Raw genomic sequence first — 110,319 nt, forward strand, 5'->3', positions numbered from 1 at the left:
GGAACAATGAGAATCTCAACAGTGGCTCATTCTCTGACCTCCCCTAGGGTCTGGCTGGGTCTAAACAAGCATCCCATGAACAGAATTGTAAAATGAACATGCTGAATCAATTATAGACAATTTTTAAAGAAGTTGCTTTATGCAACAAATACTTTAGCTAAAACAAAATGGAAAAAAAAAACAAGAAAAAAAAAACCCATGAAGGCCACGTTTTTCTTAAATTCTTCTGTCCTACCCCCTTCTATCCCTAAGTCAAGGAGCAGCCTTTCCTTCCCATTTTTCCTGAGGAGGTCCCAGCTCCCTGCAGTGTCTGGCACCACTCAGGGCAGACCTGGGGCTGTGGCATCACCCACACCATGAACAGAGTTTGGCTCCTCAGGCCCAGCTCTGCCTCCATTAAACTGCACTCAAAGGCTTGCAAAGATTCAACTCCTGCCTGGCTGCAAGGTGAACAAAAAGCATGTTAAGAACAGCCCTGCTGAGAAAAGTGGAGTTTGGCCTTTTTTGCCCTCATTCCTGTCTCTGCTGCATTGGTGATTTCATGAGCCACTGTACACACAAAGGGCATCTGGAATGACCTCAGCACACAGGTGGGGCTTGTTTGCACAAAGAGCTCCTTCCTAAAGAGCTGCTTCACCAGCCTGGGCCCTGCTCAGCCAGGCCTCCTCCCCAGCCTCAGGTGACCCCTCTGGAGGGGCTCTATGTGAACAAAGGGGTCCCTCCTCAGCTTCACCCCCTCAGTTCCTCACCAGCTGAGGGGAGACAGACACAGGCTCATGGCAGGGTCAGTCTGAGGAAGGCTTTGGGAAAGAGGAGCCTTCCAGCCTTTTTGTCCAAAAATGTGCTGAACACAGGAGATCAGACACAAGGAGAAAATAAAATTGTGCAGGACCACGAAGGTGTGGGTTTGGGAGTGAAAGGAGAAGGAAATAGCTTCTTTCCAAATTTCTTAGTTGACTGCAACTGAATTTGTAAGAATTCAATAAAGAGCAAAACTAGGAAGTTGTGACAGACCACCAGCACAAAAACCACAGGAGACCCTGTGGCTTTACTCAGACTCAAAACCAGGTTTCTCTGGTTGTAACACTGCCTGCTGGAAACATAATGTCTCATTATCTTTACATTAATTAAAAGGAGAAGTGCCAAAAGCAAAACCTGCAAAGGAGCAGAGCTCAGTGCACTGGGGCCAAGCTGGGAGTGCTGGTTTGGTGTAAGCAAAGGGAAGGGAGAGGGCTCAGGTCAGGACAACTCTGTGACTGTGGCTGCAGCCTCTGACCACGGCTTCAGCCAGAGGGGAGGTGCAGCTCTGTGCCAGTCTCTCCCAGCACCACCCCGTGCTCAGGGCCACATGAGAGGAGGAGGAGGAGGAGGAAGCCTGCCTGCCCTGGGAGTGGTGGGGGTGCTGCACACACCTTGAGTCCCAGACAAGAGAGGATTTGGACCCCGCAGGACTCCCAGCCTCCCGTCCCCCACAGAGGTACCTGTGCCATCCCTGCCCTGCCCCCTCTGCACAGATCACACTGCTCGTGTCTCTGCTTCAATCTTCTGCTCCCCGTGGAGGTTTTCCAGTTCCTGCACCTGGGCCACGTTCTGTCTGATGGCAATCTCGGGGCCCCCTCCGTACAGGGTGCTTAAATAAACCCAGGTCTCCTCGGAGATCTGCCCGTAGTCAGCACCTGGAAGGGAAACAGCACTCACCGGATACAGCAGAAGGGAAAGGTCAGGGCACCACAAGGCCAGGATTTCCCCTCCAAACAGCTCCCCCCAAAGGCCCTTCCCAGGAGGAGGAGACACCGGAGGTCCCTCCGCAAAGCCCCTGCAGTGCCACCTCCTGCTGGAAGTCCAGTGTGTTCTCCATTAATCCATGTCCACAAGCACCACATCTACACATCTTTTACATCCCTCCAGGGGTGGCGACTCCACCACTGCCCTGGGCAGCCTCTTCCAAACCCTGACAGCTCTTCCCATAAAGAAATTTTTCCCACTATCCAATCTAAACCTTGCCAGGCACAACCTGAGGCTGTTTTAACTTTGGGAGCTGGACCACAACAGCTGCTGGGAGAAGACCACATCAAAAGCAACACAAGATCAAAGCTCCAGCACAAAGGGGAATGGTGGAAGGGGCCTGGGGAGCAGCAAGGCTGGAGCTGGGGGTCTGCAGAACCAGCCACAGCAGCAATCTGGTCATGCAGGAGCTGCCACTGGAGAAATGGCTCACTCAGGGCAAGGGCTGGGCAGAGAATTGTCATCCTCTGCAACACCATCTTGCTCTGTGACTTCATTATGCAAAGCCAGATCCAGTGGAACAGTCTCTTTTACCTTTTAGGAGCACCTCAGGCAGTAAGCACCAGCCTTACCCTGCTTGACTTGCACGTGGCCACCTGGTTTAGTGAGGGCAATCTTGGTGTTGTCAATTGGTCCAGGGGGCTCTGTAGGAGAAAAAATATGTCAAAATCCTTGCTGCCTCCAGATTCCTAACTTCTCTTGATCACTTTTGTCCTGCCCTGGGGATCTGCAGGCAGCCCCAGTGGCTGGTGCCTGAACCCTGCCCAGCTTTGTCACCCCATCCAGGGGCAGTGCTCAGCCAAGACCCAGCCCATGGACTCATTTCCATCCCCCCTGACAGACCCCCAGTGTCTGATCCTTACCATTATCCTTGCCCTTGACAAAGGCCTCCCACTCCCGGAACCACTGCATGCTGATACAGTAGATGACACTCGGAGACTCCTCTGCCTGGAAAGCCTTGTTCAGCTGGGACAGCAGCAACAGAGAAACAGGAAGGACTTAGTCACTCCTGAGATCTTGGGGGGGCCCTCCACTAACTGTAAGGCAGCCATTCACCAGAAGAACCCCATGGAATTCCTTCCTCACAGCCTGTTCTGCTCACAGAGCAGACACAAGACAAAGATGGTTTCACACCTTCAGTCTGCACAGCATTGCCATGCCCCAGCTGCCCCTCTCCACTGGGGAAGCCCCAGGCCAATCTCCTGGCTGTGCTGCAGATCACATTCTGGAAAACAGGCAGTTCTCCAGGTCTGCATTCCCAGCCCTGCCCTTTGCCTTGCTCCAGGTGCTTCCCATGCCAACCTTGATGAAGGTGTCGATTTCGATCCTCCTGCGCTTGGCCAGGGCTTCGATCTCCACTTGGCAAATGGAGCACACGTACAGATGGTTGACAGCAGGGCCACCCCCAAACCTGGGCACAGGGAGAGGCAGGGCAATGGAGAACTGCAGCAGAGTGGAAACTCTTCCCAGCCCTGCATCCTGCAGACAGGGATTTTTATACTACTCCAGACACTGGTGAGGGAGGTGCATCTGCAGCTGAGGGCACAGAGCTGCCTTTACTCAGCCACAATTTTGCTCTTCTGGTTTATCTCTTGCTGTCTTTTTGGGACAGGCACTGATACAGCTCATCCTGGCTTAGATCAGGACACTTTACAAATACTGGGAGAAAGAAATGGAATGGCCATATTCACCTGTTGTAGAGATATTCCCACACGTTTTGGGGCAGAATCACAACCAGGTCATCAATATAATGGTATTTATTAGGAGGGATCCCTGTGGAGGAAAGGCAAGAGGAAGAGTTAATCAGGGATCTCATTATTGCTGTGTACAACAGACACAGATAAGAAGGCAGATTTTCTACTCTGAGAACTCTGATTCCAGAATCTGCATTCTCTGCTAATGGAAGGCAGTCATAAGTTCATTAACTGTGGAGGTTTCTCAATCCATGGCCCTAATTTCTAATCAAGTGCTTCATTTCCAATTTAGGAGAGAGATTTACAAACACTGAGTGATCCCCAGCAAGGCTGATGAAACAGCAGCAGAGTCAGATGTGCTATCAGCTCCTTTCCCTAAACAAACCCCGAGGGCCAGCCCTGCTGACAGGGTAACACAGATAAACCCTGCCCTATCTGCTTTCTACAGGTTTGTTTTTAAACACTGAGAACTGAAAACTGTTGTTTCCCAGCACTAAACATCCCCCCAGGCCTCCAACCAGCAGCACAATGGGTAATTGTCTCATCTCTCCCTGAGCAGGCTGGAGTTTCTGCCAAAGAGGATCCCACTGCAGCTTTCCCGGATCAGGATGGCAGCTGGAGCTTTCTCCTGTATTTGGAAGCATCAGAGGTGCTGCTCCCAGGTCCAGCAGCCTTACCTCCATGGGAGCACAGAAAGGTGTGGTTGGTGATGGGCCCAGGCTCAGCAAAGGTGTTGAATTTATTGAGCCACTCTCGAGAGATGTAGAACTGGAGCAAACTGTGCTCCTTCATGCTGGCCAGGGACACGACCTTCTGACGCTCTCTCACAGCCTCCTCACTGCTTTTCCTGGAGCAGAGGAAGGAGAACTCTGTGTGGGAAATGCCTTTCCAGGCGTTCTGTACCCAGGAAGGGGCTGAGGGCACAGCTCACCTGTAGAACAGCACATAGGCTTCTGCATTCTGCACCACGGTCTCGTGCACCTCGGTGACGTACTGGTCATCGAACTCGTACCACTGGCCATTGATCACATTCTGGCAGTAGGCAATGTAGTGGCCACCTGAACAGAAAGCACAGCACTGCTGGGATCTGCAGTGCAGACAGAAGGCAGGCCTGGGATAATGTCAGCAGCACAAACAGGATTAGCTGCTGGCACAGAACAGAGAGAGAGACAAAAAAAAAAAAAGGATAATTCCTGTTCAGGCAAGCTTTGCTGGAGCAGCAGAGCCTGGCACTGTCACCCTGATTTGCCTTCCTTGGAAGAGCCTCTCAGCAAGACTGAACAGTGGGAAAAGGTTTGAGCCAAGCCTGTGGGGGGGCTGAAAGATCTGCAGAGATCTGTCAGAAGCTGCTCAGTTCTCTTTCCAAAGGGCAGAGGCTGCTCAGGCTGAGAATGGAGGGGTCTCAGGAGGTGCTGGCTACTCCTGACCACCCTCCTGCCTCACTCACACTCCTCCCCTCCAGATAGGGACTTACTGCCAGCCGTGCCATGGTGACAGATGACAGACAGGAGGTCGTAGGTGGTGATCTGGGACACACACTCCTTGGCCAGGAAGGGTCTCAGGTCCAGCCCCTCCAAGGGGAAGGAGACGTGGCTGTTGATCTTGAAGGAATACATCACCTCATGCCGGAACCGTTTCAGGTGGATGCAAAGGATCTAAAAGACCAAGGACAGAGGACACCAAAGGGCAGTTTTGCCATGGGAGCTCTGGGAGCACAGCACATCTCTGTGTGTCTGATCTTTGCAGGAGTTCTTTGCCTGTTTCTCATGAATCCTGCTGGCTCATCAGCTTAGACTGAGAAAGTCTCTTCTGATCTAAATACAGATTAGATATTTTTGCCACCAAAAGACCTGCTGGTTTTATTCTATCTCTGGCCTCCTGATCTCCTCCGTGGCTGCTAGAAGAGAATTAGGAAACAAGGTGCTTTTACCCACCTCTGGGAGCCGGAGGACTTTGCAGTACTTGACTCCATTCCGCAGCCTGAGGGAGGAAAAGAAACCAGCCATGAGGACTCTCTACAGCAAAGGCATAGCTGGGTCTTGCTCACTTTGGAATCCAGGACAAATCCTGAATTCCAGCAGAATTGTCCAGGCAGAGGACACAGCAAAATATCTGACAGCAGTATAGAGAAGTGAAATTCCAGAAATAAAACTCCAGACATGCAACACAAAACAGATAATGCCAACTCACTTCTTGCACCGTTCACAGCTGTACATGTTGTCCCCTGCAGAGAGAGAAGAGAGTCATTATGCAGCTGCTCAGAGCATACAAGGCTGACACAGCTACCTTTCCAGACAGTGCAGAGAAAGCAGAGAAAGCAGATTAAGAGCCTTTTGGGCAGGCCAGGGATGAGAAAAGATCAAAACAACTCCTCTCAGTAAGTGTAGGCAAGAAAGGGATGCAGCCAATTAGCAGGAAGGATGAGAAAGTGAAGAAACTGAGGAGCCAGAGCAGTCAACGAACCCACAGCTCTGTCTGCTCCTCACTGAGGACACTCACCCAGATTTCCCACCCCTGAGCAGGTAGAAAAGTTCCCTCCTGCTCAGAGATGCTGAGCTGCCAACTTTTGGCACTGCCAGTCTCTAATGACACACCAGGGCAGGATTTTTAGGAGATTTAATCTGCCTTTGAAATGCTTATGGAATGCTCCTCCATGCTGTCAGACCCCACCAAAAAAACTCACCTTTCAACTCATCTGCTGCAAAAAAAGCAGCAAGGCAATCCTCCAGTGTCACCACAGGACCCCAAAACCAGCTAGGGATACAGGACACCACAAATCTGCAGAGGAGAAGAGATTAAGAGTTATAAATAAAATAGCTGAATGCTTTGGCACACAAAACCCCAAGTGGATGATAAATTTCCTTCTAGCTGTAGGACCTAAGTTCATCCCACATCCCAAAGGAGCAGGGAAAGCACAGCTGCTCTCAGCTGATGTTCCTACTCAAAGTGGAAATGATTTGGAAAACTACACCAGGAATTAATTTGCTCTAGAGGGCAAGTCTGAGGCAGCAGTGAGGGGTGATCAGCTGCACAAGAGCTCTCAAGGTGTGTGACAGATCTAGAGGAGCAGTAACAACTGGACCCCATGAAAAGGCTTAAAGCCCTGTGAGGTACCCCACACTGTCCTCCAAGGAAAGGTTCCAGCTGACATGCCAATGTTAACACTGGTTAGGGACAGCTGCCTTCCAGCCCTGCAGGGCAAATCCCAGAGAACAGAGGTCCTGCAAAGGGAACACACCTCCGGATGTACTCCATGATGAAAGCAATCCAGCCCTGTGAGGCATAGTTGTCCCCACATGCTCCTGTCTTGGCTGGCACATTTTGGTAGATGGCAGAGTGCAGCTTGGCCAAGTCCTCTTTCCCTGGGATTGGGAGTGACAGGTCCTGGAACGTCTCCACTGTTGTAGAAACCTGGAAATATCCAAGAGGAACAGGTCAGGGTTTCCCTTGTGTGTAATGGAGCTGGCACCTGACCTTCATCACCTTTTATCACTACTTGGATTTAGCCTAGGCTAGAAACCTGAGCTGGCAGCAGGAGCAACTCCCTGTGGCTAATTATTCTTCCCTGCTGTCAGCACTGACTTCTGTCATGGGCTTTGTAGCACTGGACTCAGTTTCCTGATGTGAATGTGATACTGCTAGGTCCACTCAGTAACACAGATCAGCAAACACAGAAACACATCTCTTTGGCATGGCCCATTCTCACACCTCCTCTGCCATCACCTATGGCCACATTAGCTGCATCCCACAGGGTTTGGAAAGAGCAGCATCACTCCCTAGGATGAGATCTACAAGCACAAAGCCCGTGCTGGTGACTGGGAGGCCCAGGACACTCACTCTGTCACAGGTGAGGCACTGCACCAGGCTGAGGATGGAGCCGTCGAAGATGTCAGAAATCACACTGCGGTACCGGAGCTCTTTCTTCTTTTTCCCAGAAGCCTGCATCTGGGCTGGAGAACAAGGAATGGCCCTCTCAGGCTGCAGTCTCCACAGAGGCACACAACCACACAAGAACACGGGACAAGCATTGTCCTGATGTTCAGACCCTATCCCAGGGACATGGTGAGGCAAGTTGTGAAGAGACACGGAGGATTCTGCTGCTCTGTGGGAGAGGAAACCAACTGAACCAACACCAGCTGGCCCTCAAGAGGCAGAAATTGTTGTACTGGAACTCCTGTTTCCAGCCTTTTATATGTTTAGAAGCCCATTCCTGCCACAGACAGCCCTTGGTTTTCCAAGGTCTTGTGACACTTTGCTCCAAGCTTTGCATTTCACTCCCTCTCCCCCTCTGCCTCTGTACTTTGTCCCTTTTTTTCCCCTCTGACATTTACCACGTGTTCCCCAAGTGTCTTGCACTGGAGAGGACTCTCCACAGCAGGGACTGGCCAAATGCAAGGTTTTGTTTAACAACAAACCCCGTCCCCACACACACGTGCAGGCAGACAGAGTGGTTTTCATGCAGCCAGAACATCTGCAGCTGTGCTGACCTCAGCCAAGGGGCTGAAGAAAGAATGTCCTCATGCAGCAGCTGGAGGGACAGTGGAACAAGCACAAGCCATTGTGTTTGCAGACTGTGCAGCACTGAGGGATTTTGATTTGCAATTTGCTCTGGGATGAAGGGACCAATTTGATAACAACACAAGCCAGGCTCCATTGTGCAGCCTGACAGTGCTCCCAGCACTGCAGGGACATCTGCAGCCCTAATTCCATTCCTGCGAGCCCAAGATGTCCAAGAGGCAGGAAGCTCTGTCAGTAACAGCATCTACAGCTCTCTGGCCCACATGCCATGAATTTCAAGTCTGGCAGACAAATGCTTATGTATTTCCACACTCCCCTAAAGGGACAGGGCCTGTGCCTGGGACTTGCAAGCAATTTTATTAATGACAAACACAGCACACAGATACATACATGGATCATTTCAGGCTGCAGTATAAGAACACACTAGAACATCACTGTGCCCAGAGCTTGACTTTATATGCAGGTTTACTGTAGTCTTTGCCAAATACTGTTTTAGAACACACTGATGTCCAGGGGAACCAGCACTTCTTACATCTGGTTATCAATAATTCACGATGGATTCCTTCTCTCCCCCCCTTTATGTGCCCCCACCTTTGCCTCCCAGCAATCCCTCTTTGCACTACCTTTCTTGAGTATGTAGGAAGGTCCAAGCCTGGCAGGACTGGAGCGGGGAGGACTGCTGGACAGCTTGGAGTGCATTTCATGATGGACTGGACTGCAGGGGCGTGAGGAGCAGCGCACATAGGCATCATTGTCAGGTTCTGTTTGGGAGAATGGGGAGGGAAAAGGACACTGCTGAAAACCCCAGTTATGAAAGGCAACTCCACTGCAATCTGTGTCAGCCTAGCTCTGTGTTCCATCACAGAATCTTTCTCAAAGGCACAGTTCAGTGTCCATTAACTGTCCTGCTTGCACAGGCTGGCAGACACAGCTCCCTCAGTCACGGGAGAGAATGCATACAGAGCTGTACCTAACAGCTAATAATTACACACTAAAAAACCCCAGAAAACAACCTGCCATTTTTTCACACTTATGACTAATTAGATTTTGCAGTTTGCTCCTGTAGCCCTAAACCACACAGACAGCATTGCTGTCTTCAGTGCCAGCTGGCAGAGTAAGACTCTTACATAAAGAAGCGTTGAAAGATCGGATATGTTCAGCTTGAGGTGACTCCACACTGCTGCTCTTTTCTTTTCCCTGAGACACAGAAATGCTCAAACTGCCTCTTTCTTTTCTCTCCCTAAAGTCCATAGTCCAACATTAGCAAATATAGCCAACATAGCAAATTCTGCCATGCCTTTTCCACAGTTAGTATTTCCCCAGGCCAGCGTATCAAATAAAGAGACATACACATACCAAACCTTTTTTCTTAAAAAGCATCAATACAGTGCAGGCTTGGCAGAAGCAGCTCTCGCTGCTGTGCCTTTACTCAGCTCACAGCCTAGCTAAGCACCTCTCTGGCTCACCAAGTACACTTCCTTACAGAAGCAATTGTGCAGAAAGGCAGGGACTGAGGAAAACCTTGGATGTAAAATCTTTTGAAACACAGAGAAGGAGGAATCACACTATGTGTTTGCCACTGCACTACACCACAGTGCCTGTGGAGGATGGTAACACATCTTCCTGGAAATATCCCTACAGAAAGAAGGGTATACCTGGTGTCCTACATGGGCTGGCAGGACAGGGAGCTGGCAGCATCTCAGGTGAGGCTCTGCCATCCACTGGCATCATCGTAGTATCAACATCTGCATCCTCATCCACCTGCTCTGAGTTGCTGCGCCGATGGCCGCACGAGAACTTCCTGTCCTTCATCCTCTCTTTCTCTGAGATCCCTCTCCCTGCTTCATCCTGGATCAGCAGCTCTGTCTCTGCCAGGGAGCTGCTGCCCATGCTCCCTGAGGTCCGACTCTGGCCCTCTCCTTCACCCCTGTCACTGCTGGAGTCACAGGAGAGGAACTCGTCCTCTGAAGGGCTCCGGTCGCCCTCCCGCTTGTCCTCCTGGTCACTGGTGTCCAAGTCCCTCATCTCTGCAACCACGGGTTCCTTCAGTTCCTCATGGAGCTGATCCATCAGGCAGCGCAGGAACTCCTGCGTGTCCTGAAAACCAAGATTCCATGTCAGTATCCAGCCAGAAACAGGGCAAATGAGAAGGGCAAGAGAGAAGATGCTCCATTCACAGCTGATTCCAAGAGTGCCCACAAAGGTGAGCCTGCTCTGCAGCACACAGACCCAGCTGCAGCAGGGCCATGCACCAAAGGGTCTGTCTGTTACAGAAATGCTTTAACTCCTGCATAATTAAAGGCCCAATTTTTTATCTGAATATCTTCAGCTGAAAAACTGAAAAGACAGAGAGCAGCTGCAGAAGGCAAACCAGGAGAGCATTTATCAGGGTTTGCCACAGATAATAGGGAAAAAGCAAGGAGAAAACTGATGAAAACAGCAGGCCCTGGAGAACAGCCTCTTTCCCACAAACACATCTTAGGAACACTGACTTCTGCTCATGACAAGCCACCTCTTAGAGAAGGCAGATTAAAATCTTTAATAAACAGGGAGAGGAACCAGAAACTCAAAGCTATACAGTCTAGCTGCAAGCTCCTACATTCATAATACATGGTAAAAGAGCTGATACATTGGCTTCAAAGGAGCTGCTGGAAAGCAAGCTGGTATTTTGACAACTGCAGAAAGTTAATTACGACCTTTCAGTTGTTTTATGAAGTTTGGCTTTTAGCCTGCCCTGCCTACCTTTCAAATTTATCTCTTCAGATGAGAGTTTTCCAATCCAACGTATTTCACATCAAAGACAAACATAGAAGTTCTTTCATTAATCATTATTTTTATTCTTTGTTTTGATTTCTTGTCACTATCATAGTTTTGATGCACTGTCACTTCTCTAGTAAATTTTCTAATCATAGTTCGTTGTTTACATTTTGTCATATAGAACAAACAAAAGAGCTCCACTGATAAAGACTTCAAAAGAAAAAAAAAGGATACTACCTTTAAATGAGACTTAGTTTTGCTGTTATTCCCCAGAAAAAGAATATAGAACATTCATATATTTGAATTTTTAGTGTGGATTTATCCAGGTTCCTCAGCTCTGACATGAATAAATAATACCAAACTCCCATAGAGCAGATATCAGTAGATCTCAAAGCTATTTATACAGGATTTGACCACCATCATTTCAGAGGTGAGCAAGCTGACACAAGGAAATGAATTGATTTGGTTCCAACAAGCCAGAGACAAGCCTGGAAAAGAATCCAGCTCTCCCAAATCCCACCCAAGTGCTCTATCAGATCACTGATATTGACACAGATAGGCCATGACCCCCGAGCTCAAGCTCTTCCTTCTAAACACAAGCACCACCACTGCAAGAATGAAATTCCCTCTGTCTTTGGAATTATGGCATGGGTTTTTTCAGGCCCCACCTGCTGTGCATAGCCTCGGAACATGGGGTTGACAAGCTTGATGCCATGGGAGAGACTGCTTGGAACAACATAACTCGGGCTGTTTAGACATGGAAAAAGAAAAAAGAAAAAAGAAAAAGTCAGTTTGCTTATTGGGCTTGGAGCCAGTTTGTCTAACAGGCCATAACAGAGGGTGTGGTGTGTAATTAAAGAGGCCAGAAGATAATTATGCACCTGCAAAGCCTGAGCAGAGATTTCTGCATGAGCTGGGTGACAAGCATACCAAGATACAGAAAACACCTTGCAGTCATTTCAGTCTGTCTTTCCAGAGAGACCCTTCCCCAAAACACATTTCACTTACAGCTCTGTCACACTTTGAGCATGGGAAGTGATTCTTTGAGCAGAGTTGAGCAATTAGTTACTTTGTTTGATTTTCCAGCACCATGTTTGTCTCAAAATCTGGGCAGGCTGATCACCCAGTAAATGAGATAAATTCAATGAATGCTAAAATGACATGATATTGCTTCAAAGCCTGCAGCCTCCTCCTCTACAAAGACACAGTTCACCTAGCTCCATATCTTACTTTTTCCTTGTTAATAATGAACTTGAGGCAAACATGCAATGCCATTTAAATTCCTGTTTTGATGGGGTTTAATTTATTTCACAGAGCAGACATCTTCAGATTTAAACAGAGGTACATGATTTTGCACTGTCCTTTGAACTGGTCCAGAATTTGAATCAATAGCAAACCAAAATGTCACCTGCATTTTCCACTCTATTCAATAAAAATCTCTGAATCACTTTTTTCATCCAAATCATCAATTCCTCTGCTAATCAAGAGCAGTGCAATTAAGTGCTGGCCACGGAAGTCCATGTAAAATACTTGGAGATAGCCCCAGGTACTCCCTTACTCCATCATTTTTCTTCATTGCCAACAGTGGAACTATATTTTAAAAAACTCTTCCTTTTAAAAATTGTAATATTGAGAATGAATTCTTTTCACTGACATCAATGTGCCCATTTCATCACCAGCAGCAGGAGATGGGATCTCCTGGATCCCAGGGAATCCTCACATCCCCAACCACACAGGGGGTTAAATCACTGCCTCAGACAATGCACTTGTCCCTGAGGATCAGATTTCCTCTCTGCTGATGCCAGAGCTCAGAAGTAGCACACCTCTGAAACCTGGCCAGGTTAGATCAGGGGTCACCACGCACCGTTTCTTGTGCCAAACCTCAGACACCAACTTCTGGTAACTTTTGCACAGGGCAGGTTTCTTATCCGTACGGACCAGTCCACCACATTCCAGGAAAAACTGTGTCAGAGGTGGGCTACAAGAGAAGGAAAAACAGAAGAATTCAGCCCACAGAAATTTTTCCTCTTCTATTCATTTATCAAAACTTCATGCAAGCCCTATCAAAAGCATGCCTAAGGTAGTGATTTTAAACCAAGGGAAGAAGTGATTCCAGATGCAGACTTGGATCAAATGAAAAAGGCTGATCTGAACCTGCTCTCAGCACAAAAAAAGATCCTGGAATTGAGTTTCAGCAGGATGGCTAGAGAATATGTTAGGATATAGGTTATTAGAATGATGTCAGTGGGGAGAATAAAGAGACATGACATGGCTTTCTCTGGGATAAATAATTGCTGTTGCAACAGAAATGATGAAGTTTTACTTCAAGCATTTGTCTAAACATGAGTCTTGTACATAGCCACAAGCTGGCTGGTCCCTCAACTCCTACTGTAACACTTCTGTTGCCCTAAAAAATGACTATTTTTTTCTGTCCCCAGCCTGGCTAATCTCTCTTTGCAAGACTCATTAAGGTTTCAGATCAGAGGTGACACTTTTGGTATTTAGTGAAGTCAGTTAAGACAACACTGAAAGCCCTAAGGCCTACCAGTTTGAGAGAGCCTGAAGTGCTGCATTCATGTAGCAGGAGTTCCCAAGATTTTTCATTCCAGTAAGGCCTAAAGCACAAACAAGAGAGGGATGAATCACTTTCAAGATGTGCTGCTTTCTATATTCCTCCCCAAGGAGAGGGAATCCAGCCCTTTCTAGGCAGTCTCCCCATTCTGCTGCCAGGAACCCTCTCAGTGCAGGTCCTACAGACTGCAGAGCTGCCCTGCCAGCCCTTTCATCAACTCAATGCAAAGTTACCTCTTGGTTTCAAATCATCATCCTCTGATTCAGATTCGCCTTCATCAGCCACTGCAATGGGAACAGCTTTCAGGGGGTGAGCAGGCAAAGGAGAATCCTAGATTAAAGACAGAGAAATAAGTATCAGTCATAGGCCTGCTTTGAAAGATGAGATGTGAGAGATATTATCTTACATATAAATCAAGTCACCCTTCAAGAAAAGTAGAAGGAGAAGGAAGAACAGGTTGCACTGTCTGCCCTTCTCTCTGAGGTAGCAGGGAGTGGACATAGTGCCATTAGTGCTTCCAGTACACGTGATAAGAAACATCAGGAATGAGCAGCAGTGTCACAAGTACATTGTGTTTCTGGTCTGACAGATGAAATTTCCATGGGCCATGCATTGGAAATGAAAACGTGATAGAAAGGTTCTTCTCTCATGCAGATACCCCATTGGAAAGGTTAAAAATAAAGTCAGAATGGATATTCAAGTCATAGAATCATAGCATCATAAATTATTTGGGTTGGAAGGGACTGCAAAGCTCATCTAATTTCCACCCCTAAGTCATCTGTCTTTCTGCTGGGACACCCTGTAAGTCAGGGCTAGTGGTCCCCTGGCTACAGGCAACCACTGTCAGTGAATGTACCCCCATCACAGCACACACTGCACCATGGCAGGAATCACATGGCTAATTTTACACCAGGTAAACAAAACCTGGCCAGGCTCCCAGCCCTGCCCTGTGTGCCACAGACCCACCGGCTCAGGGAACTTGCTGGGGAGTGAGGGGGGCTGAGCTGCCAGGCGCTGCTCCAGGAACACCTCCTTCTCACAGGCATAGCACCACACACGGAACGTGGTCAGGTTCACTGTCAGGTTGTGCTTCTTGGCCTGGAAATCCAAAATGAAACCACAGATCTCCTCTGGCAGCTGGCCTGAGCTGGAGCACAGGACTACCAGGACATGGAACAGAGAAAATCCAATTCTGTTTAAATGTGGGGAACAGAGAAAAGCTCACCTGTGCATGAAGTGTGCTGTGGTCAGCAAAGGACTCCCCACAACCAACATAAGGACAACCAATCTAGAGAGGGGAAAGAGCCAAAGCACAATGGGCACATCAAGTTAGACTCTTCAGAAAACAGTCTGTAACTCCAGTCTCAGCAACAGCAACTTTAGAATTATCTTCCTGTTTTTCTAACCTGTTTTTTATTCTGGGCCCAAAACAAGACGGAAATTTAGAATAGACAGAAATTTAGAAGTGATTGAAGAAAGAAAACCTGGAACCAGGTTTGCACCCAGGAAAAGTCTCTGTTCCAAGGCCATTGCTCCAACAGGGATCTCATCTGAGCAGGCCCAAGCCCAGGAATTCCAGTGTAAAAATAAACAGTCCCAGCCTGCCCCAGTGTCCCATGGATTCCCTCCCTCCTCACATCCAAGGTTTCACCCCGCAGCCCCTCCATAGATACCAGCAGAGGCAACAAGCAGCCAACAACCAGCACGGGGGAATTTATTATCTCCTACTGGGAATAGCAAGGACAATCCCCTACAAGGAGTGAACTGTTACATCTTGTCAGATTGGGACAGTGTTACCCTTTCAGTGTTACTGGAGAGTTTCCTCCTTAGAATCCATCAAAAAACAGTGTATCCTTCTACTGTGAACCCCTTCTTTGCTCCCCACTCTTTTTTCAGTATAAATGCTCTTTGAGTGAAGCCCCACTACATCATGCACACACACAAGCCATTTTTACCTGAAGACAAGCCCAGAGGTTTGGCCCCACAGCTCCACAAGACTGGCAAGTTCCCTGCATATAGAGGATAAAAGGAGGCTTGTTGTTTGGTTTCTAAGTAACCAAGTCCTTAAAGAGTGAGAAAGCTCTATAAAACAGCCCAGCCTTCAGCTTATAGTATTTCACCCCTTTCACCACACTTCCAATCAGATACACAATCGCACTACTTTAGCTAAGTGACACATTCAAGCAGGATAAAATGACCATGAGAAATCTGTGGGGTCTCAAAGGGTGATTTTATGGGACATGTGGGTACATCAGTGGGGGAAAGAGAGTTTCTCTCTGGAGATAGGCAGTGTTTTCTTCAAAAAGCAAACATTCAAATCCATGCACAACAGCTAAAAGGGAAAGAATTGAGAGCCACAACCCTGTACCTTGGATTTGAGCAGCAGATCATCCCTGGTCACCTCTCCTATGGAATCCAGATGGGGACAGATGTCCCTTGTATCCCCCATTTTCACCAACACTCATGTGAGGAGGGTTTCCTAGGACAAAAAAGGATGGCTCCTTTCACTGCAAGTCAGATTGTAAGGAGATACCTGGGCATGTTCTGCATATTAGAGCTCCACATCTATCTTTAAGGTTCAGAGATTGAAACAAATCTGGTACAGTCTGGCCCCACTGCTGAGTGGCTGTGTTGTGGTATTGTAGGGAAGGAGCAAAGCCATGGGGAGGAGAAAGAAACAAATAAAGCTAATAATCCATATCATGGAATGTGCCTTCAGAAATGCTGGGAGGTGCTCAGCACACAGACACAGCTTCAGCAGCAAAGATACAAATCTAATTAGCTCATTTGCATGAAACCCTGATGAAAAGTGAAAGGTGCTGCAGCCCATGACCAGTACTTAGCCTGTGGTGTCTGTGAGCTTCATGCACCCAACTGTGCTGATCTGAATCTAACATTTCCTTGTTACACTTCTTCAGCAAACATTAAAAATATGATTAGTTCCAAATGAAGCTGGGCAAGAGGGAAATAGACTTAAATGAACTGTAACACCGATAAGCAGGCTCCAGTCTCTGAGGAATTTACCATTTCATGGGCAGATTTTTAACAGTATGAGCCACATAACTCAAAGTCTGTACAAAATATAACAAAACACTGTTCCACCCAGCTCAAACTTCCAAGCACCACAGGAACAGATGATTTCATAGCTTATGAGCACAATAAACACTTTTATGGTGGTCCATGGATATATAAAAGACTTCAAATATGTCTCAGTAACATGCAGCTATAAAAAACATGAAGAGTTTGTGTTTCTTAAGCATAGCTTAAATAACCTTGCTCATGGCTGCTAAAAAAGTAGAAAAGAAGATAAGTGATATTAATAGCACAGACAAGGGTCCAAAATATTACAGTTGGCTGGAAATGAAGCAGATGTGAAGAGCCCACATCATCGCAATAAAGAAGTGGAAAAATCTGATGAACTCAATGTTAATGACTCCAGCAGCTGCATGGCTGCTACATTCTGGGTTTTTTTAACATTTTGAGGATATTTGAAACAATTCCCAGTGTTATCTGGTCTGAATCACTGACAGGAGGGAGAAAAGAAAAGAAAGATTATAAATGAGTAGGCCGTATCAGTAACACTTATCTTGGGAGTGGAAAAGCTTGCCTAGCACCTTGTCTAGGCAGAAGATAAACCTCAAGGCTAATTTTACACTGTCTTACCAGCACTCTTTAGAACTCAGTAAACTGATGGGAGGAGCAAAGGGAGAAGAAACCATATGTGTATGGTAGAAAACACCACAAGGGGTGCTGACTTGGATCTCAATAACTTGTGAAGAAAAGCTTAACAAACAACAGAGCAATTTCATGCAGTTTCACAGAGAAGGAACATAGCACCATGTAACACATATTGATTTAAAATACAAATGACAAGAGCACAGCAGCTTTGAATAATACATAAAACTGGGACATTTCAGGCTCTGAGTTCCTTCACCAAAATAGACCTCTTTCCCCAAATGCATCAGCTGGTCCAGTTTAAAAAAAAAAAAAAAAGTATCAATGCTACATTTGCTATTTCAGCATCCTTGTTTTCTTATCTCTCTCCCAGATGTTCCCCAGAAAACCTAATGAACAAAATACTGTTTTAAAATGAATTCCAGACCTCATATCTTCACCAGCTTAAGCTAACTGGGAACTGGTTTTGAAGCACACTTTGTTAAGGAGAGTCTTCTGGATGGGGATGGTTTCAGTGTATCTGTGAGACCACCCCTCTCCTCAAAATCAACACCATGTCTTTAGACTCTCCAGCACTGGAGTGCTGATCTTCCCACACAGCACTTCCCTTTCTAAACAATGCAGGGAAAGCTTCATTTTTGCCTCTCAGCCCTGACCACACACACCAGAATAAGGTTTGTGACTGTTCAGAAGGAAATATTCAACTTCTGTCTTCCCACGACTCTGCCCTAAGATCTATAGCTGCCACACACAGCTCTAACTCTGCTCAGGAACCCAGGAATTTCATAAAAGCTGCCAGAGAGCTGAACTGTGCTTGTCAAAATGTACTGTGTATGATGGGAAAAAAAGTTATCCTAAAACAAGTCCTTCAGCCTTTCTCAAGCACCACTGAGGGAGGACAGTACACGAACATGTCAGAACAGCTCCTCCGTAACTGCAACCTACTTTCAGTCGCTTCAGCTGCTGCCAAATCCAGCCTCTCTGCCTTCCACTGGAACACATTTCTAGGTTTTTGTTGTTAGTTTTTTGGGTTTTTTTTCTTAAAACAACTGTGTGGTTTTGTACCAAAGCTAGAGCCAGCTGTCAAGAGTTTCAGATCCATGCAGGCTGACATTCTTCGGAGCAACTGCACAAATAAAAGAAATCTTTGCACTGTTCAGCTACAAAACAACTACCAGGTCTGGTCTTGCATAACCTACCAAGAGAAAGAAGTATCTGCAGTTGTGCTCCCAGACATTTTATACTTAAGATACTGAAGAAAGAAATATTTACCGAACTGCCCTAGTGACAAGGCAGAAGCAGAAAGCAGGTGCTGCTGGCTCGCAGCTGCATCAGGTATGGGAAAACCAGGAGGTTTCTGTGCAACACGCAAAGGAGAGCAGGTCTGAACACTGATTTATTGTGGGAGGTCACAACACAACGACTCACCTAGAGATTTAGCTCTCAGGCAAAAATCACCTGCGGGAAATCCCCCCTTCCCCGCTATGTCACTCCTCAAACACAGCAGACTCCCAAGACACAAGTCCCCTCCTGACAGACGCTACAGCTGCCGGACACGAGCGAGGCTGAACAGAAACAGCCTAAAGCCGCAAGTCCCGCTCCCGGGGTCGGCAGCAGCCCCTGGGGGTGCAGGGCCGCCCCAAGGCCGGGGCACGGCAGGATCCGGGCCGGAGCCCCCGCGGCCGCAGCTGCTGCATCATCCCCGGCGCGGCCCGGCCGCCCTCCCTCCGCACAGCCCCGCGGCCGCGGCCCCGCCGCCCCGGCCCGCGGCCCTCGCTCACCTGCGGGATGCCCGGGGCGTCGCCGCCCCCGCCCCAGGCCGGGCCGCCGGGAAGGGCCGCGGGCCCCGAGCAGAGCGGGGAAGCGGCGGAGGAGCGGCGGGTGCCGCGCAGGCCGGGGGAGGAGCGGGGCCGGGCCCGGCGGGGCGGGGCGGGGCGGGACGGAGCGGAGGAGGCCGTGGCGGCGCTGACCCCGCGGGGTCCCGGGGTCGGGCCCGAGGGCTCCCCGAGTAGTCGGGGCTCAGCCCCCAGGCCGGTGCTAGAGGGGCGAACCCCGGCTCGTTCGGCCGGGGACCCAACAGAGCGGCTCGGTGCCTCGGTCAGCGGGGAGCAGCCGGCTGAAGGAGCCGCGTCCCGCTCCAAGGGCTGGGCTGTAAACCCGAGTGTGGGACCCACGCTCCCCACGGCGCCTTCTCTCCACGGCGTCACTGACAGGCACCGGCCACCGGCGGAGGCTGCGCTGCCGGGATTGCGAGATATGGAACGAGCCTCGTGACTTACTCGAGGTCTTCCCAGAAAAGACAGTGCGTGGCCCGGGGTGAGGGGCCACGAGGGCTCCCGGCTCTGTCCGCGAGGGCACGGAGTACTCCCGGCCCCGCTCCCCGGCACCGCGGCGCTTGCCCGGCCGAGGTGCGGGCACAGGGGCGGTGTCGCCCGGCCTCGTCGCGGGGTTGTGGCGTCATCGCGGCGCGCCGCAGCTGCGGGAGGGACGCGGCGGTGTGGCGGCCGCGGCGCGGCAGCCGGAGCGATGCCGGGCCAGAAATCCTTCCGCCGGCGCAGGGAGGAGGAGGACGAGGAGGAGGAGGACGAGCAGCTCGCCGAGGAGGTCAGGTGGGTCGGGCGCCGGCGGGGAACCGGGCCGGGCCGGGCCCAGCGGGAACCCCAACCGCGCCCGGCCCTGCGGCGGTCGAGGGGCAGGACGGGACCCGTGCCTGCTTTGGCCCAGCAGTGCGGTGTCATCATGTCACGACATCGTGTCGTGTCATATCGTCACGTACGGCTGTGCTGTGGGCGGTGACGTCACGTCAAATTGCCGTATTGAACCGCTGTGTAGTGGCGTGACGTCACAGCGTGCGTCACAGCCTTACGTGATCCCAGCAGTTACGGATTCCTCTCAGTTTAGGGAGAAAGTCTTGAGATTTCAATTCGCCATCAACTTTCTTCAGAATCACTCATGCCTGGATGTATTTTGGCTCGTCCTTCCCAAATTGGCTTTTTCTTCAGGCCTTTCAGTGTTTGGTGCTACCTTCCTCAGTTGAGGAAAGGCATCAGAAAGGACCAAATCCACCAAGTGTCTTGTTTTTAGGTTTTTTTCTGATTGCTCAAATGTGTGGGATTGCTTAAATAAATAGAAAATATCTATTTAACTTGAAACCCATAAAGTGGATGCTGATATGCAGAGGTCTAGGATAAAATTGAATAGAAAATTCTGTATTAACTGCAGAAAATAAAATGAACTAATTAAAACCGAAGCATCAAGTACTAAGTCAAATGGGTTTTTTTCTTTAGGTTAAAACTTGAGGAAGCCAAAGAAGTTCAGAGCCTCAGGAAGCGGCCCAATGGGGTGAGGTAAGGGATGTGGCACTGGGGAGGGGAAATTGAGTTTTGTGCAGGGGTGTAATGTGACAGCCAATTTCTTTCTTGCTATCTGCCTCCTTCCAGGCAGACACTGCCAAAATTATGTTTCTGACAGAGGAGTTTCTATGTTAAAGCCTAAGGATGGAAAAGATAGGGAGACTTAGAGAGGGATAAAGCAATGCAGTATTGTGTTTCCTGCTGCTGAATTTTATCTCCTTTTTTTATCTGCCTGACCAGTGCTGTAGCTCTGCTGGTGGGAGAGAAGCTGCAAGAAGAAGCCACACTTGTGGTAAGTGCTGGACAGCTCCATGACCTCGGGGCTCAGATGTGATGGTGTGAGCACACTGACTGCGTCAGTCCAGCCTGGGGCAGGACTGGTGTCACAGCTCAATTCCTGAATGTTTCCTGTGGTTTTATCCAGATTTTGAAGACTAGCATTAAACTAGAGGGAAGTTTCAGGGGTTTTTGTTATTTCTTGTTTTACAGGATGACCCATTTAAGATAAAATCTGGGGGAATGGTAGACATGAAGAAGCTGAAAGAAAGAGGCAAGGACAGGTGAGCTCTGAAAATCTCTCTCTGGACTTGTATTTAATGACAACTGGTAATTAATTAACCAGAGGTTGTGTCACTTTGAAGAGTTTCATATTATGCAGTCTGAATAGCTGCTTTTGCTCTAACTTGTTAAATTACTTTTAAAAAACCCACTGCACACACCTCTCCCAAAAAAACCAAACAGCCAACAAAAAACCCACCAAAACCTGTAAACATTGTGGTTTCCACTTAGGATTAATGAAGAGGAAGATCTGAACTTGGGAACTTCCTTCTCAGCAGAAACCAACAGGCGGGATGAAGATGCTGACATGTGAGTCGTGCTGTGCTGTGTCTCTGGTGTTGAGTCAGGCTGGGTGGCCCCTCACCATTTATTTTCTTATGTTGTGGGTTCTGAGTAGTTCCAGGACATCTTCCCAGCTCTCACTGAAAGTTTCCTTTCCCTTTCACTTCTGGCCTCCTGGAGTTGAGAAGGCTTTTCCGTGGGCAAAGCTAGGAGGTGCCAACCAGCCAGCTTGGCACTAAATCCCAGTGGGAGCCTTCTCTGCTGGCTGTTAAAGGCTTTGGAGGATCTGATTATTTCTTGGACAATTAATTATTGCTGCTAATATTAGCTGAGTGCTTTTGGAGAGATAATTCTTTCCTCTCTCCCAACTGTCATAACAGGGATGCAGTGCTGGAACAGAGCACAGGAACAGAATTAAATGCTCTGTTCCTTGTGTGCTGCTCTTTAGGATGAAGTACATTGAGACTGAGCTGAAGAAGAGAAAGGGAATTGTGGAGAACGAGGAGCAGAAGGTGAAGCTTAAGAATGCTGAGGACTCCCTGTATGAGCTGCCAGAGAACATCCGTGTCTCCTCTGCCAAGAAGACTGAGGAGATGTTGTCCAACCAGATGCTGAGTGGCATTCCTGAAGTGGACCTGGGGATTGAGTATGTGTGTCACAGATCTGTGGCTGCTGGCCAGGGCTGCCAGGATGAGCAGCTGTTGCCTGGCAGAGCAGCACTATGCCTGGATTGCACATCGCTGGGGTGGGGTGGGGTGGGATTGAGCCTTGTTCTGGATTGGTCCTGCACAGCCCCAGGGCTCAGTGCAGCTCCATCCTGTGACTTCTGGGAAAAGGCTCTTCTGTGACCTGACCCCAGCAGCTTTCTGCAAGACCCCTTTGTGTCCTGCACTGAACTCATACACCAAGCTAGGAGCTTCCATTTTGCCTTTGAAACAGTGTCTGTTTCTATGGCACTGCCTCCTCTCTCAAAAACTGCACGAGATGCCACAGCAGTGCTATTACTGTCTTCCAATTCCATGCATGTAGCACTTCTGGGCTTGCTACCCTTTCTGACTATGAGTTGTTTTTTTTTTCTTCTAGTGCAAAAATAAAAAACATCATCTCAACTGAAGAGGCCAAGGCCAAGCTGCTGGCAGAGCAGCAGAACAAAAAGAAAGACAGTGAAACTTCCTTTGTTCCCACCAACATGGCTGTTAATTATGTCCAGCACAACAGATGTAAGTCTTGAGTGTCCCTCCTGACCCAGTTGGGACAGAGAAATTGTGTATCCGTGTATCAGTGTGTCAGGATTGCTTTTCCTGAGATGCTCAGATAGACCCTATCTGGCCAAGTTTTTTTCCTTCTGCCCATCAGCAAGGAGAGGGATGAATTTCTCATGGCTGGGCTTTCTGAACTCCCAGCTGACACTGCCTCATAACTTTCAAGATGTTTTCTTTAAGCTGTGCCTGTGTGCTGGAAATGATGGTGTGTGATGGAGACACTCCAGTTTGTAGGCTGCCAGGGCAGACAGGTGTCCAAGCAAACACAGACCTTATTGGACAGGAGATGGGAATTAATTTCTTTGTGATGCTCTGATGCTGCAGACATCTAGAGGGAAGGCAGCCTTTTGCTGTGTCCTTCCATGCTTACAGGGGTGATGGGAATCTGGTTGGTGTGTTCTGATGGAAGTGAAGAGTGTCTGGGCCACTTGAAATAGTGCTGTTGAAATTTGGTCTGCCCCATCTTGCCTAGTTAACCATAGAAACCAATTCCAAAAAGGGTAGGTCTGAGTTTCTGTTCTTTCTGGTAAAAATGACTTGTAACAATGGCCATAGAAATGTATCCATGAGGATAAGAGCGCTCCAGATAATATTCCTTACCTGATGTTTCCTTTCTTGCAGTTTATCATGAGGAGCTGAATGCACCAGTGCGAAGGAACAAGGAGGAGCCAAAGCCGCGCCCGCTGAGAGTGGGGGACACGGAGAGGCCAGAGCCTGAGCGTGAGTTCCACACCTGAATGGTTGTAGGGAGGCACTGAAACTCTTCAGGGGTCTTGTACAGAGAACAATCTGGCTCTGCTTTCCTCTTCTCTGAGTGCCCTGAGGCAGTGGGAGTCGAGCAATCCCGGTCCAAGAGCTGTTGCATCTCTAGAGCACACCTGAAACTCTTGATGATGTCTGTAGAGACAGACATCCATCCTCCATCCTCCAGTTCAGGGGTGGAGTGGTGAAGGTCACAACTGAAGTGTTGCCAAAGCTACCTGACAAAGGTTTGGTGGAATAGCAAAGGGTGTAAGGCAATAATCTCACATAGTGAGGGACTGTCTCAGGGAGGTGGCAGAGTTCAGGAAATGTCTCCTGTGAAAGGACAGGGATATTAAATTGTCTTCTCTTTCTTTTGAAGGATCTCCTCCAAATCGCAAACGTCCCCTCAATGAAAAAGCCACGGATGATTATCACTATGAGAAGTTCAAGAAGATGAACAGGAGATACTGATGAATGTGGACTGAAGCCTCTGGAGTTGTTCCTATTTTCCACCAATAAAGGATTTTGTGTCAGTGACCTGCGATGGATGTTGGGAAGAGTCACTACCTTCAGATGCTGATGTTACCTATGAAGCTCTTCCTGTGTGATCTTGTAGTGAATCAGTTTGCAGGTGATTGTGAACTCTTTGGTTCGTGTAACTTTGTATATAAATATGTTCTTATAAATGAAGTTTTTTAATGGAAAATGAGCTTTCATGGTTGGCAATTTTTAGTGAGAAAACAAAGCGGCTTTTATAGATTTTTCTTTTCACCATCTTAATACTAAAACAAAGAGAACCTTTAAAAGCAGCAAGCAATGTTGTTTGCTTTGTAAATGTAAAGCTCTTGGGAGCTTGTCTTCTTGTCCACATGTCTTCCCCAGAAGTGCAGTGTGGGTACTTGTAGTGAAGATTTGTAACTTGAAAATAGTAAAACTGGTTTTTAAGTTATTGTAGCATTTTTTCTTCTGGAATTCATGCTGATGGGTTTTTCCTGGTTTGTGGGTTTTGGTGGTGCTGACGGCCAGATTGTCCCATTGCTCAAAAGTGACAACTCCAGGGCGCGAAGGCACAGCCTCAGATTTCACTTTTTCCCAGAAAAGGGGAAGAATTTCCATGCCAGGCCAGGGGCGAATTTGCCCCTGAGCTTGTGCAGGTCAGCAGAAGATCCCTTGAACAGGTAGCCTTAAGCTGAGAGAGGGGAGATTTGATTTGGATTCGATATTAGAAACAAAATTTTTCACTGTTTGGGTGGTCAGGCTTTGGAATAGGCTACGCAGGGAGGTGGTGGAGCTCCATTCCTGGGGGCGTCAGGATGTGGCACTGGGTGGTGTGGGTTTTAGTGGTTTAGGGTTAACAGTGGCAGTGCTGGATGGACGGTTGGACATGATGCTGGTAAAGGTCTCTTCTAACCATGACGATTCTTTGGTCCCTCTATTCTAACACCCGGCCACAGAATGTAATATTTAATAACTGCACAGCGCTACGCCGCCTTCCGCTTCCGACGGCGGCGGATGCCCGCCCCAACATGGCGGCGGCACCTCAGCCCCTCAGCGCTGGCCGCGCCCGTGCCCGCCCCAACATGGCGGCCGCCCCTCAGCGCCGGCCCCGCCTCTCCCCGCACCCGCCATGGCGGCGGCGGAAGCGGTGCCGGGGGGCGGAAGCGGCTGCCGGGCGGCTGGGCCGGGCGGGCAATGAAGCTGCGGCGGGGCGCGCTGCGGGCGGCTCTGGCGTTGGTGCTGCTGCCGCTCCTCACGCCGGCCGGTGCTGTGGAGCCCATCAGCGTGGGACTCGCCATCGCGGGCGCCGCTGCCTCGGCCCTCACCGGCTTCATCTCCTACCCGCGGCTCTACTGCTACTTCAGGGAGTGCTGCCTGCAGCGGCACGACCCGCGCGCCGCCGCCGGTGCGGGACCGGGATGGGCTGAGGGGAGGTGGCGGGAGGGCGCCGGGGCAGCGGCGGCGCCGGGAGCCGGGCAGAGCCCGCGGGGCCTTCCCGTGGGCCGCCGCTCCAGCCCGGCCCTTTGGCCCCTGCCCGGGGCTGGCGGCCGCCACCGCGGGCGGGGTGAGCCCGCGCCCGGCCCGCTCCCCGCCGCTGACAGTGTGGTCTCTCCATGCAGCTCTGCAGCAGAATTTGGACAAGAAGCTGTTCGGGCAGCACTTGGTGAGCAAGGTGGTTGTAAAAGCCGTGAGAGGTTTCTTGAACAATACCAACGCCAAAAAGCCTCTCGCGCTTTCCTTGCACGGGTGGACTGGAACAGGCAAAAACTTTGTCAGTAAGATCGTCGCCGAAAGCATTTATAAAAGAGGTCTGCAGAGTAAATATGTCCATCAGTTCGTGGCAACTTTACACTTTCCTCACGCTCACAGCATCAATCTCTACAAGGTAAGAATGAGCTGTGCTGCAATGAGTTATAAATGTCACGGCATGATCAGCACATCAGACCTAGATGTTATTTTATATAGTAACATGTATACTGTGCCAGTTCTGTGATCTTCTGTACAGAACTGTACTAACATCCATCAGGATTGGTTTTCCCATGAAAAGTTTTTTGCGTGTGTTTTGAGCATCTCTTTAGGGGAGAGTGATATGGTTTCATTTTCATTCTTCATTTTGCTTAGAGATTGGACTGACTTAAGGAAAAACACGATTCCTAGTTAGGTGATGTGTTGGTGGGCACTGCAAAAAACCCAAATAGTTAATGACTCTGGGAAACAGCCCAGTGACCCCCAGGTTTGTCAGGCACCATGGCAAGCTTGCACTGGCTCTCTGAGGCATCATTGTCTATTCTGCTGCACACTGAGGAGGTTATTTAATTTTCTATCAATCCATTTCCAAGCTGTAAAGCAAAATCACTAAATACTCTGCAGTCAGGAAGGTACAGGTAAATGTATTTGGAGTTGTCAGTTCTGTAGGCAGGGATATAGCATGGAGCAGTAGCTTGGATGTGTTTTATGGTTTTTTTGTTCTGACTTTGTTCACTGCACAGTTTGGATGAGTACCACTGTCTTGTAGTAGTGCATGTTGATAGTCAGTTTGTATGTGTTAAAAATAGGAGCAGGATGGTCTACAAACCTGATTTCCAAATGGAGGAAATAGACATTTTCTCTTTTACAACTTATTTCCCCCCTTCTTTTAACCGAGCCATTTTGAAATATAATGATGTTTTTCTGCATTTGTTGTGAGATGAATACACTGGGGAAATTTGCTGCCTGAGGCAGCAGGAGGAAGTATTGCTGCTTATCCCCAATACACCTGCAGTTCAGGGACTGAGTAGAATAAATTAAAAAGTGATGAATCACTGAAAATAGTCAGAACAGTTATTTCTCATTCATCTACCAGCACATCAACCCTTTTCCCCCTAGTTAATGCATTATTGATCTTGAATGTTATACTTAAGGTGAAAATGCAATGCTTAAGTGAGAGACTCTTTCAATGCAATAAAGCATTAGCCTTTCTGGACAACAGTGTTGTAAGAAGGACTTGTAATTGTCTTCATTTAACTTCTGATTTATTAAAACAGAGTTAAATTTTGTTTCTCCTTCTACCAGTGATGGCAGGTGCAATTTCTCACTGCTGCTGCTGGGTAGCAAATTTAATATTGCTTATATTAAGGTTGTTTAGACCAAAGTGCTGCCAAAAGTCATCTGACTTGTCAGAGCTTGGCTTTGTGTGGCTGTTCCATGGTGGACCCATTTTTTGTCCTACTGTGCACTTTCATTTTTGCTTTTCATATGAATAGCTAGGAGAATTTCTGCCTCTCCCATCCTGACTCTTGGTGTCTTAAAATTTTTCAGAACCAGCATGAGATTTTGTTGAGGTTTCATTTACAGCTTGTAACCATGTTTAAGTCAAGAAGCCAAAGCTATTAAAATGACACAATTAAAATGTCAACTCCTTCAGGACAAGGTTCCGTAAACAGAAAGTGCTATTTTTTTTCTGTCTTTTCAACACAACTCTTTCAGCATCTTTCACTTTTATGGCACTCAGGACCAGCTGCAGTCGTGGATTCGGGGAAATGTGAGCGTCTGTCCCCGCTCACTCTTCATATTTGATGAAATGGATAAAATGCACGCAGGGCTCATTGACTCCATCAAGCCCTTCCTGGACTACTATGAGCTGCTGGATGGGGTGTCCTACAGACAAGCCATCTTCATCTTCCTCAGGTAAACACTGCCTTCTCAGGGTTGCTGTTCTGTCCGCTCCATGCTTTTACTTGATAACTTCATCTTTTAAAACCCCAGCTGCAGTCTCTGTTTTCTCTTTACTTAGCAATGCAGGAGCTGAAAAAATAACAGAGGTGGCACTAGATTTCTGGAGGAATGGGAGGACAAGGGAAGACATCCAGCTCACAGATATCCAGAATGCACTCTCTGTGTCTGTCTTCAACAACAAAAATAGTGAGTAAAGTTGGGATTGCTTTTGAGGTGGTGAAAGTTACACAAAAGGGATGGGCTGCATTTAGCTGCATTTTTACAAGCTATGGTTTCTTCTTGATGTGGCCTCCAGTTTTTGGCTTGTGAGAAGCAAAAATGCAGGTTTGGGGTCTGCAGTTGGCTCCCAGGATGGGTGAAGATTCAGGAGCTCAGTGTGCACCTTGGCCACCAGCCTGTTTGCTGCACATTTTGGGGGAAGCACTTCACAGGTTTCCTCACACAGAACTTCTGGTGAAAAGAGATATTAACATAATTATGCTCTGAATTTAGCACTGGAAGCAAACTCACTGTACTTCTTAAAAAGTTGAGATACAAGCTCCAAAAAAAAGAGTAAGAAATCTGGTCTGGGAAAGCTGATAAGAGAGAGAAAATCTGTCTCTCTCTAGGTGAGAGAGGGAAAGGTATGAGACCAGCACCTGGAGAGCAAGGCTCAAGCACAGCCAAAATTCATTCATTCAGCCTAAAGGACCACATTTATGTGTCTGTCCAAAACTATATGCACAAAGTAATGTGAGAGGGAGTTTATATTGACTTGTGCATTATAGTGCCCTAAAATCCTAGGAGGATTCTTAGCTGTGATCTGCCCCTTGCTCCCGTTCAACCCGTGGTAGTGTTTAACTAGAGAAATGCTAACAATCCTCTTTCCCTTTGCAGGTGGATTTTGGCACAGCACCTTGATTGACAGAAACCTCATTGACTACTTCATTCCTTTCCTGCCTCTGGAATACAAACATGTGAAAATGTGTGTCAGGGTTGAGATTGAGTCTCGTGGCTATGCTGTGGATGAAGACATTGTGAGCAGGATAGCTGAGGAGATGACCTACTTCCCCAGAGAGGAGAGAATCTATTCAGATAAAGGATGTAAAACTGTGGATGCAAAGCTGGATTATTATTATGACTTCTAATGCTTTATTGCTACAACCTGCAAAGAAGCAAATTTAACTTAATCACAAAGTGGGAGACCTGAGACATTTCATTTTTAAGTACTTTTTAAAGAAAGGAACACTTTTTTAACTGGTGTGTAAATAAGCAGCAGTGCCTCTGCATTTTTGTCACCATCACAGCTCCTGAGTGCTTCAGCCTTGTGCTGTGAAGGTAAGAAGGAACTACTTTGGGAATTCCTGAATCTGGCAGGGCTCAAGACTCTTGAATCATGTGGTGATCATCGGAACCCTTTGGCAGATTCTTGACAGGTACAGAAGGACTGAGACTATAATTTTAATTTGATTTTGCTCTGATGTGGATGATCTCTAGACAATATTGAGAATTTTAATCAAAGTTCCTGTGTCTCTGAAAGCCTTCATTGGTCCTGTGTGGGAGTGTGCATTAAAAATAGAACATGTGTCTTTTTGCCTTCAACACCTTGGGCCCAGTAAAGATAAGGGGGGAATTCTGGAATTTAAAAATCTGTGTATACAGTGCCATTGTCTTTTTCAAAACTGATGCCTAATTTAGTCTCCTATATGTCAAACCACGAATATAAAACTCTTTGTTGTGAATAGAGTTTAGAGAGCAGAGTTAATATCACAAGGAAGTGAGTTAAAATCCATAAATGCCACAGTGGTGTACTTAGTTCCTATTTTAGGTTAGTCTTTATGTTGCCTACAGCAGCCTCTCCCAGGAGTGATCTCAGGAGGGAGAACTGTGCTCTGGGAGTGCTGAGTCAGCTTCATGGAAAAGCTGCAACGTCATGGGAAATGTGTACAGATTAAATTTTACACCGTGGAAATTGAAAAGGTGTTTCTCTTCTTCACTTACACGTTGAATTCAGGGGTCAGCTGGCAGGGATTTCTCTTTTTCATCTTCTCACCATACTGTGTGCCTTTGAGGCAGGGATGGAGGCAGATCTAAAGGCATTTGAAAAAATAATAACCCATAAAATGTGTCCACTGAAGTTACTGTGAAGGGTGTCAGACTTGTTTCTGAATGTGAGCACTGCAGAGGCTTTTGACATTCCAGTTGCTGTTCAAAATAAACTTTTCTCATCAGAAATGTATTTCTTAGCTACCTTCTGGAGTTCTTTGCATTCAGTGAGCTGATATTAATTTTGCACAAATTTATTCCATGTTGAGGAAGAGCACACTGCATTCCTGGCTGTTCCAGCTGTTCTTGAGTACAGGTTCTGCTTCTGCAGTTCAAAGGGCAGAGATAGGAGATGTGACTGTGCTATCTGGTGAAACAAATCAAGCCTGGAGTGGAAACTGCACTTCTGGACTGTTTATACTAATTCTAGCCATGTGGTTTTTGTAGAGGCAGCCGTCCTAGCTGCATGTGTGCTCAATAAGGATGAACTTGTCTTGTAAAGACCAGTTAAAACCCTGCTGCTCCTCCTCTTACTGTGGTACCACAGCCTGAACATTGCAGGCTGTTTGAAGGCACCCACATTTTCAGTGACAGCATCTTGGAGTTTTCTCTGCAAGGGGGAAAAAAAGGGGCCAGTGAGGCTCCAACTGTCCTTGCTTCTGAAGGTGTGTGATATACAAATTATTAATCCTACTATTTGTCAGCAAATGAGTGCTTTGAACTCAGTTTCTTTGACTTCCTGATTATAGTAAATAACTGGCTAATGGGAAAAAGCAGATGTAATGATGATGAACTTGTACTGTGGTTTGGTACCAAGAGAATCAGTACAATCAAGCTGTGTTGTGGCTCTTCCAGAACTATCTTAGTTCTGCCTTGTGTGCCAGTGCAGCATCCATACAAGTATTTAATATGCATTGCTAGCCAGTATTTCTCACAGCCCTGAATGGCCCAGGGTAGATGGAAGCCATTCCTCCTCTGGAGAGGAGGAATGATGTGGAAAGGTTGGAGATTGCCTCTGTTTAATCTCTCTCCTGTTCTGCAGACCTGGCCAGGAGCAGCTGCATCTGGGTAAAAGACAGCGCTGTGCCTGAAATCACTCCCAGATTTGATCCTTCTGATCCTGTTGTTATTCCTTCCCTGTATGGTTTCAGAGCTAAGGTCCTCACTCTTTCTTGCTATAACTGGGTAACTTAAGCCATTATATAACAGGCCATTTAGGGCTGGATCACACACTTAAAGTGGCACGGGGGAGAGGTCTGCTGCCCAGAGGAACATCCACTGGCCAGGTGAGAGGAGCTGAGCAGTGCCAAGAGTGAATTCTGTTCTTGCCAGTGTCCAGGACAAGCAGCTGCTGCTTTAGTTCAGCTTGCTGCAGGGACTATTCTGAGATCTCACGCTGCTGGTAAAATCAGAGGCTGTGGTTTAAATCCACTGAAATAGGAAGTGCTGCTGTCCTGCCAGCCAGAGGCAGCCTGGCCCCAGAGCCTGGTGTGCCCAGGGAGGACAAGCAGCTGAGCTGTCCCAGGAGTGGTGAAGTCCAAGTGAACAGCAGAGCCTGTGCTTCCCAGGCAGCTCCCTGACAGTGCCTGGTGCATCCTCTGAGCACAACACGTGGGTCACAACTGCCTCTTCAGTGAGGTGTGAGCTGCTGCCAACACCTGATCTCACTTAGAAAGGAAGTGTAAGAGAAACGTGCAGTGCAGCTTTCTAGTACCTTCCTATATCTGAAAATGATTAACCAAGAGAAAAGAAGTAACTTAGGATTTATTCCAACTGCAGTACAGTAGTATTTAGTGTTTTGAAATAGCACAAATATTTTCTTTTTGGAGTAAGTGAAACTGGATGCAGCATATACAAGTACGAATAAATCAGTCAGTAGGGAAAACATCACACTGAAAAGTGACAGTCCAATGTCCCAAGGTTAATGGCTTGCTAGTGTTTGGCTCTGGAGATTGCATCACTGTGAACAGTTTGCCAACGTTTGACAAACTCCAGTGGGGCTGTAAAAGGCAATCAACACTTTTAATTTAGAACTTAACATGAGCACTAAACTCTCTATTGTAATTTGAATTAACATAATTGTAATGAGACCTATAATTAGCACTACCTCTTAAAGGAAGTTTAAGTACAAGTGAGGGAATAGATGATGCAGCATAAAAACAGCCCCCTCCCTTGTAGCAATTTAAAACCACAGTACAACCAACAAAGTGAAAGGCACTTCTGTCTTGCATTACAACATTCGATACACAAGTGATGGGAGACTAAGAGTTAAAGCTTGCAACAGCGTTTAAACCCAGCCTCCCCACTGGGTAAAGGTTAAATTGATCTTTCCCAGCTTCTTAACTCATCACTCACCCTTTCACACAGGCATTCTTTTATAAAACATACCTAACTAGTGAGGTATAGGCTTGTTGCTGTTGCTTACATTTCAGCATAAAAATACACTATTAAAAATAATTTCTTCCATTCAAGTTTCTTCCAAGCAAGGTGAGAGCAGCATTATTCACACCTTGACCAGCAGGAGCAGCGGGGAGGGACTACTACAGACCTCACAGGCTTCAGGCCCAGGAGCCCACACAGATTAATCTGACAAACTGCAACAGTTGAATTCTCATGATTGATTTTTCTGCTTAAGTATAAAAGACTGGCCTAGTGTGTTGTAACAGATCTATCAGATGGGTCCCTCAGTTTAGGAAGACCTGGAGTCACAAATTTACTTAGTCCCTTTAAAGAATACTTTAACAATTTATTTTTCCCCAAAGAAAGATGGGGCAAGCTCTAACTTCCTCTTCCCCTGCCCTCTCTCCATTATTTACTAACAGAGTTCTAGGAGCTCATAATGACTTCCCATATTACTGTACTAGGAGATGTAGGATGTGCTCCAGCTGAGGCACAGGAAGATTTCTACCATATCATCTTCTTACTGCAATGCACCAAGGAGTTCACCCTTGCAGACATGATCACAGTTCAGAACACAGCACACATCCCTCCATTTCACTGGGAATGTGAACAGGACTGTGTACATGGAACGGAGTACAAACTATCTGGAAAAATTCCTCTGTTTTCCTTTGTTCCAATCTAGTTTATGTGGAAAGAGGAATTAAATACTTCATAATCCCAGCACTGGAAGCATAAAGCAGGAGAGGCTGTATCCAGTGCTGTGTGTCACACTAGAAATTCTCTATAGACTAAAAGAAAACTAAAGGGGGCAACACTGGGATACCAGCCAGTTCAGAGATGAACAGGCTGGATGGGACAATGAGTGAACTGATTCATGGAAGGTGTCCCTGCCCATGGCAGAGGATGTCACTAGATGATCTCTAAGTCCCAATTCTATGTTAAGTTAAAAAAAAAAAAAAAAAACCCAAAAAACAACCAAACACACAAGCTACAAAGCCCATACAGCTCACTCTGGTATTTTCACCATACTCCCTGCAACAGTAAAAAAGTGTAAGTGCAAATACACATATTTCCAAAAGCTCTGAAAGTGCTGTGGAGACTCAAAGTGGAAATCAACCCCTGGTGTTCGTATCTCTCATCACAAAGTCTTCATGAATATCCAGCTTGGCCTGTACAGTCTTGCAGCCTTTGTCAGAGTAGATCCTCTGCTCCTTGGGGAAGTAGGTCATCTCATTTGCCACCTCCTGAACAATCTTCTCATCCACAGCATAGCCACGGGCTGCCATTTCAGCCCTGACACACATCTTCACGTGCCTTTGCTCCAAGGGCAGGAAAGGGACAAAGTAATCAATCAGGTTCCTGTCAATGATGCTGCTGTGCCACAGCCCACCTAGATAAATTGGGGGGAAAAAAATCATAAGTAGGAGTTTTTCTAAACTTGATCCTGCATATGACAGGACCCACAAGCCAGGCTGGATTCACAGAGCAGTTTGTCTCAGCCACTGAGGAATGAATTTCCCATTTTTTGGGGCAAAGTGACTTACTATTCTTGTTGTTGAAGACTCCTACAGAGAGCAAGGGCTCCAGGTCTTTCAGCTGAATATCTTCTCTGCGCTTTCCACTTGCCCAGAAGTCAAGAGCTGCTTTGTTAATTAAATCACCACCTGCATTGCTGATCATAAAAGAAAAATGTACAGTGGTGAAAAACAGACATGAGTGAACCAGAATTTCTCTTGTAGCCTGTTAAATATATTGCTAATCTCTTTGATATCAAACAAATCATCAAAAAGAATCCTGTAAGCCAAAATTTAGATAAAAGTCTCCAGTTCTTCAGCCATCATTGTGTGTGGGTTGCCCCCAACCAGCAGCCAAGCACCTACATAGCCATTTGCTTAGTCCCTCCTACCTCAGTGGAATGGAAGGAGAAAATAGGAAGAACAAAAGTCTGAAGACTTGTGGGTCAAGATAAAGGTAGTTTAATAGGAGGAGAAAAAGAGGAGGAAAAAAAACCCCAAGGAGGAAATAACTCACCAGCCCCACAGTCAGACAAACACCCAGGCAAATGCTGAAGAACCATCCCCTTAAAGATGAAACCCCATTTTTTTCTCCACCTGTTTTTATTGCTGAGTATGGCATGCCACAGTATTCAATATCCTCCTGGGCACTTCAGGTCAGCTGTCCCAGCTGTGCCCTCCCATCCTCCTGCCCACCCCAGCCTTGAAGCTTTGCAAACATCATTCAGAACCAGGCAAAAGATTGGTGAGCTATCAACATCTCAGAGCCACAAATCCCAAACAGCACCAGACCAGCTGCTCTGAAGATATTTAACTTCATGCCAGCAAGGTCCAGTACTTGGTACACCCATCCCAAAATGTGAACTCTCTTATGTCCTGTGCTCTGGGCCAGCTTCATGAGCTCAGCACACTGCAGTGGCCATGCACAGCATCAGACCTGCTCCACTTCAGCCACAGGCACAAGTTCAGACTGCTCCCCACTGTCTTTGCACAGAGAATCTTCCCTCCAGAGCATTTTTTTGTTCTCCTTTGAATGAGGTGCCCAAGAAGCATCATTATAATAATAAATAAACATTCAGTATCTCAAAATGACAGAAACTGGTGCCACAGACCTGAGGAAGATGAAGATGGCTTTCCTGTAAGACACTCCATCAACCTCCTCATAATAGTCTAAGAAGGGTTTGATGGCATCAATGACACCTGGATGCATTTTGTCCATCTCATCAAAAATGAAGACAGAGGAGGGACAGGCACTGACATTGCCTCGAATCCAGTTCTGCAACTGTTCCTGGAAGAAGAGGTTGAAAGCCACTGAAAAACAAGGTCTTTACTGGATGTACTGCAAGATTCTTGTATATGACAGATTCTGACTATCAAATTTCAGCAACCCACACTCACTGGCTGGTGAATGAAAGAGGAAAAGAACCAAAAATATGGTATCACCCAACACATGCAGACCAACATCCAGCCAGAGCTAGAGCAACAACCACCTTGAAAACCAATGCTCCCCCATTTTTCCCTTCTTCAACCCCCATTTCTATGGCTGAGAATGACAGCATGTGTTATGGAATATCCTTTTGCCCAATGGGGGTCAGCTGTCCAGACTGTGCCCCCTCCCCATCTCTTGACCACCCCAGCCAGCTTGATATGAGTGGGAAAAACTAGCAAGCTTTGAAGCTGTGCAAGCACTACTGTAACAGCCAAAACATCACTGTGTTCTCAACATTATCAACACTGTTTCAGTCAGAAATGCAAAACACGGCCCCGCGGGGGATGTGGAGAAGGTGCCTTCCATCCTGGACAGCCAGGATAACGCAGCTGGAACGACAAACTCTCATGCAGCGAGCACGGGAATCAGTAGATGGCATCAGTGAGAGGATAGCGCTAGGAAATGGAAACTATCTCGGGTTTGATTTCTCGGCTTTTTGGTGCCTTTTACTTTATACATGAACTTCCCCTTCTATGCCTCCTAAGCATCAACTCTGGAATTCTCAGCTGCACACCTCATGCTGTCAGGAACATGAACCAGAATATTCTGAGTTAGCAGGGACCCACAAGTATCACCGAGTCCAACTTTTAAGTGAATGGCCCGTACAGGGATCGAACTCACAACCTCGGCATGATCAGCATCATGCTCCGACCAGCTGAGCTCATCCCAGAGGGAACCTGCGAGAGTTGTGCAGGACACCCGCCGCAGAGTGCACCCACTGCGGATAACCGGGCCACCTCCTGCCCCTCCTCACCTTGTACAGCTTGACCTGGTCGTGGTGGGGGAAGTGCAGGGTGGCCAGGAAGAGATGCACGAACTTGCTGCGCAGGCCGGCGGGGTGGACCTGCTCCGCCAGGATCTGGCTGAGGAAGTTCTTGCCGGTGCCGGCCCAGCCGTGCAGCGACAGCATCAGCGGCTTCTTGGGGCTGGGGTTGTTGCTGAAGCCCAGCACCGCCTTCAGCACCACGTCCTTGGCCAGGTGCTGCCCGAAGAGCCTGTTGTCCAGCTGCGCCTTCAGCGCTGCGGGGAGAGGGACAGCTCAGCACCGCCGGTCACCGCGCACGCCCCGGGCCGCGCTGCCCAGTGACCGGCCGAGCTCGGGGGCAGCCCGGCCGCCCCCCGCCCCCGCCGTACCGGTGGCGTTGAGGCGCTGCCCGGCGCGAGGGCAGCACTCCACGTAGTTGCAGTAGAACCTGGGGTGCGACAGGTAGCCGGTGAGCGCCGAGGCCACGCCGATGGCCAGGCCCACGCTGAGCGGCTCCAGCGCCGCCAGCCCCGGCAGCAGCACCCACAGCAGCGGCACCGAGCGCGCCATGGCGGCCCCGAGCGCGCGCGCCGCGCCCACCGCGCCTGCGCGCCCGCGCGTCCCCGCCCCGTGAGGGGCCGCCGCCATCTTTGTGCCGGGCAGAGAGCCCGGATCCCAGATCCCGGGAAGGGGCGGGTAGCGGGGACGCAGCGCCTCACCTGCTGCCATCCCCGCCGGGAAATTAAACTTCCGATACCGGGTCTTTACTAGCGAGGAAGCGTTATTTTATTCTGGGCAGGCCGGCCAAATTGCAGCCTTCACACGGACACAAAAGTTTTTTACTCATTTATGCCTTTTTAACAAGCAACAGAATTATTACTCATCAGTTCTAAATTACATCATTTTCTTCCATTAGCTGCTATTCTGCCCTCTATTGCTTATTGATTTCTTGCTTCTTATGTTAATTAGTCCACAATTTTAGTCTTTTTACTATCTTTTTCCTCTGGTAGGGACTTTACAATGAGTCTTTGCCTGTATCCAATAAAATGTCCTTGTGGTCCATAATTTCTGCATTCCAGGTGTTCACCCTCAACAATACATGTTTGTCTCTCAGGCTTTGTTCATTGAGGCATATCGGAGTTAGTTTACCAAAATGTAAAGTTTCAGTATTTTCCCAAGCTGTGTTCCCTGCCTGTCCATTTGTGTCACTGGCACCACCGGGAAGAGCCTGATCCACCTCCGTGGATATTTAGATATTTACACCCATTGATGAGGTCTGTCAATGGCATCTGCTACCCTGATAGTGCCATAAACCAGCAGAGCCCATTTCTGCTAATACAAACCAAGAAATCAGCAAGGACAATGCTCCAGTACTGCTCAGAGAGAAGCACGACAGCTTCTTGTGGGATAAGGAATATTCAGTTAGTCTGCCCTGTAGACTACAGAGATATATTAGGGTCTCTGCCTTGTAGAGCTCCTGTGGGTGGTGACCCTTACCTTCCACAAGACCACCAAAGGAAGCTCTCACCATCCTGCGAAGGAACACCAGCTTGGCCCCCGTGCCCTCCCCACTGCCTCACCTTTGAAGTTCACAGTGCTATTCCTTTTGCAGCACTCCTGGAAGCGGCACTTGAGCCAGGAGTCGGAGGACAAGAGATGCCAAGCCATGAGAGCGCTTCCCGCAACGACCGAAGCGCTGAGAGGGTCAAAAGCCGGCGTCAGGGTGGGCACAAGAACAAAGATCACAGCAGCCTTCAGGAGCTTCATGGTGGGAGCTGCCAGCCAGCCTGGCTCAGCAGGAAAAGAAACCAAAACAGAAACTGCAGAAAAACTTCCTGGAGCGTGGAGCCTGGGGCTGCTGAAGGGGCTGGAAGCCAAGTCTCCTGTAAGCTGGAGGTGTTAATGAGTTAACAGACTTATCACGCTGCTCCAGGAGAACTGAAAGTGTTGTGAGCAGAGCACTGCATAGGCGCAGTGAGGGTTTCACTAGAACAATCCCGGCTCTGATGGAAGGAGGACTGGAACCTCTCAGCATCTTAACCCAGGTGCTAATTGGGCTGGTGATTAACGGAGAAAACAGAGATGCTTGTTTTGGGCTTAATTGCGAGTGGTTTTGCTCACAACATTACACAGCCCGAGGATTTCCGTAGCAGTGCTTAGGGCTCTGCAATTCACAGCATTGAACGTGTCAGAAAACTGCTGTGTAAAACCAAGTCCTCAGAGCAGGTTTTGGGGTGTTTTTTTGTTTTTGTTTTTTGTTTGTTTGGTTGGTGGTTTTTTTGTTGTTGTTGTTGTTTTTTGTCCTGACAACTTTACTATCTCCCCACCACCACAAAAAACAAACAAACAAACAAACAAAAAACACACAAAAAACCCCCACAAACCGACCAAACAAAAACAAACAAACAGGCGGAAAAGGGTTTCTTTTCTCAGCACTTTTTTTCCATTTAAAAAAAAAAGTGAAACGCACTTTTCAGCAATTCCCAAATTATTTTTAAAATCTCATTGGAAAAGCACTGAGCAGCATTATTTAGTATTCAAAATACCTGTTCAGGATTCGATGACTGTCTTGACCAGAGCACCCAGTGCTGCCGACTGCCGAGCAGCCGGGGAGTGCCGATGTTCCCTGCTGGAGAATCCAGGCTGTCGGCTGCCATCGAGCCTGGAGGGGGGCACAGCTCACACCCTCGGTTCCCCATTCCAAGGCTGAAACGGGGTTTCATTCCTGGGTTTGCCCAGCTGCCCTCCAAGCCGCGGGGTGTGCTGCCAAGCAAAGAAGGAGCTGGGTTTCCAGGGCTTTCCAGCTGCTATCTCCATTTGGACACTCTGTGTGTCCAGCTCCTGCCTCTGGACACCCACAGAGGCCAGAGGCAGGAGCTGGCAGTGGGATATACAGGATTCCATGGCGCCTGGGCTCTGTTCGAGACAAATAAGTTTTATAAAGGTGGTTTAATACTGCTGAAAATGCTGGGAATTCTCCAGTCACCTCTTTCCTCTGCATCTGTCCGTGCTGAACGCTAGATGGGGCGTCAGACACAGGCTTTGGTCCATGCGAGAGCAGTTTCTGCAGAGAACGGAGTCATGTTTGAGAAAAACAGAGAAGTGTGGACGCCCATCTGCAGAGCTGACAGCTTGTGTTGTAAAACGTGATTTCTTGGGATACACAGTAACCCAGCCTGCGGCTGCTGAGGGATCACAGAGAGCCAGAGCTATGAGAGCCATTCCAACAAAACAGCCAAAGTCATCCACCAAAGGAAGGTGGAGGGTTTGGATAAAGAAATCAGGCTGTTCAGCTGGGATCTGCAGGTTCTCGTCTGCCCATCTGATTACAGTGGACTGGTTGCCTTTTATTTATTTTGTTACAGTGTGAGCTGGTTGCCTTGCTCACCGCTCAGGCTTCAGCAGGTATTTCACCATGCCCCTGTAGAATCCGTGTGGTCCAACAAACACAGACATGGACTGTCACCCCTGAATCCCTCTGGGATAAAGGGTAGTGCCATGTTGTCTTGCAAAGGGTGAATCAGTTTCATAGCAGAGTCTTTTCTGACTGATGTATGAAGGGGGTGAGATGTCCTGAGCAAATTTTTCTTAGTGCTTTCATGTGTTTTCACAAGGGCTCAACAGCTTGGAAGGGACTGCACCTCCCAAGACACAGATGGGAAATGCAAAGTGATATGCTAGAAGCAGCACAGAGAAGGAGAATTACCTCATCTGCAAAAAGAAGGGGTAGCATGAGATACATCTATAGATCTCCTTTCCATGTGGGAGGGAGGTGGCATATATTTCCTATACAACCATAGGACGTATGCTGCATAACAGGTACCAGATGGGTGTTTAAATAATCTTCAGCTGCTGCATGTCATGCTGTTATCTCATTATCCGTTACAAGTTAAATGGGTTCAAGCTGGGCCTGGACATGGATGAGATGTCTAATAGGGGTGGTGAGGCTGACATTGATGGCAATTTCCTTGAACAGCAGTCTGGAAGCTCCAAGTGGAGCACAGACCCTGCACCACACAGTCCACAGTGCAATGTTGTGTGCCTGTTGTGTTGAACACATTGTTCCTCAACACCCTCCTGTGCCCTAGGCACAGAACTGGCATCCTGTTGTGCCTTGATGTTGCCCTCCTGACCAGCACAGGGGTGGGGTGGTTGGCCACCAGTGGCTCATCTTAAACCAGCTGCCACAAGCTGAAGGTACTGAAAATCTGCAGCAGAGAAGAACTTTAGATAGGTGTTCAATGTGCAATAGGCTTGGGGTGTCTGTGATTTAGGGCATCTGTGATTTGGGATGTTGATCAGCAGTGAAAGTGGTGAGGTGAAAAGGAGAGGGTGTGGAAAAGGGAAGGATATTGCAGAGAGTACAGGAAGAAGAATGGTAGGAATTTGGGGATCAGTGGTATGAGCTGGAAGATATAGGGTGTTTGCAGTGGGTAATTTGGGGTGCTAAAGCTGTTGTGGTAGAGGAGGCAATGGAGATATGGGGCATCTGTGTTGCAAAACAAGAGATAAGGGATGCAGAGATGGAGTACTCAAGGCCAAGGGTGAGGAGAGAGAAAAGCCTCAGATGAGATTTTTGCCTGGCCTGACACTTCTTCCGGTGTGTTGGAATTTCCTGCTACCTGCAATTTGATTGGTTTAAAGTCAGCATTTTCAGGACTTTAGGCTGGCTCACTTTGAGCTCTGTGGCAGAGAGCTCAGAGAATCTGGGATCTGGCTGGTTAGCAGGGCCCTCAGGGCAGCATCACAAGGCAGCAGACCTCCCAGCTGGCTGGTGAGCCAAGGAAAATGTCTCCAGCCAGGGGACAGGGTGCTAGGAATCAGGGCTGCAGCCCCATCTTCAGTTCATGGAGTGCAAGAGTTTTCCAGGTAAGAATTTCAAGATCTATGAATCAATGCTTTTCCCAGAAAAAGTCTGTATTTTTGTTGGAGGATGTATAAGGTCCTCAATATTTCCAAATGCTTTGTTTGTGAAAGAGGTTTGGAAATGTGCTGTTTTACATGAGTTGCTGGGCTGGCAAGAGGTTCCTGTGGAAGGTTAAGTGGAGAAGGAGAGCTAGGAGACTCATTTTTCCCTACATTCATTTTTACATAATCTCTCCCTGTCTTCTGACTCTGGCTAGAAGCTCTCTAAAAGCCTGAGTTTTTCTGAGAGGATTTTCGTTTATTTTTACCCTTTTTCTACCACACCACACACCCCCCTACACCCCGTACGTGTGGTTTTGCTTTGTTTTCTTTCTCTGCCTTAATTTCAGTATCATCTTCCAAGTGCTGCTTATCCTAAACACAGAGATGAGGCAGTGACAGGAAAGGACTGCCACTCTGACGTACATTGGGATCTTTAAAGAGTAGGATTGTGGTGGGCTTTATCCAAATACAGAGCCTGGCTAAGCTCTGAGGACTACACTAATGCTGTGGAAAGGCTCTGAGTCATGGAATATGTTCCCTGACCTTTCTGTAATGTGACAGGAGCAATAACACAAAATACCAACAGCTACATTAACGTTGAGCAGACATTGTCTAATCCTAGAAACACCCAGAGAGTCAAGAGCGTGTCATCCTTCTCTTGCAGGTAGGAAAATTGGGGTTTGCAGATGATGAAAGTTTTTTTTTCAACACGGTAGTTCATAGCAAAGGGTTTAACAATTCTGTTTTGTCACTGAAATATTTACTCAAGAGCTTGAGCCGTGATTCAACTTGGACAGGCTTCAAAATCCTTATCTGGGGTACAAAATCACAGAGTCCCTTAAGTCAGTTTGTGGTGCTGTGTGCTGTGTGAAGAGGGACACTCCAGCAGGGAAAGATGTGGATGAATTTGGCATGTGAGTGAAACAGAACATTATATACTTGTTCAGTAAATCTGCCCTTGGGAAATAATTCATTTGATCATGTCTGAACCGTTGTGAAATTCTGAGGTACCAGGAAGGTTGGATTTTGTCCTGGTTGTTTTCTCTGAAAAATTCCATTGAGAGGTTCTTCCCCGCAACAACAGAAAAGTGTTCCCTGTCTGGATGCCCAATCTCAGAGCCCTTTTCCCTTGAGCCCAGGCTGCAGTCAGAGAGCAGAGTGTCAGCATGCTGTCCCAGCAGGGTGAACAGCCAGAGCTGGGATGCTGAGGTGCTTCAGGCCAGAGCTGTCCCTGGCCTGCACCAGCACAGCTCCTCCCCAGAGCAGCTGGGACCGAGCAGGGCTTGGCAGTGCTGCCAGTGCCCTCTGGCCGTGGTGAATGCTGACAGCTCTGCAGAGGGAGAAAAATGGGATTTTTAATCTGACCCTGAGTGGTTTGCAGCAGGTGGAGCTACACAGGTCGTGTTACCTGGTAGGGGTGGGAGTGAGAGGCAGGGGAGGGAACGTGTTTAAGCTGTGCTCGATGGTGGGTGAGGGAAGCTGCTGTCTCACATTTCTTGTCTGCCGTGGGAACTTGCTGGAAGTTGAATGTTTTACAGATAAGCACAAGGTGACAATGCTGGCAGTACACTTCTCTGCTCTTTATGGAATGAGTCCTGGTGCTGGAACCTGCTTGATCTTTCACACATATCGACTCCATCCAGCAGTGATGGATGGAGATGGTTTTTCTCAGAACAAGCACAAGGAATTATTAAAGTGCCTGGCAGCCAAAATAGCTCTGTTCCCCACACAGGCCACTGTGTGTTCCAGAGGAGGGAGGCAGCCATTTGGCTTTGGATAGAACCAGAGGTTTATGTTCATATGAACAGGAGTTGCCAGGACTGCCACAGGTTTTGAAGAGAAGAGTTTTTAAATCTGTACTTGAGCGATCTTAACAAGTGTCCACTTCTCAAATGGACTTTTATGTCCTGGACACACTCCAGTCTCGTATTTTGGTGCTAGGAATAAAAAAGTTAAAGAATAGCTTGGAGAAAATTGCTCTTAAGAGTTAAACTACCAGTTAACTACTGTTAACTACCAGAGCTGTGAGACACTGAGGATCAGGTGGGTGTTTTGTGGGCTGCTCTGGGTCTCTGCTGTTGCAGGGCAAGAGGACCCAGCAGCTCAGGGCCTGGTTCACCCTCCCTGGAAAAGTCATGTGGATGTGGCGCTTCGGGAAGTGGTTTAGTGGTGAACACCAGAGGTTAAGGATTGGATTTGATGATCCTAGAAGTTTTTCCAACCTGAATGGTTCTATGATTCCATGATAAAGGCACCACCCAAAGCCAGGTGCAGATAAGCAGCAGTCTCCACTGGACCATGCAAATCCACCTGGGCTGGCAGCTGAGAGAGGCACCCTCAGGGCAGGAACTCAGGAAAGCAAAGCAGGGTGTGGAGGTGCTTTACCATTTAGCAGCCTTGCCTTTTCACCCCTTCTGGCCTCTGATTTCGTGCAAGGTCCAGATGAATAATGTATGAAATGGTAGAGATAGACCCAGTGGAGGGGCAATCGATGCTGGCAGTTAGGCTCTGTTTTGACTTGTAAAGTAAACATTCCTGTCCTAGACATCCTCTGTGGTTTAGTGATTAGATCTGGGAACTGCATTTTGGGGTCAAGTCAAGGTGCTCTCACTCAGCTCCAGCAGCATTGGCTTAGCCACATCATCTGTTCCTAATGCTCTGCTTGTCTCCCCATGATATGAACAAGAGGGGAAGGAGATCCCATAAAAAGATGATGATGATGGTGATAATCATTATTATCACCATCATCATCATCTCAATTCAGATTTTGTTTAATTTTGGAACTTATTGTCCAAGGATGTGGTTTAGTTTGAATGGTGTGCACAGTGAACTTGGCATGTAGATACAGAACATTCCCATTATTTATGACAACACATCCACAAGAAAGAGAATTAAACCTTGTGCTGTAGGTGCTCACTGGTAGGATGGGGACACTGTGAGAGTTAAACTTCACCTGCCTTGATCCTGCCTTTGGTTTTTAAAATTGAGCCCAGAATTTGAAATTGGAGAATGTTCCTGTTTGGCTTGGCTCCAGGAATTTCTGGTTTTGTTCTCCAGGCTGGCTTGGAGCAGAGTGGGTCTCGTGTGAGCCTGTCTGCCTGTGTATCAATAGTTCTCACTGAAAAAACAAGAAATAATAAGGAAACTTTAGCCCATATTCTATCTTAAATAGAATTCTGTTGTAAATAATAATTTAGGGATAAAAATGGCATGAAAGAGATGAAACTTCAGCTGCATGAAATAAGAAAACATTAAGTTCATATGCTGTGGGGGGATTCCTCAGGAACAGTAGGGCCTGAGTAATGCTGTGCCCTCACTCCAGTCACGGGCTCTGCTGTGGTGAGTGGCTTGTATCTCATCCAAAGCACAAAGGTGGTGGTGGTGTTAAGCAGACAGCCCCATCCAATGGTTTTGAACCCTTAGGTGAAAGAGGATTTAAAAGGTTTTGGGTTGGACCCAATTCTGGTTGGACCAGAATCAGAGGCTGTGTTTGGTTTGGGGTTTAGCAAAGGTTAATACCCTGCTCTTACTCCCATCTCCTGTGAAGAGCCATAAACACAGGTCACTAAAATTAGTCTTGCAAGGCAGCTGCTCTGACTGGGCACCTCTGCTTTCCCTGCTCTGTCTTCAGCTCATGCCCAAGTAAAGACCTCTGCCTGGTTTTAATCAGCTCGATTAGCAGTTGACACTGAAGACCAAGTAGGTTCATCAGGAGAAAGTGACTCTTGGTTGCTGTAATAGCCTCTCCATTTGTTCAGAGAGGCTGGGGCTGGGCCCCTTGAAGTGCTGGGGAGGTTATGGAGCAAGGTCTCCTGAGCAAGAAGGAATTGGTGATTTCTGTGGAGACTAGTGAGGTTTCCTGGAAATTCTACCAGGACTGTCCTTCTCTGTGGTTTGGACTCAGAATGTCATTGCAAGGAAGCCTGAGGACCTGTAATTTATGCCTCAAATCTTACTCTGAATGACCTGTAAAGTATCATCTCCATACAGATTCCTCAATGTTAAATAAAGGTTGAATCTGAAACTGTTAGGTTCTTTTTCCAGGCGATATTTTATCTAACAGGAAGAAAATGTACTCTGCTGAGATAAAATGTTCCCTGCAGGACTCCAGTTTCCAGCTATTGTTAAAATAGCTGAGAGCTGGTTGAGAGCTGGGAACCCTGTGGCCAACAGGGAGCTGGAATGAGTTGAAAAGAGGAGAATGATGTGCTCTGCAAAGAACAATGTTAGGTCCACACTAACAGCACAGAAAAAGAGGAGATTGGCTGCAGGATACAGAGCGGCCCCAAGGAACAGGGATGAGCAGCCAGATCTAATGCTCGATAGCTGTGAAGTGTCCCAGGGCTGTCTTCTATACAACATTGCTGGAATTCCTACAGTTTGGGAGTAGGCCCTCAAGAGTACTAAATAACTTGGTGTGGAGTCATCCTAGACCCCTCAGTGAGGACTTGTGGCATTTAAAAGAAAAATGAGTTTTTAGGAGGTTGAAGGACGTTTGAAGTGCAGGGGGTAAAGGAGTTGGCAGTCATGTGCTGGTCATCTGCTTGCTCCAGCATGGAGGGAAATATGAAAGTATGACTGGTATAATCAAAAGCATGGAGAAATCTCCTTTGAAGAGAGATGAAAGCGAATGGGACTGAAGTAAAGCTGAGTAAGAGGTGCTCTCACAGACATGTTTCAAGGAGGAGAGTGCTGGGCAAAGCTGAGCAAGAACTGCTGTTCTTCTTAATTCCCCTGTGTGGCTGTCTGTGACGTGAACAAGAGGGAAACGAGATCCCATAAAAAATTTTTTTTTTTTTATTATCATCATCATCTTAATTTAAATTGTGTCTCATTATGGAACTTCTTTGTCTCAAGAAGTAATTTAATTTTAACAGTTTGGATGGTGACTTGACACATGTAATTATCAAACATTAACTTCATGTATGACAACAAATTTACAAGAAAGATAATTAAACCTTGTGATTCAGAGCTTAAGTTAATCTCTGACTTCTGAAGATTGGATGAATCAGGGTGAACGGGACCAGAGAGCCTCAATCCACTGCTGTCTCCCTCAGGGGCACGTCCTACCTTGAAGCCACAGTCCCAGAGCTGAAACAGCCCTGCAAGGGCCTCACTCGTGGTGAAGAGCAGCAGCTCCTTCCACCACTGAACATTCATGCAAATTTCCCCACTGTAATAATGGTGCAGCACAGCTCCTTGCCCCTTCCTGATGTCCACCTCTCCTTGTGGGACAGCTCCAGCCCCACTAATGTAGCCTCCCATAGCCTCCTGTCCCTACAGCCTTTCCACAGATGGGATCCATCTTCTCTCCTGCTGATGGGGGAACTTCTTGTTCCTTCTTGCCTGAGTCAGTGGTGCTATTAACAGAAGTGTGCTGTGCTAGAGAGATGCATTCTGCTGCTTTGTAAAACATTGCAAAAAGCACATATTCCCCCATGGAGGGCTTCGGGGTTGCATAAACACAGGGTGGGACAGATTTCTGGGAACATCGTAGACATGAGGATGTGGGCTGTAAATCAGGAGAGCAATCAGCACATGGGACCTGGGCAGGCTCTCAGAGTCCTGCCAATGGATCATTCAGGCAGAGAAGAAAATTTAGGATGGTTAGTCCAAGCATCCCTGCCTGCAGTGTAGAGTGGAGAGGTTTTTCTACTGCATTGCATCATTCAACCCAAATTCTGCTCTGGATAAAGTCAGGGTCACCCAGCCTGGGTCATGTTGTGTCAGTGCTGCCACTGCTGTGAGCAAGAGGCCAGCTGAGACAACAGCACAATAAAAACCTTCCAGCAAGGGGGCTGCAATAACACAGCTAAATTGCTCCCTGCTTTCCAGGCTGATTGTGGGGAGGGTGTTTTGAGCATTGCTAGTGAGGGGTGTTTGTTAACAACATCAGAATTGAAACCAGACCACCTGGTTTCACCAGGTGAAATACCACCTTTTGGCCTAAAAGGAAGCCCAAAAGATATGTCATTCGTGACTCAGTGCAGGAAAAAGGGAAAGTTTTAGGATGTGTCTGGACCAATGACACAATGACTTTTCTCATAAAACCTCAAATTACTGAGCAGCTCTGACTTCTGCCTGAGTCAGGTCTTGTGGGAAGGAGGTCCTGATCTGCTCTCGGGAGCTCAGTTGTCCCCAGGACATTGCAAAGTGCCACTTACAGGATTTGCATGTGTACTAAAGAGATCTAGACAACATGACCTACACAGGAGGGTGGGAGGAAATGCTGCTGTTTAATTTGGGGGTGATGAAAGGAGCACAGAGAACTCAGGGGTTTGAAAATAAGCTCTGTGTTTTGGAAAGCTTTGTGGTGGGTGAAGCTCTGTGGCAAAGCCATGAACAAAGGCTCTCCTTGGAGTTGGTTTCACCAGGATGGTGTAGCCACTCAGCTTGGGTCAGGGACAGGCAATGATGTGCTGACCTTTCCATTCCCTTTTGTCCTGTGAGAACTTGAAAATGCCTATCTGCTGAAAACAGGGCTTAAAAGAATTTAAAATTAACAAGCTCAGCAACCTGTTCTTCCTGGGTTACAAGGCAGGGTTAACAGCCCAGGAAATAAAAGGTTTATTTTCTACTTTCCACCTTGAAGCTGCTCATTGCTGTTGAATGTCAGGTCTGGAAATAAGGCTGGAATCAGGGACCACAGTTGCTTCCTCTCCCAGCCCTGTTAGTGAGCCAGGGCTCTTAATGCTGTGATTCCCATGCCCTGATTCCCATCTCTCTACAACACAGTATATGGAGGCTGGACCATGCAGCTTCCTTTACCTTTGCTCTTGTTTCAGAGCACCCCACCAGAGAATCTGCATCTACGTTGTAGTTTTGCAAATGCTCGAAGTCTAGGAAATGTTCCCAAATTCTGACATTTTTGGCAGTAATTTGTTCCTCTACTCTCCCAGTCTGGCAGGGAAACTCCCTCTTTTTGGGCAGTGACACAAGTGTTTTTTGCCTGTTGTTTACAGCTGATGGGATCTGGTTCTTGGGAAGAAAAACACATCACGAGATTCTGAGGTGTGGCTGAGTGGGAGGGAGACACAGCTTCCCCACACCCCAAGCCCTTGACCCCATCTCCCACCTTTACCTGGTCTCAGCAGTGGCAGGGGCAGCTCTGCCTGAAGCCAGCACCTAAACCAGCTGGGACAGAGGGAGAGAGCAGAAGAGAGGAGAAATAACTTTCCTCAGCCCCTCTCCCAGCAGGGTTTCATCCCTGAAGGCACAGAGCAGCATAGCCAAGGAATTCTTTCCTAAGAGAAAGCCCAGGCATGAATCAATGTGAGGCTCAGAACATGAGAAAATTATCTGCTTGCACACACCCACAGCCTGATGGCCTCTCTTCTAGCATCTCTAGTGTCACAGCAGCAGAGGGGACAGTGACTCCTCTGCAGCCAGGCTGGGAGTGACAGTTTGGGGCAGGAGCAGTTGGGAGCAGGGCAGCAGCCCATGAGCAGGCAGGAAAGGATGGTGGATGGAGCTGGAGGAAAAGGCAGGAGGACATGCTACTGCCTCTGACTTGGCCCTGGGCCTGTTCCCTGGGACTGGCTGAGGAACAGCAGATTCCTCTGCTCTGCCTGAGACTCAGAGCCACCACACGCCTGCCCCTTCCCTGGGCCTCTCCTGATGGCTTTCTCCTGCTGCAGGCATCTGCTCTTCTGAGTGTGAAGGACAATTTGGGAGAGTGATCTTACATTCCTCATGCCTGAGGCCTCTCAGATAGCTGCAGCCAGTACTGTCACTTTAATATGCAAACCAGACAAAATCTGCCTGACTTTGCTGAAGGCTGAAGCATCCCAGTTGTTTCCTGAGATGTTGGCTTTCCCCTGCCTGGCTTTTGGTGGCAGGGGTTGGTCACAGAGGTGGCTTCTGTGAGAAGGTGCTAGAAGCTTCCCCTGATGGCTCTGACCCAATCCCCAATGGCTCTGAAGATGGACATGCTACTGGCCAAGGCTGGGCCAATTAGAGATGATGGTAACACCTCTGTGATAACATATTTGAGAAGAAAATCAGAGCAAAGCGAAGAACACAGTTTTTCCTAGCCAGAGAAGAGGAGGAGGTGAGAACATGTGAGGGATACAACATGGAGACACCAAGGACAGTGGAGAAGGAGGGGGAGGAGGTGCTCCAGGTGCCAGAGCTGAGATTCCTCTGCAGGCCATGGTGATCACTGTGGTGAAGCAGGTGTGCCCCTGCAGCCCATGGGGATCCTCAGAGAATGCAGAGATCCACCCACAGCCCATGGCAGAGGTGCCCATGCCGGAGCGGGTGGGTGCCTGGAGGAGGCTGTGACCCAGTGGGAGATCCAATGGAGAGAGGGGGCCCTGCTTCCAGGTTGGAGCAGCCTGTCCTTGGAGGACTGCATCCTGTGGAAAAGTGACTCACACTGCAGCAGTTTTGGGAGGACTGTGTGCCCAGGGAGGGACTCACATTGCAGCAGTTTGGGAAGGACTGCTGCTCATGAGATTGGACCCACACTGGAAAAGTTCATGGAGAACTGACTTCCATGGGAGGGACCCCACGGTCTCACAGGGGAACAACTTCTCTCCTTGAGCAGCAAAAGAAAATCTCAGTGATGAAATGACCGGAATTCCCATGCCCTGTCTCCCTGCACTGTTGGTGGAAAGAAGGGAGGGGTTGGCAGAAGAAAAGGTCTTTTTAAGGGCTTATTTCACTTCTTATTATCCTCCTCTGATTTTCTTAGGAATAAATTCACTTTGTACCCCTAGGCTGAACCTATTTTGCTCTTGGAGTTTTTCCCCCAGTCTTTATTTCAACTCATGAACCCTTTGTTAATTTTCTCTCTCCTCTGCCCAGCTGTGGCAGGGGAGGGCGAGCGAGTGACTTTCGTGGGTGCCTGGAGTTTGGCCAGTGTCAAACCACAACAAATGCTAATGCTGGGGGCCAGAGGTGCTGGTGGTTCCACTGCTTACTGACTTTGCAGTATCTTCTGTGTCCTGCTTGCTGAAACAAGCATGAGGAGCCCAGGAGTCTGGGGATAGGGAGCTGCAGGTGAAGCAAGAGGATTTCACAGATCCACGGAAGGTGCGTCATGGTGGTGGGAGCTTTTGTGCAGACTGAGGAGGGAAGGCAGGTGGAGCACCCTTCTCGCTAATAAACAGCTAAAGCACTCATGCCTTTACTTGAAAAGTCATTGTGTTTGATGAGCCAGCACAGCACAGCCTCCCTTGGCAGCTGGGTTTCCCAGGATGGGTGCAGGTGATCACTGGAGTGTGCAGGCTCCAAGGCTTTGTGCTGGGAGCAGCAGGAAGAAATGGCAGGGCAGGAGGGTGCCAATGTCCAGGGTAGCATTGGAGCAAGCTGGGAATGTAGCTCAGCTCCTGGGCTGAGCTGTGTGCCCAGGGTAAGCAAAATCCCAGCTGGGCTCTGCACCTTCTCCACCAGCATGTGGAAGCATGCTGGAGAAGTGCCACCCACCTGCCCATCTTCGCCGGCCTGGAGCAGTCCCCTCAGGCTCTTTGCTTAGCCCCAGCTGTGGGATGTAATTGCTCGTTAGGGAAAATTCTGGGGCTGTAATTGCTCAAAGTACCGGCTGCCCTCTGGGATCAGGGTGGAGCCCATGACTGCTCTCTGGGATCAAGGTGGAGCCCAGGCTGTGCCACCGGGAAATTCCCCAGAGGAGCAAGAGTGGAAAAATGTAGTCACAATACTCTAGTGGTCAAATAAATAACCTGTGTGGGAATTGAGAGTGATTTTTATTCCATAATCTTGCCAAAGCAGAATCACTTTTACAGGCTTCTGTTTTTAAGTACTTTACTCAAGCATTTCCCATTAATTTTTCATTCCTTCTGCTTCCTAGAGTTCAGTTTCTCCTCTAGCAAAATGTTGCATTTTTTTTCCTACAGCTCCTGGGGTCAGTCTAACCTGACAACCTAATCTTTCAAAACCTCACATGGATTTTTATTAATAATTTCTCAGAAAAAAAAGTGCAGAGTTTTTTGCCAGCAGTGTTGGGTTTAGGTAGACCTTGTCCTGGCTTGAGACCTCTCATGCTCAAGGTTTTAAGGCATGACTTGTAGTTTAAAGACATACTGCTGTTAGGACCTGGCCTTCTTGAGCCAAGGGCTCTGTCCTGGCAGGATGTGATCTGTGGAGGAGGATCAAGCCATTAATATTAACAGCCTGCTTCCGTGTGGATTAATGGGATGGTTGAACACGCTTCCGGCAGCTGTGTTGCCTTGGGTCTCAAAAGCCAGGAAGGTGCAAGTGTGGATGTGTTCTACCCAGCATGAGAACCCTGAACCTGGTAAACTGAAAAGGAGCTGGATCCCAGGAGCATTACACCTGCCTCTGCAGTCATCTTCTGCTCCTCATCCCCATCCATAGCCCTCCCCTCTGGAGTTCCACTCTGTGTTACACTGAAAGGGGTTTGAAATCCATAAACACACAGAAAAAAACTTTTTTAAAATTAACACATCCACACCTGAGTTTGCCCTGAGGGCTTATCCCTAAACAAGGTGTGCTTCCTGATCTCTCTGTTCAATGTAAATTTGTGCCAGTTGCTGGTGCAAATTGTCCAGGGCTCCCTGCCAATGTTTGAACCATGCCAAGGAGGAGAAGTCTGGCTGGCTGGCAGGAGGAGTCCTGGCTTGTCTGCAGGTGCATATTCCTGCTGCTCAGCGAGGTGTTGGCTGCCTTGGGAGGGGAAGGAGGTGCATGAAGGAAAAAGGTCCCACTGCTGAAGACCCCGTGGACTGAATCATCAGCTGGTAAAAACTGGAGCTGCTGGATGGAGGGTGTGATGTGTTGGTGAAGGGTCTGGCTGTCTGCCCTCTCCCAGGCTCCTGGGAGAAAGGGCTGCTGGAGAATGTCTCATCCATGCTGTGGGACTGGTCTGGCCCTGCATAACCCCAATCCTTGGGCACTGAGGTCTTGAGGTCTTCTCTGCTGTGGGTTGATCCCTATCAGCTGTGGAGAAGAGGGATGGGAACGAGCAGTGTTTGGGATGTGGCTTTGCCACTGCCTACTTACACTTGGCATTATGATGTTTAGAGTACCCTGCTGAGCTCCAGGGGTGCGTGGGTGGGTTTGGATGTAGTTCACTGGTGAACACCCCAGCTCTTAGCACAGAGCCTGAATCCACATGGCTGCTGCATGTCCTGGTGTCCCCAGTCCCACCCCAGAGAAGCAGCCTGCCAGAGGCTGCAGAGCTCCACTGGGCTGTGCCAGGACTTGTCCTGGAGCCTCCCCGATGCTGGGGTGGTGGTGACCAACTGCAAGTACCTCCCCCTTAAAACCAGGTGCTTGGGGTTTTCAAAGGCTTCCTGCACTGCTGAAAAAACATAACTCTAAGGCCCTGTGCCAGGTGCACCAATAGTCTGTGAACTATAGGTCTGGGCACATTCAGAAGAGCCAACTGGCTTCAGGAATAGCACAATTTATTGACAGTCACATATATGGTTCATTTGGATTGCCCATGACAAATGCCTGAACTGCAGAATGGCTTTATAGAGCCCTGACCATACAATGGCAATCACAATCAGAATTTCCCAGGTTAACACTCAGCATATCTGAGGACACAAGACTTACTTGTGGGGTGGGAGAGGACAAATCTGTCAAACTGTTCCTGGAATTTCAAGTAAAATTCTTGTCTGCCAGCTAATATTAAACTGGCCAGCTTTTACATCTTATTAACCACTATACTGCAAAGTCCTGCCAATAGTGATCAAATCTTCTGTTATTTGTGGGTTTATTGTACACAATATTTATTGGTAGGAGGTTTTGGTCTGTCAAAACTTTTCTGGGTATTGGGTAGAAAAACTAGATCACGTGTCCTCCGCTCCACATCCCCCCCAGTGCCATGGCAACACAAATCACAGGAGCTACATCCAGTTTCTATGCTTGCACTGCAGGTCTCATTGTACATCCAGCTTTGCCTTTTCTTCACTGCTTTTTGCTTCCATGTACACACTCAGATGTCGTGAGGCTGAGCCAGAGCATTGCATGGAGTAGTGGAGTGTCTTTGGGTTTGCAGCACCAGGGCAGAATGGCCATGAGGAACATTCAGAGGCAAATGCAGATAATTTTCTATTTTCCTGTTTTCCTGTGGTTTGTTTTTGGTTTTTTTGTTTGTTTGTTTGTTTGTTTTTTGTTGTTGTTTTTTTGGGGTTTTTTCCTGTGTTAAGGAAATGAATACCAAATCCAGCCCTTCCACTCTAATAAACTTGGAGAGCTCCTGTCAGCCCCCACACCTCTGGCTCCCTGAGGTTTGCTGCTGCTAGCACTGGGGGAGAAGGAGTTAAGTTTGCATTAAACAGCAGCCCAGCTGCCTGCAGAGGCTCCAATCCCACTCTTTATTCCACAATGTTTGATGGCTGAGGAAAAGCCAGCTCCAAATGCACATGGCACTTTCTAAACCAAGGACAAAACTCCATCTGGCTGCCTTGGTTCATCCTCTCAGAACGAGCTGCCTTTGGGTCGGGCGGGCAGCTCTTCACTTCGTGCAGTTTCAGGGCTTTGCAGACCAGGACGTGCCTGGCTAGGTTCCAGGCTGGTCATTCCCAGGGCTCTCCTCCCAGCCGGGGGTGCTGGGCAGCCCAGGCTCCCGGCTGGGGGGCGCTGCTTGGCCGAGGGACAGCTCTGTCCGCCGTCCATCCCTCGCAGGTGGATCTGTGGGAAAGGCTTGGCTGCCTCTGCCATGGGAGTGAGCGCTCAGCCAGCGCTGGGCGGGACGGGAAGCGCGGCCCGGAGGAGTGGGCTCCAGGGCAGGGCTGCAGGCGGCTGGGGCAGGCGCTGACCTTGCTCCTAACTCCTCCTGCCACGGCAGCAGAGCTTCGCTCCGGGGTGAGCAGCGCCCGGCCGGGCCAGGGATGCTCTGGCGGCTCGGTCCCTCTGGGCACCGCGGGGAGCTGGGGCGGGGGAGCTGGGCTGGTTCAGAAAGGTCGAGCTGGGGCTGGTTCGGAGAGCTCGCAGCTCTGTGCCAGGCCCCCTCCAGGGCGCTGTCTCCTGGCTCTGGCAGCTCATCCGCAGGGAGCTGCTGGTGGCAGGGTGCGAGGAGCAGAGGAATCCTGCTCCATGTGCTGGCTGGGGTTTGCTCGCTGTCCCTGCAGCCTGGCGGGGGGCACAGGGGCTGGGGGCTTTCGCTGGAAAATGAGGATTTGTGTTGTGTTTAAACGCAGCTGTTCCTGCCTCTCTCCTGCGGGGCTCTTTCGCAGCCCGAGATCTCCCCTGGCTTTGGGGAGCAGCGTGTTCTCCCAAAATGATGGAAAATGAAGTGTTCCTGTCATTCACGTTCTACAGCACAATTCTGATTTTAAAAATGTATGTCGTTGCCATCATTACGGGGCAAGTGAGACTCAGAAAGAAGGTAAGATTCAGTTTCGTTTCCTTCCCCTCCCTTTCTGGCTCTTTGCTTGGGTTTCTGTGATTTTGCTTTCTTCTTTTATTCCTCTAAAGTTCAGCAAAATTTTCCTGAAGCAAGCTGAGTTTTCTTTGACTTCAGTTGAAAGCAAAACTTGTTTCATAGCTGCAGCAGATAAATATCTCACATCTCTTTGACCCTTTCTGTTTGTTTCTACCATCTGTAGCTTGATGTTTATGATTTTGAAACCTAATCTAAATAATAATCAGATCTAAAATGCCAAGCAGGTGAGATGCTTCTAGAAAGAGTCTGTTTACAGTTAATTTGCAGGGTCTGGGGAAAAAAAGGAGAAGGAAAAAAACAAAGTTTAAGAAGAAATCATTGCAATGGTCTTTTTTCTTGCCATGTAGCAGAAAGCTTTTGAGTTTTTGGAGGCTGACTGGCTATGGGAATGCTCCAGGAGAGCAGCAAGTCATGAGCAAATAAACAATAGCTGGAGGAGACGATTCTTGGTCAGGGAGGAAAATACAGGGAGAACCAGGAGTTGGGGCCAACTGGACTTTTACTTCCCTCACCCCAACTCCTGATAAAACACAGCTTTCTGTAAAATCTGTTTTAAAGTATTTGAGGAGTTTCTGACTGCAGCAGTGGAGAGGGAGGGAGGCATTTCTGGTCTCAGATAGAAGACAAATACCCTGTTCTGTGGCATCATTGTGACTGATGAATTGTCTTCTCCCCTTGTGATTCTAAATGATGCTCCAGCCCTGGGAGAGTTTGGGCTTATAACATAACTAAAGAAAGCACCAGGGCCATTTCCAGGCTGCAAAAAGAAGCTGTCAGATGTAGCCAGGTCCCTGAGGAGCAGCTTCTGAGCATAGGTGGGGAGCTCACACAAATAATTAACATTTTTAAATTTATTAGTGTAGAATCCCATTTCCCTGTGGGAAAGCCACACAATGCCACTGCGAAAAAGCCAGCCAGGAAATGTTCTCTAATCTGTCAGTCCTGGTTGTCTTTTGGAGGCTGCATTGTGTCTGCAAGCTCTCTGCCAGCAGTGATCTCGCTGGCTGGAAAGTCTCCTCTAAATGGGTTTCATGGGAAGAAGAGGACCGGGGTGAGGTGGGAGCTCCCTTGAAACCCTCATTTGGGACCTGCTCACAGGCAGCACTGGGTTTTTTGGAGGACAAGGAAAACTCCTGGGGAGGTGCAGGACAGTGAGCATGGAAGTGCAGTGACCCTTGTTTTTATGAAGAGCGGTAACAAATTTGGGCAGGTAAAATCCCTACTGGGCTTCAGGATTAGGGGCAAAGCTTCTACCTGTGAGGTTCCTGAAGGCTGTAAGCAGGTGGGAACTGTCTCTGACTGTCTCTTCCAGGCATTTGCAAACCCAGAGGATGCCCTACGCAATGGGGGGCTGCAGTTCTGCCGCGAGGACCCTGATGTGGAGCGGTGCCGCAGGTGAGCGGGGCCAGCGTTTCCTCTGGTGCCAGCATTCCCTCTGGTGCCACCATTCCCTCTGGTGCCACCATTCCTGGTGCCAGCATTCCCTCTGGTGCCAGCATTCCCTCTGCATCACAACTGCTGGCAAACAAGAAGTGGGAAGTTAAAGGGCTCCTAATCAAGCAATATTCTAGATGGTCAGACTGCCTCGAGCTCTGCTGTGAGACCCTGCTCACAAGAGCAGTTTAATCTTTAGCATGGTGTGCACTGGAGCAAGGGCAAGAGTAGGATCTGGGTTTGAATTCAACATCCAACTCTGACTAGCTCTCTTCTAGGTGCTCAAAGTCCCACAGATTCCCAATGTCTCATCCCATACCCACACTCAAAGGCTCCTTGTGTTCTGCTCTGACAGGACCCCAGATCCCTGCACAGCCTGGACAGGCAATAGAGTGACTGGTCTGTAGGCAGTTGCCCCTTTTTGGGGATTTGGGAAAAGGCTGAACAGGATTACAATGACTTGTCTCTCTGATTGGGCAAATGATGAATGTTACCCCTCCTCGGTGAGAATCCCAATTTCTCAGAGGTAAAACATGGGGTTATTCAGCCCTGGGCTTGATTTGCTGTCCTCCTTGCCAAAGGAGGTGCCCCAGGTGCTGGGCTGGATTGCTGATGATGTGCAGGAAAGGGACTGGAGTTGTGCCCTGCTGTCCTTGGGCCCTGGGCTCTGCATGGGGACCTCACTGTTCATGTCCCCCTGCCTCCAGCATTTGCTTTAGAAAACATCCAGTGCCACCTAATTGCTGGGCTGCCAGGGGGAGGAGGAGGATGGAAAATGAGGTGTTTCCTTCCTAGCAAAAATGAAATAATAGCAGAAATAATAATCATAATCTTCTTTTGATTATTCAGGATAAGCAAGCTTCCATAAAAATAAATAACTGGAGCTGCAGCAAAAAGCTGGGGCAGTCTGGGATCTGACTTGGGCAGCTGAAGCTCTCAGAGCCCATCCTTGCTGATGTATTTGCAGCCCTGGAGAAGATACATTCAATCCAAGGTGTTTCCCCAGAGCAAGGGCAATGTCAGCTTCTCATCTCAGACTGTCCCTGGAGGGGAGCAGAGCCAGGGGTCTGTGCAGGGCAGGGACAGAGCAGGGCAGGACATTACCCCGTGCCTCTGAAAGAGGCCCTGGCTGCCTCACAGCTCTCTCCTTTCTTCTCTTTCTTCTTCCATTTGTCCTTCCAGCCCTGCTGAACCCCCAAGTCCTTGTTCAGAGGATGGTGCCTCATGGCCTGACCAGATCCCATTTCAGTAGTGCTGGGGGTGGTGGCAGTGGTGCAGTGACACCCAGGCAGGTGCATGTTCAGGTGGAGCACAGGGCTTGGCTCCATCAGTGCTGATGTGTCACATGGACACAGCATCCCCTCCAGCCCCTTGGGCCACTCCTCCCCAATCCCCTTTGGATGCATTTATGGAGAGAGGGGAAACCACAGCCCCTCTCATCCTGTGAGTTTCTCCAGTGGAGAAGCTGTGGTCTGGAGCTGCCTTTAGTTGTGTAGCATGGCCACATCTGGGGCCATACCGTGCTGGCACCACACCAGTTTTGAGCTTTTTGCAGCTTCACAGCATCTGTGTTTTGCTCTGTTTATTTGAAAGCTCCAACCTTGGAGCTGTCATCTGCTGTGCCAAAGGCATCCCAGTCATGGAGAGAAAGTTTCAGGAGCTCAGCGTCCCAAGGGAGAGACACAGGGTGTGAAATTCTCCTGCCTCTGTGTGTAGGGGAGAACTGACACTTTTGGGGGCTGTGTCTGCCCCATCCAGTGGGGAGGAGGCCCAGCAGCACCTAGGGATGGGGAGAAGGAATGAGAGAAAACAGGGAATTGTGGTGGGAAGGAACAACCTTATCTCGCTTTTCAGGGCCCACCGCAACGACATGGAGAACATCTTTCCCTTCCTCTTCCTTGGAGCCATCTACTCCCTGCTGGATCCCAGTCCCACAGTGGCCAGGATCCACTTCCTCATCTTCTGCGTGGGACGGATCGTGCACACCATTGCCTACCTGCTGCAGCTGAGGGCACCCACCCGCTCCGTGGCCTACAGCGTGGCTCAGCTGCCCTGCTTCTCCATGGCCCTGCAGATCCTGCTGGCCACCACCCCGTACTGGTAACAGCCAGAGAGACCCACCAGCCAAACCCCCTCATCCTGACTCTGCTGGGCCCCCTGAGAGTGGGAGAGAGTGAGAGAGAGAGAGAGAGAGAGTATATGTGTGAGCTGTCAGCAGGGAGGTCACCTGCACCCTGAGGATGTTCAGTGCAGCCTTGATGAAATTCCCCTGCCATCAGAATCCAGAGAGCAGGGACATGCAGGAAGGGGATGTGGAGGCAGGTTTCTCTCTCTCCTGCTGAGGATGAGAGATGGAAGCACATGGACTACCCCTGAGGAAGGGGTCATTGAAGGAAAGGTTTTCTGTGTTTGGAACTGTGACTGTGACCTTTTCCTCCTGGTCATGAATATCCCATGAATCAGGAAGGGAAAATCATGAGGGTCCCACAAAGCCTCTTAGTCAGCAGATGTGGTTGGTTGCAGAGGTTATAAAGCAGCCACCCTTCTCCTGCCCAGACATGTGCATCTCTGGGAATGTGAATCTCTTAGGATTAAGTCCCTTAGGTTCCCTCTCCACCAAGGAGGACAGGAGGCAGGCTGTCAGGGAGGTCCAAATCTCAGGGGTGATGTTGTGAAGCCACTGGAGCGTTCAGTGCTCCCTGTGCCACCTCGTCTCACACCACAGCACACAGCTCCCTGCCAGGAGCCCCACTGCAGGCAGGACCTGGAGCTCCTGGCAGCTCCCAGCCAGCAGCAGCTGAGGCTTTTCCATCTCAGCCTCACCACAGCAAGATGCAGAGTGACATGCCTGGGGAAGCCAGCAGGAATCCTTTTCCCTGGACACACAGCCTGAACACATTTGCCGGACACAAAGTTGTGGGACTTCTGGAATGTCTGAAATGCTGGCACAAAACAGGGGGTTTGCAGACTGAGTTTTCTCCCAAAGGGCAGTCTAGTCCACATGCCACTAATACCTGAAAATGCCCCCAGGGCATCAGACTGAGTTTCTCCCCCCTGTTTGTAGCCTTTCTCTTGCCCATTGCTATTTGGGAAATGTGCCCTGATTGCCTTAGGGGAGTTTTCTTTCAGCTATTTCCTGCTGTCCACTGCTGCCACGCCATTCACAGCCTGGAGCAGCTGGTGTTTGCAGAAGGCTCTGGAAATGAGCTGAGAGGCTTTGAAGGGAGCATTGCTGCTCTGCAGGGTCACCCAAAAGTGTCGTGTTGGGACCAGGGTACTGCATGGTGACAAGGGCCCAGGAGCTCCTCTGCCACACAGCCGTCCCCAGGTGCCAGGTGCTGCTCCCAGCAGCAGCAATGGAGCATCCCTCTGGAGGAGAAGGCAGGAGGAAACCTCTGCTCTTCAGTGCCTCCTCCCTCCTCTGAGGGCAACACAGAATTTGAAAAACATCACAGGGGCAAGCCAGAATGAGTAGAAAATAAATTTCCCTTCCACCTGTCCTGTGCACTAGGGCTGCCCCTTTGACTCTGCTCTCCTCAGAGATCTCTTGCTGACCCTCACTGAGCACTGGGGACACACCTGCTCAGACTAATGCTCAGCCTTTGCTCAGCTCAGTAGAAGTTTCTGAACCAGTAACTCCATCCCAGAGCAGTTGTGGCCTCAGGCTGAGCTGTGTGGTGAAGGTTGGAGTGGAATTCTTTGCTCTCCCACTGCGAGGAAGGTGGGCAAGATTGCAGGTTCAGCACTTCACTCTTGGCCACTTCTCCTTCCCACAGATGTCTGGGTAACACAGACCCCTCTTAACAAATCTTTTCTGCTTCACATGGTGCACAAAGTCTTGCACTCCTGTATGTTTCACTGCTGCTGCACATGCATCCTGGTGGCAGGAAGCAAATATTCCCAATAAAAACAAATCATTGTGCTCTGATACATCCTTCCTTGGGAGCAGCAGATGCAGCTGGGCAGCAGCTGGGTCCAGCCCCAGCAGGATGGATCCTCAACAGGATGTTAAACCCCACTGTAGAGCCTGGAGTGTCCTGGGACTCCTAAAGAGACATCCCTTTCCTCTGCATTCACCTGCCCTGCAGAGGCACCTCTTTTCCAAGTGTGCATTATTTGTGCTGATCCTTTAAATCCAGCAGAGCTGGGAATTATAAGCAGCTCTGCTCACTTTTCCTTTCCTGAGTAGCAAGCTTAGTGTTCACCCAGAAATCCTGGCGGGCTGGAGAAACTCAGGTAAGAGGTAGTTGCTCTTCTTTCTGTTCTTAGGACTCATAAAGGAGCTGCTTGTGTTTTCTAAGATAAGTGGCCCCCTTTTTTTTTGCACTAGGTTGCTGGGAAACAAATGTTTCATTTCCCTCGTTTTCCAGTATTTTCTTAAATTGTTGGTGGTTGGGAGGTGCTGCCCACTAGGTTGCTGGGAAACAAATGCTTAGTTTCTCTGGTTTTCCCCTATTTTCTTAAGTTGTTGATGGTTGGGAGGTGCTGCCCTGTCAGTGTCTGTGTTAGTTTCATAAAATGACTCCACTTGGGTGTTTTCTTACCCTGTTTGTTTTCAAATGAGAAAGGCAGTGGTTTTATGAAATGGACTCTCTCCAGTACATGTTGCTGAGGTTGGACATGTGGCTGGGATGGAGATTTTGGCATAGGAAGGAAGAAGGGAGGCTCCAGAACCCCCTTCCAACCTCAGATCTGCCAGCTGCTTCAGCCTCTTCTCGGCTGCCTGTTCAGTGCCTGAGGCTGATGCCCTGCTCAGGGAAGCTGAGGTTACATGCAAAGCTCTGATTTCTCCTTTTTTATTAAAAAAAGAAAATAAACTCTGCTTACTGGCTGCAGGGAAAAGCTTGGGAATGTGAACTCTCCTGGCTCAAAAAAACAAACACAAAAAGCCTGCAAGGCAAACTTAAGAGAGGCCCAAGCCTTGCACTTATTTTGAAGTGTTGTGGAAGTTTTTGGGGAAAGCAAAACCAAGCTGGGCTTGGTTGCTTGGGCAGCACCAGTCCCATCAGGGCTCTCCTGGGACCAGGTGATCAGAGCCACCAGCTCTCCCCTGGACACTGCCAGTGGTTGCTGCATGGGAGCAGCTCCCAATTAATATCTAAAGCATTTGGGCTTTAGATATTAATTGGGAGGCATTCCTGCCTTTTCCCAATTAATATCTAAAGCCCAAAGCTCCCAAAGTCCTGCTCTGGCATCAATGTAGGCAAAGGATGTGCCCAGTGTCTCTTGTGGCTCCAAGAGAGCAAGGACAGTGGTTGCACCCACCAGTCTCTGGGGACTCAGCCCTGGCAGAGTCCAAAGCCAGTTTGGATGAGACCTTGAGCAACTTTGGTCTAATTCAAGCTGTCCCTGCCTACGGCAGGGGGGTTGGGAGCAGGTGATCTTTAAGGTGCATTCAGGTGATCTTTAAGGTGCATTCCGCCCCCTTCCGTGGTTAAATGTGTGAATGTGATTCACACCACAGTACGTGTCTTCCCTCACGGTGTCTGGAGCTCGGAGAAAAGCAAGTGGAGACCCGGCACAAGCCGCTTTCCCTCCCACACTCTTTCAGGTGCCTCAAGCTCCAGGATGCGTCCCACCCCTGAGCACAGGACGCACCCCTTCCTTACCTGCCTGCGCCACTCCCCGGATCTCTCGTCATCCACACCGTTCCCTGGTGGGATCTGGACCAAGATTCTTTCTTGGGTAGTTTACCTTTAACACAGATCACTCTTCCTTTGCTGCCCTCCCAACATCCCCATTCCCTCTAGCAGGTGGGATTTTGATACACAAATCCCCTTATTCCTCTTGAGGAACTGAGATTCCCGTGACTTGTAGAGAGAATGAGAGGAGCCAGCTCTACAGGCATGAGCATCCAGGAGTCTCCTGGGAGAAGAGAGCAGCAGGGAAGCGCTGTTCTCTGGCACACGAGGATGAAGTTGGCACCGGGAAAACTTTTTCCAGCGGGCGTTTTCTAACAGGGCTGTGGGGCTGAGCTGTGAGACATCCCCTGCTTGAGACGTGGGGCTCGGGATGCGGCGGGATGCGGAGCAGCCCTGCGGGGTTCGGGATGCGGCGGGGTGCGGAGCGGCGCTGCGGGGTTCGGGATGCGGCGGGGTGCGGAGCGGCGCTGCGGGGCTCGGGATGCAGCGGGGTGCGGAGCGGCGCTGCGGGGCTCGGGATGCGGCGGGGTGCGGAGCAGCGCTGTGGGGCTCGGTCCGGGCTCCGCGGGATGCGCTGCGCGGGGCTGCAGCACCCTCGTGTGGCTGCGGGACCCTGCGGGGGACACGGGGACCCTGCCCGGGCACGGCGCCCGCGGATCCTCCGCCCCCCCCGTCTGCTGGGCAGAGAGCTGGGGGTGCGCATGGAGGTGTTTGGGAGGGGGGGAAGGTGCCGTTCCTTGGGGAGCGGGTTGAGGGGGAGGAGGCTGGTATCTGCTCCAGTGCCCATCAGCATCTCCAAAGCAAGCAGATGCGATGCCACTTCCAGGGAGACCCTCCCATCACCGCAGACTTGCTCTTTGGGAGTCACCTGGTTGAAAACAGTGGTTTGAGGGAGGAAACGGTTTGTAAATGTCCCCGCAAACATCCCCTGCTTCTGAAGTTGTGGTGTATGGATGCAACGCTGTGCATCTCTATGCAATAGTTCTTCCTTACACGTGATAAAACTTCCTGGGCTTTGTGACACCAGCTATCAAAGGAACCTTTGCTTCCTTCCTCCTTCCCAGGTAATTATAAAGCATTACACCTCTGTGTGCAGCTACCCTCCAGCTTCTCTGCTGCCTTAGGTTGCTTCCCTGTGGGGATGGAAAGAAGCAGCGAGCAAAATATCTGCTGCAGGGAGGAGATGCTCCTTCCATATGGAATGTAGAGTTTGGGGGGAGCATCACAGCCCCCAGGACAGAAGCACTGCTCCAAAGGGCAGGAGGGGCTCTGCTGCTGGGAGATGACACGTTCTGTCATAGGAACATGTGTTCCTGCAGTTTGTGGATGGTGCCAGCAGGACTCAGAGGGTCTTCAGGCCTTCCCGTTGCCACCAGAGGGAGAAAGGCTCAGCAGCACAAGGATGAAGGGAAAGGAGGATACTGTAACCACGATATGTCTGTAATTCATTCTGGACGGGGATAGCCAGGCGGGTGTCCCCGTGAGCTGGAAAATGTGAGCTCTGTTTTGTCTTGCTGCTGTAGCAGCCTATGCTGATGACAACACAAAATTGTTCTCATTAAAATATTCTAGGGGCAAACTTCAACTTTTCATCAGTCAGCAAGTCATGCACAAGTGTCAGGCTGTGGGGTCCAAAACAAGGAAAGGCAGTCCAGAGAGATCCTCCCATCACCTGAGACCCACCCTTTTGGATTCAGCTTGTTTAAAACCAACTGCTTTAAGGAAGGAAACCATTTGCAAATGTCTATGCAACCTTCCCCCACTCCCAAAGTTGTAGTGCATGGATGGAGAGCAGCTCTCCTGCTGAATTAGTACTGGTGATGGATGTGCCCTTCCAGGGAGGAAAAATTGCCCCTGTCCCAGAAGAGGAGAGGTTGCACAACGCCTTTGAGCTCCTCTTCACTGTCAGCCTTCCCCCAGTATCTCCCTCCCCCGTGGAGTGCAGACCCTGCCAGCTGAGCTGCAGCTCTCCACACTTGTCTGTCTCCTGGTCTGAGACCCCTCAGATGCCCATCAGCTCCTGGGAGCTGACTGATCATGGGTTGAGACCTTCTGCTCTAGTGGCAGATGAACTGAAGTTGGGACAGTTCAGGCAGGAAATAAGTGACATATTTCCAGCAGTCAACAGTGATGAGTCACTGGAGGAATCTGCCCTGGGATCTGTAAGTTCATCACTTCCAAGGGTCTCTTGACTCAGGGCTGGATGCTTTCCAAAGGGATGCTCTGCACTGGCCACGTGCTGAGGACATGAGGGTGCTGCTTGGGTGATATTCTTTATGCAGGAGGTTGGACAATTGGCCTTAATGATCTACAAGCCACTTAATGAATGAATAAATAAGTGGTTACAAAGCAGCAGCAGAGCATTTGGCAGGGATGGTCAAGTGTGGGACCATGGTGGGCCTGTCCAATATGGGCACTTGCTCCTGCTGGGTGCTGCAGGGATGAGGTGGGATGAGCTTTGTTCCCCTCTAGGGAAAGCTGGAATGCATTGTTTAGGGATCCTTCCTTCCTCAACCTTGGATCCACGTGTCCCAACAGCCACTGGTGTTGGGAGGGACAAAGGCTGCTGCAGGGAGGGACCTGATCCTGTGGCTCTCATGGAGCTGAGCCTCTCTGGGTGCATGGGACAGGGCTGTGGTCCCCTGGCTGTGGGGGGATTGAGGATGGCCTGGGGGGAAGAGGTGACAGAGACATCCTGAAAGTGACACCATGTGAGCTGGCCTGACAGGAGGCTGCTGCAATTCAGCAGGTGAAGGCAAGTAAAATAAACAAGGGGAGCCCAGGTGTCCCTTCTCCTCCCAGCTCCTGGCAGTCGGCAGGGCAGCAGATTTCTGCACAGGCTGTTGAGTCCCTGCCACGTTGCACCAACACACACCCACCCACCAATAACTTTTTCACCCCCTCTGAATGCACCACAGCATTGATCTCCACAATATCTTGGGGCAATGGATTTCAGGCTTTATTTGTGCAGGGGACACTTTCTGCCTTGCTCTCTGATCCTTTCCTAGCAATTCCTGCCGCTTGACTCCCTGCCTTTCAGCCTGAGCATGTGCTGGGCAGTTTCCCCTGGGCACATCTTCACACCTCTTCACATTGCATTAAATCTGCTGCTTGATAGCTCAGCACTGTGGGCTTCTGGAGCCCTGTTTAACTTTGGCTGCCTCAACTATTTGGTATCACCTTTGCCTGACCATTGATTCCTCTTGTTTTGGGTGCTCGGTGCCTGCTCTGTGCCTGTGGGCCTTTGCTCCCTGGAAAGTGCTCTACAATCTGATGGTTTATTTCTACCTTTTGGTTTCTTTCAGCTCAATTTCTGTGCAGAATTTGATCCTCCTTGCTGCCTCTTAATTCAATTTCTGCCCAGGCTGCTTGTCCAGGCCAGGTGAGGAAACCACAGAGACTGGTGATGGGAGACTCATGTCCCTATCACATGCACTGACACGTCTCTACTCAGTAAAATATTTATTCCTCCATTATTTCACAAGAGTTGTTTTTACAAAAACCTTACAAAAATTTCCAAAACACAGACATGCAGAAGAAAAAAAACAAATCCACCATGGATCTTGTTACAAGTCATTGAAATGTACAAATAGAAAGAGCGAGAGAGAGTTTAGATTACAATAATCCCTCGGTCCTGCTACCCCTCCATGGGTGCAATTTGTATCTCTTCTTGGTGAGTTCAGCATTGACTGACAAGCTGTGATAAGCTGCCAAAAGCACAGCAAAGGAGGGGCCCTAAGATTAGGAGCAAATGTTTTCAAATATATATATACATATAGATATTTAGTGAAGAAATATTTATTCCCTGCTTTTTTTAGGTTTACAGAAACAGCATCTGCAAACTATTAAATGGGTTTATTTTCATTAATGTTCTCAAAGAGGCAGCGACATTTATATCCCTGTGGTTTCATCTTGTATAACTGAAAAAAGAGCCCTGTGCTTTCCATGGGAATAGGACCCCCCTGGCCCCCTCCTCCTGCCCCAGTGGTGTTTCTCAGGGTGGGTGATTTGATCCACAGTGGATCCCTCTTCCCCTTGGCTTAGCAGGTCTCTGTGCAGTGTGGGGAGCTGGCATGACAGATGGGAGGGATACCAGCCCTGGAAATATGGATGGGGGCAGAGGGTGGATATTTAGGGTGACTCTGGAGGAGGTGGGCAGGGTCAGTCAGGCTGTGCCCTCTCCCTGCCTGCCAAGCTTGAGGAGGAGAACATAGCTGTTCCCAACTGTAGAGCAGAGAAGGCAGGGGCTGGAGGCAGGATGGAGGGGCTGGTTCACCCCCAGGCAGAGGAGATGGTTCTCCTATCAGGTCTCCAGCTCTGGGTGCTGGGTGAGTCCCCCCATGCTGGCATTGCCTGGGGTGCAGCTGACAGCCCTGGGTCCCACATGCAGCTGCAGTGACAGCCCCAGTGGGAATGGGAGAGGATGCTCCTGGGAGCTCTGGTGACTCAAGTGGGCACTTTGGAGCTGTGGCACTTTCAGCCTCGGTGTCACCAACCAGAGGATGTTTACCTGGAGGAGGCACCTCAGCAACTGCTCTCTTTGTCCTCAGATCTATTGCTGCAGCCCCCAAACCAACCCCTTCTCGGGAATTGGGGCTGTGCCTTCTCTGCCCAGGCCACCCCTTTGAGTTGGTGGTGTCCCCATGCTTGGCTGGTGGCTCTTTCCAGTGGGAGGAAAGAGTGATCTGGTTTCCAGTGGGCTTTGTCCACAGGGACACCACACCTCCACCACCCCGGCTGTGGAACCGGCAGGGGAAGGTGGAGGCTGCGTCTCTCCACAGCTCAGCCCCATGGCTTAGGGCCAGGCTGCCCACCCCGTGTCCATCCCCTGCACGTCCCACCTTGGAACCTCATTAGGCTACGCAGCAGGGTGGGATGAGGGGGAAACCATTTCCTTTCTGCAAAACCAAAAAAGCCTCCCCCCATGGAGCTGCCGGCCCCAGAGCCCCGAGCACATCTGCGGAGCTGCCGACGGGGAGGCTGTGCCTCCGGAAGGCGAAGCCTTCGTTGGCACGAAGCGCTGGGAGCCGCCTACTCAGCTGAAACCCAACAGCTTTTTCCAATTTTCTCATTCCCTGGGACTGTTCAATGACCTGGGGCTCTGCAGAATCGCTGGCAGATCCACCGAGACAGGGCAGTGGTGCCTGCTTGGGGATTGGCGATGCATCCCCAGCTCACGGGAGAGCTCACAGGCTCCAGGAGGGTCTGTTGAGGTGCTGCAGCTCTGCTTGCCCCTCTGGGAAGGGACAAAGCCTGATGCCATCAGCATGGGCAGCTCCTAAATGTAGGAAGCGCAGTGCAGAGGGCTGGCCAAGACTGGCCATGGCATGGGTGAGCCATCAGCTTCCCAAAGTCCCAAACTTTGGGAAGTCCCAAACCCCACACTGTGGCTGGGGTCGCGCAAAGAGACGAACACATGGATCAGCTTTGGCACACACAGTTGAGCACCGCAAGTCACAGCCTGGTGGAAAGGGGGGCCCGTGATCCTCCCACAGTGTCCCTGCGGGAGGAGAAGACCCAAGAACTCTTTGGCTCTCTGGGCAAGATACCCAAATTGGTCAAATCCAATAGTCCAAGATCCTTCCATGTTTGGAAGCAAATTCTTGTTCCCTTGGCAAGTCTGTTTGTCCTCAAAGAGCGTGTGGGGGGTATGTGTGTATATATAGCCGTTATTATAAGGGTGTGTGGAAAAGCAAGTTTCTAACCAAGTTCGCTCCATATGTGGCTATAATTATGTGCCACTTCAGCCTGGGACTGACTCTACCTTCAGAAGGCAAGGGAAGAGAAGAGAAGATGCTGAGACATTGGATGAGTGGCATGTGTGTTGGGCAGGCAGCAGATTTGTCCTGGGCCTGGCACAGGAGCTCCACGCTGTATCCTGGAGGAGGCCACGGGATGGGCTTTGCCCTGCTCAGTTCACGGTCGGCACCTGGTTCTGATGGAGGCTGAACTCTTTGGCCTTGAGGCGCAGGCTGGCGATGCTGTTGGCCATGTTCACCCCTTGGGTGGGCGTTGCGGTCCCGCTGGAGCTGTAGGAGGGCACAGTGCTGCAGGGAGGGAGCAGGGAGGAATGAGGAAAGGCCCATGGAGAAGACCCCATGCCCTTTGTGGTCCTGCTGGCTTCCCAGGCCAGGGTGGCTGCTCCCTGTTGGAGATCTCTCACAAGAACAGCCAAGGCTTCAGCATTTTTATGGGCTTGGATGGATGTGGGAACCCCTCAAACTATGCACCAGGAGGCCCTGCTTTGTGCTTTTGGATGTGATGGCTGAACATGAACAGCTGGGAACCAGAAGGGACCCATGCCACCTCCTGTGCCGAGATGTGGGAAGGGTCAGCACGGGGCCAAGCAAATCCCTTGCGAGGACCAGGGTGCCTGCTCCAGCCCCAAAATACAAGGAGTCAGGGAAGCCTGCTCAGTGTTGGGCAGTGGATGCTCAGACAGAGTTTAAATAGTTCCAAAGCCAAGTCAGACAAGCTCCTTTCAGCCTCATAAAACACCCCAAATCCCCAGCAGTGGCACAGGTCTGCATTCCTGGGGCAGTGGAACAGTCCCTAGGCAGCCCTACCCCTGGCCACCTCCTCCCCAGCTCCTCCAGAGCCTCCACCTACCTGTACGGGGAGGTGCTGGTCCACGAGAGATACTCAGGGGTCAGTGCAGTGGGTCGTGGTGCCATGGGCTGCTCAATGGCTGCTTCCTGGCTGTAGGATTTGAGCAGTGATGCTGATCTGTTGGCCAGCATCGCCCTCTCGTTACGCCGGAACTTGGCCCTCCGGTTCTGAAACCACACCTGTGACGGGGGAAGGTGGGGGAGAAAGGTGGAAAGGTGGTCAGAGGGGACCCAGTGTGAACAGGGATGTCCCAACCACCTGTCCTATGGGTCATGGTGATGTGCAGGATGAAACAAGGGAGGGGACAGTCCCTGCTCCTGCCTGGGGCAAGGCAGAGGTGTTGTCTCCCACACAAACCTGTGCTCACCTGGACTCTGGCCTCGCTGAGGTTGACCCTTCTGGCCAGCTCCTCCCGCACGAAGGCGTCGGGGTAGTGCGTCCTCTCAAAGACCCTCTCCAGAGCCTGCAGCTGGCTGCTGTTGAAGGTGGTGCGGTTCCTCCTCTGCTTCTTCTTCCTCTTGGCTGCCCCGCAGCTTGGGCTCAGGCTCTCTCCTGTGGGGAAGGAGCAGAAGCCACATGAGAGCCAGACCCGTGTGTGATCCCATGACCCAGCCAAGCCCAAGCCTGGGGGTCTGCAGTGTCCTGCTCTGTGCCAGCCATGCTCCCTCCAGGCACCTGGGACTCTGTGGGGATATGTGCAACCCTGTGATGTCCATGAGAATCAAAACCTGTTTTGGGACCTGCTGGAGCTTAGGGTTAACCCCAAAATTTACCAAGGCCTGTGATGTTTTCAGTCTGGCTAAACCATGCTGACCTGATTTTGAATATCTGTCTCAGTGTATTCTGGGGCTGCACTTGATCCAAACTGGGGCTCAGCTCTTGCTAAGATTTCAAGTCAAGCTTTCACGAATGGTGATGAAAATCCAGCACCAAAACACCCCCAAGATGTGGGTCTCAGCTCCCACCTCCAGCACCCCCCGAGGCCCCAGCTGTGGCATGTCCCCAAGGTGACACAGGAGTGCAGCCAAGCATCTGCTCTTCCAACCCTGCTCCTCGGAGCTCAGAGCGAGCAGCACCGCGTCTCGCAGGGCTCAGCCTCCGCAGTGTTTATTTCTGGCTTTGCTGGCTCATGGAAACATGAAGCTGAGGGTGTAGTCTGGTTTCTCAGTATTGATCTTGGGCTGTCAGCCAGGCTGAGATTAATCTCCTCTTTGTCACTAATATCATAAGGCTTGGGCAATTTTGTGAAGCCTTTTTCCGAGGCACCCAGTCAGCTCCTGCAAAGGCTTCGTGGGGAGCACGACTCGCTGTCGTTCTCCCTTGTGGAGGTGCTGGTTAATGGTTCTTTCTGTTCATAAAGCATCTGGATCCAATCTGTACCTACTGGTGGGAAAGCATTCTGGAATTATTTGAAATGTTAATAATTTTATGACATTCTGATTCATGGCAGGGGTATGTTGGTGCTTTCTGCTCTGTATCACTGCAGAGGCCAGGGTGGCAGAACTCACCACTCCCGAATATGCACACAAATTAAATACTTGCTAATAATATTAATTGTGATACCTATTTAGTAAGTCCAGCATTTTCAGATAATGCTTGAGCAACAAACAAAATCTACTGGAAGGGATATTAACTCTGCTGTTTCAAGACACCATCAAGCTGTTGAGCACGAGGAAACTTCCAAGATCTTTAAGGCCAGAAAAACCTTCTTGCACCTCAACTCTGAATAATTCAAGCCATGAAATGTCCAACAGCAAGTTTTTCATCAAGCCCTAGGACCCCTGTGTTCCCAACCACACCATTCTCCCAGGGCCTCTCTGCAGCCACTGGCATTTCTCTGGGTCTTTAATTATGCTGTAGGTGCAACTTGGCCTTGGTTGACCATCAACAATCTGTGATCTTGTATTTTGGACATGGTCTTCTTGGTTGGGTGAAGACACAATGGACAGTGCCTGAAAGATGTGTGGGTTTGAGACCCTTTCCCCAGCCAGGGAACCATGGGCTGCCCTTCACCACCAATTGTGTCTAAAGGCTCACAAATAAAATTCTCAGAATTCCCTCCAGCACTTCCTCCTGCAGCTTCAAATGTTCTGCCAGTCTTCTGCTTTCCAGTTGCCCCTTTTAGTTAAACTCCTTTTTTGGTCCTGTTTTCCTCCAGCGAGCTAACGAGCTGCTGGATTAAAATACATAAAGTCCAGCCATGGTTGTCCCTGAGTTTTCTGGGAGCTGGGGACTGAAATGGGAACCATCAGGCTGGGAAAGAGCTACAGGATGTAACAGGGTGAGAGGTTTCCTTGTGGGTTTATGACCATGCCACAGGGCTTCTGGGGAAATGGTAGATCAGAGTTTGGTTCAAAAGGTCTGGTCACAAGGGCATCCACTGCCCCTCACCAAACTGGCAATGATTTCAACAGAACCCTGGGAAATGTATTAATAAAATTTATAACCCCCCTTTGGCTTCATTCTCAATTTAAACCTGGCTATAGGACTTTTCCGTAGAGTTGATCTCCCTTGCCCACTCTAATTTGGCTGAAAGAAGGGAGGAGGAGGAAAGTTTTTTAAAATTAACTCTCAATCCAGTTCTGCAGGATCTGGTCATATTTCTGGCTGACCTTTATCTCCCCAAACCCACAGAAAGAAGAGCTAAACAGCTGCAGGAGACAAGTGGTGCTGAGTGCTTCCCATATGGGGCTGGCAGTCATGCTGGGATCGAGGTTTAGGGCTGGAGGTGGATCAGGATGTGTCCAAGCACCAGCTGTTCCTGGGATTTTGGAGAACTGCAAACCCTGGGCCATGCTGGTTTTGGGGCATTTGGTTCAGCCCCTATCACTGCCTTTAATGGAGGGACTTTCCACACCTTTTCCTGGCCATCTCTCCATGGCAGGGGGGCAGCTCCACACATGGAGTGTCTGCCTGGATCCTCTTCTCTGCCTAGGGATGAGCCTTGGTAATGCATCAACCCCTTTTCCTCATTAGCTCAGGCACTGCAGGCTTGTGGGACCAGACAAATGCCACCCTAATTGCTGGTGTTGAGTGTCCAACAGGTTTGCAGTGTACAGTTAGGCTGGATCTCCTCTATCAGAGATGCTTTAATAACCCCAAATCAGCTTCCCAAAAATGAGCATGGCTCAATTCTCTGTGGCATCAGAGAAGGAATGGGAAGGGGGAGGAGTTGGATCCCCTGAAGACACCCTGTCCTCTCACTGCCATCAGTGGGACTTGGATTTAACCAGACCTGCTGACACCTTGATGGAGGAATTGGAAACCAGTTCCCCAGCCCAATGGGCTCCCAGGAATAGGAGTTTGTAATTGCACAAAGTTAAAACCAGCTTCCCACCATCATTGTTCTGTCCCAGAGCAGTGCTTGGGAGGCTATGGAGACAGCCAAACCCTTGTCTTTGTCAGGTATAATTTGGGGGTTCATTTGGGCTGAAGGGACCAGTTTGGTTGGCCAGCCCTGAGGTCAGAGGGGCTCCTGAGCCTTCCCCCCAGCCACCTTCCCTGTATTTATCTTCCACTGATTACAATTTCCGCTGAAAGGAAAAGAAATGCAGGGAAAGGGGGAAAACAGGGGGGATAACGTTACTGAGTAACGAAAGATGACATGCGGGGGAGGATGGGGAGAGGGAGGCACAGGGGCTTTGCACAGAGCAGGATGGACCCAATGTGCAGCACAAAAAAGCCTCAAATTGCCCCAGGAAAGACAGGAGACTTTTCACCCGTGATATGGATGAGTTTTGGGGTGCTGGATGTGGCCTGGGTAACCTCCAGCCATCCTCTCTGGGCTGTCCTGCACCAGGCAGTGCTGCCTGAGAGCTGCAGAGAGCCTGGGGACAGCTCTGTGCCCTACAGATGCCATGGGGTGCTGGGAGCCATCCCAAAACCCTTCTCCCTGTGGGAGCACCAATGCTGGCTAGCCTGGACTGTGCCACAGGGAAAACCTGGGAGCAAAGGCAGCACCACCCCCAGGTCAGAGCTGTGCTGGTTCAGCTGGGCACCAACCAAGCCCCCTTCTCCCACTTTTGCCTTTTCCCTCTGTGCTTCCATTAGTTTCCCACAGAAAGGACTCAGCAGTCTCAGCCTTGATGCTGGGCTTGCCCTTACACTGGCAGGGCCCCCAACCTCCCACAGCTGCTGTTGAGCACTGCAAAGAGGTAATTTTCACTGGATTTCCACCAAGGCTTTGGGTTTGACCAAGAGCTCCGTTAGTGCACAGTAAATGGCCTCAGAGCAGCTGTGATCCAGACCAACCAGCTCCCACAATCCCAGCAGCTCACCTGCCTGACCCCAGAAACACAGGCAGGGATCCTCCCCTGAGATGTCTTTCAGGGATGGGCTGTACTGCCAGCCAGGTTCAGTCTCCCCTCTGGACACCCAGTTTGGGGGGTTTATTTGCAAAATACTCATCCAGAGAGTGGTGTTTGCCCAGCACCACCCTTGCTACCCCAGATGGTCACTCCAGCCAGCTGCCAGCCTGTCTCTTCCCCAGGGGATGCTGCAAACCCCACTCCCTGCCAGTACCACCACATCCTAAGATAAGTTTTCCTGACTCCAACCTTACCACTTGGCTTTGAGGTGCAAATACCCCCATTTTTCAGGTCAGGAGGCAGCAAGTTCAACCCTCTCATGCAAAAAAGCCCAGGCTACATCTCCTCCAATGTGTTTCATTTTCCACTGCACCGCAGCCCCCATGGCCCTGAAACGTTTTCTGTCATTAAATTATTTCACACGTTCCATTTATTTGCGAGCAGTTTGCCAAAGACCCTTTAAGCTTTAAATTTTTCACACCCCCCCACCCAGCCAAAATGATCAAATCTGCTGTACCATTTACTTCCCTACTACGCCTGGAATGGCATTTTTTTCCTCCTTTTTTCTTCTTGGGTATAATTTAAGGGTTGAAATAGCCTGGAGGGAATTAGCTGTAAATTCTTCCTAAGACAAATAAATTCAGCTCTCTAAGTTTCTACGTTTTTCAAACTGTTGAGAGACATTTTGGGTTTGTTTTACTTGAAATAATGATCGTGGCATATCTGACCCTCAGGCTGCGGCCGGCTCTAGCCAAATAAATAGCTTTTATTAATTAAGGTTTATCCTTAACAAATAAAACCCCAATTTGATCTCGGCCGGCTGAATTAGCAAAAATAAACAACGGGTTCTCTGGGCACTTGATGTGGATTTAACAAATTAACGCTGGGCCTTCATCAGGGAAGCCGCAGGGTGGTGGAGATCTTTTACAGCCAAGAAATCCTTTGGAAAAACAATGTCTTTCGTTTCTCCCATGGTCTCTCTCGGTAAACATGTGCACTCCCTCCATCCCTTCACGCACTCGGGGGAGCGAGGAGAGCTCCGGCCATGACGTCTGCCAGAGCTTCATGTGCAATTGTTTAACTTCTCCTCTAAATCATGCCGTGGGGAGGGAGCGTTTCCCCTCGGACTGCAGAGAGCTGGAGCAGAGCTCTGGGGTTTGGGAATTGCCCCTCCGTGGTGTGTGCCCTCTCCAGCTCCGTTCTGTTCCACAGCCTTCAGCTGAGACACCCGAAGTCAAGGTGGGATTTGGGGGTGCATGGGCTGCCAAGTGCAGGGGACCCCTCTTTCCAGCAGCCACTTCCAACACTTCCCTGCCTTGGGATGCAGTTTTGAGCAGCCAGAGAGCCCGGGGGGGTTTTACCAGGACTTTGTAGGGAGGAGGGATAGCAGGAGGGATGCTCCGGAGGCCAAAGGGAAGCTGGGCACTTGTCCCTGCTCATGGGCACAGGAAGGACAGGGTTTGTTGCAGTAGGGATGGTGGGAGATGCCTACACCACAACGGGTCTTTAATCTCCCCAAATCACCTTGGAAAGCCTGGGAGGCTGAGGAGCAGCCAGGAAGCTGCCCCTGCACATGTGCTGAGTCGCCCAGGTACGGTGCCTTTCCTGCACCCAGCCACGAGCCCAGCCTGGGTGCACAGGAGCAGCACAGCACCAGCCTGGGGGCAAAACCACATTGGTGAAACTCCCATTTTCTGCACTGCTTCACCCCAGTACCAGGGGAGATGCTTTTGGGGCCACCAAGCTCTGCCCTCAGGATGCCAACCCCAGCTTTACTTGGCAGGATGCTGAAGTCCAAACCCATCCTGGGAACAGCCACGGATATGGGGGACAGGGTATCCCTGGGGAACAAGGGTTGTCAGCCCCTCCCCAGGCTCCCACTGCTGGGAGAAGGCTCCCACCTCCTCATCCTCACCCACTGCCCCTCCCTGTCTCCCCCCAGCCCAGCCCAGCCTTGCAAAGAGCCCGGGAATGCTGAAGGCTCTGGGGGGAGGTTGAAGCTGGGGGGGTCCAAATGTGCTGAGTCCGAAGGAAACTTTCTCGGCTCAAGTGGCGTACATGAAAAATTTAAGAGAGGGGCAAGTCCCAGCTACTGGAGAAACATTACAGCGAAATGTTTCCGAGGATGTTTCACCTCATTAATTGTGAAAAAACTGAAACGCTGACACGTTTTTACAGGCTGCCAGTTTTGCTGGGGGAAAAGTGTCTCTGTTAAAAAGGAGCAGCAAAAGCCTGGACCAAGAAAGAGGCCAAGGCTGTCCCGGGGGGGCCTTAGCCTGTGCTCACTGACAGGCAGCAGCAGCCTGTTTTATGGTTATAGAGCTGCCTCTGCACCAGCCAGAAACCACCCAGCACCACAGCTTGCTGCCCCCAGCCACACAGACACACAATTTTTGGGAAGATCCTGCCCAGCAGTGCTGCAGCCCCAGGGATGCTCTAGACACAGCCTGCACCCCCAGAGCCCAGGAGGTTTTCCCCTTGCACCCCTGAGTGGTGTGTGGTGTCTGAGCACCCGTCACAGCAAGTCCAGCTAAAAGCCAGAACAAGCCAGGACAGTCCCGGCTGAGCCAGCAGCATCCCTGCATCCCAGTGGGGATGTGTCCAGCCCATGCTGGTCACCCAGTGGTGGCACTGAATCCTTTTTTCAGCTCATTATTAGTGCAGCAAATGCATTGAGAACATGATGCTTAGATGGGTACTGGGAAAAGAAAGATTATGAACAGGAAATTCCCCGTGTCATGAGACACTGCTTCCCTTAGGGATGGATCCAGGCCAGAGTGAGCCACCAAATTCACTGCTGAGAGCTGTGAGTAGATTCAGAGCTGGGTCTCCAGTTGGCTCTGGAGCCAGGGCAGCCACACTGCAAAACCCAGGTGCACAAGAGGGGGAAGATCAGGAAGTCACCGTGGGGAAGGAGGAAGATAATGAAAAGAATGAAGAAGGGAAGCAGATGCTGGAGACGTCAGGTGAGGAACCAGCCAGCCAAGTCTTGTGCTGTGATTTAGAGAGGGTGCCCTGGAAGTTGAAAGCTGCTGAAATCCACAGGGCTGCAGGCAAAGCCTGAGTACTCAGGAGTCCCTGAACATTCCCAGCACTTCCCACCATGCCAGAGGCTCCTGCACAGCCCAGCAGGGGCTCACCCAGCTGAGGCCAGGCCCCAGGAATGGCGTTTTGGCACAGCCAGCTCCTGCGTCAGCGGAAGCATTTAATGAATTAATTGCAGCCACATTCCCTGAAGGAGGAGGCAGGGTTGGTGGGATGCTGTCAAGCCTCAGGAAGGGGCTGGGGAACATCTTTGGCCACAAAGCCCTGGTGGGAGTAAGAGGAATAGTCTGAGCAGCACAAGAAATTCCTGTCCACTCTCCCAGGGTTCTGGGAGAGTCGGTGCCAACACCTGCCTTGTACCTGGGCTGGGAACTGCCTGTGACAGACCTTTGGGGAAGGTGGCAGGGACACATCCTGCTGCCAGGCTCACTCGTGGCCCCAGCCCCAATGCAGACCGCAGAGCCTGGCACCCCCAGCACCCCGACAGCTCCAGAGACAGCCCCGGGAGCTGCGACAGCGCCGGCGCCCAGCGCGGCACCGGCCGAGCCTCTGGCTGTGCTTCCCCAGCCGCCCGGCTCCTGCACCCCGGGAGCTGGAGTGGGGCCATTGTGGGGCCATTGTGGGGCCATTGTGGGGCCATTGTGGGGCCGTTGTGGGGCCATTGTGGGGCCGCAGGGCTCAGACTGCCTGGCTGTGCCCCGGCGGTGGCACCGGCCCAGGGCAGCCAGCCCGGACCAGAGCGCCCGCGCATCCCCTGGGCTCGGCGCTCTGAGAGAGAAATGTTCCCTCCCAGGGCTGTGCCAGCGTGGGGTGACCCAGCCTGGCTCAGGGCTTTCGGGAGCTGCCAGGAGCATCCCGTGGGTTCACAGGGACCCGACACAATGGGCTGTCCCGGCTCCAGAGCCACCACTGCCTCCATTGTGTCAGCGCTCCAAGGGGAGGGAGCTGCGGAGGAGCTGAGCTGGGGCAAAGCTGGGCTGCTGCTCCACAACGAGTACCCAAATTGCCCCTCGAGGAATGGCATGGTGAGGAGGAAAGGCTCCTGGAAAGTCCACTGTCTGCACGGATTTGCTGGGTACAGTGGCTTTGAGAGGTCAGGATCTGGCAGGGTCTGGCATCTTCCCTGCTCCTGGCAGGGGAACATGCAACTCAAAGGGGTTCACAGCCCTCTGGGGTCCCTCTTTTCTTAACTGGGGCTGGGATCACACAGAGCCTCCAAAAACTCATCCACAGTGATGCCAGTCTGGGTGTACCCTGCAAATGCCAGAGTGGGAGAGGGGGAGGCGGGACGGATGTCGGGATGGGTGCTCCTGGCTTCATGCAGGGATGCTCCGAGAGGCTGTGTCAGACCAAAGGGCTCCTCAGGAGGATGTTTGTGGCTGCAGGGCTGGGGGTAGCAGGAGCCAAAGCCCTCCCAGCACAGCCAAGTGCCTCAGGAAAAGACAGCGTGGTGGGTTTGACTGATCCAAGCCAAGTTCCGAGCAGCACCGACCAACGGGGGAGCAGGAATTTTCATTTTGTTCTCCTGTGAATTTGCCAACCCCACGGTGGAGGCTCAGGGACCAACAAAAGGCGCTGGCTCTCCCCCAGGCAGCACCAGCCAGGAGCCTTCCCGGCAAGGAGACATTCACTTGCTTTCATCTCCCTGCCAGGAGCCCTTCCTGGGGTGGGATGAGAGCAGTGCTTGGGCTCTCCTGCACCTCACACCACTGCAGCACCCTGGGGTGCTCCTGGGGACGCTGCCCCTCGGGGATGCAGCCTCCCCTCTTTGGCAGCTCGTTAAAACAGCGGTGGTGGCTCACAGATGTGTGAATCTGTGGCTGAGGGAAACAGCCAGCCCAGACCCTGTGGCCAAAATGCTGGGATTTGGGTCAGCCCCAGGCACCACAGCGAGGGGTCTGGGCAGAGGGAACAGCCACGGTGGCTCCCCACAGGCACTGGAGAGTGGGATGGATGGTGGGACAGAGGCTGGACCCTGCTGCCCTTCATCAGGGCTGAGCACAGCAGATGCTGCTTCCCTTCCCATCCTGCAGACCTCCCAGGCACCATTTGGTGCATCCACAACGCAGCCACAGAGGTGCCAACATTGCCCACATGTGATGTAACAGGTTACCTGGTTTCCCAACAGGGCACAGAGATGTAATTAATTAGCACTAATGAGACTTGTGCAAGCACTGGCCCAGGATAGCACCCACCTTGCAAAGCACCACCAAAATCCTGGATTTAACTGCAAAGTGAGTTTTCCTGGGGGCTGGAAGGGGATGGGGGGTGCCTCAGGCCATCACAGTGTTGAGAGCTCCCTGGGACTTTTGCTCAGTGTTTGAAAAATAAAACTAAATCAGCCAGGGCTGCATAGCAGGAACGTTGTGTGGAAGGTTGGCTCCCAGCCAGGGACCCCTGGCATAGTGATCCCAGCCTTCCTCTCCTCCCCAGCCCCCCCAGAAAGGTGTTTTTTTGAAATTTAATAGGTAAAAGCCCAAGCAAGCCAGCCCCAGTGGCATCTGGCACTGAAACCCAACACCAGCCCCACGAGGTTAAAGCAGAGACCCCCATTGCATCAGGGTCACTGCCAAGGGGGGAAGGAGGCAGGCAGGGACAAGAGGGAATGATGAGAATTCCCTTGCTGTCCCTTCCTGCTGCCCACTGCCACTGCCCTGAGTCCCTTTTCTTTTTTGAGGCCAAAAGGGTGTTTTTCACACCCAGCAAATCCCTGAGCACCCACTGGATCAGTGAGCAGCAGCACCTGCTGAGAGCCCGTTCCACAGCCACCAGCTGTGGAACCCAGCGTGTCTGTCCGGGGTGTGGGACGGGTGTGAGCCCCCCTGGGAGCCCATCCCAGCCCTGGGAGCCCATCCCAGCCCTGGGAGCCCATCCCAGCCCTGCTCCAGGGGTCCCTGCACGCACAGACGTCCCGGAGCCCCTGCCAGCAGCAGCACCGCTGTCCTCCGGTCTGGTTTGCATTTGAGGTCGGTGGCCTCTCGCCAAATTTATTGTAAAACATTCATTTTAATAAGTGGCTCGTATCTTTTTTTTTTTTTTTTTTTTTTTAACCCATCCTGGTTAACTGTTTCCAGGTTACAGCAGAACCTTCACAGCAGGGAGGGCAGGGGCAGTGGGGACAGTGGGGACAGTTGGGACAGGATCACAGTCAGGTTGCTGGGGGTGAGTGCCAGCCATGGGGATGACAGGATGGAGACAGGATCAGGCTCCTGCTCCTACAAATGTCAGCAGAGCTGAGACCTCACCCTCATCCCTCCAAGCCTTCATCCCCTCCAAGTCCCCAAGGAGACCCTCCTGCCACACTGGGCACCCTGACACTCTCATACAGAATTGAAACTCACTGCCCAAGGGGTAACTGGGTCATGTCAAACATGCAGAGGGCTTCCAGAAGTGGATGTTGCCTGGTAGTTTAGTTTCAACATTTGTTTTAAGTTTTATAAACCTCTAATACTAATAGAAATGCTTGAGTGTCTTTTAATTTAAATGAAAACAGTTTTTTTTTTAAATTTAAAAATTCCCCTGAGGTATTTACAACCCCCAAATTACAGCCATGTGGCCAGCCCAGATGAGAAAGTGAAACTGGTGAGGAAGGAGCTTGGCAGCTGCCCCAGCCCAGCCCTGTATTGTCACCGTCCCCATGTCACCTGTGTCCCCTGCACAGACTCTGCTCCACACCTTTGCTGGGGACATGGGATCCATAGGTTCACCAGCCCTATGAGCTGCCAGCCACAGCTGTCCCCAGCAGGATGGCATCTGTCTGTCTTTCCTGCCCTCCCTCTGTCGTTCCATTTTTGTCTTCTCTATGGAGCACAGTGGCTTTGGGGACAGGAGATGCCCATGACCATCCTGTGCCCTCCTCAGCTGTGCTGCTGCAGGACCAGGCCCTTTGTACCCCAGTGCTGTACCTGGGGTCCCCTAAGTGCTCCCCTGCCCCATCACTGCTACTGCCACCCCCAAGTCACTCCTGACAGCCCTGGCAGTGTCCTGTGTGCATCCTGGGGTGCAACACAACCCCCCCACGTGACAACACCCTGCAGGACCTGGGGTACAGCATGATTCCTCTGAATGGCTCAGGGCCACATGCCACCCCCTGCAACAGCCTGAACAGTTTGGGGGGCTGTGTAACCCCAGCACACACACCTGTCAATGCCCTGCACAGTTTGGGGTGCTGTGTAACCCCAGCACACACACCTGGCATTGCCCTGCACAGTTTGGGGTGCTGTGCAACCCCAGCACACACACCTGGCATTGCCCTGCACAGTTTGGGGTGCTGTGTAACCCCAGCACACACACCTGGCATTGCCCTGCACAGTTTGGGGTGCTGTGTAACCTCACCTGGTAATGCCCTGCACAGTTTGGGGGGCAGCACAATCCCCATCCCAGCCATGCCCTGCATGACCTGGCACAATGCCGACCCCCTGCCCATCTTGAGGCGCAGAGCAGCCCCTCCAAACACACACTGCAGTGCCCTGAGCAGCCCCAGGCTCTCACAGCTCCCGCTGGATGCCCTGCCCAGCCCGGGCTGGCTCAGGCAGCCGAACCCCCCGGTTCCGCGGCCAGCGCTGCCCCGGCCGGGCTGCGGAGCCTGCGGGGAGCTGCGGGCTGTGCCCCCTCCCCACGGCCCGCTGCCATGTGCTCCCCGCCGCTCCCCCGGCTCCCCTGCCATGTGCACTCCAGTTTCCTTGCGTGTGAAGCCTGCAGCCTCTCGGATTCAGTGGCTGGAAAGGATGGCGCCTCTCCACATCTGGTTCAATGCGCGAGCCTGGCGCCTGGCTTAGCCACAGTCTCCATTCAGAGACACACAGACTTTAATAGACTCATACAATTCTTCCTGATCTATCACTGCAGCCGCAGCTGAAAAGCTGCTTTATTATATGCACTCAAAGGGGGATGAGGAGGGAAGGGGAGGGGGCCGGCGGCTGGCGCTGCCGCTCTCTGAAGGCTCCCAGCCCGCCCGGCATCCCCCGGGACCTGAACTGTCCCCCCCAGCCCTGCCCAGCCTCCCAGGGGCTGTTTTCCCCCCAGACCCGCAGGAAAGAGCAGCACCGCAGCCTCATTATCTCTCCTGCTCAATTAACACCCTCCGAGCTGCCGCTCCACCCGCACCGCGCACCCTGCGGCTGCCGGGGACGAGGGGCCAGAGGGGACCCCTAATGTCCCCGAGATGGCTTCACTCCCCCACAAGCTGGAGCAATTCCCCCCAATTCCTGCCACATCAGCGTCGCGTTTAGCCCGCAATTCCCCGCGTGAGGACCGGGGGCTGCCGGCCGGGGCTGCCCGGGGGTGCGGGGCTGCCCCCGCAGGTCCCGGTGCCGGGGCTGGCTCTGCCGGGGCAGCGAGGGCAGCGAGGGTCTGCTGAGGGATGCTGAGCACGGAGAGCGCGTTTGTCAGCCGTGGGAAGGCTGGAAAACATCGCCCGCGGTCATGTGTCCCTCGGGCAAAGGCAAACATCGGGAATGCCTCGAGGGCGAGGGGAGGAATTTTTGTGTTAGTTCTCGGAAATTTAGGGTTGAGCAGTGAAAAACAAGTAATTTGGTAGTTTTGGGGCAGTCCTGGTCAACAGGCATCGGAAAACCTCAAATCAGGCCTTTCTCCCCAAAACTTTGTTGTTCCCATCCTCCCTTACCCTTCTGGGCATCACCTAGGCCAGGCAGGGGGTGGCTGCCTCTGCCCACCACACTCCCATTCTGTTCCCAGCTGCTTTTTCCAGCCAGGAAAAACCTGATCTGCATTAAGCCTGGTCTAAATCCTTGCTCAGTCCAGCCATAACCCACTGCCCCAGCATTTCAAAGGATGCTCTGACCCAGTTCCCTGGCTCAGGGATTCCATCCTGGAATGATAACTCCCTCCAGCTTCTGCTCATGCTGCAGGGAGGGAATGAGGTGCCAGTGTGGGGACACCAATCCCAAAGCACCCGGGTCCCATCCTGCTTCAAACTCATCCCTTCAGCTCAATGATTTGACAGCTCTGGGGAGAGAATTCCCCCTGGCTGGAGGAAATCAGCCTTGGGTGAAGGGGTGATCAGCCCCACTCCCTGGGAGGGAGGAGGGTTTCTAGCACACAGCCTCAAAGCCCCAAATCATTTCATCAGCCTCCCAGCTACAGACACACGCCCAGGCTCTCTTAAAATGCTGATTCGTTGAAATTCACCCATCTTGGCTGCACAGAGTTGAAATTTCATATTTTTCCTGTGAATCAGCCCCATTCCCTGAAATAACAGCCCAAAAGAGAGGGGAAATAGTCTTGCACTGAGCTGTTCCTGGTCGAGTGAGACATAACAGCCCAGGGGGGACAGGCAAGGTGTCCCTGCACCCCAGCACCCTCCTGGGCTGGGCATGACTGGGTCAGGGGCTGTCTGAGCTGCTGCTGGGGACTAAAGCACATCAGTGGGTGCTGCCAGGGCTGCCAGGGGAGTGGGGCAAAGCCCTGTGTCCCCACAACACGCAGAACCCCTCCAGTGTCCCCCCTGGACGCTGTCACACCGTGATTCTCCCTGCTGGAAAGTGTTTCAGAAGGAGCAGCCCCCACAGCAATGCCTGCCAAAACCCAGCTCACTGGGGGTGCTGAGCAGAGAAAAATCCCAGCAATGAGAAGTCGGGGAGAAAAGTGATTTTCCTGGCCCAGCCAAGGCTGCTCCAGCTCTTGGGCTCCCTCAGCCAGAGGGTTCCCATCTCCCCAGGTCCTGACTTTGGGTTTTTCCCCTTTATCCTCTGGCAGCAGCTCTCCCAGCACAGCAGTGAGCACGTGTGGGGACCCTGCAGAGCCCTGCAAGGCTGCAGGAACGTGCTGGTATGTGTTTGCCTGTGCCCTGGGGAGGGCTCAGCGTGGGCAGGGCAACTTCCTGGGGCCCCTCTCCAGCCCAGAGCCCCCCGAGCTGGGGCAGGGGGAGCCTGGAGCACAGGTGAGGGTGCTCAGCTAATCTCGGGGCAAATTTTCCCCAAATCAGAGCCCTGGTGTCAGTAAGAGCCTGACAGCAGCCCGGGGCACAGGGAAGAGCAGGATGGTGACTCAGTGTCACCACGGGAGGAGCAGGAGGGGGCGTGGATGTCACTGGGGGAGGAGTGGGACAGTGAGTGTGTGTCACCCTTCAGGGCTGGGGACACAGGGAAGCACAGAGAGGTGGTACCAGGGTGAACCCCAGGCCAGGAGCTCCACGAGACCTGGGGTCTCTTCCAGCTGTGACCCCAGACCTGCCTGTGCCTGGCAGTGGTTTGTGCTGCTCTGGCTGCTTCTGCAGGGTGCTGACCCCAGTCAGCCCCTTATCCTGCCTGTGCCATGGGAAAGCAGCACTGCCACCCCACAGCAGCTTCTGGGTAGATGAGACCTGAGGAATCACTTTCCTCTTGTCCAGGGCAGGGGACCATCCTGAGCAGGACAAGAACCACAGTGAGGGTGTCCCAGTTGGGGAGGGGAAGCCTGGCTGCAGAACACTGCAGGTGGGGGCTGTCCCCTGTCCCCTGCATCAGCCTGGGGGGTAGAGCATGGGTCCCTCCCCACAGCCCCTTTTTCCTGACTGGGATATGCTGGGCTCCCTGTGAGTGGCTGGAAACCTCTGGGTGAGCTGGACCTGTCAGACTCCCCATCCATCCATCCATCCATCCATCCATCCATCCATCCATCCATCCATCCATCCATCCATCCATCCATCCATCCATCCTCACAGTGAGCAAAAACAAATGTGGAGGCCTGGGAGGTGGCCAGGGTGGGGAGCTCCCACACGGATTAATTGGTGCTTACTGACTAACTGCTGCTGGATGCTGCACTGGGGACCTGCCAGCACCACACACTGGACAAGCACTGTCCCCTCCCCTGGGGCCATCCTGCTCCAGCAGCCCCAAGGACACTTGGGGAAAAACCCCCTGTCCTGAGGTCGGCAGCCCTCAGAGCCCCCCAGGCAGGCACAGGTGTCCCCAGGCAGGGGTGTCCCAGGCAAGGGTGTCCCCAGGCAGGGGTGTCCCAGGCAGGGGTGTCCCCAGGCAGGGGTGTCCCCAGGCAGGGGTGTCCCAGGCAGGGGTGTCCCCAGGCAGGGGTGTCCCCAGGCAGGGGTGTCCCAGGCAGGGGTGTCCCAGGCAGGTGCTGGGGACAGGAAGGGTGATGTCTGGTCACTGAGAGCAAGGATGGCTCCTGTCCCAGTGCCACCCACCCAGCTGGGCTGGCCTTACAAGGACAGAGAGGATTTATCTCCCCCTCTGCTCAGATGCCACCGTGCCCAGCTCTGCCAACAGGGACTGTCCCCAGCAAGGGCCCTGCAGGAGATCTGCCAGTCTGGGAGGGCAGCCAGGCCCCCCCAGCTGGGGCTGTTTTGGGGAGCAGTGAGGGGTGATGGGTGCTGTAACTCCTGCACCCCAGCCCTGCTGCCCCCTCCAGTGTATCCCAACCCCGTCCCACGTGCCATGGCCAGCACGGTGGTGCCACCCTGAGCAGCAGGGAGCTCTCCTTGGAGAGCTGAGCCACATCCATCAGATGATTCCCAAAGCCTCCTCCCCTCCACAGGGGCTGTGTCAGGGTCCCTGCACCCTGCCTGTCCCTGGTCTGGCATCCAGAAACCAGGGAAAGCCTCCCAGCACAGCAGCCTGGAGGCTGCCAGCAGTTCTGGGGCTGTGGGAAGCAGGTGGGTGCTGGAGAGAGAGGTCTGGTGGGTCTGGGGTTACAGGGCAGGGGGGCCTCAGCTGTGCCCTCAGTCTCACTGAGCCAGGCACAGGGGATCAGCCAGGGGTTAATGACGCTGGGTTTAGCTGTGGCTGAGCCATCTCTGTGCACAGATGTCCCCAAAGGCACATCCTGGCCCTGGTGTTACAGAGCTGCCTGCTGCCAGCACGGCCACAGAGGCCAAGGTGTCCCCGAGCTGTGCCCACGGCTGATGGGGACAAGTGGCATTTGGGAAGGCAGCACAGCCAAACCTTGTCCTGTGGGCCAGGGCCAGCACAGTCCCTGCTGCTGGATTGGGACACCACAGGGACATCAGCTGGGATGGCTCTGCCTCAAGGAAGGTACCCAAGCCCTGGGGGGTGTTTGGGGCTACCTGAGGCAATCAGCCATCACTTTAACTCCAGCACCAAGTCCCCTTTCCCCTCTGACACCAGGTCCCTGTCCCTTCCTGCCTCACCTCTCCCCTTTCAGCTGCTCTGGTTTACATAATTAAAGCCAATGTGTTGTAACAACATCTTAATGCCCTCTACCCCTTTAGCTGCTGCTTCTTCTCTCCTCTCCTGCATCACTGCTTTGTTCAGCACCCTCACAGCCCCAGAACAGGTCAGAGGGTGCCAGGGGATGAGGAAGGAGCTCCAGACACTGTTCTGAAAATGGGATGTCCTGGGGCCACCACACCTCCCCATCCCACTGCCAGGTCCCAGTGGCTGTAGCCAAATAAATGGTCAATGCATGCCTGCCCCATGCCAAAAAACCCCCCTGGAGGGGCCACAGCTCAGCTGTGTGACAAAAGTGACTCTTTCTGAGTTTTCAGCCCCAAAGCGGTGCCGGAGCCAGTGCACGACTCCCTCTCCCATCCCCAGGCGGCACCAAAAGTAAGTTCATTGTTTGAAAAGCCATCAGTCAAGGCTTGCTGGCTAAAATTACCCTCCTGCTTTATCATCTTGAGAACATTAAGGGCTGTTGTTAACAGATGTTTCGCGTTACACATTATTTGTTAGTCTAATGAAAGGAGGTGAACAAGCTTTCAAGACCTCAGAAGTTGTGCCGAAGGTTTTCCATGGGAGGCTGTTGCACCACTCCAGGGGAGAATGAAGATGAAGATGAGGGTGTGAATGAGCTCTCACCACCCTGTTGACTTTTCCTTGCTCTTGCCTGGCTTGTGGGATTTCTGATTTTTGGGTGTCATGAGGGCAATGTGTTACACAGATATTTGTATTCGCCGTCCCAGGAGGATGCTCTGGGCACACTCAGGGCCAGTTTGGGCCTGTGGCCAAGGCAGGGGCTGAGCAGCCCCTGGCTGGAGAGGGAGCTGGGCATGGCTTTGGTCCCCAAAAGCCTCCAAAGTGCCAGTGGCAAGGGACGTGCCAGCCCTGCAAGGGGCTCCTGGAGGGGAGGTGTGCCAAGGGCCCGGACACGGGGCTGCCTCCAGTCACCCTCCCCAGCAGGGAGGGGGTGAGGTCAGAAGGGGCTGAATCCCCTTCTGCAGAGAATAAACTTCTGCTCTGAGCCTCTCTGGCTGTGCCAACCTCGGGAATGGAAACCTCTCACTGCAGCTTCCCTGGGGAAGGGGAGGAGGTTCTGTTGAGGTCACAGCCTGCTGGGCACAGCCTGGGGCTGCCTAAAGTGTCCTTGTGCCAGCTCTGCCAACGCAGCCCCCAGTGAGCCCTGCCTGGTGCAGGGGTCCCTCAGCTTCACAGCGGGTTCAGGGCTGCTCTTCCCCCAACCCAGCAGCACAAAGACCCCAAGGGCTCCTGGCTGGAGCTCAGGGCCACATCCTGAAGAGACATGCAGGGGCACCATGGCCACTTGTGTCACAACAAACCCTCTGCTACCAACTGTGGAGCTCCAAACCTGCCTCTGGCAGGAAAACCCCACGATGGTGAAGAGGAAGATGAGAGCCAACTCCAAGAGGCTGTTTCATTTCAGGATGCCAGTAAGAGATAAGGTTACCAGTAGGAGTTCCTTTGCTGTCATCGTTGATCTGGAGCAAAAGGCTGATGCTCACAAAGGCAGGACACTTGCCTGGTATTTCAGGTCTCGCCATCCCAATTTAGGAAATTGCATCCCAGTTAAGGCAGTGGCAGCAGGTAAAGGTCTCAAAGGTCCAGCTTTGTGTGCACACAGGGTCTTGTCTCTGTTTCCTTGTTCTCTTCTTGCCCACTGCTCTCAACTCCCGGATATTTTTCAACATCAGAAATGCTTCAACTGCTGGTCAGCCTGTCAGAGCATCCCAGATGCTGATGGTGTCTCCATCCATGCAAGCTTTCCAGAACAGGTGCTAATGGGAAATATCTCACACGGGCCAGCATTGCTGGGATCTGCAGAGCAAACCCCAGGGCCCCTGCCTGAGAGGTGTGGGCTTTTAGGGTGAAGAACTGGCTTGTGGTGATCGTGCAGCCTCACTCTGTTTTTTGTATCACGCTGGGTCCACACTGTGTTCTCTGGGTGCATTAGGAACCCAGCAGGGCAGTTGTTTCTCTGCTGCTTTGCAAACAGCCCTGTGAGACTGGGCTGGGTTTCCCAAAGCTGTGCTGATTCCACAAGGAATACTGTCCCTCTACAGACCCACAGGCAGGAGAAACCCTCCCCACAGCCCCATAGCCACTGCCAAAAGTACAAACGAAACCCAAGGGAGAGGGAGGGAGGGTGGAAAATAACGCTGAAAACACCAGATACCACCCCAAAAAGCAGCGCCCAGCCCCCAGCAGCGTGAGCAGAGGCAGGCTGGGGGCTCAGTGGGGCTGCTCCATGAAGGGAGGAGGTTGTGCAGGGAATGAGCTGCAGGCTGGAGAAAGATGCTTCAGACGGGCACACAATGTAGGAGCCACGGGAGGGGACAGAGAGAGCACCGGGGGGGATTGAAGGCACTGAGCCCCCTTCAGCAGCACAGATTCCAGGATGGGCTGAGCACCTCGGCAGGGCTGCCAGCACCCCAGGGCTGTAGGAAACAAGCCTGGGGTAGCACAGCCCAGCCAGCACAGTTTTGGGGAATGCCACCCCTCGGGGAGGGCACCGGGCCCGGGCTCTGGGCATGGCGGGGCTCTGCCTCCCCTCTGTCACCTCTCTGTCCAGAGGGGACACCCGGCTCCGGGGGGCTCCGGGGGCCGTCGGCTGCCCCGGCACTGTGGCTTTGCCACAGGAATGGGGCGAACCCTCCTCACCCCCGGCCCAGGACCGGAGCGGGGATGCGCGGGAGCGGCGGAGCGGCGCGGAGGGAGAGATGCGAGCGGGATCGTCCCGTTACAAACGCGCCTCCGGCCAGGACCGAGCGCCATGAAGCCGCGTCCCGGCTCTGTCCCGCTCTCCTGTCCCAGCCCCGGCTCTGTCCCCGCTGATGCCGGAGTCGCGCAGCTGCGGCCGCCGGGACGGGACCCGTCCCCGCTGTGTCCCGGTCCCCGCGGCCCCGCCGGGCCGGCCCCGCTCCCCGCGCCCGGAAACCGAGACCGGGGGCCCCGGGGGACATGGGGACCCCGCAGGCCGCGCAGCCCCGGCACGGACCGACTTCCCGGGAGGGTCCCTGACCCGACACCTCCGGTGCCGGCGAGGAGGCGGCCGGTGCGGGGTCCCTGTGCCCCTGCGGGGTCTCTCTGCTCCCTGTCCCGGGTGCGGGGTCCCTGTGCCCTCTGTCCTGGGTGCGGGGTCCCTGTGCCCTCTGTCCTGGGTGCGGGGTCCCTTTCTCACGGTGCGGGGTCCCTCTGGCCCAGCCGTCGCGGGGTCAGCACCTCGCCGCTGGCCTCTACCCGATCCCCCAGCTCTCCCCACCCCGCCGCGAGGGGACACCGACCCCCTTTGTCCGGGGTGCCCTCCCCGCGGCAGGGGGACACGGCGGGGACACCCCATCCCCTAAGCTGCCCCATCGCGGAGAGCCCATCCCGGCCCGGCGGGACTCACCGTCCTGGGGCGCTGCCTCGCTGCCGCTGCTGCCTCCCGACGGCTCCGGGATGGCCTTGCCGCCACCGGCGGGCGGGGGACCGGCCGCGGGGGTCCCGTTCATACCGGCCGCCACCTCCTCCAGGTCGAGGAGGTGGCTCACGCTGAAGTTTTTCCGGCTTTGAGCGTTTTCGGGCTGCTCCGGGCCGCGCACGGCGCCGGGGGCGAACGGCTTGTCCATGGCAAAGGCTGGCGCCGAGTCCATGGCTCCCACCCCCAGCCCGCAGCCCAGCCCGAGGTGCCGGGCCGCTCCCCGGCCCCCTTCCCCTTCCCCACCCACCCCCCCACCAAAACAAAACAAAACAAAACAAAACAAAAAAAAAAAGAAAAAAAGAAAAAAATTAAAATAATTATAATTTTTTTTTTTTAAATAAAGGGGGGAAAAAATATCACGGCTTCCCTGAGTCCGGCTCCCTCCCCAGCCCCTGTTCCGCCTTGTGCTGACGTCTGGGGAAAAAACCACGCTCCCAGCCCAAACTTTCTTCCCCTGCTTTTTGCTCTGGAGCTGTTCAAACAAACGCCCCTGCTCTGAGCCGAGCGGGCGGCCCCTCGCCCCCCCCGGCCCTGCGACCTGCTCCCCTGCCAGGGACCGAGCCCCGCCGGCAGCCAAGCCGCGGAAAGGGGGGCAGAGAGGGGGGCAGAGCCGCTTTCCCCCCTCCTTTTCTCCCCCCCTTATCCCATCCGCATCACCCCCCCCAGCCCTGTTTTAAGTGCTTCTATCAACAAGTGTAAGTGGCTGCGCTCCGTGGGGAGGGATGGGGTGGGCTGGGAGAGGGGCTGGAGGGAGAGGTGACCCGCGGGTTAGCGGGGGACACGGCCCCCCTTCACCTCCACCCACCCCCCTCCTCCGGTCCCCATCAACCCCGCAGCAAGGTCACCTCTCCTGGGAAACGCCTGGCTCTCTCGCCTTAATGAGATAATTACGTCCTGCACCGCAGTTAAAAACGCATAGGCTGCTTCCCTTGGGGTTAGAAAGAAACCTCCCTAATGAAAACCAGCCACCGGGAAAAAGGAGTTTTTCCTCTTTAAAATTATATATATTTATATATATATGTATATACATGCACACTGATATGCAGGGAGGAGGCAGTGGGAGGGAGGCAGGGAGAGGGGCAGAGCCCGGGGCTGGTTGCTGGTGTCCGGAGAGCGCTGGGCTCGGGGCGATGAGCAGAAATCGAAGAGGTTAAACAATTTTTCCTTCCCCTCGATTCCAGCCGCTCTCCTGCCCCGCCGCTGCGGGGACATTTGGACTGGCCTGCGCTGGGTTCCACGAGAAACCTCCAAGCGAGATCGGCCGGCTCTGAGCTCATAAACATCCCTGCTCCAGCACGGCCGAGGGAGGCAAACCCCTGGCTGAGTTATTTTAACATTTGTCGAAAGCTTTTCTTGCGCTCCCTTCCCCTCCAGTCGGAGGCGTGCAGATTTTTAAGGCAGCCAGCGCTGCCAAATCTGATCTTCCTGACGGGGAAGCGGCTTCCCAGAGCTCTCCAGCTTGGAAGGGGTGCAGCTGAAGGCAGATTTTGGCTCTCTCCAGCTCTGCGGGGGGCTCCTCCAGCGTGCAAACAAGCCAGCCCAACCTCCCTTCCCCCCTTTTATTTTGTGGGGGGTTCCGTTTGTTGGTTCTGTCGGACCGATTTGTGGCCCTAGGGGCGCTCTGGGAGCCAGCTCCGGTGTCGGGTTCTGTCCCCTCGGCTGTGTAAATCTCGGGCTGCTGTCACACTGTCGCACTGCCTCTGCTCCCACTTCCCCGCGGGATGCTCCCAAAGATGGGAGTTTTGGCCCTGCCAGCACCCAGCTGGACATGTCCCCTGTCCCCCCGTGCCCACTGCACTCTTTCACTCCGTGCGTGCTTTAGAACACAAATGAATTGCCAGCAGCCCTCCTGGCTGCTCCGTGCTGTCAGGGAGGGGATGGCTGCATCACCCCTGGCACCACCAGGCTCTGGGGGACCCAGCACAGCCTCGTGCCACCCTTCTCTTGCTCGATCCTGCTTTTTTTCCACCATGACTACCGGGACAGACCCTCCCCAGGATGGGGATGAGCCCCTGTCCAGGAAAAACTGCTCCAGGATCAGTCCTGGCAGTGACCCTTCAGCAGTGGGCACTGGTTGTCCCCAGGGCAGTGGGGACCCCCATCCTTGGGGTGTCCCAGCCCCCCCTCTGGGCTCCAGGGCTGGGAACATCTTGCTGTGATTATTTTGGGGGTGGCTGCTCTTGGCCCATGGAGGGGTGAGGGCAGGAGGGGGGGATGGAGCAGCCCCATCCCCGTTTATAACCCTCTTCCTCCTCCTTGTTTAGGGCCAGACCTTATTCTTGAACTGTCTGGCTTTTCCAGGGGAGACAGCTTTCCTTCAGTCCATGGCATTAAATAATTAAATGGAGGGAATAATCGTCGGTGAAACCCCCTTGGGTTCGCACTTCCTCGGGCCCTGTGATTGCTGATATTTTTTTGGTTGAAATATGACCTTTTTTATGATCAAAGGGGATCAGAGTTCCAAAGGAAAGTTAAAAAAAAAAAAAAAGAAGAAAAAAAAGAGAAAAAAAAAGGAGGGCAAGCATTTTCTTTTTTCCCCAGTCCTAGCGGTCTGGTAAAGTTTCTTTAGACATGCAAAGATTTACACACCTTTCTGCAGGGTGCCTTAAATTACCCTCCAACTCTTTACACATTTCCATGAGCAGAGCAAGAACAGTAAGTCATTGAGAAATTAACTGGCCTTTCAGTAATATCCCCTGTCGGCCTTTCAGAAGGAGAATGTCTAATGACTTTTTTGAAGTAGAGGTCAGGGTTTGCTTTTTTTAAATAAAACAATCTGTATTAATGCAATTTCCTTTTTAGCTGTAGGATTTGCCCTTTTTTTTTTCCCCTCAGCATCATTTTTTTAACACCACCAGCCACACGAGGCATCCCAAGCAAGACCTGCTTGTTTGAAACACACACTCCTGGTGTTTCCTAAGCTGCTTGTGCAAGCTCTTCTCATTTATTTATTTTGGTAAAAATTGTGTTTTAAAATGGACTTCGAAGCTGGCAAGGTGACTCTTGGCTTTGGGCAAAACATGGGTGGTGCAGGGACAAAGCTGAGCAGGTTTGCTTTACCTGACACCAGCACCTGGGTTTTGCTGAGCTGGGTGTGAGCTCTGAGTCCGGCTTTGCTGGACCAGAACTGCTGGGCTGATGAACCAGACACTGAACTGGCAGGGCTGTTCTGGGCTCCTCAGGGGTTTGCAGCCCTTGGGATGAATGTGTTTCTGTTTTCCAGTCCTTCATCTTCCTCTCAGAAGAAAAAAAATTAAAATATTATAGGTTTTGGTAATCTCACTTTGTGTTTTCCCTGGGGTTTCCTGATGTCTCTCTCACGCTGTGCCAACACCTTGTGCTTCCATGGTGCTCAGCATGGCAGGGAGCTGGATGTGCTCTGCCAGCCCCAGCCCCTCCTCACCCAAAACCATGGGCTGGGGCCGTGCAGCCTCCTTGGAGCACTGCCTGGGAAGGGATGGTGCTGCTCCTTGTGGTACCCAGGTGTTCCCTCCTAACATTCCCAAACTCTTGCCCTGTGGATGTTCTGGTGCAGAGAAGCTGGGCTGGCTCATCCACAGCTGAAGGATTTTCTGGCTGTGGAGCTGCACCTCTCTCTGCTGCACTGGAGGATGTTCAGAGTGGAGGCTGGGGGATGGTGGGGGCCTGGCAGTGCCTGGCCAGGACCAGAAACTGACTCTGGGGGTGGGTGGGTGCCCGGCCCCGTGTCCTGCCCAGGCTGGGGAGCAGAGCACCCCCTCGACCCCCAGGGGCCAGGGCAGTGCCACCCACAGGGTGACAGCCAGTGGCAGTTGCTGGAGGAGTCCCCCGTGCCCAGCCCTTCCCTTCCCAGCAGGAATGGTATTTCTGGATTTACTGAGCAGCTCCTCTTTCTCTCTCCATCCCTGCCAGACCCCAAAAGTACAGCATGCCCTGTGCTGGCTCCTCTCCTCCTCCTCTCCCCTGCAGCCCTCACAACTCCCCCCACGGCCTCCCAGCTCCCTGTCTCTGTGGTTGGTGGCATTATAAAACACCCCAGCCAGCCCCTTGGTGAAGATTTTTCTCCCAGCTTTCTCATTCCCTCTCTTTTTGCCTCTCTTCTGCTCTTTCTTTCTCTCCCTCTCTTTCTTTCCCTGCCAGGAATCCCAGTCAGTCCCAGATGAACCAATACTCCGTGGCTCTGCTATTTCCCTTTTATTCCCCCCCTCCTTCAACAGCGAGATGGGAAAAGAGTGAACTAAAAAAAAAAAAAAAAAAAAAAAAAAAAGAAGGGAAAAAAAAGAGAAAGAAAGAAAGAAAAAAATCAAAGCGGCACATATTGGATCCAGATGTGCTTACAGCCCTTTCCAGCAATTTAATTAAATTCCCCCAGACAGCCAGGAGGATTTCTTAATGATCAAATTTCCCTGGCTTTCCTCCTAAAATGCCCCTCTTTCTTCGGCTGGCTGTTGCTGTGTCTCCCTGATGGATGGCCAACTCGCATTCTTCCGAGCCCGCCCCGCCAAGGCCACGGGGAGGAAGGGGCAGAGCCCGGTGCTGTTACCCCAGCCAGGCTCTCAAACACCCCAGCCCGGTGCTGTTATCCCAGCCAGGCTCTCAAACACCCCAGCCCGGTGCTGTTATCCCAGCCAGGCTCTCAAACACCCCAGCCCGGTGCTGTTATCCCAGCCAGGCTCTCAAACACCCCAGCCCGGTGCTGTTATCCCAGCCAGGCTCTCAAACACCCCAGCCCGGTGCTGTTATCCCAGCCAGGCTCTCAAACACCCCAGCCCGGTGCTGTTATCCCAGCCAGGCTCTCAAACACCCCAGCCCGGTGCTGTTATCCCAGCCAGGCTCTCAAACACCCCAGCCCGGTGCTGTTATCCCAGCCAGGCTCTCAAACACCCCAGCCCGGTGCTGTTATCCCAGCCAGGCTCTCAAACACCCCAGCCCGGTGCTGTTACCCCAGCCAGGCTCTCAAACACCCCTCCAGCAATGGCCCTGCTTGCAAAACCTCTGCTCCCAGGAAATGTGGGGCTGGGAACCCCCTCCCTGGGCTCTGTGTCCTGTGCTGTGCTCATGGCAGGGGAGGACTTCCACTGTGCTGGTGGCAACGGAAGGGCTCAGCCCGTGGCTCTCCTGGTTTGTCACCTCCCAGGGCTGCTTTGGAGCCAGGTTTTGTCCCACACTGTGTCCCCAAAGCCTCCTTTCAAGCTGGGGGTGACCAGGGTGGGGGCAAAGCCTCTGTGAGGCTCCTGAAAAGGCACATTGGGGCTGGCACGGCACTTTGGGGCAGCCCGGTGTCCCCTCTCATCCTCAGGGACAGCATGGCTGGGGTCAGAGGTGGCACTGGGGTGACCCTGCCTTGGCAGCCCTCCTTTCCCAGCCAACAGCAGGAAAGGAGCAGTGATTTCTCCCCAAAATAGTGTCTGTGGAGGGCTGGACCTGCAGGGTCCCCACCAGTGCCACACAGACAGGAATGGGGTTTGTGTCTGGAGCAGCCATTGGAATTGTGGAGGCTCCAGGGTTTTCTTGGACATTGGAGGGTGTGGGCTTCACTGGGAACGCAGAGGGCCCAGGGTCTGGCTTTACCTGGGACTGGAATGAGGTCTCAGCTGCCCAGCCCACCCAAAGGGGGGTCCCTGCAGCCCCACTGCTGAGTGACTGCTCTGGTTTGAAGCCAGCTGAACCCTCTATGCAGAAGGACAAATCCCCACTGTCCCTCACTCTTCCTTGCTGCTTGCCCCCTCTGCTCCCTGTCGGGGCTGGATGGGGTTATTTCCACCCCTGCTCAGGCAAACACGGGGATGACACCCCCAAACCCACCCAGGGGGGTTACAGGGGGGGTGCAGGCCAGCTGCCCATGGAGGTGCCACTGCACAGCACCAAGGCCCGGTGGCACCAGGGCCACCAGCCACCCTGCAGAGCCCTGCCCTGCCCTGAAGGTGGGCTCGGGGTCCGGGGGCTGCAAGCACCGGGGTCCCCCACGCTGGCACCCCACTTTGTGTGGGGAAGGGAAGGGTGGGAAACAGGGGGGACGGTGACAGCATGTCAGAAAAATGCCCAGCCGGCGCGGCCTCCTCGCCCCCTCTGCCCCGGGGCCACGGCTGCCTGCTGGAATCTGGAAGCGCTCCACCGGAATAAAATAAATACGTAAATAGGAAACCCAAGGCGGCTTCAGTTATTGCCGCTCTCCAGAGCTCCCCGCGCTGGCGGATTCCGCCAGAATAATAAAAATAATGATGATTATGATAATAGTACCAATAAATCCCGGGCTAATGTTTCCCCTGGTAGCTCTTTCAGCAGGGGAGGGTCCGGGCGCGGCGGGCAGCGGCACCAGAGTCACCCCGAGCCCCGGGGAGGCGGCAGCCACCGGGTGCCAGCTGCCAGCACAGCGAGCCCGGCCTGGGCGGGTCCTCCAGAGGGAGGGGGGACATCCAGGGAAAAGGGGGGCACCCGGGCGGGGGGACAGCCGGGGATGGGGGACACATGGGGGGGACACATGGTGGGAGGGGGACATTCGGGGCAGGGAGGGACACCTGGGAGGGGACAGGACACCGGGGAGAGGACACTCGGGGTGTGACACCCGTGAGAGAGGGGACACCCCTGGAGGGGGAAGGGGGGGACGGGGGCTCTGTACCCCCCTCTGGCGCGTGGCCGCGTGCTGCCCCCTGCTGGCCGCGCCCGACAAGGCCACGCCCACTCAAAGCCACGCCCCACTCAAGCCACGCCCACAAGCTATGCCGCTTTATGAGGCCACACCTTCCTATGAGACCACGCCCTCTGATTAGGCCACGCCCTGTTTGACCACACCCCAATACGGAGACCACACCCTCCGGTGAGGCCCCGCCCTCCGCGGGTTGCTGTTTCCCGTTCCGGTTCCGGTTGCGGTGCCCAGGCAGGTGAGGGGCGGCAGGGCCGGGGCTGAGCCGGGAGGGGAGGGCGGTGCCGGGGCCTCTCTTCCCTGCCTGTGCTGCTTGGGGCCGCCGGCGGGGCTTGCACTGGAATTTGTGAGCGTTTATTTGTGAAAATGAACGGAGGTTTATGGACTCGTTTGGGGTTTTTTTTCCCCCGCTATAGCCAGATCTATCCCCTCAGAGAAAGGTGTGATGAGTGTGTTTAATGCATCTAATAATATATGGATGTAGTCTACCCAACGTGCCAGGAATGGTGCATACCCTTATTTATTTATTTATTTACACCTACGTGCTGATAATAACAAAAATATTCCGACTTTAAAGCATTGTAAAACGAACAGGAAAACAAATTAGTTTTAATTTTTATTAGCTTATTTTAACTGGACTATTTAACTTACGTAAAGAACAATAAGGAAAGGAAGATGCATGTTTTAGAGATCTTTAGGCAGGGTCTCGTTATTCCTCCCGCTGGGGTCTGGGGGCTCCTCTTTCCTCCCCGGGGCTGCAGGGAGATTTAGAGCGATCTGTGGGCTCGGTGTCCCTGCGGTGGCTCCAGCCCCCTGTCCCATTGAAGCCAGGAGGGCTTTGCTGGTGGCAGAGCCCCGGGGCACTGGGAGCGCTGGGAGCACCCGCAGCCTGCGGGGCTCCTGGCACAGGGGCTTGGTGCCCACCCTGGCCGTGCCCAGATAACTGCAGCGTGCAGCTCTGCGTGCGGGAGATAACTTGGAGACGCCAGATCCGTGTGTGGGAGGAGATCCCTCCTGCGCTGCGCTGGGCTGGGCTGGGCTGGGCTGGGCTGCCTTTATATAAGGAAGGGGAGGCTGTTTTCTTCTGCGTTCAGACCTGCTGAAAGCCTTGTTTGTTTTGAAAGGAGGGAGAAGCCCCTCGGAGAGGGGCCGGGGTGCGGGAGGACAGCGGTGCCGTGCTGGAGGCCCCCGGGAGGGGGTGCACGGGCAGAGCACGATGCCTTTCCTGCACGGCTTCCGCAGGATCGTCCTGGAGTACCAACCCCTGGTGGATGAGCTCCTGGGGCTGCTGGCCACGCCCAACAACGAAGGGCAGAGCTCCCTGGAGAGGTAACAACAGGGGGCTGGACACCCCGGGGTGGTTTTGGGGGGCGGCTGGAGCTCAGGGAGGTGGCTGAGGTTGGACAGCCCCCAGTCCTGGGGAGCAGCTCAGCCTACAGACCCTCCTTTTGCTGGGGTTCTTTGGGAACGTGGAGGTGGAGCAAGGCAAACACAGGAGCTATGGGGGCTCCCCAGGAAAGGCCCTTTTTGCCTGACCCCTGGTAACAAAGCCTGAACTGGGGCTCAGCTGAGGCCCTGAAGGTGCTGTGAAACCCCACAGCCAGCGGGTCAGAGACACTCTGGGTACAGGACCAGAGGGAAGACCAGGGATTTTCCTTCTTCCCTGGTGCCACTTTGACCCTTGCACACCTGAGCTATGTTCACTGAGTAACTGCTCGGTTTTTGTGTGTCTCAAGCCCTGCCTGCCTGGACAGTGACAGGAGCCAGCTCTCAGCTGTGAGAAGAGTCCTGGAGAGAGAGACCCACTCCCCATTTTATCAGGAAGGTGTGAGCTATGCCCTGCTGAAGGTCACCGAGCTGGGGCTCGTCCCAGCTGCAGAAATCCTCTTGGAATTTGGTGCTGACCTCAGCTTTGAAGGTGAGGCTGGTGGGAAAGGGGCTGGGCTGGGAGGAACCAGCAGATGAGAAGCTGCCCTGGGAGGGGGGGATAGCTGGGGCAGAAAGAGGGGATGCTACCAGCTCAGACATTCCTGCTCCTTGCTGGAGTAGTGTGGATGTGCCTTGTGGAGACCCAGCCACAAGGATGGACTGAGGGACACCAGGGACTCAGGGGCTTTTGGCAGGATGGAGCCATTGGAGCAGCTGTGCTCCCAGGGCCCTCTCCAGCTGTCCCCTTCCACTCTTGGCAGGTGCTGGGGCCGTTTTGTTCTCTCTGACTGTTTTTATCCTCAGACCCAGTCACCTACTACACGCCCCTGCACATGGCAGTGCTGCGCAACCAGCCGGACGTGCTGGAGCTCCTGGTGCAGCACGGCGCCGACATCAACCGCAGAGACCGGGTATGGCTTCACTCCTGCCACAGCCAGGCTGAGCCCCCAGGCCTGAGCTGCTCTGGTGTGAGGGACAGCCCTCCTGCTTCCCTCCTCACGGGCCTCACCCTGTGCTGCTTCCCCTTGGCACATCCCTGTGCCCGCTGTCCGTGCTCTGCTGCTGTGGCAGAAGGTCAGGTTGCCTTTGGCTGAGCCCCTGCCTTGGAGCAATGTGGGAGGAGGCTGGAGAGACTCTTACTGTGGCCAAGATAAAACCCCAGCAGCAACTCCCTGCAGGCACTCACAGTCTTCAGTACCTACCAGTGTTTTTTAACTGTTTTTACCTGTTGTGCAGATCCATGAGAGCAGTCCCTTGGACCTGGCCAGCGAGGAGCCCGAGCGGTTGCCGTGCCTGCGGCGGCTGCTGCAGCTGGGGGCCAACGTCAACGCTGCTGACAAGAATGGTCTGTGCACCCCACCCAGCTCCCCCAGCTGAGGGTGGGCTGGGGCAGGGCACAGGGCTGGGGCCATTTGCTGCTGCACCTGCTCCCCGCTCTCAGTCGGGTTTGGGAGTTGGGAGGAAGCTGGCAGAACCTCCCTGCACTCGGTATTTTCTCCTGGTGTGTTGGCTGTGTGAAAAGGGCTGAACCTAGCTCTGTGCAGTGCAGGGGAGGTGGGGTGGGGCTGTGCCTCTGTCGTCCTGTGCTGCCCACTTGCTCTAAAACTCACTGTGCTGTGGCACATATACCCACTGGGACCACCACTAGCCCTGCATGTGTGGCCTGTGACTGTCCCCACAGCTGGGCACCATCATGGGGACAGTGGAAGCCTCAGCCAGAAGAAGGGTTGTCACTCCCTGCGTTTGGCTGTCTGGTGGGTGGGGTGGATTGTTTTCCTTCCTGCCTTTTGGGGTGCCACCCTGTTGTCCTGTGACTGACTGATTGCTCCATTGCAGGGAAGACAGCACTGCTGCATGCCCTGGCCAGCAGTGACAGTGGCCAGATCCACAACACCGACAGCATCCGTCTCCTGCTGGAAGGAGGTAAAGAAAACCTTCTCCCCTTTCTGGGCTGGCTGATTCTTTGTGCAGCACCAGGCACTGCCCTCCTGACTCCTTTATGGAGTCAGAGTAAAGTCCAGGGGTGCTGGAGCTGGTGCTGGCCTGGCCTCACGCTCTGCAGTGTCAGTTACATTCTCTGTCCCTTCCTGCAGGCGCAGATGTCAGGGCTGCCACCAAAGATGGTGACACTGTCTTCACCTATGTCATCTACCTGCTGGGAGAGATGGCGTACAGCTACACCGAGGAGGAGGCCGAGGACATTGAGCGCTTCTGCTTCCGTGTCACGCAGCTGCTGCTGGCCCACGGTGCCAACCCCAGCGAGTGCCCAGCCTCGGAGTCCCTCACACACTTCTGCTTAAAAAGCTTCAAAGACTACTTCCCACTGCTGCGCTTCTTGCTGGAGTCAGGTGCTGCCTACAACTGCTCCCTCCATGGTCCCTCGTGCTGGTCTGGCTTCCACATCGCCTTTGAGCACCTCTGCTGGCACCTCAGTCGCTTCAACGATGAAGCCTATTCCTCAGACCTCATCCAGAAGGGTCAGACTCTGCTGGAGCTCATGATGGCCAGTTCACAAGCCATCCAGCTGCCCAGCAACTTTGAGGTCAACACCAGCAGCTGTAGGTCCCATGGGGAGAAGGTCCAGACTCTGTTCTGCTCTTTGAAGCAGCTGGAGCGCTCGCCACAGGCACTGAAACACCTCTGCAGGGTGTTCATCCGGCAGCGCCTCAAACCGTGGCCAGTGGGTGACAAAATCAAGGCTCTGCCTCTCCCAGACCGGCTGAAGTGGTACCTCCTCATCGACCACACTGCTGCTGGCCACGAGGACCTGTGAGCCTGGCCATGCCTCTGTCTGCTCCCTCCACAGTCCTGCTGTGCCTCCAGCCACCATATCTCTGCTCTGAGACAGTTTTCTCTGCAGCAAGAGGTGCTGCCCATGGAGTCCCTCTCTGTGACATTCTGGGGGTGTTTTCTTGGGCACAACATCACACCTGTGTTTATGAAGGTCTCGTTGCTCTGGGGCACGCCATGGGGAGGCAGGCAGAGCTCCTGGGTGTGGGGGAGCTGGATGCTGGGGCTGGTTTGGAGGGAGATTACTGGGGGGCTGTGACTGGACAGGCAGCCTGTTCCCTCTCTCCCAGCCCTGCCATGGGTGGGTGATGCAGTGCCTTAGGTGTCCAGTGGAGTTGAGAGATGCCTCAAGGTGCTGGGAGAATGAAAAGGTGTTCTGGCTTTCCTGCCTCTGATCCTGGTGGTGGATGCAGATCTGGCATCATCCTGTGGATGTGGATACCTTCTTTGCTCAGTGTGGACTTCTGACACTGGGGATGGGAGTGAAATGAGGCTGACTGAGCTTCTGCACCCCATCCTGGCACAGAGGAACATTCACCAAGGACATCTCAGAGTTACTGGGCTCCAAAACACAAAGGGATGTTTCCTAACATCATGGTGCATTCCTTGTGCAAGGATGAGGAATGGGCAGTCAGCAGCTGAGTGCCTTGTGCCTCCCTCCCCATTCCTTGGGTCTTTCCCTTGGTGACCACTCCCAGGATCTTATTTTCCAGTGCCTCCTTCGCAGAAAGAATTGCTGCACCTGGAGAGCTCATGTTCCAGCCTTGCCACAGCTGCCTGGCTCCCCTTTCTAGGCACCTGCTTCCTCGTGACACGCCAAAGGCTGGCCACAGAGCTGAGCCCCACCCCACAGTTTTGTTGGTTTGTACCATTTTTCATGGGGGATGGATGCAGTAGATGAAGAGGAAAAATCTGTTCTGCTTAAAGACAGTTTGTATCAGGTGGCTCTGGGATTTACTGGGATTTGGAACTGGAACTGTGTATCCTCATGAACTGGTGCTTAAAAAAACCCAGTAATGTGATCAAATTCTGCCCTGCTGTCTGGAATGGGAACTGAACTATTAAACGAGGCCTTCTATAGTAACAACAGGGGCTTGTTTTTCCTTAGGAGAGGTGGGGGGAAGGACAGGAATGGGGGGATGGCTGGAGGGTCAAGCTGCAGCTAACTCTGCACTTGGATTCACCCCTGGCATGCTGCTGTGCCAGTGTTGGCCACCTTGGGTCAGTGGCCAGACTTGGGTAAATGAAGGGAATGTGGCCAAAGAGGAGATGGGAGTGTTCACAGCCAGGTGATGGTGTGGGGTGCTGGGGGAGCACAGTGTCAGTGATGGAGCTGGAGGTGACAGGCTGGATGGGTCTGGGAGCAGCTCAGACCACACCAGTGCACTCTCAGGGTGGCAAGGCTTTGTCTGGGATACTCCTATCCGTACAGGAGGATGTGGGGACTCAGGGTCACACACATCTCCCTTTTTGCTGCCCATGTAGGAGACCTGCTCAGGGGTTTAAAGGTGAGGCCCCCTCAAAGCCCCAGAACCTGGTGTTGCCTCCCCACACCACCAGAGGGAAATAGCTGAGGCTTCTCCCCTTTGCCTTACCCAGCTCATTGCTGAGCAGCAGCAAGGGGTCAAACACCCAAGCAAGGAATGGAGCCCAGTCCATGCCAAAGGTGCCCCAAGCTCCTGTTCATGAGCAGGAGCCTTGTGCACTGCAGTCAGCAACCTGCAGCTGCCCACGGATCACCTCATGCATGGGAGACCCTCTTGCTCCTGTCCAGAGCCCCTGAGGGTGGCACGGAGCCAACATGCACCTGACAGACCTCACGTGCAGAAGTGCAACAGCAGGAAAATGTATTTGGCAAACACCTCTTTTCACAAACAGCAGCAACTTGGAAGACAAAGTCCCGTCCTTGTCACCAGCCCCTGGAAGGGGAGTCACGACACGGGAGAGACCTTCTCCCGCTGCCCTCATCTCATGGCAAAGGTGTAGACGTGGTAGATCTCATCAGGAAAGTTCTCCTGGCGCTCCTCAGCCAGGAGGTGCAGCCCAGCTCTGCGGATGATCTTATGGACCACGTCCAGGTCCCGGCAGACGCTGCTGTCCACATCGTCCATGATCACACCTTCCTGGGCCATGTTGTCCTTGATGACCACGATGCCGTTGGGCCGCAGGCCGGCACGGCAGCGCTTCAGGAAGTCGGAGAGGTGGTTGTCAGTGAGATGTCCTGGAGGGGCAGAACCAGGGTTAGAGGACAGAGGGTGACCAAGGGAAGGAAACAGAAATTGCATTTGGGATCCCTCTGGAACCAAATACTTCAGACATCTGCAGGGAAAGATTTAGCTTGGGGATGTCCAACTTGTCTCACTACTCAACTCCATCCAACCCACACCTCTACTCTGGCCTCTGAGGGCTTGGGGGAAAAAGTACAAGGTTCCTCCATGAGGGCTTCATGAGCTGCCCACCCCCAGGCCCCCACCCATGCTGTGATACTCATCCTCCATGCAGACCTCAAGCTGCTCTCCCCAGTGCATAGGACACATGCTCCTCAAGGGAACAGGACAGGCTGGAAAGACCCCACAAGCAGTGGCCCTCACCAATGACCCACTGGATCCAGATGACATCATAGGAGTTTGGCTCAGGGCTGAAGTCCTGGAGGCCACAGCAGAAGTAGTTGCGCACCCGCCTGCCCTCCTCGCCCAGGTAGCTCTTGGCCTTGGTGAGGAAGTCCTCTGTCACATCCACCATGTCCACTGTCTTGAAGAGGGGCAGCAGCAGCCGCTTGGTGATCCGGCCAATGCCAGCCCCGCAGTCCAGAGCACGGGTTGTCCCCGTCCTGTTGGGGCCATCCTGCAACGACCACCATGAGGGGTGAGTCCCACTGCAAGGCACCCACCGAGGAGAAACGGGACAACCACACAGGATCCCATGGAGGAATTCAGAGGGAAGAGCCCAGCTCCATGCTGGGAGAAGGGTGGGGTTTTAGGAGCACGACAAGCTGTGCCACCTACCCGCAGAAACCTCTGCAGGAACTTCCTGGAGCTGTTGATGTCGATGCTGGAGATGTGGCCGTAGCCCCCCAGCATGCCATCCACCGTGGCGGGCACATCCTTCCAGTACTTCTCTGCCTTGGAGTAAAACTCAAACTCGTTCTCCACCACCTCGCTGGTCATGCTGGCTGAGGGCACGCGCCCACGCGGGACTCACTGCTCCCCTGGGATGGGAGAAGCCCAAGCCAGCGAGGAATGAGTCAGCTCTGCCAGCACCCCACACCTTTTACCACCCCTTCCCCCTCCCCAGGGCTACTGCAAACTACAAAAACCTTCAGCTGAGAGCAAGAAGGAACAAATATCTAAATCCTGGTATTTTCTGGAGATCAACATGCCCAAAACCCCTCCTTGGGCAGATGCCTCAGCCAGAACAGGCATGGCAGAGCTTTGCTCAGCAATACATGCAATTATAGAATTATATTTTAAGGCTGACCCACCCTTTTCACCTATTCTGCCTTTCCTTTCCCTGTCTTAACATTTTACAGATTCCATGTTTATGTGTGGCAACAACCCCATCAGTCACCTCCAATTACCCCTCGAGTTGCTAAAAGTTATCCTGAGCACCTACCTGAGGATTGTAAATCTGAGCCATGACCGTAAGTTAGATATTTGCAATATAATAAAGTCAAGGTATAATCAGCAATACAAGCTATAAATCCCCCCCAGGCATCTCATAATTCAAACCACTATGGATTTGATTAACTGCGCTGGGGATTAGAAACTAGATTTAGGTGGCCAAAGGGTAAATTCAAGGACTTCAAACACCTTTACAAAATAAAGAAATATATAGAGTTCATGGCTTGAATTTGCTGGCAAATACCCCATTAGACACAAAACCTTTTCTCTGGCAGCTTAGACAGGTTTGGTGGCCCAACGTGGGCTCGAACAGCCTAGGGACAGGAAAGGGGGACGTGGCATCTCAACTTACAGGTCACTGGTGGAAATCCAGTTTGGCTCAGTAGTGCCAGGAGCTGGTCTAAGCTGTGATCTAGGAGCAGAGAAGATGGGACTTAAGTGCCAAATCAACCCTCTAGTCCTGTAAGTGTGACCATGGCCCCAGGAAACCACAAATAAGAGACACCCCAGCCCCACAGACACACTCCCAGGGAGGGTGGGGGACAGGAGCTGCTGCTGCCCCTTAGCTCAGAGGCTACAAGTGTAGCCAGTGCGTGGAGGGCTCCTACAGTGCTCCTGTCTGTGCTCCAGTTCGAGCAGTGCTCCTGTCTGATCTCACGGGCTGGGACTCAGGCTCATCCTCCCGGCACTGACCCTATTCCTTGGCCTGGGTTTGGCTTGGTGAGTCTCTGGTGACTCATTTTTCCGGGTGTCACAGGCTACCAGCAGAGGCAGAGAGCACCCAGCCCCCTTAACCCGAACCTAAACCTGAACCTGAACCCTTCCTGCCGCCCAAGGAGCCCCCGAAACGCGGCCGGGGCCCGCAGAAGTGCGGGCAGGTGAAGGCCAGGACTCGCCCCATGGACGCCGCAGCCGTGGGGGGAAGGTCACACGGCGTGGAGGGGTCACCTCAGCGCGGGGCCGCTGGCAGGCCGGGGAGCGGCAGGGGCCGGGGGTGCGCGGCCAGGGGCTCCCCAGGCCGAGGGGTTGTGGTTGTGCGGCCGTGGGGGTCCCATCCCGGGCCCGGGGGGTTACAGCAGCCCCATGCGGTGCGAGGGGGCGGTCCTCGGTGCAAGGCCCGGCCCGGCCCTTTCGCCTCCCGCCCACCGGGGCCGGGCCCCCCCCCCCCGCCCTCCAGGCCCGCGGCCATGCGGACCCCGCGGGCCGCCGGCTGCAGCCCTACCCCGGCTCCGGCCCGGACAGCTCCGCCGGCCCCTCCCGGCCCCCCCGGCGGCCGCGGCCCGTGGACAGGCGTGCCAGGCAGTGCCGGGGGTACCGGAGGTGCCCGGTGCCGCCGCTCCCACCGCTCCCTCGGACCGCGGCCGCGACCCCCGGGCCCCCCCGTTACCTCTGGCGGCGGCCGCGCGCTGCCCCCCCACGGGACCGGCGGCCGCGGGGGCCAACCAGGCGGCGGCGTGGCTGTGACGTCATGGTGACGTCACGGGTGGGCACTGCCCTGCTCTCCCGCTGCTGCCCGCGTGGGGGCGCTGCGGGCCGGGGGGCCGGGGTTGGTCAGTGGTGGGACGGACTGGGATGGACTGGGCTGGACTGGGACGGACAGGGACGGACTGGAACAGGCGGGGGAGGACTGGGGCGGTCCAGGCAGCCCCAGGGGAGTCCGCGGGTACCGCGCAGTTTTTGAGGGGCAGGCTACCAGGGGAGTCCGGCCGGCTGGCAACGGGTTGACGGGACCCGGGGTCGCCAGAACAAGTAGCGGCGGGGGTGTCCTGGCCGGGCTGCCCGCGTGTCCCCGTCCCGGCTCCTGCTCCTGCCCCGGTCGCGTCCCGCCGTTGTCCTTGTCCCGGTCCCGTCCCGTCCCCTCCCGCCGTGTCCCGTCCTGGCCGCCAGGGGGCGCTGTTGTCCCGCCGTTGCGCCGCGGGAACTTCGGAGCGTCCTGAGGGGAAGCGGGACCCGCTTGTGGCCCGGCACCGACACCCGGTACCGAATATCCGGTACCGACAGAGCCCGGCACCGACACACCCGGTACCGAATATCCGGTACCGACTGACACCCCGGCACCGAACACCCGGTACCGACAGAGCCCGGTACCGACAGAAGCCAGCAATGACACACCCGGCACCGACAGAACCCAGCACCGGCAAACCCCGGCACCGACACTCCCCGGTACCGACTGACACCCCCAGCACTGGCCCCTCTCACGCCCCTTCCCGCCCCGGTGCCCACCCCGTGCCCGGTGCGGGCGCTGACCCCACCGCTCCGGTGTCCCCGGCTCGCCGTGCCCTCCCCGCCCGCTCCTGCCGGGCCAGCACGGGGCGCTGAGGGCTCGGCACAGCCGTGTCCCCTCCACAGCACAGCTCACACCGTCCCCTTTCGGGGTCTCATCCCAGCCCCACCCCAGCAGGACAGGGTTCACCGGACCTGGGGGTGCCCAAGGCCTTCGGAAGAGGATTGCTGAGGAGACAGTGACAACGCTACAGTTGTGTCAGTGGGGAATGGAGGCTGGTGTGGATTCTCTGCTGTCTGATTTGACCTGAGTCCTTCCCTCATCTTCCCCAGAATCTGAAAACACAAAACCTGCAGGGACAAAATCTGCTTGAAGCCACCCAAAGCTGTCAGAAGGCAGTGGCCAGAGGGGCAATGCTGCACGGGCACAAGGGGAGCAGGGCCCATTCCCAGCACCTACCTCTCCCAAAATGTCCTAATGGCCCAAACAAGGTCTTGCTGTCCCCAAAACAGAGCTGCACGGCCATCCAGAAATCCATGGCACAACCAGGATGTGGCCTCAGGGATATATCCCCTTGCCATGAGACATATGCAGAAATAAAGTCCCCACCTTTGGGCAAGCAAACGTCAGCCTGGGACAGTTTTTGGGCCTCCAGGTCCCCACAGTCCCTGTGAAAGGACCTGAGTGTGCTGGGGACAGCAGTGACCTGAGCTGGGGGCTCAGTGCTGACACAAGGAGCGTGTGTTTAGTCAACTGCAGAGCAGGGGACACAGTAAGAGCATCTCTCTGCACAAAAAGCACTGTTATTTGCAGTTTGTTTCTCATATTTTAAAGAAACAAGGCTCTTTGTCACCAGGGAGGGGACTCTCAGCTCAGGGTGGTGGCACCTTGCTGCTCACAGGCAGGAGGGGTGTTTGGGAGGTGCATGGGGGTGACTGTCCCCATGCACAGACCCCCGAATGACCCAAACCCACCAGTTTTCCCTTCACCAAAGCTGCCAGCAGCCGTTGCATCGCTCCAGTTGTCACCTGTGTTTTCAAGCAGGCAATGGGCACCTGCATCCCATCCATGCCACGTGTCTTCCATGGTGCCTGCAGTATTTGCTGCCTCTACTTTGCCAACAAAAGGCACTTTTATCCTTTATTTCACTGAGCTGCACTGGGGCTCCTGAAGACTCTTTCCATTAAGCCCCAGCCACCTCCTCCATCCTTCCCTATTTCCAAAACCCTTCATGATGGCAGGAAGGGAATGGTGCTGCCATCCCCTCCAGGGGCTGGGGCTCTGCTTTGGCCCCTCTGATTAAAATGAAACCTGCAGCAGCTGCCTTAGCTCAGGGGCTGATCTTGTTTGCAAACATTTCCTTTGATTTTATATTATTATTGTTATTAATTTCATTAAGGTAACAGAGTGTGGCTGAAAATTAAAAGGAAAACTAAACTCAGTGTCCCTGAGCTTGCCATGTTTCTGAGCCCAGCTGGGGATGAGAGTGCCAGCATTGAGGACTCGCTGTTGAGTCCCGCTCTCTGCTGGAGACAGGTCCAACCTTGGGGCCAGTTTGTGCAAAGCCAAATCTGCAAAAAAGAGTGGCAGCAGCAGCCCCAGCTCCAGCCACGCCGCAGAGCTGCCTGTGCCTTCCTGGGCTCAGCTGCCTCCCCGTGGTCACTGCTGCTGGGAAATGCTTTTCCTCTGATGGGTTTCAGTCTTGTCACTCAGTAATTCCTTGTGTGAGGAGACAGAAAACACCACCAGACCCCTCTCTCCAGCCCATTGGTTTCCTTTCACACCTCCCTCCTGCTCCCACTCACTCACCACCTTCCAAGGCAATCATGGTGCTGCAATTGCTCTTCAGGAATATTTTTTTTCTTTTCCCCAGGTGCCTAATCACCCTTATTACCCTTTTCTGATTAATTAATTCTAATTAATTTTGCACTATCATTTTTGAGAAGAGGTGACCAGGACGGCACATGTTGTTGCAGGTGATTTGCAAGGCAGGTCCTGCAGTGCCGGCACGGCCCTTCCCTCGGTGCCGTTTAACCCGGGTCCAGGTGGGCACCTCCTGCCCCCTTTGCTGCCATTAATGGCAATTAATAGAGCACTGAAACCTTCAAGGCCATGGGAAGAGCCCTGAGGTACTTTCCTGGGAACCACAAGGGATGTTCCCATCTCCTCTGCTCTGCCTCAGCAGCAGGGTTCAACCCTGGCCAAACTTTCCCCCGTGTCCACATTTGCCCAGCTCCTTCAGCCATCTCTGCTGTGCCATGGCCAAGGCTTGGGAAGTCAGAATAAATTAGGTCAGGGCTTCTCCATGCTCTGCCAAGAGCCACCAAGGCACTTAGAAACACAGCAGAGACACAGGTCCCTTTGTCACCGCTCATCTTCCAGCGTGGGTGCCAGTCCTTCTCCAGGTACCAGCAGGGGCTTCACCCAGCTTGCCCAAGGGCCTTTGTAGCCAAAAGCTGACATGGTTTGGGTGGTTCTGCCCTTAAACACAGAGGCCTCAGGGACAGAGGTCATTGTCCCTTTACTGTTTGTTCCAGAAGCAGCCCCTGGTCTGCACCTCACCCCAAGTGCCTGGTGAAGAGAGGGGACATAGCCTGGCAGGCTGCAGCCACCCTCTTGCCCTTGTCAGGGCTTCCCATGTCCCTGTCACCAGCCACTGGCCACTGTCCCCAAACAGTCTAGAGCTGGTCAGGCACTTCTGCTAGCCAGGTGTCCACCCAGCACAGCTCAGGGCTGGGACTGCCCATCCCACCTGACTCCCTTGGCTGCTGGCTCTTGTCAGGAGGCTGCAGCACCACCACTGCTGAATCCCTCAGCAGCCCAAAATATAAACACCATATTTATTATATGTAGTATAATAGATGGGATAGACTATAAACTGCAGCTAACCATATTTATTATATGTAGTATAATAGATGGGATAGACTATAAACTGCAGCTAGTAGATAATGTGTATACTGAATATATGTATAAATACAATGCATATAAATACCATATATATAAAAATACAAAGTGTGCATAATATTGTGAATATAACTGTGTACATGTGTATATATACATATATATAGTGTAAATGGACCATTAATTCCTACATATATTATATACACAGCATACCATATACATAATTCATATGTACACATGTATTTGTATACCAGATAGGCAGATAGATATAGGTATAAAAATATATATAGGTACACAGATATAGATGTGTAGATATACATACATACATAATATAAAAAATCAGGTTTTGGTGAGAGAAAAGAGGGAGAGAGAGGGAGTGTGTATGTCCTGGCTCCCTGGCCAGTGCAGGGCAGTGAAGAGGAAGAGGAAGAGGAGGGACACACAGAGGAAAGGAACAGCAGGGAGGAAAAGAGAGAGAATACAAACCGCTCCAAGTTACAAACGCTCCCCTCTTTGATTAATTGTACTTTCTGTTTGATAAATGTTACTCATGAGTATAAAATATGCAAAGCACTTAGCAAGTTCACACTGTTTAAAGAACTCAACTAACTAAATTAAAATTCGATGATAGAACAGAGCTGCTGAAGAGCAGCGTGGCAGCGCTGTCTGGGGAGCCAGCCCTGGGCCACGGCCACGCCATCCTGCCCGTGCATCCCTCCCTGGAAAACCCAGCCACGGCCTCATCCAGCCCAAGGGGACATGGGTCAGTTTGGTGAGGCCATGGGTGGGGATTGCTGATGTGGTCCCCAGTGCTCTGGTTGGGTCCCCGTGGGGTGGTGAGGGGCTGGGAGGGGCCATTCCAGAGCATCCTCACCCCCAGCCCTGGTGCGGGGCTGTTTGCTGGCTTGGGTGAGGCAGGGCTAAATTGCTTTAATTTCTAAGATTTAGCCATTGATTCCAAGAAACCTGCTCCAGTGACCCAGTGGCTCCAGTCTACCACCCAAACCCCAGACCAGGGGTTTTCTGGCACTGCTGAGCCCCAGTGCAGCACACCACAGGCCCCCTCACCCTGAACTACCACATCACCCTGGTGAGTGACACCTCCCTGCCCACTCTCAGTGCTGTGTCCTTCCAGCCCATTGAAAAAAAACAGCTCAGCCCCTCTTGGCTTTCCCAAAATGGCAGCTGAGCCCCCTCAGGTGATAGGGAGACCCCTGGCATGGGAAGGCTGAGGGATCCAGTCTCTCTATGGGGGTCCTGCCACCTCCTATCTCTGCCCCAGCTCAGGGGCTGGGGGATGCAGTGAGCCCTCTGGGGAGGATGAGGTGCCCTGGGAGGATGCAGCAGGAGGATGCAGAGGGAGGATGCAGTGTGGGCACCGAGCAGTGTCCCTGGCTCCCAGTGCATGGCACGTGCCCAGCTTGCACTGGCCACACTCCCCAGCTCTCTGCCATGCCATCCCGGGTGAGCAGGGCTTGCTGGAGGCGGCTGGGCTTCGAAAGCAGCAGCAGCAGCTGTGTCAGGCAGGTAGCAGCTCCCTCCTGCCTGCAGTTGAGAGGAGAAAGAAAGAGGAAAACCTGGCCTGGATCTGGCCTGACTGAGCTCTTCCCTCACTGATTCAAGAACCCCACTGGAGAAGTTTAAGTTGCTGAACAACCCACAGGACCCCAAGCCACCATCAATGTCTCACAACACCTCACTGGAAACCTAAAAACATCCTAAAACAGCCTAAAAACAGTGATGGAGCATCAAGTTCATAATTTCTGTGATGCCAACAGACCCAGACAGAATTCTGGTGCTGATGGGAAAAACTCTTCAAGTCGTAGTGCCATGGGGTATTTCTTCACCTCCTCATTCTCCTGAGCCTCCTGCCAACCCTCCAGCCAAGCCCAGCTCTCAGGGCAAGAAGATGCAGGCAGGGAATGAGCAGGACAGAGGGATCTGACCAGGGGGAAAAGAACCCTTTTCTCCAAAGACTGAAGTCTTCAGTAGGTGAAAGAATCCTTCTGCAAGGCACGACCCTGCACCTCCGACGGACAGAGACTAAAATAATCTGCACTTTGCAAAACTTCCTGGGAGATTTCGGCAGGCAGGGATGAGCTGGTGTGGCACCACAAGGCGCTGCTGCGGAGCCAGCCCCGAGCCCAGCCCGGAGCCCATCCCCAAGCCCAGCCCCGAGCCCCCGGCGCGGCCCCGGAGCCCCCGGCACATCCCATTGCGGCACGGCCGGTGCCGCTCTCGGTGGGAAGAAGCCGGCTCAGCTTATCCTTGCAGTTTGAGCAACGATTTCGCCCCTGTGAACCCACCCGGCTGTAAATCCTGGCACAGACAAGCCCCAAACATTCATTTCAGGCAACGCAGTTTGTGTCATCTCGGCATTAGCATTTGCACTCTTATTAATTAATACTTGTTAAACCAAGACTAAAAATAAAGCTCTCGGCTCCCCGTCTCAGCTAACGCCTCCTTGCCCTCGCCCGGCAGCACGGCTGGGCTGCGGCGGGCTCAGCACCCAGCTGCTCCCTTCTCCAGAGCCAGAACTGGAAGAAAAGGACTGTGGTGAAGCAGGAATCCTGCTAAAGGAAAAATCACCCCTTTCTGCACCACCTTGGTGGGACAAGCCAGCCTTCCCGACAGGGGCTGTGGGAGTGGGGGGAGTGACAGGGACAGCAGCACATACAGCATTTAACTTTTTTTTTTTTCCATTCCAGCTTCTGAATTTGTTTTTCTTTTGCTGCCCTTTTTCTTCCTGGGTTGGGCCAGCTTGGTTGCACTTCCCATTCAGAGCTGATTTCACTTCCCAGGCAGGACATCCCGGGAGGGCTCATGTTCAGGAAGGAAATGGTTCATCATGGTGGGCACAGGTGAGCTCAGTGCCTGCACACAGGCAGGTGCTGCCACTGCTGCCTTCACAGCATCCAACAGGCAGCAGATGCTGCAAAAGTCCCTTTTTCCTGCCTGGGACTGGTACTGCCCATCAGCATCCCTTTGGGATGCAAAGAAAGGGGCTGCACGTGTGGGTTAGTGCTGCTGCTGGGGCACCTGTGGAGGAAAAAAGGACCTGAAATGGGGGTTGGAAAAGCTTTTTGGGAACCCAAGGGGTGAAACCCAGCTGGGCGTGGGCACAGGTCATGGTGCTCCCCACCACAATCCAGCCAACCATTAAATCCACCAGGCTCCAGTTTTCTCTGTTCCCAATTTCCCAAGCTCTTGGGCC

At 52.3% G+C, this 110,319-nt stretch overlaps 8 protein-coding genes across 20 annotated transcripts; 4 read left to right on the forward strand and 4 right to left on the reverse strand.

The window, feature by feature from the left end:
* Nucleotides 1–744: 744 nt before the first annotated feature.
* Nucleotides 745–19,419, reverse strand: USP20 (ubiquitin specific peptidase 20). 3 transcript variants are annotated; one of them, XM_059865303.1, is made up of 24 exons: nt 19,281–19,419; nt 15,695–15,805; nt 15,282–15,335; nt 14,552–14,614; nt 14,293–14,424; nt 13,560–13,656; nt 13,300–13,369; nt 12,619–12,732; nt 11,423–11,501; nt 9,653–10,094; nt 8,621–8,758; nt 7,317–7,429; nt 6,718–6,890; nt 6,163–6,257; nt 5,670–5,703; nt 5,414–5,459; nt 4,954–5,134; nt 4,411–4,537; nt 4,157–4,326; nt 3,477–3,558; nt 3,088–3,196; nt 2,649–2,751; nt 2,358–2,429; nt 745–1,676 (listed from the first exon to the last, which is right to left on the reverse strand). In XM_059865303.1, exons 2-24 carry the CDS (start codon nt 15,773–15,775, stop codon nt 1,516–1,518), a joined length of 2,736 nt encoding a protein of 911 aa, XP_059721286.1. In that variant the 5' UTR covers nt 15,776–15,805; nt 19,281–19,419; the 3' UTR covers nt 745–1,515. The 3 variants fall into 3 exon arrangements, with proteins under 3 accessions (XP_059721286.1, XP_059721285.1, XP_059721287.1); XM_059865302.1 differs by lacking the exon at nt 19,281–19,419 and adding an exon at nt 18,783–18,912; XM_059865304.1 differs by lacking the exon at nt 19,281–19,419 and adding an exon at nt 18,430–18,588.
* A 58-nt stretch (nt 19,420–19,477) lies between these two features.
* Nucleotides 19,478–23,906, forward strand: C21H9orf78 (chromosome 21 C9orf78 homolog). Its single transcript, XM_059865332.1, has 9 exons — nt 19,478–19,610; nt 20,289–20,348; nt 20,595–20,646; nt 20,844–20,914; nt 21,144–21,221; nt 21,643–21,840; nt 22,278–22,414; nt 23,078–23,176; nt 23,580–23,906. The coding sequence occupies exons 1-9, from the start codon at nt 19,528–19,530 to the stop codon at nt 23,669–23,671; spliced, it is 870 nt and encodes a 289-aa protein (XP_059721315.1). The 5' UTR covers nt 19,478–19,527; the 3' UTR covers nt 23,672–23,906.
* Nucleotides 23,907–24,838: 932 nt separating this feature from the next.
* On the forward strand, nt 24,839–29,630 carry LOC132337125 (torsin-1A-like). 4 transcript variants are annotated; one of them, XM_059865325.1, is made up of 5 exons: nt 24,857–25,103; nt 25,318–25,583; nt 27,189–27,364; nt 27,471–27,598; nt 28,289–29,630. In XM_059865325.1, exons 1-5 carry the CDS (start codon nt 24,893–24,895, stop codon nt 28,537–28,539), a joined length of 1,032 nt encoding a protein of 343 aa, XP_059721308.1. In that variant the 5' UTR covers nt 24,857–24,892; the 3' UTR covers nt 28,540–29,630. The 4 variants fall into 4 exon arrangements, 2 of the variants coding, with proteins under 2 accessions (XP_059721309.1, XP_059721308.1); XR_009489070.1 differs by lacking the exon at nt 28,289–29,630 and having other exon boundaries at nt 24,839–25,103; nt 27,164–27,364; nt 27,449–27,596; XR_009489069.1 differs by lacking the exon at nt 28,289–29,630 and having other exon boundaries at nt 24,840–25,103; nt 27,164–27,364; nt 27,471–27,596.
* Nucleotides 29,631–31,183: 1,553 nt separating this feature from the next.
* Nucleotides 31,184–37,401, reverse strand: LOC132337127 (torsin-1B-like). Of its 3 annotated transcripts, XM_059865329.1 has the most exons (6): nt 37,297–37,367; nt 35,975–36,111; nt 35,595–35,860; nt 34,464–34,639; nt 33,382–33,509; nt 31,184–33,227 (listed from the first exon to the last, which is right to left on the reverse strand). In XM_059865329.1, exons 1-6 carry the CDS (start codon nt 37,350–37,352, stop codon nt 32,950–32,952), a joined length of 1,041 nt encoding a protein of 346 aa, XP_059721312.1. In that variant the 5' UTR covers nt 37,353–37,367; the 3' UTR covers nt 31,184–32,949. The 3 variants fall into 3 exon arrangements, with proteins under 3 accessions (XP_059721312.1, XP_059721311.1, XP_059721310.1); XM_059865328.1 differs by lacking the exon at nt 35,975–36,111 and having other exon boundaries at nt 37,166–37,401; XM_059865327.1 differs by lacking the exon at nt 37,297–37,367 and having other exon boundaries at nt 35,975–36,171.
* A 2,889-nt stretch (nt 37,402–40,290) lies between these two features.
* Nucleotides 40,291–61,342, forward strand: PTGES (prostaglandin E synthase). 4 transcript variants are annotated; one of them, XM_059865152.1, is made up of 5 exons: nt 40,291–40,454; nt 53,624–53,811; nt 55,181–55,263; nt 57,157–57,402; nt 60,854–61,342. In XM_059865152.1, the coding sequence occupies exons 1-5, from the start codon at nt 40,433–40,435 to the stop codon at nt 60,885–60,887; spliced, it is 573 nt and encodes a 190-aa protein (XP_059721135.1). In that variant the 5' UTR covers nt 40,291–40,432; the 3' UTR covers nt 60,888–61,342. The 4 variants fall into 4 exon arrangements, with proteins under 4 accessions (XP_059721135.1, XP_059721136.1, XP_059721138.1 ...); XM_059865155.1 differs by lacking the exon at nt 40,291–40,454 and adding an exon at nt 51,097–51,214; XM_059865154.1 differs by lacking the exon at nt 40,291–40,454 and adding an exon at nt 53,014–53,288 and having other exon boundaries at nt 60,854–61,341.
* Nucleotides 61,343–64,389: 3,047 nt separating this feature from the next.
* PRRX2 (paired related homeobox 2) lies at nt 64,390–87,726 on the reverse strand. The gene is made up of 4 exons (XM_059865146.1): nt 87,449–87,726; nt 67,921–68,105; nt 67,554–67,732; nt 64,390–66,991 (listed from the first exon to the last, which is right to left on the reverse strand). Exons 1-4 carry the CDS (start codon nt 87,690–87,692, stop codon nt 66,856–66,858), a joined length of 744 nt encoding a protein of 247 aa, XP_059721129.1. The 5' UTR covers nt 87,693–87,726; the 3' UTR covers nt 64,390–66,855.
* A 6,547-nt stretch (nt 87,727–94,273) lies between these two features.
* Nucleotides 94,274–99,447, forward strand: ASB6 (ankyrin repeat and SOCS box containing 6). 2 transcript variants are annotated; one of them, XM_059865136.1, is made up of 7 exons: nt 94,274–94,380; nt 95,267–95,471; nt 95,879–96,060; nt 96,375–96,481; nt 96,807–96,915; nt 97,407–97,493; nt 97,664–99,447. In XM_059865136.1, the coding sequence occupies exons 2-7, from the start codon at nt 95,359–95,361 to the stop codon at nt 98,341–98,343; spliced, it is 1,278 nt and encodes a 425-aa protein (XP_059721119.1). In that variant the 5' UTR covers nt 94,274–94,380; nt 95,267–95,358; the 3' UTR covers nt 98,344–99,447. The 2 variants fall into 2 exon arrangements, with proteins under 2 accessions (XP_059721119.1, XP_059721121.1); XM_059865138.1 differs by having other exon boundaries at nt 94,279–94,376.
* A 735-nt stretch (nt 99,448–100,182) lies between these two features.
* On the reverse strand, nt 100,183–103,460 carry NTMT1 (N-terminal Xaa-Pro-Lys N-methyltransferase 1). 2 transcript variants are annotated; one of them, XM_059865168.1, is made up of 5 exons: nt 103,368–103,460; nt 102,333–102,392; nt 101,366–101,568; nt 100,952–101,204; nt 100,183–100,581 (listed from the first exon to the last, which is right to left on the reverse strand). In XM_059865168.1, exons 3-5 carry the CDS (start codon nt 101,525–101,527, stop codon nt 100,325–100,327), a joined length of 672 nt encoding a protein of 223 aa, XP_059721151.1. In that variant the 5' UTR covers nt 101,528–101,568; nt 102,333–102,392; nt 103,368–103,460; the 3' UTR covers nt 100,183–100,324. The 2 variants fall into 2 exon arrangements, with proteins under 2 accessions (XP_059721151.1, XP_059721152.1); XM_059865169.1 differs by lacking the exon at nt 103,368–103,460 and adding an exon at nt 103,203–103,269.
* Nucleotides 103,461–110,319: the final 6,859 nt, after the last annotated feature.

Source organism: Haemorhous mexicanus, chromosome 21, assembly GCF_027477595.1.
Source record: "Haemorhous mexicanus isolate bHaeMex1 chromosome 21, bHaeMex1.pri, whole genome shotgun sequence".
Lineage (NCBI taxonomy): Eukaryota > Metazoa > Chordata > Aves > Passeriformes > Fringillidae > Haemorhous > Haemorhous mexicanus.

Excerpts from the sequence above, each read along its gene's own strand:
- NTMT1 (XM_059865168.1), bottom strand. The coding sequence starts at position 101,527 with ATGACCAGCGAGGTGGTGGAGAACGAGTTTGAGTTTTACTCCAAGGCA. Across the intron at positions 101,205-101,365 it reads TCCTGCAGAGGTTTCTGCGG|GATGGCCCCAACAGGACGGG; the intron begins GTAGGTGGCACA and ends TGGTCGTTGCAG. Across the intron at positions 100,582-100,951 it reads CTGGATCCAGTGGGTCATTG|GACATCTCACTGACAACCAC; the intron begins GTGAGGGCCACT and ends CTGCCCCTCCAG.
- ASB6 (XM_059865136.1), top strand. The coding sequence starts at position 95,359 with ATGCCTTTCCTGCACGGCTTCCGCAGGATCGTCCTGGAGTACCAACCC. Across the intron at positions 95,472-95,878 it reads GGGCAGAGCTCCCTGGAGAG|CCCTGCCTGCCTGGACAGTG; the intron begins GTAACAACAGGG and ends GTGTGTCTCAAG. Across the intron at positions 96,482-96,806 it reads ACATCAACCGCAGAGACCGG|ATCCATGAGAGCAGTCCCTT; the intron begins GTATGGCTTCAC and ends CCTGTTGTGCAG.
- LOC132337127 (XM_059865329.1), bottom strand. The coding sequence starts at position 37,352 with ATGAAGCTCCTGAAGGCTGCTGTGATCTTTGTTCTTGTGCCCACCCTG. Across the intron at positions 35,861-35,974 it reads GCAGCGCCTCAACGCCACCG|CGCTGAAGGCGCAGCTGGAC; the intron begins GTACGGCGGGGG and ends CTCTCCCCGCAG. Across the intron at positions 34,640-35,594 it reads ACCAGGTCAAGCTGTACAAG|GAACAGTTGCAGAACTGGAT; the intron begins GTGAGGAGGGGC and ends CTCTTCTTCCAG.
- C21H9orf78 (XM_059865332.1), top strand. The coding sequence starts at position 19,528 with ATGCCGGGCCAGAAATCCTTCCGCCGGCGCAGGGAGGAGGAGGACGAG. Across the intron at positions 20,915-21,143 it reads AAAGAAAGAGGCAAGGACAG|GATTAATGAAGAGGAAGATC; the intron begins GTGAGCTCTGAA and ends GTTTCCACTTAG. Across the intron at positions 22,415-23,077 it reads TTATGTCCAGCACAACAGAT|TTTATCATGAGGAGCTGAAT; the intron begins GTAAGTCTTGAG and ends CCTTTCTTGCAG.
- PRRX2 (XM_059865146.1), bottom strand. The coding sequence starts at position 87,692 with ATGGACTCGGCGCCAGCCTTTGCCATGGACAAGCCGTTCGCCCCCGGC. Across the intron at positions 68,106-87,448 it reads CGAGGCAGCGCCCCAGGACG|GAGAGAGCCTGAGCCCAAGC; the intron begins GTGAGTCCCGCC and ends CCTTCCCCACAG. Across the intron at positions 67,733-67,920 it reads TCAGCGAGGCCAGAGTCCAG|GTGTGGTTTCAGAACCGGAG; the intron begins GTGAGCACAGGT and ends CCCCCGTCACAG.
- LOC132337125 (XM_059865325.1), top strand. The coding sequence starts at position 24,893 with ATGAAGCTGCGGCGGGGCGCGCTGCGGGCGGCTCTGGCGTTGGTGCTG. Across the intron at positions 25,104-25,317 it reads CGACCCGCGCGCCGCCGCCG|CTCTGCAGCAGAATTTGGAC; the intron begins GTGCGGGACCGG and ends CTCTCCATGCAG. Across the intron at positions 25,584-27,188 it reads ACAGCATCAATCTCTACAAG|GACCAGCTGCAGTCGTGGAT; the intron begins GTAAGAATGAGC and ends TATGGCACTCAG.
- PTGES (XM_059865152.1), top strand. The coding sequence starts at position 40,433 with ATGGAGTGCAAGAGTTTTCCAG. Across the intron at positions 55,264-57,156 it reads GATGTGGAGCGGTGCCGCAG|GGCCCACCGCAACGACATGG; the intron begins GTGAGCGGGGCC and ends CTCGCTTTTCAG. Across the intron at positions 57,403-60,853 it reads CTGGCCACCACCCCGTACTG|GTGCCTCAAGCTCCAGGATG; the intron begins GTAACAGCCAGA and ends ACACTCTTTCAG.
- USP20 (XM_059865303.1), bottom strand. The coding sequence starts at position 15,775 with ATGGGGGATACAAGGGACATCTGTCCCCATCTGGATTCCATAGGAGAG. Across the intron at positions 11,502-12,618 it reads GAGGTTTGGCACAAGAAACG|CCCGAGTTATGTTGTTCCAA; the intron begins GTGCGTGGTGAC and ends ATGTCTAAACAG. Across the intron at positions 5,460-5,669 it reads AGCTGTGAACGGTGCAAGAA|GCTGCGGAATGGAGTCAAGT; the intron begins GTGAGTTGGCAT and ends TTCCTCCCTCAG.